We start from the raw sequence: 136,956 nt of genomic DNA on the forward strand, positions 1-136,956 counted from the left end.
ACGACCGCCAAGGAATTTTGATCTTCTTAATTACCTCCACATCGTGCTGATGGAAGTATCTCGTCAACACATCTATCTTCCACCTTCTCGACTCCTCATCAATCAGCTCGCTGACCCACTTTAATCGGCAAGGACGCTTACGACCAGCCGGCTTTAGTTCAAATCCTCTCGGGATCCACGCATGGCGCCAGATTTTGACATCCGTACCACACCCAATTCTCCAGATTGCTCCCTTCTTCAAAAGCTCTAGGCCGTGCATGATGGCCCTCCAGGTTGGCGACACCTGAGATGGGAAAGCGGTATCTAGCAGATCACCATTGGGGAAGTATTTGGCCTTCAGCAACTTGGCGCAGAGGCTGTCAGGATGCTCAATTAACCTCCATGCTTGTCTGGCCAACAGTGCCTGGTTAAAGATTTTGAGATCTCTAAAACCCAGTCCTCCTCGGCCTTTGCATCTCGTGAATTTCTCCCATGCTAACCAGTGGGTCCTCCTCTGATCCCCATCCTCACCCCACCAATACTTCCTGATAGTGCGCTCTAAATCCTCACACAGGGAGGCAGGTAACTGAAACACACTCATCATATAGGTCGGTATCGCCTGGGCGACTGATTTGATTAACACCTCCTTAGCTCCCGACGAGAGGTACTTCTCTGACCAGGATGTAATCCTTTTTGCAAGCTTCTCTTTAACTGGTTGGAAGCGCTCTTTCTTTTGCCTTCCATCTGGTGTTGGCAGGCCAAGGTATTTTGCTTCAAACTCGATGCGTTCAACTCCCAGTGTTGAACGAATTTGTTCCTTCATCAGATTGTCCAGCGACTGACGCATCAATATAGAACACTTTGCCGGGTTCAGTAGTTGGCCTGTCCCTGACTGAAAAACTTGCAGCACCTGCATTATACGCTCTGCTTGCTGCGCATTAGCTTTAAAAAACAGTAGAGCATCATCTGCAAATAATAGGTGAGAGATGCCAGGCGCGCTACGACAAATACGCAGGACCTCCACATTGCCTTGTGTAACTTCGTGCTGTAACAGAAGCGATAAAGCATCAGCAACAAACAAAAATAGGTACGGTGAGAGAGGATCTCCTTGGCGCAAACCACGGGTCGGCCGGAAGGGTTCAGACAGGACCCCATTGAAGCGAATGGAGTAGCGCACGGACGAAACACAAGCCATTGTCCATTGCACCCAAGTACTACTAAAGCCCAGCTTCACTAACGCTTTTTCTAAAAAGCCCCAGTCAACTCGATCATACGCTTTGGATAAATCCAGTTTAAAGGCACAGAAATTTGTTCTTGCCGAAGTGGAGTTTTGAATGGCATGGATACACTCGAAGGCTATAAGAGCATTATCTGTGATGAGCCTCCCTGGGATGAAGGCACTTTGGTGTGGTGAGATAAGCTCCTGAAGGAGAGGTCTCAGTCTATTCACTAGGCATTTCGAAACGACTTTATACAGGACATTGCACAGACTAATGGGTCTAAAATCACTTAGCACAGAAGGATGAGTAACTTTAGGAATTAGAACTATAGTAGTATCATTTACCTCATCAGGCATGGAACCGGTGGAAAAGAATTCCTTGACTGCCCGTATGATATCTTCCTTCATCATCCCCCAGTTACGCTGAAAAAATCTTGCCGGGAACCCGTCAGGGCCCGGAGCTTTGAGGGGGCCGATCTGAAATAGCGCATTTCCAATTTCCTCATCCGAGAATTCCATGCAGAGCTTTTCATTCATATCCCTGGAGACACGCTCTGGTAGATATTGCTTTAGCACCTCCGGATCAACGTTGTCATCCCGTGTGTACATGGATTTAAAGAAATCCTGGGCCATTGCAGCCATCTGTTTTGGGTCATCACACCATTGCCCATTGTTAGCTTTCAGGCGACGGATCCTGTTTTTTCTAGAACGCCAGACTGCCTTTTGGTGAAAGTATTTGGTGTTACGATCTCCTTCCTTTAACCAAGAAACACGCGAGCGTTGCAGCCACATCATTTCCTCACGATAAAGCATTTCATTCATTTCATCGACAGTTTCTTTCGCCTTTTTCCTGCTAGCATCGTCGCTCTGACTCTGGAGGAGGGCTAACTGGTCGCGCAGTTCCTTCAGTTTCCTGCGGACTGATCCAAATTTCTCCCTGCTCCATTCCTGTAGGGAACACATCACGCCTTTGAGAGTAGAGGCAATGGACCCCAGGTCCGATTTAGTGGAGACATTGTCCCATGCCGCTAGCACCACATCTCCTAGTTCCAACTCCCGTTCCCACATTATCTCATATCTGAAGATCTTGCGACTATCTGTTCTTTGCTCAGTCGGCCCCAAACGCAGGAGCACCGGACAGTGATCCGAGCATGGTGAAACAAGATGCTCAACCGAAGCATGTTCAAACAGCTTGGACCAAGCTTCAGTGGCTACCACTCTATCCAGCCTAACCCGGACATTTCGCCTACCAAATTGTTTATTATCATAGGTCCAGGGGAGGCCCGAGAAACCCACATCATGGAATTCACAAAAGCCCAGTGCATCCCTAAAAGCTTCCATCTGCCGCTCACCTCTTTTTGTTTCTGAAAAATGCTCAAACTGCCACATTGTTTCGTTAAAATCCCCCATCATCACCCAAGGGTTACTGTCCCTAAATTTAATCCGCTTCATGAATTCCCAAGTGAGGTGTCTGTCCTGTACTCTTGGTTCCCCATAAATAAAGGTGATCCTCCAAACCGGGGAGGCCGGACACTCCTGAACCGACACATCGATTGCCTTGTCAGAAATAGTAACTAAATTAACAATCAGCGATTCCTCCCAGAACAGGGCTACACCGCCGCTTCTCCCCACACAGCTTCTCGCAAGACAACCTTTAAGACCAAGCCTCCAACGAAGTTGCTGCATTTGTTCCTCGCTTTGCCTGGTTTCCGAGAGGAATACCAGTTTGGGGTGGTAGGACTGCACGAATGCAGCAAGGTCACGAACTGTCCGGGGGTTCCCCACCCCCGGCAGTTCCATGCCAACGCATTCATTGCGCCTGACGGGGCTCGTCGCGAGCTCCCGTCAGGGGTGTGGTGCACGAAGGGGGTCGTCTGCTGCGCTTTGCAGGGGATTCACCATCCTTCACACCTGTCGAGCGATCGGCCTCCTCAGCCCAGACACTTTCCTTTTTAATTTTCAACCCTTCCGCAATCAGTCCAGCTTCCTCAAGCTCCTGTATGGTGGCTGCAATGTGTACTGCTTTCTTATTGTGTTTCGCCTTCTCACTATCCTTAGAAGCCCTGCGAACACCTAGCACAGTCCTCTTGTCCCCAGCAGCACCAATCTTAGTCCCTTTGGCCCCTGCTAACCTTTCTAGCATGGAGAGGTGTTCTGTTCCGTTTGTCTCCATAGCACCACCACCTGTGGTGTCACTCGAACCCAAGTAGGAATCCAGACCTGACACTTTCCCTGGCTCATGTTCAGAGGGTTGTGCATTCAGGTCTAGTAATCTGGGATCCACAGCCATGTTTTTAACCCCATCAACAAGCTCCTCAGGGATTTCGCTATCATGTTTTCCCTTCCCTGGGAAGGAAACCGGTGACTCCTCCTCTCTATACTTCCTTCTGTTACTCATAACCCCCTCCCCCCTGCGGCTATTAGAGGAGTAAGCTGCTGCCATCATTCGCCTATGCTGATCACCACTAAAGTTCAGGGCATGTCTCGCCCTTGGATCCTCCGCAGGGATGGTCATACTTTTACCCACCCCTATCTTCTGTGGTGAACACCTCAGTGCTTTCCCAAACCGGACTCCACCCGTTGTATGACCGTCATCTGGGCATTCCTCCTGCGCGTGTCCAATCCTGCCACATCCAAAACAAAAGTGTGGAATGTTTTCATATTTTACTGCAAACACCATTGTACCTTTGTCTTTCACCTTCTTCTCAATCGTGTGCATGATGGGATTTGATAGTGGAAAATCCACTCTCACCCTCTTGTAGTTCTGCACCGCCTTGCCAACTGCTATCACCCTCCCCAATTTCGAGCCCAAAGCTCTCGCAAAGCCATCAGTAATCATTGAGATTGGTATGTCATAAATTCTTACCCAAAGTGCAATGGAGTCTATCACAACTTCTGACATACGTTGTGCTCCATCATATGGGACAAAAATAACAGCATCCTTCTTATGCTTCCAGGGACCACCTTCTGTGACTCGCTTCCATAATTTTTCCGAGTCAAACTCAACAAGAAACCTGTTGTCCCCAAGCTCCCTCACTGGAATTGGATCCGTTTTGCCCCACAGCGAACTGAGTTCAGAGAACAAAGCCCATGTGGAATAGGCTTTCCCAGAGTAATACCTGGCTATTGCTAACCATCGAGGTTGCATGTGCTTTGCTTCCTCGTCATCCTCAAACGCGTATTCCTCGTCCTCCTCCACGATCACCTCATCCTGGCGCTGGTGCACCAGGACTAATTGCCGCTCCAAATTCTGCCCAGCAGAACCTGCTTTCTCCTTCCTGGAATCTTGTGGATCTTCATCTCCTGCAGCTCCGTTGGAGGCAGTCTGAGACCTGCCCGGAGTGGGATTCATGGCCGCCTTTCCCTCTCTCTGCGCCGAGTGCGACATGCCAACTGAACCCTAGGCTGAACCTGCCGGCGTCTTCGGCTTCGGGTGGGCAATTTCCTCACCGGAAATCCCTTGTCACCCCCCACCTCTGAGCGGCGGCAAGACAATCTGGGCAGGCAGCAATCACGTGGCGGTGCAGGTACAGCAAAGGAAGCGACCAAACCCTAATGCCGAAAACTTATAGGTGCAAAAGTAGAACTTCGCGATCCCGATGGATAACAACTCAGGGATCCGAACAACTCCGTGCCAGATCACAACGAACTCCCAACGTGAAAAGCTAGGACTCCTGAGAACGGCCGAGAAAGGAACCAAACCGCGCACGCGACCCTAGAAGGGCCGTCGCGTTGTTACTAGGGACAGAACCTAGCACCTGCCCGACGCAGTCGTCGGCAGTAGACTCCGGTAGACCGGGGAGAGCTCAGGACGCGAAGTCGCCGTCAGCGCCGCCGCCAGATCGCCCGATCGCCTGCTCCGCCATTCTCGGATCCCACATTAATCGTAGTCTTCAATCCGCACGCCCTCCCCCTCCTCTTCCCACGCAGCTCTGATGCCCCCCCTCCCTCCCCGCTGCCGGCGCGGCATCGAGGCCGCGTAGCTCCGACGCCCCCTCGGTGCGGACCTCCGGCGCAAGCTCCGCCAGCGCGGTCCCTGCCGCTTCGCTCCAGCAACCCACCGCGTCCTGGCCCGCGTAGCAGCAGCAGCAGCAGTGGCCGCCAGCCTCGCCCCCGCGTCGCGCATTATGAACGCCATGGCCGCCGCCGCCGCGCTACGACGTCGAGCAAGGCGGGAGGGGTAGGGAGGGGAAGTGTGCTGGGTGTGTGGGCCTCCGCTCTGCTACTCGCTATCTGTTGCTAGCTTTGGCCTCCGCTCTGCTACTCGCTAGCTGCTGCTAGCTTCCTCCTCCAAAGCCTTAGCTTGAAGCCTTGAGCAGAGGAAGCGGTTGAGCTCGCTCGTTCAGTCCCGGCGATGAGGATGCCTACTTCGCTCTGCGTGTCGTGGTGAGTTTCGTCGTGCTGTGGATGCTACTGCACTCCTCGACACGGACGGGGCGGAGCGGGCGGTGCTGGGCTAGCGGCGGGAGAAGAGGATGGAGTGGAGGAGATGTTAGATGGAGAAGATGTTGGATTTCTTATCCTTTGGATAGCTAAATAGCTAGTAAAATTGAATTTGGCTACTGTGATTTGGAGAAATTCTTAGAGATGCTCTTAGGGTGATTTCAAAGGTTATATTTCATTAAAAAAAATTCTACTTAGTTCTAAAAAATAAAAAATACTCATTTTAAATCAGAAAGGTATGAAACTGGTACTAAATTTTTAAAATAATGCAGCATGTCTATTATTGATCTATTTGAGTCTTATTTATTAATAAATAGTAGTAAGCAAACAAATTCTAGGAATATGAAAAAATTAGATGTGAACTGAGGAGTAGAGTTCCAATAGATTGGTTACATTCTTAGAAAAATTACGATACTAGTTTCATATTTTTCTAATTTAAAATAAATTACTTGTGAATTTTTATAGTTTAAGTTTAAATATTTTAATTTTTGCAAAATAAAAAAGTGACCTTTGAAACCACCCTAAGTGACAAACTTGCTCGTTTTTCACAGTTGGATGGCTTCGTTATCCAGTTTTGTAGTTTAAGATTGAAAATCAAATTTTTTATGATAATTTGAGAGTGTAAACTGGACTATTTTTAATGAAAAATATACTAATGACAAAATTAATCTTCACCATTTCCTATCATCCTCTTGTTACAGTTTTCAAAAAGGAAGTTCATTAACATGTACCGAGATTAAAATTCATCTCTTATTCTTCCGCCTGGTTTGCAAAAGATTTCAAATGATATCCACCACCACAACAGGGTAAAAAAAAATCAGCGCCCAGAATCGGCGTTTCCTTGCCTTGAACCATTTCCAAGATTGGAAGACACATCCAATCCAAACTTGTACAAAGACAATAAGCTAGTACGACGGGCAAAGAGACGCTGAAGTGCCCGACGTCTCTTACCAAGCCCTCCATGCTCCGGACGAATATGCAGAGCTCATCATTCTCCTGATCGAATTCCACCGTCGGCACCTCACCTCGGCTGGCCTGGTGGCGCGGAGGACGGCTATGCCTCGTCTCTCGGCTTGTCTGAGGATGTCTGCCCAAGATGCTCGGGAAATATGTTCCTCGCATATGCGGGGAGAGTGCAACGCGTTGCAGAGGGGACAGAAGAACACTGTTCTTCTTCCTCCTCTCGAGCCTCGCCGCCAGTGAGCTAGGGGAGGGGGAGGGGGAGGGGGAGGAGCAGCAGCCGGCGAGGTCACCGGCGGCCGGGTGTGTGGCAGAACCGCCCGACGTAAACCGGTTTAAGTACACTAACCATCATTACAAAGGCAATTAGGTTTAACTCGCACAGCAGACGGAGCACATCGGAGGTCCGTCGGGTAAATTCTCGATAAAACCACTTAAACCTGGATCGAACAAAGCAGCATAATTCACGCGAAGACGAGTCCAGAGATTACAACACCTCACAATATATTACCCCACAGAGTTTAACATAATAGTAGAACTACAAACCAAGCTCCAAATTTAACAAAGTACTTTTCAAAGCCAACATATAAGAAGTTCACCAGAGTCCTTTATTTTAGCGGAAAGTAAACACGAGAACTAACGACGAAAGGGGTGTCACGATGAAGCCCATTTCATGACATCACTCGTTCTTGTCATCGGTGGCCGGGGACATATCCCACTCCACGGACCAACCAGGCGGGAGAGTGCAAGGCCAGGTCAGACGGGCAATCATATCCTCAAAGGTTTCACCTGAAACAAAATATAGCCACAAGCAAGACTGAGTACACTAATACTCAGTAAGACTTACCCGACTGAGGGTATATTTAGCCCTTTATCTAGACATGCAAGACTTTTGGTTTGAGGGGTTTGTTTTGCCGAAAAGCAGTAAAGAGTATATCCTTAATTGCAGGTTATAGTTTTCATGTTCTAGTTCAATTAACCATTCTATGTGAGCATCTATCCAATAGCATACATGGTGAAAACAATTATCTTTTATCATCCAATCAACCATATTCATCATCCTCATCTTTCACTTCTTACTCTATGTGGCAGAAGAGTTAAGCAGTCCCATTATCCGTGAGAGGCGGACGATTCGAATCGAATTTGTTAACCTTGCAAGGCCGACCTAAACACACGTCACGTGGTTACTCCCAGAGTCACACGTGCAACATTTTCCCTTTCTTTCCGGGTTGTGGATCAAAGTCACCGTCCTCGACTACAGAGTACGACGACTCTGCACCCGCATGTGCGCGCATGAGAAACGATGTTCAAAGAAGGTAAAAGTAAAGTACACTTGCCAGGCCAATCAGGTACTTAAGCTTACCGATTACCATATTCTCGGCATGTGTTTAGTACGTTCAAACACTTAACCACCACTACCACACACTGCGGCCTTATCAATTTCACTAAACAGACGGGACATCACAAGTACCACAGTCCCGCCCGTAGGCCTTATAGTTGTAGCAGGTAGTAAACATCCAACTCCTATAATTCTCGCGAGTGACAGGAAATCACTCGACTTCTACCGAAACATTAGCATAGCCAACTAGCGACCTACACATTCTAGTGCTCAAACATCGGTACCTAGGATTATGCAACTAAGGTTCCAGTCAACTCCTGTAACTTAAGTGCACAAATAGATAGGAACAATAATAAGTTGCATAAATTTAAAATAGTAGGATATGCTCCAGGGCTTGCCTTCCTGGGCGTAACTAGTTCTGGGCTCTTCCGAACTCGGGTTCTGGTCTTGCGCAGCTTCAGTTAGGTTAACTTGAGCTTCACGCTGCTCACTCTCGGACTCGGGCACCAGCTCGTATGTTCCGTCAGCGAGAGTAGTAGTATCTATATGAGATGCAATGCACATGGGTGAGTCATTGTGATGGTAATAATTTATGAGTTAGCTCACAATAAAAGTGTAATACAACAAGACTCAAATTAGAAAATAAAACACTATCATTTTTTTTTCATTGGGCAATCGTTTATAAAGTAGGAAAAAAATATTAGTTAGTTCATAAATTCAAGGTGGGGTTTTCATCACAGACCAAAACACCCAAAAGTTGTTTCCTTTAACAACACTAACGATAACATGCTAGGATAAAGATGAATTTACACAGATTAAACCACAACACTTTTGAATCTCAAATTTTTACAGAGGAGTCTACACATAAAGATAAACACACTTTAAATTTATCAGAATTTTTCTAGACATATAACATGAGTAATAAAATTGACAAATTCCACTCACATACAACAAGACTAATTTGTACAGAGAGTTACAAAGTGTTTTTGGCTCTCAAAACTTTTATTCTAGCTTAAACTCTGAAGACTGAGCCATGGTAAAATTTTCAGATTTTTCCAGTTATAATAACTATTTATAACAATTTAGCAATATTTTTAAAGATTAAATCACAGAGCTATCTACACAAAACTAAAATTAATGAAACTTGGACAGTGGTGTTCATCTAGTATTTTAAGAACACAGAAAAATTTTCATACATATATCAACAACAGAACATCCAGAAATAAAAAGTAAGCTACTCTACTAGATCTAGCCAAAACTGGGGTTTCATCTAGTTACAAGTGTTAACTGGTGCTCAAATTTTTACACAACACTAAGAATGTCATGAAGTATCTACCAGCCAAAAATCACCTATAAATGCTGAGTAGAACTTCTAGAATAAATATAGCCTATGTAATCTTTTCTTTTTCCTAGATTAAAATATAGACAGAAAATAAACATGTGCATGTAATTAAAGTTGTAGATCTTGCTGCAAGGATTCCAGAACATTTGGATTTGTATTTTTCTGATTTTTCTACAAATTTCTAGGCATTTTCAAAGTTTGCTGTTTTGGAAACAAAAGAGAAAAGAAAGAACTTTTTGCGCAGAGGCCCCTGGAAGAACTTATTTCCTCGCAGAAACACCCCTGGCCGGAGTTGAAGTAGGGGAGGCGGCGGGCGGCGGGATTCCGGCGCCCGCGGCGGGCGGCGGCGAGGAAGAATAGGGGGAGGAGCAAGAGGGCGGCGAGAGCAACCTATAGATGGTCTTGGACGGGGTTGGGGAGGCCGGCTTGGGGTTCCCCGCGGGACAGGGGCTCCGGCGGCTGCGGTAAGCGGCGGCGGCGGCGGTCCGGCGAGCCTGGGCATCGGCGAGCGGGTCGGGGAGTACCAGCGGAGCGTGAGAGAGCTAGCTGCGGGGTCCGTTGGGCGCGAGGATGGGTGGAGGGGGGGGCTCCGCGGCGAGCTAGGGGGCGGCGGCGCTAATGGCGGCGGCGGCGGCCGTTCCAGGCAAAGGGGGCGCGCGGAGCTGGGTTCTCAAGCTCGGGAGCGACAAAGAGAAGGTCAAGGACGGCTCTGAGCTTGCGGGAATGGTCTAGGCGGTCAAGGACGCGAGACGGGGCGAGGCACGGTCGGTCGGGTCGTCACGGCGTCGCCGTGGCGCCTCGGCGGCCATCCTCGGCGTGCGCGCGGGGTATCGGCGATGCGTGGCAGAGTCGAGATGCTTCAGGAGGGCACCAGGGGCGCGGAGAGGGCTGGGGCGCGGCGAGGGCGCGGCCCGTGGCCATCGGCCTCGGCGTCCGGCGCAGACAGGGGAGGGAGAGAGAGAAAAAAAGAGAGAGAGAGTAGAGAGAGAGATTAAATTGATTCAAAATTCGATTTTTTCTCAAAGATTCCTTTTGAAACATGAGAAACTTTGAATATGAAAATTGTAGAGGATTTCGAATTCTACACTTTTCGTTTCAGGCACCAATTCGATTGAGACTTCGCGCAAAAGTTAATTTGAAATCTCGACGAATGTACGTTAAAACCCGATTCGATTTAAATTCAAATTTTCTTCGACTTTTATATGGAAACTTGAAAATATTTGAGCACCAAAGTTGTTCAACATTTAAACCTCTACAAGTTTTATTTCAGGAAAAAACTCAATTAAGCCACGGTCTAAAAATTATTTTAAATCTAACACAACAAGAGTTTGAAACCCTAATTATTTCATGTAGACTTGCATTGGGTTAAGGGTACATGATTTGGTGCTAATGACCCTGGTTTAGCTAATGAAACACCCGGGGTGTTACAGGGTGGTGGAGGGTGGCGTTGGATTTTATATTCCAAGGTTGCTGGAGTTTTGATGGCCACCGGACCCAGAGGAGGGGCCGGTGGCGGTGGGGGCCCGACGGTGGAAGCGAGTTGGCCGGCGGAGGGCGAGGCAGCGCGGGAGCGCCGCCGGCCGGCCGAAGCCGGACACCCGGTGGGCAGGCGGCGGGGGTGTGCGACATGTTGGCGCCGCTCCACATATGCGGCGAATAGACATCCCCAAGATGCTAGCCACTCGCGGTCGCGGTCATTTAGGCCGCGGTTGTCTACGTGCTTGACGGCCGCACAGATTGCAGGAAGTACTCGTCCACTACAAGAAATCATTTAATCTATGACGAAACAAATTCGTCACAGATTGCTGAAAAATTGTTATAAAACAGCATCTATGACGGTTTCGTGACGATTTCAGATAACATCATGGATTGAGCGTCACAGATTAAATCGAGTGACATTTTTTCCGTAATCGTCACAGATTGGCACGATCTATGACATTTCTAAACCGTCACAAAACGACCCGAAGCCCACTCAGCCCAACCCAAGCCTAATATCTATGACGAAAATAAACGTCACAGATGTTGTCACAGATGATGCCACGTGTTCAACCATCGATGATATGGACATTGACGTGGCTGCTATTGTGGATAGAGATAATGACGTGGCCAATGATGTGGTGCTGACGTGGCTAATGACGTGGCACTAACCCATTTGTTAAATAGAAACGTATGCATTTTTTTTGCCAATCATTGGTTTCAGTTGTATCAATTGAAATTCAAACCCATTAATGGCCCATAAAAGTTCAGCACACCAAAGTTGGGCCAGCTTACTGCCCATTTATCATAATACACATTATAGCACATAATACAATGAATTTTAGCAAATTCCAGCCAATAATACACAGTTTTCCTAGCTATGCAAAGGGCCAGCAAGAGATCCAAGCACCCCCTAATAACTAGAGAATCTAACTAACGACACGCATGAACCAGCAAGGGATCTTCACTATTCCTTGTAGCATCTGACCTCGACATGAGAAGAGCACTATTCCTTGCTGCATCTGATCCTCGACCTAAGAAAAGCACATCGCCAAATACTTATCATCAGGTAATATTTATGCTGAAAACTATTAGTATGCTGAAAAAGCATGGGACATCTTCAGGCTAGAAAAAGAAGAGATCGCTATAGTTATCAGCCATAGAAAAGAAGAGATCGCTATATATCATAAGCAACTGGAACTAAAAAGAACACCTTAAAATAATATGCAACTAGATCTAAAATACAAGTGTAAAATCAAATGCAAGCTATAGTTATCAGCCATAGTTCTCCAAGCAGCCAGCACAATGACAGATGACCAGTCACAAATAAGTAACAACCACAGTTATCAGTAGTGCTAACAAGCTAACAGCTTGCAACTAAAATAATTAAAACTGTTGCTACTGCACACCTGAGAGGATTTGAACTTGATCTGTAATTTTGCTGCCCATGCACAAGCAGTCGAGCTGACCTGCAGAGAAGAAGTGCTCAATGCTAAACTGTGGTCACACTGATGCGATACAAATCGAAACAGGTTAGTAGGCATTTTGCACACAAGCCTCTAAACAGCAGCTGCGATCAGAACATGACTTTGGAACAGGTCAAAGGATAAAGGGCACATGTCTTTGAAAACAAGGTTGTATTTTATCTTGGCAATTAGGTTTAGTGCTCAGGGATATCTTGATGCTGGAGTGCAAAGGAAACAAGCTTGCTATGTTAATACTACTATTCTCGGTTTGGTAATGCACACAAAACCAACATACTATTTGAAACTTGTCAAGGAGGACAGAATGTAGCTTTCCTGTTCGAGAACCCTCTGCTTGGGCATACTGTTGCCATACTGCTTGGGCATCAAACTGAGAATCCTCTAGTGCTAATCCTGCCATCCTGTACAGTAATCAAAAAGAGAAAAATATCAGGTTAGCGAAGAAGAAACGTTGTGCCTTATTAATTTTCTGCTCCTGGTTTCCTTAGATACGCATAAGCACTAGTGCAGCAACTAGCAGCTACTTTGTCTCCAGGGCCATTTCATCAAACAGATTACATGCATGGACATGGCTGCCTGGAGAGCTGCACAACGCCAATAGCAACCAACATCAACGTCAAACGAAAGCGCAGATAGCAACCAACAATACAAACTCTTCCACACATCAGCAAGAAACCTGAATGCCCTCACCTCCCAAAGGAATAAGTTGCCGTTGCTGCCACCGCCAATGAGGTAGCTGCCCTCTTGGTCCGCAACAAGCGCGCGTATCGGCTCAGCGGGGAAGCTCTTGGCAGCCACCTGTGCCTGCAATCGAAGCCAATAAACACGCCCGGGGTCAGGGACCGGAGTTCCAGGTAGCCGTTCGGGGCTTTGCATGGAGGGGCTTACCTTGTCCCAGTGGTAGAAGTGGACGGTGCCGGAGTTGCCGCCAGCGGGAGTGTCCTGTGCAGCGGCGAGGAGCCTGTACACTAGCATATGGTGTTGATCATCACGGCTATTCCTTTGCGATGCCTTGTTGATCATGCTGGGAGCTGATGCGTCGGACGGCTTCTCTACCATCGCGAAGCTATTCCTATTACTACCCTGGGGCTTCGACGTGAGCCTGATCCTGTGCCTTTTGCGCGGGGGACTCCGCGCTACCTCTGGGAAGGTGTCCTCCTGGGCTGCGACAGACTCCTTCTTCTCCAACTGTTTTTGCTGTGTCGCTTGCAAGACCTCAAGCTAATGGAGCCTTACGAAGTCCCCAATGTCCGCTGAGAGCAGTCGTAGCTTCTCGACCGTGGCGTTCAGCCTCTTCATGCCCTCGTCTTCGCTCGAGAAGAGCATCATTCTAGCACTGTGGATGCCCTGCGCCATTCCCGGCAGAGCAATCCTGGTGAAAGACAGAGCAGTACCTGCAGCTGTAGCAGGAGGAGGAGCGGTACTGGTAGTAGAAGAAGACGCGCCGTTGTGCGGCGGCGTATTGGCGGTGCCGGCGGCTTGAGTATCTGCATCGCCGGCTCGAGTCCTGAAGCTAGCAAGCACCTGGTCGCCCTCCGAGGTGGCGTCCTTGAGCTTGTCGCGCCACCGGATCAGCCAGGTGTTCTCGACGGCGTGCTTCTCGGACGCCTCGACCGCACCGTGGATCTTGATGAGCAGCATCTCCAGCCGCTGCAGCTTCACGTCGACGGTAGCCTGCTTGCCGAACTTGCTGATGAGCCCGGAGAGCGCCCGACCGGTGAGCTCGCTGGTCACGGCGGACGCGACGGAGTTAGTTGTCTGTTCTGCTGCCATCGCTGAAGCGATCACCACCACGAACCACCAGGCGTGCGTGATTATCAACAAGCGAAGATCAACCAAGCCGAATCAAAAAAGCTGTCTTTAAACCTGTCCATTCGCATTGTTTGCATCACCGACAGTCCGACACAAACATAGACTTGATCGTTTACCTTTGTCAGATTGGTGGCCTGCAAGTTAATAATAGAGCTCGTTTGTTTTTTTCAGTTACATAAGTTCCGTCACATTATATTTTTACACACCAATTAGTAGTATTAAATATAAATTTATTACAAAACTAATTTCATAAGTCATGACATAATTATTACGAGACGAATCAATTAAATCTAATTAGTTCATAATTTGACCACTAATTGATATAATAACTATTCGCTAATCATGCATTAATTATACTTAATACATTCGTCAAGAGCTCTAATTGTAACTTATGCAATTAGTTTTATATTAAATTAGTATTTGAATATTTGAATTGACATCCAAATATTCGATGTGACAACAACTAAGAAACCAAAAACCAAACGAGGCAATTACTTCGTGTCAATGTTGCTATAGATTTGCATGCAGGAACACATAGTTGGAGAGGCGAACAGCCCAAGAAGCCAATCCTTGACATCCAAAAAAAAACTTTCAGGAAAGTTGATTTGCAAATGGTTTGATAGGAACATATTTTTGCCAATTTGTACAATAGTTACACTTTGATGAATTACGAATTGCTCCCTGCCTAACCTCAGTTACCATGAACCAGTGTGAAAAAAATTTCTGGAACCAACTGGCAGATTTTTACTACACCTCTCTCTCTTTTTTGAGCCACTACTATATTTTTTAAATTATATATACGGTACAACTCATACATTTACAATATGCACACATTCGTTATTTTTTTTTTGAGAGTGCACACTCGTCGTCCTACTTCTCTTGCTTGTGAAGAGGTGGCAACAATCCGACCCATTTACTAGGCCCATTACTCCGTTATCCTGCCACAAAAAGCCCAGTGGGTGGCCGATCCCCGACGGAAATAGAAAATCCTTTCGCATAAGCAGCAATGCTCCTTGATCAGGCAGATCAGCCGGCCGGTGGCGCCGGGGTGCCGGGGCGATTAGGATTAGTGCTGGGGAGTTGGGACCGCACCTCAAGTGGGCGGCGGCGGCAAAGATGGCGAGGCGGCTTGGGGGCACGAGGCTGGGGAGACGCTGCCGCTGGACGCCGGTGGTTGGATGAGAAGCGGACGTGCGGTTGCGGCGTGCACAAGCACAATTGCGCAAAGGAGCCGCTCCCCGCTCGGCAGGCTTATGGACCTCGGTCAGGTGAGGTCTCCCAGCCACTGCGTATCAGTGTATGTCAAGGCCCCCATTCGTTTCCCGTTGTTTTCTCTGTGAAATTTCAACCACATGGATTATGAAAATTCGCGAGGTGGTGTTACTCTACGCATGAGTTGTTCAACTAGTCGAGAACTGACGAGTCTAGAGGCACAAGTCAACTTGTTTCAATGGCCAAGGGATCATTTCTTTCATGTTGCCAGTATGGCATCTGAGCAATTTTTTACAGCAGTTTCACTGAATGGTTGCGTTAGCCGATTACTGGCTGCCACTCAGACATATTTATGGGATTATGGGCGAGTTCAGCATAAAATTTTGTTCAGCTAAATAGCAGTGCGTACATTTTGATTGCGGCATGATAACAGAGATATTAGTCCATTCCAAGTAACCATTCAGAACATTGACCCGGTACAACCCTGCCCAAGGACTAGGACTTCCTGCTGAAATCTGGTTAGGAAGGGCCATATGAACCACAGTCAGATATTAACTTGATACAACCTCATTTTGTTATTGTTGATTGACTAAACTTGCCAGTATCTAAACTAAAAGAAATTGTAACTTTGTATAAACGACAAAAGCATAGTTTAGCTGTTACTCACTTATGGCAGACTGCTTGTTAGCATTTGTATAACTGTACTACCTCGTTGATTTCTTGGTGGAAAATTCCTGCAGAAGGTGAAGCAGAAGCATTTGTTTTTTAGAGTCCTGTTAAAAAGCTTACCTGTAACCTGTCAAATGCATATACCCTACTATTTGTCAACGACATGCTGTCACGTATGCTATAGAATTATACATAAACTCTTTGATCCAGCTGAAGACCTACGAGAAGTTATCGGCAGATGCTAGGGAGATCTGCTTTTACCTATGAATCTCCCACAATCTGCCGATACCTTCTCGTGTGTCTGCAGCTGCATTTCTCATCATAGCTGATTCTGCAACTCTCAGAAAGAAGTGTTGTGTTGTAGGTGCGGTTTGCCATCTCTCCCCAGTGGCTATTTGAATGGTGATCTCGTGAAAGAGTTAAGGTAATTAAATTGGTAACGAAAAGGACAGGTAAATGAACCAAGAAGAAAGGACACCGAGAGACTGAAATAAGAAGTCATGTGGCAAGATAAACTACAAGAAGAAACAATGTAATTGCTGCCGGCATGGTTTTAGTCACCCTGAAGGCCGGCATGGAGGCAAAGTAGTTGGGAAACAGACAGGTACGACATGGTTGGAATCTCGATTAGACATGAAAGGTATCTTTAGATATTTTCAAGGAGGATCTGTCGGGATCTTTAGGTACCTTCAATTTAAGTATGTGTTACTAGAAGCTTTGAATGTTAGCAACCCTCGACCATTTCATTTATTATATTCTTTCTGAACAAAAAAACTCAACATTGTCCTTGAAAATGTTACAGGGTTACACGATCCAAAATGAAAAGAATCTGATACTCATTGCCCTTTCCACGCTCTCTATCATCTTAGTGGAGTCAAGTATAGAATCAAATGGCCTCTTCCTATTCAAAGGCTGATGCTCGTCTTGATGCGAATTCATGGCTAAACTGTTGCAAGTAACAGGATTCTTCCCTTTTGTATGTAGAAGATTCTCCTCTTCTCAGAGGACCTCAAGCTCAACCAATTTTAAGAACTCCTCGGTATCTGCCGATAACTTCTCTAACTTATCCACTGTGCTGTTGAGCTTCTCCACGTCCTCATCTAATGAGAACAGTACCTTGCCGGCATTGTGAAAGTACTCTACGATACTGGACATAGCAATCTTTATGTACGCCAGAGGCCCAGATGTACCAATCTGATTGCTGTTGTTCTTGCTGGCTTCATTCAGGGCTCGCCAATTGAAGGTAAAGAGGACCTCATCGCCATCCGCAGCTGCTTCTTTCAGCATCTCCTGCCACTGAAGCAGGTGGTTGTTGGTGATCCGGTGCCTCTCGGATTCCTCCACCGTGCTGTGGATCCTTGTACACAGCATATTTAGCTTCCACAACTTATCACTGACAGCCGCCTTCTTGTTGCAGCTGCACTTTTCAGTCACCTTGGAGATGAGCCTACCCGTGATGTCAGTGACCACTGCTGAACAAATCACTCCTCCCATTGATGAAGCAGCTTGTATGAATAGTCCGAGCAGCAGCTCAAAGGAAAGTTGAGGGATTGGGTGTGTATTGATTAGGTGTTCTTTCTGCACTGCCATCTGAGGGATTTAACTGGTTTGTGGCAGAAAAAGGACAACCAAAATGTACGGGGTGGAAGAGGTTCCAAGGGAGGGAAAACGAGAATTACGAAGCACACCGATTATGTGATTGGGGGAACCGGAGAAGTCAAGGGTACATAGTTGCTGTCATCCACTCAACACAGGGCCCTGGTTGAGAGGAACAAGGCACTGCTGTGTGCATAGTTTACATCAGGTAATGGCCTGCACAAGAGAATATCACCGGCAGCCTTACAAACTGCCTGCTCCCATGCCTGTACTGTTGAGCTGTAAGCAGGATGTTGCGCGTGCTCATCTCAGTCAGTATAAATATAATTTTTAGGAAAAAAATCCAATTTACTCCCTTCAAGTATAGCCAAAGTTTGAATAATCACCTAAACTATAATTTGGTTCAATTTACCCCCTAAACTATGCCATTTAGTTCATTTCACCCCCATAATACAATTTATCTTTTTGTTTCTCCATACACAAGTTGGATTTTAGTTCGTTAATGTATTGTTTTTTTTCCCTTGTGCTGTTGAGCTGAAAGCAAGATATTGCACTGATTTTGCTCATCTCAGTCAGTAAATTTAATTTTTATGCACCTCTAGCTTAACATAATGATATAATTTTGGAATATTCGTATTGCGAAATTTAAGTTCATCCATTAGATTTATGTTTTTTTCAGAGCTGCGGTTTGTGCGCGCGTGCCATTACCCTCCAGAGTTTGGATTGATCATGACCCAGATTCCTTGTTTTGAAGCCCAGATTGTATCAGAAATTCTCATCAGTAAGTGTTATTCGCATCAGAAATTCTCATCGACCTCAAGTCGGGTCCTCAACTAGGCGACGTACGTACAGTAGGTAGCACTCATCAGCGTGAGTGTGTGACGATATTTTGAACAATCTCCATCAGGCCATCAGGCCATCCGGAGACGAGTTCAGCAGGGTGGGATACGCCTACGAACGCTGTGAACAAGGCCGTAAAGGCATAGCCGCCCAGGCCCAGCCCATACGAGTAAGCAGTCACCACACCTGGGCCGTGGGCCAGTGTTCTGCGGCGCCCGAATGGGGGGCCCAGATGATGTCACCAACAGTCCAGCAGAGAACGAGAGGGGAAATCGCAAATCAGGAACGTGGTAACCATGTCTGAACGCTACTAGTACTGTACGTAGCACCGGCCTAAAAAAAAAACAAACTCGTCAGAGTCTGAGAGGCGACCCGATCCGGTCGGCCCCGCGCGTCAAAGGGCACACACACAGCGTCGACGATCCGAATCGGAACGCCAAGGTCAGGGAGGTTGAACGCCTGACCCGACCCGTCCAGCAGCTAGCGTCGCCAGATTTGTCAAACCGGCGGGTGCTGGAACGAGCGAGCACACACGCGGGCACGAGCAGCGGCGAGCGCGACGGGACTTTACCGCGACGCCCCCCGCTGCCGTTTCGTTGCACCCAAATCCGGGGTGGGAACAGTGTCCTGCCAAGCGGAGCTCCACTAGCTGAGCTGAGGCCGATCAGGGCACGGAATGGCCGGATGGGGGTACGACCGACGCTGCCCTACCCCCTGCGTATTTGAAAACAGGCCACGCGCGTCGAATTCAAGAAAACTCCTCTCCCACTAGGGGTCTAGATTCTAGAACAGCCTGCTGCGGAAAGAAAAGAATTACGTATTAGAGACTAGAGAGGAGATCAGGCGAAGAACAGTGCACAAGTCAAAGAAGGCACGCCTGGTGATGTCACCAGTTTCATTCGGCCGCCTTACATTGCAGGGAAGATGGATGATGGTTTCGGAGGGATGGGATGGGGAACCTTAATCCGCAAGCAAAAATTCCGCCGGTCAAACCTGATGAAAAACGCCCGGATTTCGCACGGCGACTCGCGCGGGGTTTCAAAGCTTGCCCCGGTACGGTTGACTTTCGGAGCGCGCGCTACCGCTCTGACTGGCTTGCTATGCCAACATGAAGGCTTTGAGGAGGGACCCTGAACTGACTGCAATGGCATGAATTTCCAACCGCGAGGTGATGATGCCCACCCAGCCCGGCTTTGTGGAGCAACTTTGCTTGCTCTGGAACGCAAGGTACCGGTTGACATTTTGGCGACGTTGCCGGTCGATGCTTCAAGGAACTGGAGTTAAAGTCAGGATGCACTTTGGGCAGCCAACAACAACTGCGTGGTGCGTGGTTCAACCCCCACCGGAGACCATCCATCCATCCATCCATCGACTCGCCATCTCTGAACAGAGTTTGGTCAAACAACTCACCCTTTCAGTGTGTGTAAGATGTGTGTGGAAAATCTGAATACCTGGCTGCTAACGTCAAACAACAAAAACGCTTTTTATATTTTTTTCCGCATTGAGACGGGTTCAATTGTAAAATATTGAGGCGACTACAAATACGTTTAGGCGTCACGGTTTCTAGAAAGAAACCAATAACAAGTTGCACATGTTACGTTACACTCGGTACGTACTCCTAAGTAGGAACGGCTGGGTTGAACAGTAGCTGGTTCTACGTACAGCTGCATGATTTAATATAAAATCGTTTCCCGTCCATGAGCCTCTGACTTTGAGCCGGTAGGGAGCATACCTATGCAAATGCAAACACCAGCATTTTTAATTAAAAAATAATATATCCTATTTTAAATCGATTTCTTCAGGATTTGATTTGCATGCCAACGTGAGGATCAACCTAATCCATGTTGCCATGGTGCGTAGTGGGTGCGCACCAGCACGGCAGCATTCACTTATTTTTTTTGTTTAGTCGCCACCTAGTTTTTGTTTAATCGCCGGTCCAAAGACCACTGCGTTTTTCCTCGCCTTGATTTTTTCTGAAATAACTAGTGTGGCGTCAACTGGGGCCATTATTTAGGAGGGCAGCACACTAGGCCCTTGACTTGTGCTCCAGCCACTCCATTGGTTTGATTTATCTGCACTACGGCTATTTTTAAATCTTCTGATTTAGTACGGGTGTTTTTTTTTTGAATGGGGGGAGGTGGGATATAAATTTACGAGTTGGTGGCCAGATTCAAATTAATTGCCTGATGACGCTATTTTTAATGTATAGAGTAGTATCCTGCATGCAACAACAAAAAAAGTCAAAACGATGTCACTGTAATGTTTAATGCAAGGTATCCTACCTTTTCCATTAAAGTTCAAACCAAATACAGGTAGTATATTGAATACGCACACTGCACACACCACCTCAAGAGAGTGACGCACTGTCTCATATCATTCCCCCCATTTGCATCATTGCATACGAGGTCATGTTTAGAGCATACTATGAATGAATTTTAAAACAACTTTACAAAAAATTAGTTGAAATTCTGTAAGCTGATCCAAACGAGGACTGAAATTGTAATATCTTAGCTTGTACCCATGCCAGTGGAGCTACGGAGATTGGAGAAGTGAACAGATGCATGATGCCAAGATCCGGTGCACTGCTTGGGTGGCTCGCAGCATCTGGGCTTTGACCGGGAGCACAGGCACAGCAAAGTACGCTCCACTCCACATGGCATCAAAAAGTTTCAACAAGTAAGTAACCTTGTGCTTAAAATCACATGGCGCTTAAACGGCAGCTCTCGCGGCGATGCATCTCCAGTCCAATCTAGCACATGTTAGGTTGAGTCTGCTGCACTGTAAAGTGTCCTCGGTTTTATTCCATCTACCAGTACTTGTCACTTGCCAGTAAACTAATCTACCGCTGCTGAAAATTAAGACGCTGCTAATAAAACTACTTTCACCAAGCCTGCCTCATCTGTAATTTCCTACGGGCAGCCAAACAACTTTGGCGTCCCTGTCAGCAATGTTCAGAGTAAGTTACTACCCAAGGAAAAATCGACCGGATCTGCGAGATTGACGCGCCTCATTTTCAGCAGGCGGAGATTGACTCGCCTCTTTTCTCAGCAGGTGTTGTGGAGCTGATTAGAATCAAATAAAAAAATATCTTTAAAAAAGAATCAAATAGTAAAAAACAACGAGAGGAGAGGGAAAACGAACGAAACCCTCCTTCCTCTCGCCGCCAGCTAGCCTGACGGCGAAGCCCTCCGGCCGGCCCCTTTTGCATTGATCCAGAGCAGGTCTGCAGGGAGTTGGTTGATCGTTGGGCTGCAGCGCCGGACTCGCAGCGACGATGGCGACGGAAAGGGAGGTGACCTCAAAGTCCATCTCAGGCGCCGATTAAATGCGACGGCTCAGGCGCCGCCGGCCCCAGCTCCAGAGCCACACGACGCCGACCAACACGAGCCACAGCCGCGCGCCCGCAGCGCTGCTCCGACCATGTGTTCAGCTCAGGCCGGCCTTGCCACAAGCGCAGCCTGCCTGTCGCTCACCACAAGATCGATATCGATGAGAGGCGAGGCGTCGCCCTTGAGGCCTTTTGTTTTCGCGCGTTTCCCTTTGACTCGGGGAAGCTGCAAATGTTCTTTTTGTTGCGATGCTTGCAAGTCTCAGCCGGATGTCTCTTCTGTCGGGTGATTCTCGTATTTGTTCGGTAGTACATGCGTATATAAGTACAAAAATACTCCTATACAGTAGACCGTTTTTTCTCCACGGGGTAGGTCGATACGGTGACGATAAGATCTTCATTCAGTCCGGGGTCTACTCGCCTCGCCCGTATCGCGAAAGCGAAGCCGAGGACCAGCGTTGTTTTGTCATGTGGCGCGTACACTACATACAATAATCGCATCCACCAAAACGACTGACTTGGATCGGATGCCTCCCCCTTTGGAAAGCCAACCAAAAGCAGCCGGATCGGGCGTGCCACGCCCATGTGGATTGTCAAGTGCGCAGCGCGCGCGATCTACTCCTAGATGCCACTGCTGCTAGACTAGTAACCAAAGCTGAATTCCCCCCGCACCCAAAACTGGAAAGAAGCCTCAAGGAAGCCGCACGGATGGCGCGCACCACCGACCGAGCACACGCGGTGTGGTACGCAAAAGTGTAGGCAGCTGCTGCCTACTGCTCGAGCTCTCGGAAAAGTCAGCGAGGTCTCCTGTCTGGTGGTGATCCGGCCCGCGGAGTTCCGACGCAACGGCAGCCACGCACCCGTGCGCGCGCGCGTGCGACCGGCGAGGCGGCGACCCGCTCGGACGCCGGACCTCGTCGCCTTGCGTGGGCCTCGTCGCCTCACTTTCCGAAGCTGGGACGATACGAGACGGCAGCAGCCTCCACCGGTTCTTTGTAGCCGGCCGGTGACGGAAAAAAATCTACCCGCCCCGCTGACCTGCGTTGCGTCGTGGCTGGTCGGGCCGTGCGGAGATGCTGCGCCCGACGCCCACACCGCGCGCCCACGTGAACGGCGAGCTCGGCTCCGCGCCTCCCAACCAACCACTCCTCCCGATTGGCTCGCCGGGGCGGCGTGGCCGGCTTGCCTTCCCCACCTGCCACCACCCGCGGCCGGGCGCGCACGCTTGTTCCGTGCGGTTTCGGCGCTGGGGACGCCGCGGGCTTGGGCTCGGGTTGCCGGGTTGGGTCACGCGGTCTGCGTCGTCGCGAGGTCCACGGCTGCGGGGGCTGCGGCCGAGGAGGAGAAGGCGGAGCGCCGCTTCCTGACGGCCGTTTCGGCCGCCGGCCCGGCCCGGGCGTCCTTCCGAGCGCGTTGAGGTTGAGGAGGTCTGGCTGGGGCACTCCGCACTCCCGTACCAGGTCTTCACGCGCGGGCTGCTTTGACTTTTGAAAGCCAAGCCTAGACATGCTCGTGCACTCGTACTGGTCTCAATTCTCAAAGATGAATTCCAAGATCACTATACCATTACCACGCCCTGCACAGTTACACTCCCTGATCTCTTGCTGCTCATACTAGCGTCTGTGGTTGCAAACCGTGCACCCAGCACACGCAAACACACTGAAAAACAGCGGTGGTTCAGGGGCTGACGTGACCAGTCGTACTACGCGACAACAACACCCAAGGGCAAAAAAAAAAAGAAAAGGAAAATCAGGGCCTTTCCCCCAACTGATCCGTGTGTGTATGTCGACGCAAAAGCAAGGGCCCACCACCACCACCACCAGGCAGCCTCACACACTGCAGGCCACACGGGCGCGGACGCGGACGCGGACGCGGACGCAGAAGGTCGCATCAGGTCTCCGCACCGAGGCGCGGGGGCGGGGCCCACACGCCCCACCCAGTAGGCCCAGCAGCTGCCTGGCGGGCTCGGACGCCCACACGAGTCAACGCCTAGAGGTGGAAACCAGCTTAAATTATTCGGGCATTTCAACCCCACCCACCCCTCCCCTCTCCTCCCGCAAGTCAACTCTCCGCGCTAGCTTAATGCTCCCTCCATTATAACCACCCAACCCTCCCCCCTCCCCCCACCCTCTCTTCTCCGCTTCCGGCTCCGCTCCCGTCCCGCCATGGGCAACTCGCTCGCCTGCTTCTGCTGCTCCGGCGGCGGCGCCGGCCGCCGCCGCCACGTGGCGCCCGCCGCGCTCCCCTCCGACCCGGCCTACGACGAGGGCCTGGGCCACTCCTTCTGCTACGTCAGGCCGGATAAGGTGCTCGTGCCCTTCTCCGCGGACGACCTGGTCGCCGACGCCAAGGCGGCCGCCGCGGCGGAGGAGGCCACCACGTTCCGGGCCATCTCGGGGGCGGCGCTCAGCGCCAACGTCTCCACGCCGCTCTCCACGTCCGTGCTCCTCCTGCTGCCGGACGAATCCGCCGCGTCCTCGGCCGCCGCCGCCTCCTCCGGGTTCGAGAGCTCCGAGTCCTTCGCCGCCGTGCCGCTGCAGCCCGTCCCGAGGTTCCCGTCGGGGCCGATCTGCGCGCCCGCCGGCGGCGGGTTCCTCTCCGGCCCAATCGAGAGGGGGTTCCTCTCCGGGCCCCTTGACGCCGCGCTCATGTCCGGGCCCCTCCCGGGCGCCGCCGCCTCCGGTCGCATGGGAGGCGCCGTGCCCGCGCTCCGCCGGAGCCTCTCCCACGGCGGCCGCCGCCTGCGCAATTTCACGCGCGCACTTCTCGCGCGGGCGGATAAGTTTCAGGATTCGATGGATCTCGGCTCGCCGGACGCCGCCGCCGCCGTGGCCGCCTGCGGCGCCGATTCAGCCGGGCTGCAGTGGGCGCAGGGGAAGGCCGGCGAGGACCGCGTGCACATCGTGGTGTCCGAGGAGCGGGGGTGGGTGTTCGTCGGTATCTACGACGGCTTCAATGGTCCGGACGCCACGGATTTCCTCGTCTCCCACCTCTACGCCGCCGTGCACCGCGAGCTCCGCGGCCTTCTCTGGGACCAGTGCGAGCAAGAGGAGCAGAACGACCAACACCCCGAGCAACCGACCAGCACCACGGCATCAGATCACCAGGACCAGGCTGCCCATCGCCGCCGCGCCCGCCGATCGAGACCCCCGCGCGGCGCCGACGAGGACCAACGGCGGTGGAAGTGCGAGTGGGAGCGCGACCTCTCCAGCCTGAAGCCGCCAACTCAGCGGCCCCCTCGGAGCAACAGCGAGAACGACCACCTCGCCGTGCTCAAGGCGCTTGCACGCGCGCTTCGCAAGACTGAAGAGGCCTACCTGGACGTCGCCGACAAGATGGTCGGCGAGTTCCCGGAGCTTGCGCTTATGGGCTCTTGCGTTCTAGCCATGCTTATGAAAGGAGAGGACATGTACGTCATGAATGTAGGCGACAGCCGGGCTGTCTTGGGAACAATGAACAGTGTTGATCTCGAGCAGATCAGCGAGGGTTCATTTGACGGATTGGTTGGGGATTGCTCCCCGCTCTTGTCAGCTGTGCAGCTTACATCCGAACATAGCACTTCGGTGCGAGAGGTAATTGACTTGGCTTGCAGTTTGGTTTGCTTAATTGAGTCATTCAGTGACTTCTTTGATGATCAGATCAGAGTTACTCATGCATGGAGTGTGCTTTTGCAGGAAGTTTGCAGAATACGCAACGAGCATCCTGATGACCCGTCCGCAATCTCAAAGGACCGTGTGAAGGGCTCGCTTAAGGTGACAAGAGCGTTCGGAGCTGGTTTCTTGAAACAGGTTAGCCTATGTTTGATTTTTTTCAGTTTTACAAAAAAAAGGTTTTGTTTAGATGGTTTTGGTTACACAATTGGCACATTTATGAGCGTTTTTGTTCCCTAAGAAAGAAGGTCTGAAATTACAATTTCTATGGTCGAGAGAGCATAAAGTCTAATCTCATTATATCAGGTGCATAATAAGACACTTTTGCTGCAATTTCTGGGTCACCAAATAATTACTAAGATCTTGATTAATCAAGGTCAAAAAAGGGAAACAACATTTGGTATAAGTGGTCCAAAGTTTGAAAAGAGATTAAATCACTCTCTAATTTTCTTGGACTGGAAATTATGACCATCTTACACTGACAGACTGTCTTGACCTTGACTTTAAGGCATAAGGTCACCTGTACAAAATTTTCAACATATGAATAAATTATTTCAGTTTCACACAGTCACCATGTGTATAGCTAGTCTGAATAAGTGTAGGAGAAGCTGCTCCCAGAAAAAACGAAGTTTCTTTTGCTTCTGTCCAAGTGCAAAGAATGTGCTTGTGCAGTTCTAAAATGTGGCCAGCAAGTTAGCGGATGGAGTGGCTTTGAAGGCAGGCACGTTTCTCCTAGCAAGCGAAAATACTGTCGGTTCTAGTAAAACCATTTTATTATAGCAATTGTGCAAATCAATCATGGCGCCATGCAAGAGGAAGGTCTCCTTGGAACTGAAGTGAGATATAACTTATAGGAAAAAATTGTGGCGATAGCCATGATGTTAAGCAACCCAAAATTTTCTAATGTGATGAGTAATTGAGTCAACATGTCTTAGTTTTGACTTTTAACATGCATTAGTGCTCAATCTTGTATCATCTGTGTGCATCTTACATCATACGCATGTTTTCCTTCTTGCACTGTGCACTTACAATTTCTGCTATGTTTTTACAGCCCAAGTGGAATGATGCACTGTTGGAGATGTTCAGAATAGACTACGTTGGGTCGTCCCCATACATCACATGCAATCCTTCACTCTTCCACCATAAACTTAGCACAAGGGACAGATTCTTGATACTATCTTCAGATGGGCTTTACCAATATTTCACCAACGAGGAGGCGGTTGCTCAGGTAGAAATGTTCATCGCAACAACCCCTGAAGGCGACCCTGCTCAGCATCTGGTGGAGGAAGTTCTTTTCCGAGCCGCCAACAAAGCAGGTATGCTGAAGTCATATCGTGTTTGTTTTGTAGTCGTTGTGCAGTAACCTTTGAACTTCTGGAAGGTTAAGCTGACTTAGCTCAGATCGGTCACTGATCATGTTTCTCACATGCCTTGTGGTTGCAGGCATGGACTTTCACGAATTGATCGAGATACCCCAGGGGGACCGTCGGCGATACCATGACGATGTGTCTGTCATTGTAATATCTTTGGAGGGTAGAATCTGGAGATCATGTGTGTAAATAGATCAGCCATACTAGATTAGAGAAACAAACGTACAGAGAAAGAGAGGGGGTTCTTGCAGACCTTTGAGCAGTTCTTGCGGCTACTCCACTCCTCCCCAGCTGCCACTGTGCAATATCAACGAAGCACTGGGTTGGACATGGGCTTTGGATCTCGGCGTATCCAGCTGAACCACGATGAAATCCCCTGGCCGCCGCCGTCGCCGCCGTATGAGGTGTTCATGTAAAAGAGGATTTGTTCAATTATTAATAACTATAAAATCACGATCAATTGGTCAGCTTTCTTTGACTTTTTTCCTTTTATTTTTGCATCTTCTATGTTCATACTTAATAGTACATGTGCATGGGAGACTGATTCAGAGTTGGACTCCAATGATTCTGAAATAATAGAATTTTATTATGCCGAAATGCAGAGGGTTCTTTGGTCAGAAATCATTCGCGGTGCTGACCTCTTAACTGATAGCCCGCCCTTTCTTCCGAGCTACCCCATGTTGAACAATTCAGCAAGCACTGCCAGGTTTGCCGGCCTTATCTTCTGCGATAAACCATTTAACCATGGGCATGGGTTATCCATGGCTTTATGCCATGAATGAACCTAAGTTGACCTGCGATCTAGCATGCCCTACTCACAATCAATCGGGCCTTACGGAGCTAGCGGTATCTCTTGGTTTCAGCACTTTCTGAAATTCGAAGATCTGATGAGCATGATTGCGGCTTAACCAATAATTGTAGTCGCCTTTGTTGTAGTATTGTATTTCGAGTCTACCTCCACTTGCCGTATACTTTTTTATTACTAGTTGGTAAATAATAGCGCATTTCTTAGATAAAAAAAGGAGAGTATAGCTTTTGCTAGTATATGCATTTATCTTCTGCCAAGTAGTGAGAGTGTGACACAGGTATCTTCAAGTGTTTGTTTCCTGCGATAGATGACACTATTCTGAAGCAAGAGAAAGCAGGAGCAGGCACTTTCCTGTAAGAAACGCATTCTTTTTCGGGTGAGTGGTTGCTAGTGCGAAAAGAAAGCCCATCCTGCCGGGTCATTTCCCCGTTATATTTCTCCCACTACGCGCACTGACGCTGAGCGTCATTCTGGTCATTTGGCTGTCAATTGGTTTCCAAGCAAACCCTTTTATACTGTTGCTTTTAAGGCACTGACAGTTGGAGGGAGCAACAAGATGTTATCTCTCTTATTTTCCCAAGGAGAAGTGAGTTTTACTGATAATTTATGATTATTGTTCACTACTAACACTCACTCCCCTTATACATAATCGACACAGTTGACTTTTTCAAGTCTTCCAATTTTAATTTTGATCACTGTATTTGTTCTTGTTGTGACATAATTATACAATCCAATAACTAAGAGATTACAAAAGTATTTTTAAACAAATCTAAACATATGATTTATAGGTCTTGAAACTAAACATTTGAAAAATTACTAATGGTTAAAGTTTTAAGATCATCAGATTTTAGTCAAAGGGTTAAGTAGTTATTTTCTCAACTCACTCTGGATCTTGCTGCCGCCCCGCTGCCATGAAGTTTTGTTTTGGACATTGAAGAAGCTGCCTCTTAGGGTTAAATCTATTATCTTATTATTTGGCCAACAAACGGAGTCTCCACATTCGCTCTCAAGGTCTAGAAATTTCCACATTAATCGGGAAAAAATAAAAATTACCCACCACTGCCATTACAAAAAAATTAGCCTAAAATACCCATATACATATTTATAAATTACCCACCAGTGTCATTAAAATATATTTCTATTTATAAATATAAATATATCCATCGTTTTGCATATATATCAGGCTACATATATATCGTGCATATACTAGCTACACAAACAATTAACATGTTTTACCACACATATATCTTATTATATTACTAAAATTCCAAATGCACATTCATAATTATATTATTATTAGTCAAAATAAAGAAGATAATTCTAGACTTTGCGCTATATTAGACTACCACCTGGCCTGCAGTGATCATGATGAGAGGGTGGCCAAAGTTGGGCCAGCGATGAGGATCACAGAGTTGGAGGCTAAGAGCAAGAGTAAGCGCCGCGCCGCAAGCTTCTTCATCCTCCGTGGAGTCTGGAGACTGTCCATCACAGGATGGATCTAAACATCCGAATTCTTAGAACAAATTTGATATTTTAAAATAGATATGTTTAAAATTTTATGCTAATCTTTTTTTATATTATAAAGCATATTATTACACATAAGAATAAAATTTTGTATAGATTTTTTTATGTATTATTTGCTCCCTACAATTAAAAAAGTGAAAAAAGATTTGAATCCGTATCCGATCCGTATTCGAATTTTTATATCTATTATTTGAGAATATATATGATAAATTTGAGATTTAGTTTTTATGAATCTTTACAAGATCAATGTTAAATACAAGGCTATGAATTTACATAGTAAATTTTATATCTTATTTGTCCATAATCGAAGAAAAATGACCAAAAATCTGACATTCGAATAAACATCCGAATCCATCCTTCACCTACTTCCTATGGTGATGTCTGAACGTGCATGTCCGCAGACCCAATGCAAACACAAGACCACTGCACGTCCAACCTAACCCTTTTTTCGCAATCCTCCTGCATCACTGTCCTTGCCGAGGGAGGGTTCTTGACATTACTCCAAAGGTTTGTTGCCGACATTGTTACAAGACACTACCGCACCTCACAATTAACACAACAAGCTCAAAAAAATTAACACCACAAGCAGATCAGGAAGCAGGACAATATCGAATAGGCTATGATTGGTATAGTAAGCTCATCAGGCTTGAACATGAATATAGGTTCTTGAAATTCTGAACAGAATCTTGTGCTCTGCACTATGGAGATTTGTTGGCTTCCAAAAAGCAATAAACTTGGATCCATTGTTCCCCAACAGAAACTAGTCCATGGAGGCATGACGCCATGCAACAGATGACAGAATTAAATATAGTAGCAACAGACGACCAAGAAGATCATAAAAGTAGAGAAACTGGTAAAGGAACAACTGAGTCAGTTGAACTGACCAGTGGGCAGCATTAAGAGATGGCAGATAAGAAACATGTTACTACTACTACTAGAGAATGATAGTAGTTAAGATCGAGGAGATAGGCAGTCGTGACAGGATTAAGAATGTGCGCTTGCTATGCGGCCACATCACTGATAAAGAAAGATGTAGGGAAAAGGAGGCACAACTGCACTAGCAGCAGAGAAGCATTCTTGATTACTGAAGCAAGTACCATGTGATGAGAAAGATTTAAGTTTATGAATAATAATTAGATAAAAAATATAAGATATATTTAGAATATCAATATTAACTGCGCAAATGCACGGGTCACCTCACTAGTTCTAGTATCAAAATCAAAGAAATAAAACACACGTTATTATTCAAGAATTTTTTTAGTGTAAATCAGAAAAGGCCAATGTCTTCCACCAGGGCTTGGGCCGAAGAGAGCCGAACTGCTGCCGGTTGCATAATCATGGCTTTCAGCCTTTCACGATGGGCTCGTCCAGGAAAAGAGATGGCACCGTAGATAATGGGCCAGGTTGGATGCCAACAGATACACAGCCCAAGCGCTGCAAGTCTGAGTATAGCCCATGGGCCCAAAACCCTTCTACCTACCTCTTCCATCGGCGTCCACCTGTTTCAGTCTTTCTTCCTGAACCGAAGGAGAGAGAGAGAGAGAGAGAGAGAGACAGAGAGAGAGACCACCACCGTCGCCGCCGTGACGCCATTTCCACCCGGAGATCTAAAAGGTGCCCCTATGATCTATGAAGTGGAATCACATCGTGGCGTGCTACATCGCGGCCGCGTATCCTTAGCTAGGTGATTGGAATTATTTCGTTGTTGTGCAGTTGGGAACTTGGGGTTAAGATGGCGCCGGCGCCGGCGGTGGGGCTGAACAAGGGCCACTTTATCACCAAGCGCGGAGCTTCCGCCTCGTCCTTCCGCCCTTAAAGGAGTAAGCCTCTGAAGCAATGCTCCGTCAATTCTTCTCTTGTTTCTGTGTAGATGTGTGTTTCGCGTCCCGTGTCATAGCTGTATGCTGCAATGTGCGATGGTTAGGTGGATTGAGTTGAGCAAATTAAAACATATGGTTCTATGTAACCTGATAGTTGATGATGTATCTACTAGTACTTTGCTATTCCTGGTCCTGGAGAACGCTTCTAAAACGCGTGCTGTAACTGCGCAAGTAAATGCAATCATTCCTCAATGACTGAACTCGGATTCGGATATATGCATTTTTTTCAGAACTTTCTTCCGAAGCATTGATCTGCTGTCACATATAGAATTGTAGAAAATGGTAGCAAATCGTATTCAGGATCTCATGCTACTGGGTACTGAAAAGTGAGAACATTACCAATGACTCATTTCCTTTTGCGCATCGGGTGCAACCTAAGCCTTACACTTAGCTTTAAATATATCATTTTGATAAATATGTCCATGTACTCGGAAATTGATTGGCACTTGTTGGTCCCTTCCTTGAATATTTCAGGGCATTAGAGATGAATCTCCTTAGAGTCTATTTCGTGTATAGGAGTCTTTTTTGCTGGTTTCAAGTGCAATTTTGCACCAGTCATGGTGCAGGAAAATTATTCCACCAGAACACTTAGCTAGTTAGCTTAGGCATTCTTATTAATTACATAGACAGCAGATGAAAGGATTGGATTTAAATTTAGTGCAATCAACTTGTGTCCTCCACTCCTCCTTCATTAAACAAGTTACTAGTTACTGCATCATTTGTGACTATCTATATGTCATGCTTGAGGAGCTTTCTGAAAACATTACTTATTTTTGTTGATTAGGGAAGTTGCTGAATTGGCACCACATGATCACTGAGCTTTTGTGGATTTGTAAGGACTAGCATGCTCTTAAGTTGGCTAAAAGAAAGCTCGGTCGCACACAAGAGCTAAGAAGAAGCGTGAGAAGATGCCCAATGTTCTTAGGAGGATGAGGTACGCTTCTACTTTTCATTCTTGTATACTTCGAGAGAATACTACCAAAATTTGAAAGAGTTGCTTTTGTTGATGGAGATAAAGTTTTGTGTATCAAATCATGTTGTGACCCAAACCAATCATCTAAGAGTTGCTCCAAGTTGAAAGCAAGGCATCTTTTGACAATATCCTTGCACTACAAGGTTAAGAGCCGTATTTAAATTGAGCAATGTGCCCACCATTTATCCATTTTACTTTTAGATGAATGCTCATTCGCGTGGGAGAAATTATGCTCAAAACATAGTTCTTTTGCTGAAGTATAGTGTAACCTAGTAAGTTATTAGCAGGAAGCTCAACAGTTTAAGTCGATAACTTAGCTAGTTTGTTTTAAATTGTGCCATAGAAGCTTTGCAAGTAATCTATTTCAAGGCTTTATGGTCAGTTTCAAGTACACAGGACTATCCTAGTACTATCAGTTCTTTCCCACTAGTTGATTTAGTTTAAGTGTTTTTTCTTTGCATGACTTAAAATCATTTCCCTTGTTTGTTGCACCACCCTTTCATTTTCCAACAACACAACCGCACAACCATGCCTCTCCATTTCATTCTATATGGTGTAGGGCGTTTTTATTGTTTATTTCTTGCTGTATATCTCTTTACAGGATGCCATATTGATCCTTGTTTATTAGATTCAGATGAAAATGATATATGGTATGGTGCCAAATGCAGTCATATTTATTATGGTTGCTTCAGATTGAGAATATTATGCATTTTAGCTGCGAAATAGTAGAACAATGTCAAGTATCTAACGGCAGTCCATAACAGAGCAGATCATATGTAATTGTGGAAGCAATTATCAAGCACAGAACAAAAAAGGATCGACTAGGCACCAGATACCTTTCATTCAGTTGAATGCATCATTGTGTACAAAGAAAAGTGAGTCTGGGAACAAATAATTAGAGTATAAAAAGGTTCCCTAACCAGCTACTGTCAATTGTTGTCATACGTTTCACCACAAATGGAGGCTTCGGTCATGAGTTGTGTACGTATTGGTTCATGACATCACATAATCCACGCAATCTATGTCATTATCTACTCGATCTGGCAATCCATCACAGGAACCACTGTTGCACCAGATGTTGATGGGGGCTATCACAACTATCTGGAGGGATGCTTTTGCATTCTGGAGGATATGGATGAACTGAAAGGCGGAACTACTTTGGAACACTGTTCAGCTGAATTATTCCAGTCCAAATCTGGTAGCAGTAGTTCTACTCTTGATTGAGTTTCATAAAGTTGTTAGCAACTTAAATTTAAATCACTGAACTAGTAGTGCAGTACAGCAGTTACTTGATTCATCATTTTGCTCGATGTGGTGTTCTTTGTGTTTATAATTATTACAGTGCTGCTAACTACTTCTGATCTTGTCTTCAGATCTGCGAAGTGAAGCGGCGCAACTTGCTAGAAGTGCTGCCTGTGTTGAGAATTGACTACTCAGTTCTGATAGACATAATTTTACAGGACGTATCTTGTGAAGGAAATCGAGCTTGCACATGGATACTCATTTGACTGAAAGTAGACAATAGAAGGTCTTGATTCCTTGTTATAAAGTTCTGTCAGTGTTCTGGTTGTTTATTTTCTCAGTTTTATGAATCACTTGAATATGCTGATAGTCTGTGTTTTGTGAGGGACTAGGCAGCTGGAGCAATCTATATCTTGGTGATGTAGTATCTAATATGAGTTGTGTCTTGTTCCATCAGTTGCTTTTTCAGAGAAATATATGTTTCCACTGCTCTGAAGGCATCATAGGATTCTGAATATTCTGAGACAAACTGATATTCTGACGTCTATTATTTTGCTAAATCAGAATGGATTTGGTCTGTTTTCAGCTGCAATAATTAGTTTGCCTGAAAGTAACTGCTGGCAATTGGTACACGCCCTTAAGAATTTGAAGTCAAGTCTCTGAAATCACAGTGTGCAGACCGGATCAGTTTTCTGCCAGTATCTTTGTGCCAATTGGTACGCTCACAGTGAACCACACCTCTTGTTCTGTAGCGAGCTCGCCACTTTTTTGTTCGTTGCACGACCCGATGGCGGGACGTGAGATTCCGGCCTTCCCTAAATAGTTCCAAACGAACCAGCTCGCCTTACATCTATTTGGTGCTTTCCCAGTTTTCCCAGCAGGTGGTGGTGACCGGCCGGGCATGACCACTTGGCCAGTGAGCCAGCCGCCCAGCCAGCCGCGGCGCGCTTGGCCGCGCGCGCCGCCATCCAATCAATCAGGCATCCTCCGATGGTCCGCGGACCAAGACCCGGCCAGCAAGCCACTGGCGACCATGGCTACCCGGCCGGCCACCGTACCGCCCGACCGCAACGGCCGTTTCGCCCGCCGTGCTTACGCGCCTGCGCGGAAAGATTGCTCCCAGGCGCGGGCTCCCCGGCGGACGCCTGGACACGGCGCGGTACAAGCGGCGGCCGGGGCCCGGCCGGGGAAAAGAGCTGGATCTATCGGTAGCGGTGGTACGATCCGCCGCGCGAGAACTCGGGGCGACGGCGCGGGCTCGCACGCACGCCGCCGGCCGGTATGTAGGCGTGTGTAGTGCACGTTGCTGTTGACGTCCGCATGCACGTACGCCGGCGGCGGGAGAGCGCGTCTAGTGCACGTTGCTGTTGCTTTTTACCACTAGCGGACCAACACTGTAGATGACGGCAATGATTATTGCGCGCGCGGGGGGCGGGGTGGCGCGACACGGCACGGCACGATGGGCGTAAGAGGAAGGAAGGCTACGGTGACGACGGCGACGGCGACTCCCGCGCGGCGCGGCGGCGGCGGCGTCACGTCCGCTGGAGTCGGATCGGACCAGCCTGCGCTAGCTAATAAGGTAGTGCGACGTGGGCGCGCGTGGTGGCGTCGGCGTTGGCCGCGCGCCATGTTGTTCGCGTGTCGGCCGTCCCGATCGGGCTGGGCGCGGCGGCCTACCTGCAGATCGGTAGACGAGGATGGGCGCCGCGACGGGGCACGCACACTTGCAGGCCGTTCGGGCGGCCGGTGACCCCACGACCGGGACGGCGACGATGATGAGCTAGCGGATGGTGCATGATGGCGCCACCAAAAGGAGCGGCATGCAAAGGTGAGGCGGACAGGGGCTAGCTAGCAGGCAGCAGCCGCGTCGACGGATCGGATCGGACCGGCCGGGCCTCCCTCCCGTCATCTGCGGGCCGGGGGTGGGCACTGGCCAGGGCAGTGCCAGTGCGTGGGCGGGGATCGAGGCTGGGCGGCCGGCCGGCGGGCAGACAGGCCGGGACGATCCGAATCTGGCGTACGTCAAAGGCAGCGCCGCGGAGGCTTCTGCTTGACGCCTCCTGGCCTGGGGCTGGGGAGGTGGACGACGACAAAGACGCGGCCCCACCGCGTGAGGACAGGACACGCACGCATGTGATGGCCGAGAGATTCCACGGTCAAATCTATGGCGGGCGGATCGGACAGCATGCATGCAGGGGCCAGGGCAGGGACAGGACGGCGGCAAAGCGGATCAGCTTATCCCACAGCTAGAGCTAGGCAGCTACACGCACGCCCTAGTTCCTCCATTCGCCTCATGCATTGCATATTTGCATGTATGCGGCATCTTGGTTTTTCTTCACAAACCATGCATGAATGATCCCCATGCAATGATGCAAAAAAGGGTTTCATGGGATCGGGTTGTGTTTGCTCGCTAGCTGCTGCACTGCTGCACGCCTGCAGAGGCGCAAGCAAGCAGCGATGTACTCTCACTAACAGTAGCATGCAAGCTGAAACAGACGGCGAGCAAGATCTATCAAGCCACGAAGCTAAGAGCCTGCCAAACAGTCTTTTATCAAGCTGAAACGCGTCGGCGCCCTCCAATGGTTCTGCAACACCTATCCTAGCCGCGGGCCGGCCGGGGGGCTCGGACTTGCTGCTCCATGCCATGCGCACGCACACATGCTGGGTTGCAGGCATGGGAGGTAGCAGCGAATAAGAATCGTGCCTCTTGTAGCTAGCTCTAGTCGCTGATCAGCCGCAAGAGTCCCGGAGAGCCCGGACAAACGGCCACGCCCCGGCGGCCGTGCCGTGCCCCTGCCGCAGGTACTTCGGCCCGGCCCGTCGCGTGCACGTACATCCCTGCAGGCCGGCCGGGGCCTGCGTTCGTACGTGCACGCAGCTGTGTCCATGCATGCCTGCACACGTCGAGCGGTTGGGTGATGGAGACGTGCGTGAACGGACGGGCGGGACACTACGCTACACGCTCGTAGCTCGGACAGGGCTTCATCAGTCCGTGTTTTTGCCTTGCCTGCCTGCCTGAGCGAGCTCGTCCTTGCTCCATCGGACAGTAGTAGTAGTGATAGACGCGATGGCACGTACGTCCACTCTCTTTGACCTCATGCATGTACAAGATCGATCGACCTGGCCGGGAGAAGACGACGAACTACAGCTACAGGTGCGCGCAATATAGATGGTGCATGTATATATATACACCAGTACTGGATGAAGGTGCTAGCTATAGCCTATAGGTGGCCCGGGGCATGCATTATTGCATTGTGAATTCAGTTCATTAGCGTGAGCACTGCACAGCGATCTGCTGTAGAACAGGTAGTGCAGTGGTGGTAGAGGCAGGAGCAACTGCCCAGCTCGTGCTCCCAACTCCCAAGGATAGGTCGATCTCACTCGATCGTCGCAAACGTTACATGCATGCATAGTGATGAGTCCAAATTAAAAGAGAGCATCAGATTCTGGGGCACGCATTAATGCGTTGGGATCTCTGCGTATGTGTATTCGGATGCCACAAAGCTAATCATTAACATACGATTTGGAACACACCTTCCTTGGCGTCTTGTCCAGATCCATCAATTACAAATACACATACCACTAGCATGCACGCTCATCCACGCATACAGTATCTTAGAGCAGTACACACATTAGTTAATTATCATTATCTAGCTAGATAATGTATAATTAATATACCCAAGCTAAGGGAATGTCGTTAGCTCGATCTCAAGGTAATGTTGCACGTATCGGTCGTGCGTGCATGCATGGGTGAGCAGAGAGACCGCCGCCTCTCCTGCTGGTCCATGAAACGCAACCCATGATTGTTTTCATGTGACGCAACGTGAGGCGAACCGCAGAATCTATGTCTTGATCTCCCTCTTTCTCTCATTCATCAATTGTAACTATGAAAACTACTGTTGCTGCTTTTTACCATGGTAAACTTTTGCAGGGGAAGAGAGATGGAAGGAGCCATTATTCAAAAAAAAAAAGAGAGAGATGGAAGGAGCTAGGACCCGAAAGAGCAAGAAAGCTACCTACCGCCTCATCACCATTCACCAGTCAGATATGGCCACTGCTACCGAGCCATATGCATATGCTAGCTGCTTGCAATGCTGCATGAGAACACGAGACACCCAGGAAGGCATGCAGGCAGGGGAGCCAGAGCCAGCAGCAGCTAGCGGAGAGAGAGAGAGAGAGAGAGAGAGAGAGAGAGAGAGAGAGAGAGAGAGAGAGAGAGAGAGAGCAGTGAGGAGGGGAAAAAAAAGCGAGGGCGGCCTGCAGCTGGTGTGTACGTGTATAAAGCTAAAGCTGCCATTTTTTGTGATTTGCAGTACAGTCGATCTGACAGGAATCTGATTCCCCCGACCACCTGCTGTCCTCCTGCTTCAGGGCTGTCATCTCTCTCTAGATCTCTCTCTCTCATGTTGGCAATGGCAGCAAATGGTGCTCGGCCGCTGCTACTTGCCAAATGCCAATGCAAGCTCTTACGACGGCTGATACTGTATCAACTTGAGCAATGGCACCAAGCTCTTCCGCTGCTTGCTTGCCAAGCCCCATGCCCGATGGGATCGAATTTCGATTCGCTCTCAAGAAATGTCACCATTATTGCACATGAGATGTTGATGCGCGACAGGGGTGTGGAAAGCTAGCTAGCTAAGGTCATTCCATACATCCATCCCAATTACTTTTTTTTACCCTTCTTCAGTAATATTGGATTTATTTCAGACCGGGAATAATATATAGGTATAATAAAAGACTTATGATAAGTACACTAGGAGACCAGGATTCATTCCAGGTCAGAAACTAATTGTAACAAAATAGACTCAAGTCTTTTAATTAGTGTACCTATGATAAGTCTCTTGTTATATCTATTATTCCCGGCCCAGAATAAATACTGTATAATCCAACAAGGCCTTAGGGTGATCCAATCCGCCATCCCAATTCTCAACACGGATCTATGGAAAAGTGGGATAACAAGCACATGATGAATTGAAGGAGATCTGGACATGCTTGCATGCGTAGTTTGCTGAAAAACCTTAGCATATATCTTTAAACTATAGTTTGCTGCATATATGAAGCAAATACATATAGAAAGGAACAAATCTATTGAAAATAAATGTGATTCCCGAAAGAAAATTGATTGCACAAAAAAACAAACTCTGTTGTGCAATGAAGATGATGTTTACCGAGTATGAGTAAGTGTTAATTTGGCGACTAGTTTGCTCTCACCCTCACCGTATATATAGAACTTCAAAAATGACTACGGTTTTAGGACTTAAGGAACTGATGTCTGTACGGCTACGTTTCCTTGCTAATCTTTACTAATTAAATAGAGTCTTATCATCAGAAATGGTTATTTTTTTCTCATGTTATGATATTCATTATATTTGTATATATATATGGATCTATCCATATATTTTTTGTACACTTTTAAGTTTGGTCTTCCACCTCCACCACTAAAGTTTTCTAGTAGCCGTCAACTCGTCATGGATAATTTAACATCGATTTGGTATAAATTCTTTGTTAGTTATCTTTTGTATGAATTTGATTAAACTTAAAATTGTTTGACTTCTCGGGAAGCGAAAGTTGTATTCGTTTTAGGATGGAGGGAGTAATTAGTAATAGCAAAGTCTGCTTAGTATCAGCTATCATATCAATATCTCCCCTTCCTAATAGGAGCCACAATAATTCTTGTCCAAACCGATTGACCACAATCTCTTTTTATGTATCGGCTCACTAGCACTACACAAAATATGCTACCACCAGTATATCATACCAGCATGAACCTAACGTCGAATTGGTCTGGTTTTAAGAATTAATTGAGTGATGAACATAGGATCAACATACAAATTTCTCCTCTCTAGATTAAGCATGTAATGCTGTATTAATTTGATGAACAAGTTATAGATCCATAGAAATGGAAGGATGGGGTCAGGGTGAGACCTGCTGCCTTTATTCCCTCTCCAAGAGGGGGCCGGCGAGACCGCATTGGACTGCGCAAAAGGGGACGAAAACTTAGATTCCCTTCGACAGCGACGGGTAAACAAACAATGGAGAGAGATGGAGAGATGCTTATTAGCAAGGAGCTATAGCAGTCGCTGTAGCAGGCAGTGTCAATGTCTGATCCATTAGCCAGGGCAGTATTTTTCACACCATCGTCATGCACTAGCGCCAACGATTGATGCATTCATCATGCACTAAGTTTTGCTTTATTTATCACTCTGCGCAGTTCGATCTTCTTGTAGTTAGCTAGCTACTTGTTATATATTTACTTTTTTAAAAAAACTTGGTGCTGTAAATATATTTTTTTCAACATGTGCTGGTGTTTCGCTTGCTACTTTTTAATCTGCTAAAGTGTTTTCTCCTATTTCTATGTGCAAACAGAAAAACACTTTAGCTTTCCTGATTTCATGCTGTTTGGCGTGCGCAGCGGCTATCATAATCAGCCGGATTTATTGACAGCAATGGGCGATCACAGCGAAGTTGATACGTGTCTAATGCAAAGTCTGCAAGCTTTTCTCTACTCGATCTCACACAGAGGAGTGACAAAAAAAACTTGCTGGTCGATTATATGTTTAGTATTTTTCTCCAAATTTTGCTACATTAAATGTAAACGAGCTACTGTCTAGCTCTGTAAAATTAAAACTTCGAAGATGATGATACTATCCTCAGATAAATTCCTCCCGTAAAATTCGTCAGGTCGTTACTGAAGTATGTGTATATAGGTGGTAGCTAGCACTACTACAAAAACGATTTGTAGCAACACCTCGATTTTTTTAAGAGCGGATCAAAAAGTTACTCGTTCCTATAAATGGTCGCAAGGCACTGTAGCAACTGAGCCGCCCCTAAAAATGACATTTTCATGGGCGGCTCAACCCCCCTCCCCTGAAAATGACATTTTCAGGGGCGGGTGGGGTGACCTGCCCCTGAAAATCCATTTATAGGGGCTGCTGGCCTTGTGGACCGCCCCTACAAATGCATTTCCAGGAAATGGATTTTTAGGAGCGATTTCGTTTCCCGTCCCTGAAAAAAAGGTATTTTTAGCCGTGAGAACTAGCAACAGATTTTTTACTCGCCCCTAAAAATATGTTTTTACCCGTCTCTACAAATGCTTTTCATAGTAGTTTAGCTTTAGCAGTTAGGGGTGTCCTCCTTTTGGTTAATACTGATCAGGTTTCAGGTACGTACGGTTCTCTGAACAGGTAGTAGTAGTGTGTTAGCATGTCGCCGCTTGCTATATATCCATTCAACGCTACTCGATCCCTTCGGTCATAAACAAAGGGTGTTCTTTTTTTCAGGAAATTAAAGGGAAACAAAGGGTGCTCTGGTCTCCAAATACGACTTTAATTAATTAGTTGTTTCTTATAAAGTAATTATAAAATACGTCAAAAGTATACTTCTATAAAATTGTATTTTGAGACAAATCTGCTCGTGCCTCATTTCCGCAACTAAAATTTGGAATGGTTGACCACAGTGCCACTTATTATTTGACCAAAACAGTATTTTCCAGTTGTTACATACTTAAATTAAAGCTGGCCCCTGCAGTTCCGATATTTGACCAGTAAGAATGTTTCAGTATTGCATGTCTCTCGAACAATTGAGATGCCTAGCCATCCATATTAATCCTAACATAGATGTGATAGTAGAAATTATTATAAAAAGGACAGGACATGGTTTTGGTGAATTCTTATCATCATCATTGACAGCGTAGTTATTAGATCTAACTTATTTCTACATTATCCACAATTTTCGTTGTGCAAATAACTCAAAGTTCACCTGATAATCTTTTCTAATAACTTGCCAAGCTCCTACGTTTATCCAAAGTACTCCTATATATAGTGGTTCAATTTTGAATTATCCACAACTGTCATTAGGGGGGGACCCTAAATCAGAGTCCAATGTCTTGCATCGATTCATGTGCATTTTCATATAAGTTTATGTCTCTCTTCCTTTCTACACATATATAACAAATATCACAAATGCAATAGAAAAACCCAAGAAAAATGACGACTTTGTGCAAGGCTCTAATTTTGAGTGAAAGAATTATATATGCATGGGAAGGAAACAGCATTGTCGGGGGGGGGGGGGGGGGGGGGGGGGAATTCTAGAAGAACCAATGTTCGTTAGGCACACATAGTCATTTTTTTCTTTGGCTGTGTTTAGTTCCCCCTAACTCCTCCAAACTTTCCATCACATCGAAACATTAAATATAGCAAATGACTTATGCATGAAGTACTAAATATAGGTAAATAAAAAAAACTAATTGCATAGTTTTAATATACGTTGCGAGACGAATCTTTTGAGCCTAGTTAGCCTATGGTAGGATAATATTTACCACATACAAACGAAAAGTGCTACAATACTTTTCGCAAACACTTTTCGCATCCTTTTTGCAACTAAACACAGCCTTTGAGGGAAACATGTTCAATTTTCGCATATGATTTACGTCTAATTCATGCAAGTTGATGGATCAGAATCAGATACACACACAATAGTTTCAGGAGAATGAAGATGCGGCAGGCTCAGGCTGGGCAACCTGCAGCTTCGTCAGAAGGGATGATGCACACTTTGATGGTGTCAGTCAATGGTTGGCTTCAAACCTCTAGAAATGCAAAGTTTCTGGCACAATGACTCCTCGAAACCGACGAAGCTGCTGGCTAAAGGTAAAGATGGCGCGAAAGGACCAAAAGAAACATGGGAACAAATTCTTTGAGCACAACTAAGGAGATTGCAGCTGCATGCATTCATTCCTTGGATTGCATGCACATGAATAAATGCCTCTGTGCCTGCGCTGTGGGGACATGATGCCATGATTACAATGGCAGGGGAAAAGGCTTTGAATGGAGATTGGTGCTTGGAAACCAACACCGTTTCTGAGAGTGAGAGAGGAGGACCATGCATGTAGAACTGGGTCACTTGCACTGCCTATATATGTGAGTGTGTCATCAGAAAATGTGATCTCTCAAAAGAGGAGAATTAGACGTAGTTTAGAGCTTCCATGGATCATGTTTCATTGTTTGCCTTTACTTTATTAGTCAAGTGAATATACTTGTACTACTAATGGGAGTGTATATAATTTCTCAAGAAGTACCTGCATGCATGTTATCCCTCCATCTACTAGTTTCCTTTTGTTCAGTGCCTGGAATGGGTGTGTTTTCTTTTCTCTTGAAAGGGCGGCAAAAAAGCTTTGGTGCAAGTTTTATTAGAAGGCATATGGATGGATGTGAATCCTAGCTGCTAGAGACTCATATGTATATGGTGCATTTTGCCACGGATGACGACCTTATTCATTTCCAAATGATAGATGCAATTGAATGCACCATGATAGATCGATACTAGAGCTATATATGTGTTCCCTCGCATGCATGACACACTTCAGTGACGTAGACATCACATATATATACTATATATATAGATCTAGCTAGTTGCAAGCACGAATTGAAGGCATATATGCACTAGACCAATATATATATATATATATTGCTGCAACACAAGCAATATAATAAGCTAGCACATAGAATCATTAAGTCACAAGTAACCAATTATATATTGCAAATTTACTCAAATAATAGATGAACAAGCTAGTCACCATGTTGCTAGATATATATATTGATCTGCTCATCAATCTCTTCGATCAAGTACTCTCATAGGTATATATATTTATCACCTCGCATTGCACCATGCATGCATTACAAGTTTACAACATAGACTTGAAATGGACACCAATATAGAAATGCACCCCGGCCCCTAAAACAAGAACAACAGCAGCAGGGACAAGACAACATGGATCGTAGAAGTAGAACCGCAAGGAAAACTCAATAATCAGAACTAATTTTGATTGCCTGCTACCCAATTCGATCACCAGCTCCATCGATCGCCGATAACTATCTGAGAGAGCCCCTAGCTATATATATATATATATATATATATATATATATATATATATATATATATATATATATATATATATATATATATATATATATATAATCCTTTGTCAACTTTCTCAGAAGCCATGACTAAAAATTAAGCTTCAGGGCTTGCATTGCATTGCATAAATAGGGCTACCTTTTGTGCAGCAATCAGCATGCAGGGCGCATGCATCACAGTATGTTCCCCGACGACGGCGAGTTGAATCCTGACAGGTCCACCCAGCTGCTGCCCGGAGCGGTATTAGCGCCACCGCCGCCGGCGTTGGCCGTGCCTCCATTGTTGCCACTTGCACCACCGTTGCCGCCACCCCAGAATTGGAGGTTCCCAGGGAGGCCAAGGAACTCCCTCGGCGAGCTTAAGCTTGTCATCGCCGTGGACGGTGGGTTGTCCTCCATCTTCACCGACGCCAGCTGCGTGATCAGCCCCGCTGAGCCGGGCACCTTGGACGAGCCGCCCAGCATCTGTCCGGCGAAGCCGCCGGCAGTGGCGTCCCCGTGGCCCTCAACGTCGAACGGGTAAATGCCGGACATTGGCGGCGGCACGGCGTCGGGGCGGCTTAGGAAGTGGAACTGCTGCTGTATCTGCGGCAGGCGCCACTGCTCCAGCCCGATGGCCGTGCCGGCGCCGAGCTGGTAGTCCACAGGATCCAGCTGCGAGCTCAGTCCGGGGAACCCTAGCCTTGATGCACCGGTGCTGTAGTGATCTCCACCGAGATGGTGGTGCAACGAGGCCATGAAAGGCAGCTGCCCTTGAGGCGGCATGATGGCGGCGGCGGCGCTGCTGCCGCCGGTGGTGGTGGAGGAGGTCGACGACGACGTCCCGCCCGTGGCGGAAGCAGAGGCGGCCGACGACGAGCTGGACTTGGATGACTTGGAGCGCTTGTTGCGGCGGCAGCCGCCGCCGACGGGGACGTTCCGGAGCGCGCCGCCGCGCGTCCAGTACCGGCGGCACGCCTTGCAGAAGTGGCGCGGCTGCGAGAGCGAGTAGTTGTTGAAGTAGCAGAACTTGGTGTTGGTGGACTCGCAGCGCGGGCACTTGAGCCCCGGCTCCGGCTGCGGGATCTTGGCGAGCCTGGCCCGCTCCGTCATGGAGCCCGGGCGCACCGAGGAGCCGCCAGTCGGGCCACCACCACCCGCGCCGCAGCCGCCGCCTCCACTCGGAGCGATTACAATCGTCGCCATGTCAGGGCGAGGAGCCATGAGAGCTCCTGGAGGTGGCACCGGCGGCAGCTGATGGTGTTGCTGGTGATGATGAGCATGCCCGGCCTCGACGCCGCCGCCGCTGCCGCCGCCACTTGGAAGCTGGCCATGGTGAGCTTGCTGTTGCTGAAAGCAGCATGCATCATTCCAAATCAATGCAAACACACACACCAATTAAAGAGAAAGAAAGGCGAGGCGAAATTGATAGAGATCACCGGCCGAAACCAAAAGACATGGCCTGGTATATTCAAGCAGCAGGAGATTTCTCAAAAGAGCCTAGGAATATTTCCTCCCCATTTCCGCTTTGCTTTTTTCATGAAGAAGCTATGGCGACCAGAGCAACGAAGAGAGAAACGAAAGGCGCGAACAAAAGAAGGTAGGGAGCGATTCGGGGCGAAATTTTTACCTGCTGCTGGTGCTGGTTCCAATTGGGTGGATCAAGATAGACAGGAACCGAAGAAAAGACCATGGTATAGAATTAATTTCTTTTGATCTTTTGCTACTTGGGAGAGCTAGCTTCTCTTGCCTTTTCTGGGTTTGTTTGTTCCTCCTCGCTTCTTTGCGAGATAAGGGTATATAGGCGCTTTAGGGGATCATGCAAGGATGGGGAGATAATAAAGGTGGATCGGAGAATAACATCCACTACCCGGCCGGGGGCAGGACGGAGCTCGCTCTCTCTCCACGCAGACGCAGCTGGACTGGAATGACGGCGAAGCGGGGACGAAGAAGAGAGAAGGGGCCAGGAGAGGAAGAGGAGGAGGAGGAGAAAGCTAGCCAGCCAGGGAATGAAGAAAGAGATGGGATCGCCGGGAGAGCGAAAGCGAGTGGAATAAAATTAAAGGAGAATGGGGTTTGTTCTCCTTTGTTTTTTTGGGTCTTAGTGGAGGGCTTGCATTATATATATTGGATGTGAAACATATGGGAGGGCAAAGGAGAAGAGAGGTCGATCTAGTTGCTTAGCTCGTAAGGATCGATGGATGTGTGTGTGTCAGAGATGGATGGATGGATGTAGCCAGCAAGACAATATTAGGATATCAGCATGAGAGAATTGAACGGAAGAGAGGGGGGGGGCGGTTTTTATGCATGAGGAAATAAAGCTGGAAACCCTAGCTAGGTAGCTAGGGGCAGCAGCAGGGAGAGGTGGTGATCCCTGTTGTACAAGTGCTATTTGGAAGCTAAGGCTGGCTTGTTGTCTTGTTGTGTTCTCTGCATTTTCCCCTGGTAGGTTGATAAGCTAGCACATAGAGAGGGCCGGGCCGGGGTGTTGAAAAGTATACATGTGGAGCTAGCAAGAGGTTACCAACATGAGCTAGCAATGCAATACTAGTTGTCTAGGGGGCCATTCTAGTGTATGTGCAGGTGCAACTTTATGTCCATATTGATGAAAGAGATCAATCAGTAGTAAAGTTAGTATTGCTAGTCTCTCTTGGACTCTTGGCTAGTGGTGGTGCAGAATTCCTGTTCGACCTCTCTCTCTCTCTCTCTCTCTCTCTCTCTCTCTCTCTCTCTCTCTCTCTCTCTCTCTCTCTCTCTCTCCTCTCTGTCCAACCAGGCAACCAAGGACCAAAGTTAACAAGTATAGCTAGACAGTACCCATGTATATGAGCAGGCAACTTTAAGTACGTAGGGATAGAGAAAGCAATAAAATACGTCTACACTGGTCTTTGTGCAATGTGTACAGATCAGCAATAGAGGTGGAAAGAAGAGGTCGAGAGAGATGCAGAGATCGATTTCTTTTCTTTCTTTTTTTGTTTGCTTGCAGAACATGCATGGAATAGTGTTTGAGAGTACAGGGTTATTGATCTCAAGTTTTCAGCCAGTAGTCGTCCTTTCTAGCTCCTGTAGTTGAACACATCTGTCCTGCATCCTGCGCAACATGTTTGAGAGTACACTGGCCGGAAAATTTCAGCGGGCATGTAAGATGAGCTAGTAGATCTTGCTAGGAAAGCTAGGCAGCGTTTCTCTTCATTGAACGAGTAGTTAATAAGCAAACATGCCATTTGTATACTACTAAAACTATGATAGAGCTTTACACATTCGCTCGAGTTGTGAAAGATCTGGACAGATCACGAGGTTCTTATTCGATTCGGGAGGGTCCTCTCTTCGATATAGCTAGAAATCAAATGACTCGATGCATGGCATGATTTAATAATCAAAATCGGCATAATCTTTCCTTTCATATATTCTCCCGACCTATGCATCCCAGTGTCATTTTTTTTCACCAATTGGAGGGATTTGTGCTCACTGTCTTATGATTAGGTCATCATTATATTCGCCTAATTGGCTGTCTTGCCAGCTACCAATTAAACTAACACGGACCCCACTTTTCCTTGTCTATGCTGACTGCTGAACACAGCAATTATATGTAGTAGGATCTAACAAACCTTTACCGATGAACTCATTCATGAGGACTTGTGAGGAGTTGAGTTGCAGGGTATCAAGCAATCAGGCAGTGCTCGACTGGTCACAGTGCCAGAACAATGCAGATTGGAACATAATAACGACAGCCAGCTAGGCATGCAGCTAGTGTTGCTACTACCATTATGCACGAGGCTTCAGGTTTCAGCTAACTGTATGCAGATCAGAATCAGATCAGGCTCCTGCATGCAGAGAAGCCAGAACCATGCCTGCACATTTGCATGTAGCATTGCTATCTGACAATCTTCAGAGTTCTGTTCACCTGAATTACTGCCTACTCATCGTGTACATTAGCACTGATGTCCATCAATTATTGTCCAAAAAAAAAATGAGATGGCTCTAAGAACGCTGAACCGGCCGACGATGCGATGCCTGACTACTCACCAGGTTTGTTTATATATACGAGCAAGAGAAGAACACATGACTAGTCGAGCTGCTATGTACAATGTTTCATCATTCAGCTTTGAGGCGCGTAGCTTTAGCAGTCAAGATTCTGCCCCGCCTTTTGTTCACTGAAGATTGTGTGTGCACTACCTACCACTAGTACTAGTCATTTCAACCGCACTTCGACTAGTGCGTTTCCTTTGGGACGAAGAGATCGAGCGACCGATCGATCGTATGTATATATAGCATCGCCGTACCGCAAACTAATGGACCAGTAAGAGGTTGTTGGTAGAGGATGCTCGATTAACCTATCGATCAGCAATTAATTAGCTTGCGAATCTACAAGCAGGCACTAGTAATTATAAGCTACTAGTATCAACAAACGAGGCTCTCTGATACCCAGCAATGCAGAGGCAACAGGCAAGTGAGTCAGCATTAGCCACCAGTTGATCGTTGGGAGGAGTTGCGCCTCCTTTGGGCAAACGAACACAGAAAAGGTTTTGACACACTCTTCGCACTGGTCACTTGGGAAGTTTGGAAAGAGAGAAATGCGAGAATCTTCCGCACGGCGTGCTTGCAACAGAGTCAACTGCTCTCCAAGATCAAAGCCGAAGCCGAAAATTGGGTCGCCGCAGGAGCAGTAGCGCTGGGTTGTCTCGGGGGAGAGTAGTTCACTGTTACTAGTTTCTCATCTTTTGTTGTTCTTGTTACGTGTAATACAAAACTAAATAGCAAGGGGTGCGCTCTAGCGCGTTGTAAAATCTCTTTCTTCTAAATACAAAGATGTGCAATTCTCTTACGTATTCGATAAAGCATTAGCCACCAGCAGTGAAAAGCTGGGTGCATGAGAGAGGAGGGCGAGGAAAGAAGACAAGTGAACAAGCTACTAGCTGCTGCTGCTGGTAGCAGGAGCCATGCACAAGCACATCCTACTTACTATTCATGGCTTACTGCAACATCTGTCGGCAGTCGATGGATTCAGAGATGAACAGATACAGATACGCATCGACGATCAGTGCTCGATCATCCATGAGTGCCTGGGCCAGCACACAGCAGAACGACAGACAGAGGCAGAAAGCTTGTCTATGGTGGCCGGCCGGTGTGCCATGTAAACTGATCGTAGATCGATGGATCTGCTACCAGTACGTAGCCATCTCTCCATCGCCTGCTCCTGGCCTACCGCCACTGATCGATCGATGAGTGCTCGCAGTCGACACAGTCACAGTGGCATGGACGTACGGACGCCATAATTTCCCCCGGTCCTGCCGCGCATCAACCCCCAGAACAACTGCCGGTGAAAAGCGCCGCCGGGCCGGGGGAGCGAGGCAGCCAAAGCAGGCCACCGCCGGGCTCAGCTCATCACGCCTCGCTCGCTTTGCAGGCCCACTCTTTCCGTTTCGCCGTGTCCGCGAGCGCTCGGCAGGAGAGCAAGGCCGCGGCGGCGGCATCTGGATCTCGTGACCGACGAGTGACCGGAGGCTGCTGGAGGACACGCGCCGGCCGGGAGGAATGGCGCGGCGAGCACCAGGGGGCAGGCAGGCGATTAAAGCGACGATCAGGGTCGGGGGCGGAGGCGATAATGATTAGTACGTCGCGCGCGCTCTCGCTTTAGTTGCTTAGCCGCGTAGGGGAGAGGGGAGGGGGTGCCGGCGGGACGCCGCTTTCGCCCTGCACTATCATGGTCATGGCTGACAATCCCCGGCCGGGTGATCATCAATTAAAGCGAAAGACGACGACGCGTCCGGCAGCTGGGGGGATCGATGGGGATTTCAAAGCGCCGGGGGTTGGGGGTGCGCGCGCGCGCACAGTGATCGCCACCGGCTCATGCGATGCGACCTCCCTTTTCTTCTTCCTTTAATTTGTCCCGACACCCGCACGGTGCCGCCCGCCCAGATCCTTCGCCGGAGATCTCTTGGTTATATATATATATATATATATATATATATATATATATATATATATATATATATATATATATGACACCGCTATTCTATACCCTGGGTATGAAATAGTTATTCCATACCCGAGCGGCCGAGCCAACCAGCGGGTGCGCGCCACCCCCAACTCCCACGCGCTCCCATCCGTCAGGTGCGGGCTGGTTTTTTTCCTCCCCACGGTTTTCCTTTCCTCTCTCAGTTTTCCTTCCCCTTACAGTTTTCCTCCACGTCCCACGTGCGGTTTTCCTCCACGTCCCAATAGCATCTAACGGAACGAACCCACTGCTTTCTTAATGAGGTAGGAAAAGCATACTAAATAATTAACTATTTGCACTATACTACAAATGCCGCCATACTATAAGCAGAAAAATAATTCTCTTGAACACAAAAATCTTTGAATTATTTTGTAACGTGAGTAAAATTCTCAGCATTATTGAGACTTGCATTTGCAAATGCCATTATCACATTGTAAATATCATTATCTGCAAAGAATTGCATATCTTAAATCTAGAATCAACCCAATGATTGCCATACAAGTGAAGAGAAGGAACAACATGAGTACACCGGCCTTGGCACAAGCATGATTTCTTCGGAACATATCATCACACCACAAGGCTTAGAAAGGATTACATCACAGGCAGGCAAATGGATGTCTCAGAAAGACATGAACCATCACAGGCAAGCAAACACAGGCATGATTGATGAGCTGACGGTTATCCGTTGCTACTGCTACTACTACTGCTATGCTAGTGCACACAATTTAGATAGAGATGCCTAGCTATCTGCAACTATCTGGCAGGCCTGCGATCCCTCTCCAGTCAACAACCTTTTGCATATCCCATGTTGTTTCACTTGGCAACCTCCCTGATGGCCTTCCAATATTCTTCTCCTTGCTCTGCACATCTGTAGGTAATACTGAAATCAGTAATTTGATGATGAGAAAAACCTAAGCGATTTGAGACGTAGCAAGATTTCAGATGTGATAGGAGGACATTTTTTCTTGTCAAGAAAATATTGGGATTGCAAATCCCTGAAGTTAATAAACATCAGGATTGTACAGACCATCAAATTCAGATTACATTTGCCATTAGCAACAAAATTGGTCATTGCCAAATGATTGCACAAACTACAGTTGAAGTAGAAGCTCGATCTATTTACAAAATATCAAATGAAGAAAGTGAAAGGTCAACAGTTGGAGTAACCATTTAGACTGTATGTATATGCTAGCCCAAATCCAGAAATGCATTGTTACCTGTGTTGGTAATGTCACCAGAAGAAGTTTCTTTGCTGTTATCAAGCTGGAGTCTTTTTGTTTGACATTCATGGAACTTGACAAAAATGTATCAGAAGCGATGTGGCTATTTGCTGCAGAAATAACAGAGAAATTGAACAGCACAATCAGGCTTAGTCAAAAAGAGAAACAGACAATGTTTCCTCGGTTGCGATGATCGGTAATACCTGTACAGTGAGCAGGATCATGGAGTGAATGTCCTGCATAAGAAATACTTTGTTTGCGAAAAGCATTGCCATAAACACTACTCCATAGCTAAAGTCTACAGCTATACTGCAAGAACATATATACAGGGAAATTGTCAGAACTTCCAATGCACTTTAACCTACAATCTGGTATGAATCAGTTGTGTAAACAAAAATCAAAAGAAAATTGCTCTTGGAAATATATCTACTCGCATTAGGTACTGAATTACCTATACGGTAAACCAATATTATTTTCTAAACTGACAGGAAGATTTCAGAAAACTAACCAAAGGCTAGTTCAGTTAGCAAAGCAAATGGGATCAACAATGTACTCCACCGTTTACTGCATGAGTTGAAGTAGTATTCAATTAAAAAAATAATTCCCACAAGGATATGCGTATGCAGCAGTATTTCCATTCATAGGTGGATTTAATTAGAGGCAGTACTCACAGTTCAATGCATGCAGAAGGCTTGGTTACATCGAGATCACAATTCAATGCTCACAGTTGGTATTGTCAAAAGCATCTGGCACATGAGATTTACCCTAAACTAGGTGCAGTCCCCATTCAAGTATCAATGCATCCAAATAGATGTGCAGATACATTGAGCTCCAATACCAAATGAGATCTGGCTCAATGTGCTTCACAGGAAAAGAATTAACCCAGCTTTCTACTAGATTATTATTACTTATCAAAATTGCTGTGAAAAGCTGAATTCGTGATTGTTTGACTGACTGACCTGCTAGCTTAAATCCTCCATCCAGCATGTGTACTCGATCTCAATTGCAGACGAATCTATATGTGCATATGGAACACAGAGAAGGAAAAGAGTTTTAAAATAAAACTAAGCTCATAAACATGCAAGATCAATAATAGGCGAACTAGCAGGACGAAAAACGCATTTGAACCTGGCTGCGGGCCATACCTGCGTCTGTACGGTGCAGCTCTGTCCGTGAGTGTGGAGCATGACGGGATTCCCATGGCCGGCATCCTCGCTACCTTGCATTTCACCGAGGCCAAGGCTGAGATCTAGATCCAGCACTAGCCAAACTGTGATGCCTTCGCTTTGAATGCAGCAGGTGCAATTCTTGGTGCTGAAATCCAACTCGATCTGATACCTGCAGCGAGGAAGAGGTGCATCATTAGAGATTTCTGATGCCAAAACCTCGAGAAATCAAGTACAATCATGGGGATTCGAAGGGGGGTGGCAGATGGACGGGCACCTTATGCATCTGGAGAGGACATCCCCAATGATTCGACAGCTCAGGTGAGGGTGAGCAAGCTTCCAGGCCGAAAATGGCTGCTGTCGTTCGCGTCCTCGATCCACACAGCGTGGCCTGTAGCAGGCGAGAAGGGAGGCGGAGTTAGAGTCCGCGCGGCCCCGGTACTGAGGGAGTCATTGAGGCCGCCAGAGCTGCTAGCCTCGGGGACGACAGATCCATAGGGGATAGAGGGTACCTTGCGCCGGTAGGGGAATCACCAGCGATTTATCCAATATTGAGCAGGCGTCGGGGGTAGCTTGAGCGGGGTAGGACCTCGTGTGGAGGATGACGAATCAGCGCGGACCGGCACGAATCTGCAGCGGATGAACTTGAATCGCCGGTCGGTGTTCGGGTGGATGCGAGCAACCGGAGATGGAGGGGCGTGCTAAGGAAAGGCAGGCCCAAGGAGGATAGGGTCGCAGGATCTGGGTGCCGTCAGCAGGTACTCTCCTAGGGGCGACGGCGACGGGAGGACCGAGCGACGTCGCGGAGCGCCGATGGGAGCTACGGAGTCGGGAATGGAACCGATCAAATCCCGAGCTGCAAAACAGAAACCAGCATCGGTGGTGGGGCGCGTCTGCGGGAGGGAGCGGCGAGCCGGCGACTAGGCGCCGGGATTGGGTGGTGCGCCGCCAGGAACAGAAATCGGAGCGGGTGCTGGGCTCGGCGGCGGCGGAGCTGGTAGTGGGGTGGGTGGGGGTGGGGGGCGGCGGGGGAGTGTGGGGGGCGACGCGGACCGGGCGAATCGGTGTGTGCGAAACCGGAATGCAGGGTGGGTCGAGCGGAGCAGCAGATATCTGGTGCGGAAGGTGAGGTCGGGTATGGAATAAGCTATTCCATACCCAGTGTACTTAATAGAACTACTATATATATATATGTATATGTATATATATATATGTATATATATATGCAATGGTGCGACGATCGAGAGCTAGCGTAGCCGACAACAAAGTTTATCAAGGGATGTTCGCGAGCCGATGCAAGATTAATCGAGAGCAATTAAAAAGGATCAGCACCTGGGCCGTTTTCCGTAGCCACCCACCAGCTAAAAGTGGCAGCATGTGCGAGATCATTCGGGAGCGCACCAGTAATCCAAAACGAATCACGCCAGAGTATGAGTGAAATAACCGTCCAAGCAGCTAATCATCATCACAAGGTTAAAGTGCAGCATCTCATTAGCAAAATTGAAGCTACAACGATTCAAGCAACAGCAGCCACCAAGTTAAATTAATCATTTCTCAACCACTGATGAAGAGACAAGTACCGAAACAGAATGTAGAATATTTTGAAGCGCGTCAATACAAGACCAAACTAAACAGCATCCAGGCGAATGTGTAAACCCAAAACATGCATTGTTCATGACGCGCCCTGTAAAACAATAACCAACGTGAGCCTGCGTGCACCTAATTACTATACGCCAAGTGGTATGATTGCCACTTGGGTCTGGTAACAACAAAAGACCTATGAACTTAACTACTATTATGACAACCAATGATGGTCTGAATAGTTTAGTCGACTTCCTCAATCTTGGGTCCAGCACCACCACCAGCAGCTGGAGCATCATCCTCCATTCCACCAGCCATGTCAGCACCTGCACCCTGGTACATCTTGGCAATGATGGGGTTGCAGAGGCCTTCGAGCTCCTTCATCTTGTCCTCAAACTCTTCGACCTCAGCAAGCTGGTTGCTGTCCAGCCACTGGATCGCCTGCTCAACAGCGTCCTCAATCTTCTTCTTGTCGGCCGCAGGCAGCTTGGAGGCGATCTTCTCATCCTGGATGGTGTTCCTCATGTTGTAGGCATAGTTCTCCAGGGAGTTCTTTGCCTCAACCTTCTTCTTGTGCTCCTCATCCTCAGACTTGTACTTCTCTGCCTCCTGGACCATCTTCTCAATGTCCTCCTTGCTCAGCCTTCCCTTGTCATTGGTGATAGTAATCTTGTTCTTCTGGCCAGTCGTCTTGTCTTCAGCAGAGACGTTCAGAATACCATTGGCATCAATGTCAAAGCACACAGTGATCTGAGGGACACCCCTAGGAGCAGGGGGGATTCCAGAGAGCTCAAACTTCCCGAGGAGATTGTTATCCCTGGTCCGGGTCCTCTCACCCTCATAAACCTGGATCAACACACCAGGCTGGTTATCGGAGTAGGTAGAAAAGACCTGCTCCTTCTTGGTCGGAATGGTGGTGTTCCTTGGAATAAGGACAGTCATGACTCCTCCAGCAGTTTCAAGACCAAGAGACAACGGGGTCACATCAAGGAGGAGAAGGTCCTGCACCTTCTCATTGCCCTCACCACTAAGGATAGCAGCCTGAACGGCAGCACCATAGGCAACAGCTTCATCAGGATTGATGCTCTTGCAAAGTTCCTTTCCATTGAAGAAGTCCTGCAGCAGCTGCTGAACTTTAGGGATCCTAGTCGAACCACCAACAAGGACAACATCATGGACAGTGCTCTTATCCATCTTGGCATCCCTCAGGCACTTCTCCACAGGCTCCATACATTTCCTGAATAGGTCCATGTTAAGTTCCTCAAACCTGGCTCTGGTGATGGTGGAATAGAAATCAATGCCTTCATAGAGAGAATCAATTTCAATCGTAGTCTGGGCTGTAGAAGAAAGTGTCCTCTTAGCCCTCTCACATGAAGTCCTAAGCCTTCTCAAAGCCCTGGGGTTTCCAGTGATATCCTTCTTGTTTTTCCGCTTAAACTCTTGGACAAAGTGGTTCACCAAGCGGTTGTCAAAGTCCTCCCCACCAAGGTGAGTGTCACCAGCTGTGGCCTTCACCTCAAATATACCCTCCTCAATAGTGAGTAGAGAGACATCAAAGGTGCCACCACCAAGGTCGAAAATAAGGACATTCTTCTCGCCAACACTAGTAGCTTTCTTGTCAAGACCATAGGCAATTGCAGCAGCAGTTGGTTCATTGATGATACGCATGACATTGAGACCAGCAATAACACCAGCATCTTTAGTTGCCTGCCTCTGGGAATCATTGAAGTAAGCAGGAACAGTGACCACAGCATTCTTCACAGTTGATCCAAGGTAAGCTTCAGCGATCTCGCGCATCTTGATAAGAACCATAGAAGAAATTTCTTCAGCGGAGAACTGCTTCTCCTCACCCTTGTACTGCACTACAATCATTGGTTTATCCCCTGAGCCTGGAATAACCTTGTATGGCCACATCTTAATATCACTCTGGACAGAGGCATCAGAAAACCGTCTGCCAATAAGACGCTTAGCATCTGCAGAATTTCATAAAAAGAGACATCGTCAGAATTATCATTTGAACATCTACAGCCTTACCCACAGAAATAGTAACCCGAAATTCACTAGTGATAATGCCAGAGATTAAAAAAGTGTCGGTTCAAAAATAATATTAGAATATTACTGCTTTATTTGTCAAATGTCTAAAGATGCAGTGGACCAGGAGAAGCAACATATCATAATATGCCCCAAAACAGTTTGAACTACTATGTAAGGTACCAACCAAACAAGAACATTCATGAACAGTAACATCTTGTGTGATGTGGGATTGTGGGAACATATCTTTGTGGCTTAGAGAATAGGATTTACATGTGCGACTTAATTTTTACTAGCATTAAAGATTTCAATATAATTTAAGTACCAGATGTGCATGTCAATCATATTTAATTGGCAACTTTAACAAATAATACAGATCCAGAACAGCTTAAAAAAGCATGACAGAAGCCACAATGAAAGTATTACACTACTATTATACATGGCCATAGAAAAAGTAACCTATAGGTCATTTCCATGCGTGAATAAAATATAGAACAGTTCCAACTATGCAGGCTGAATTCTATATAGCTATTATTAACTATCTACTACAGTCCAGAAGCTGCCAAAAATATAATAGCTCCAACTTGCAGCAACACAGCAAATAATTCCAAATAAAATTTGGCTGCGACCTAGGGGCTACAGCTGATTCAGAAAACACTGAGCTAGCAAAGCACTGGCCTGTTTAAACAAAACAAAATTGACTTAATGACCATTCAACGACTTAGCAACTGACATATAAAAGATATATTTTACCATATAACATGACATTGTCGTCATACATCATATCCGTGCGTGCGAAAAAAAATTGACACATTTTTTTAAGACCATGTGTGCAAAATCATAATAGGTCATAAAGAGCAATAGTGTAGCAAATGTGTGTCTTATGGGAACTCCTGCACAGATAAAAGAAATCTATTTTTTATATAAAGTAAAATGCATGATAACAATTGACTAACTTTTGTATACAACAATAATGCAATTCATTAAGGGTCAAAAGCAGTTTCAGCATGGCCCGTAGATCAGCAATAATAACTTAACATGTGTGCCAACGATACAACTTATACATTCAACAAGTGAACAGACAAAGACATAAAAATAAGTGACAAAGGATAGTCGAATCATCCATGGTAAACATAAAGAGTCCAGGATCGTTTCTTTTTTTCAGATAAATTTACAACAATTCTGAATACAAAGGATAAAACAATTCCTACTCCTAAATCCCATATATGTCATGTGAACAGACTAGAAAACAGAACAACATTCCAGATCAGATCTATACTAACTTAAAACACCCCATAGCGGACAGACCAAACGATTCGCTTTTAGCTAACTAACAATGGATCGAGCCCAACAAACGGATCTATCGCGCAAAATCCACGTTATGTAGATAACCACGAGATTAAAATCGATAACGCGGAATGCATCAGAGACAGGGCCGCGGAGGGGGCGTGCTTACCAAAGACGGTGTTGATGGGGTTCATGGCAACCTGGTTCTTCGCGGCATCGCCGATGAGGCGCTCGGAGTCGGTGAAGGCGACGTACGACGGCGTGGTGCGGTTCCCCTGGTCGTTGGCGATGATCTCGACGCGGTCGTGCTGCCACACGCCGACGCACGAGTACGTCGTGCCCAGGTCGATGCCGATCGCCGGCCCCTCTCCCTTGGTCGGCGCCATTGCTGCCCTCTAGATCGCTCGCAGCGGCGGCGAAGGCTGATTGGATGAGGAGGCGGCTGCTAGGGTTAGGGTTCTCGCGGCTGCGCTTGGAGCAGAGGCGATTGCTGGTGGTGAGGTTTTGAGACGAAGCGACCGGCGAGACTATATATCTTTGTCGCGCGCGCGCGCGCATGGGCTGCTAATTCGGCCCACAAGAAGTTTTTCGCCCCCCTGGATGAGTGATTCGGCCCGTTTATCACTTTGTCTGTTGCTTGCAAGTCCAGTTTTGACTTTTGAGTTTTGACCCATGCACTGTTCTTTTATTTTTCTTTTTCTTTGCCTTTTTTCCTTTCGTTTTGTTTTTGTTATTCCGTTTATATTTCTTTTTTTCTCTCCTTTATTATATATTCCTTTTATATTTATCTATTTTTACCCTTATACCTTTTTATTTTCATATAATATTTATTTATCTTTATTTTCTCATTTTTTATCTTGTATACCAATATATTTTTACACATATATTTCTTTCCCAAAACCAGTTAGGTCATGCGGCATATATTCCTAGGCCATGCGTCATTATTTCTGCTTTAAGGTTGTTGCTCTTGAGGCAGTAAGGAGAGTTTCCAAAGCAAGATGCACTTTCATATTGTTCAAGCATTGTAAAATGATGTGTATCCTTTATTTAGCTGGAGGTTGTTATTCACTTTATCAAAAAAAATCATTCTAGAAATTAAAAATTATGTAAAAAATAAATCGTCCTACTCTATTTATGAAGTGTATGTGCATATAAGAATCAATTAATGCTAAATATAGATAATAAATAGAGACAAATATAATTATTTTAACTTATTGCTAAGTTGTCGTTACATTTACCGACGATGAACTGTGGGCCGTGTTCACACTTGACGTCTCGACGAATCCAGCAGCCTGCTAGCATCCACCACGGCACCCACCTACGGACGGACGGAAACACTCGAGTGGTCTGGTCCTCCGGGGCCCATGCCGCAGCCAGCCACGGTGAACTTACCACGCGTAGCACGAGAAGGACACAGGCGGCGCTACTTTCTTCTCGGCCCCGACCTGTCCTTTCTGCATTTCCGCCCCTCCGATCTCCTCCTCCTCCCCGCCTCTTCTCTTTCTCTCCATCTCCCTCCGCGGAGAGTGCTCGTGTTCGTCACTCCTCCCGCTTCCTTTCCCCGCACTTAGATCCGCGGCCGTTTCCCGATCCCCGCACCTCGCGCGGCGAGGGGCATCTTGAGCCCTAAGCGCGTACGCGCGCGCCCGCCTGGTGGCCGGCGAGCACCGAGCCGGCCTCCTCCCGCTGAACACGGGACCACCTCGAGGGGATTTTTTTTCTTCTTCTCCGCGGCCGTCTTCCTCCTCGTCCCCTCTGGCGGGCCGGCGCGGAGCGAAGCGAAGGTCCACCCGTGCTTGGATTGGTTTCTTCGTTCGTTGGTATGGAAGCACTGCTGGATTGCTCGGATGATGTGGATTGTTGTCCGAGTGAGCTTTTCCTATCTATAGGATCTTAGTACACGCTGTGAAAATCAGGCAATCAGCAATCAAATCTAGACCACGGGATGGATACTCCGCGCCATTCATGGAGTTAGTTGCGGTTTTGATTGGTGGATGGTGGCTGCTTGGCTCAACTAACTGAAACCCAATTCCCCTCGTTAAGTCCGCCCGTGCCTTGCTCTGAGGGAGTGGAGGGATTCCCGTCTATGTTTACACTTAATGGTGGAAAATAACGGAAAAAAACATTCTGCATATACTAAGATATTGAAATTGCTTAGTTAAGCCTGAAATTTACGCCATCTTATACTTGTTTCTTTTGGTCATCATAGTTAGGTGTATTCTGTTTGTTCCACCTTGGTTAGAATTCATGTATTGATATGCATTATGGCTGCTTATTGCTTATGCATTTCTTACATTGACATAATTTTGCACATCATAATCTTTATGCAGTGGGTAGAGGCACATGGTTTGTTCTGGCTGAAGCTGGTGGTACATGTGAATAGCAGGGCCTATCTTCTGTCTCAGATTTTGCTTCTAAGCAATGGCCAATGTAAGCAAACACGTGCAGCCTTCAAACACAGCAGGAAATGACAGGAAGTACCAGGGCACATTGGTTGCTTCTCCAGCAAAACCCATTTCACCTAAGTGCATGAATCGCATTGTGCCATCGAGGCAACTGATATTGGGTGGTGATTCACTAGGCCATGTTGCATCATTTCTGCTTAAGGTTGTTGTTCTTGAGGCAGTAAGAAGAGTTTCTAAAGCAAGATGCCCTTTCATATGGAATTCTGTTCAAGCATTGCAAATTCTTGTGTATCCTCCATTTAGCTGGATTCAACGATGGGCACCACTCAAATTTATTGTGCAAGGAATTCAGGTTATTTCATTTCTCTGGTCTTCAAAGTGCATGTTCTTTCTTTCTTTTTGAAATCAGTTAGTACTTTCATAAATACCACTTGCTAAGATATTGTATTATTCCTTGACCTAGATGAAATGCATGAGTGTGAGGGGATGCTATTTTGTTATTATTGGTTAGCATTTGTTTATTACATTCTGCCTACTGAGTTAATCATATAATACTATAATACCTCGACATTTGTCTCCTTTACTCACAATCATAGAATGTTTGGGATGTATAGTTTATTTGTGGTTCAAACAGCTCACCTGGCACAATTTTCTCAAAATATTAGCAGTCTTTTCTTTTAGCTGCTGGCTATCGAGACTCGTGGCAGCATTATCGGCTCGCACAATTTTCGCCGGGGAGGGCGAGCCGATAGCCAGCAGCAAACATGCGTCTGCAGTCCGCACAACCTACCCGTCCGCTCGATTGGTATACCATTGAAGAGATTCAGGCCCTATTTGGATTCCTTTAGTCCTTGGACTAAAGTTTAGTCCCTACCCTATTTGGATGGAGGGACTAAAGGTCATTAAACCAGCTATACAAAGACCTTGTTGTCCCTATTTAATGCACAGAATCAAAGGTATCAGATAGGGTTGGGGAGGGGTAGGGGGTGGAAAAGTGGCACTTTAGTCCCCTTTTTTTTTCTCGAACCACGCAGGAGAGCTGCGCGTCATTTCATTAAGGTAGAAAAAAATAAAGGTCTAGACAGACCACACCCGGCACCGATGAAAGTGCCGCTTACAACCAATTACATTCACACCACACGTTATGATGGAAACAACCCAACGACCTCCGGCTTAGGCCAAGGACGTCAACGACCTAGACACCAACTGATGTAACCGGGAAGCCCCAGCTGAACACCAAAGGCCCCCTTCCATACAAACAAACCTAAGAACTTCCTGTATACTTGGCCTCTTCTTTTCAAAAACACAAGCATTACGATGTTTCCATAACTCCCAAGCCACCAAGATTATTAAGGAATTAAGGCCCTTGCGAGTTTCTCTTGGAGCTGCAGCAACACTTTTCCTCCACCAGCTTGAAAAGCAAACATTCAAAGGCTGTGGCGCCAGATGCAACACACCTAGATGGTGCAGGATTATAGTCCAGACCTCACGATCAAAAACGCACCCTATCAGTAGATGATTTATTGTTTCCTCCTCCTGGTCACAAAAAGGCAAGCCTCCGGATGGGGTAGATTTCTCCTAGCTAGGCGAACAGCAGTCCAAACCCTGTTATGGAGCACCAACCAGATGAAGAACCTACAACGTGGTGGGGCCCAAGTTTTCCATACTCTCTTCCACGGACCGAACTTGATGGATCCCATAAAGAAAGCCTCATAAGCAGATTTGCTGCTATATGAACCATGCTGTGTGAGCTTCCACTTGTAATGATCAGCCACATTTTGTTGTAGAACAACACCATCCACCATATCCCATATGAGAAGGTAATCGACCAACACTTCTACGGTAAGGGCTCCCTTGATGTCATGGACCCAACTCCTATTTTGCAAGGCCTGAGCTACAGTCCTTCCATTAACAATTCGCTTTAGTCCCCTTTAGGTCACCCCCTTAGGGACTAATGCACTTTAGTCCTCTTATAGTTCATGTTTTTGGCTCCCTAGGGACTAAAAAGGTTTAGTCACCCTCATGGTTTTCATGGCGTCGCCTAGGCGACAAGGCCGCTCCCCTTGCTTTGGGCTAAGGCGTCGCCTTAGCCTGCCTAGGCGGCTGGGCGGTGGTGACACGCCACACCTCGCCTTACTGCCGTAAAAACCATGGTCACCCTCATCCAAATAGGGCCTCGGAATGTTGCTTGCTGCTGCTGGGCTATCTATTAGGCTCTAACTGGGAAATGCAATGTGGGCTGCTGGCCATTTGGGCTTGCTGCAGAGTTATCCGTCTGCTGCAAAGAAGAGGATGCTGGGGGGGTGTATAGCAGGGGCTATGTGCTGGTTTTGTCCCTCCAATACACTCATGTGTCAGTTTCTATAAAAGTTTTTTTTTATCTGCCTTTTGAGCCCCATGTCAAGCTCCATGAAAGTGCTAGAGTCAACCTGTGTCAAATGTTCTGGCTCACTCTCTCTTAAATATGAAGAATTCTACTTCACTTAGAGCTGGCATAAAACTAGGAGTTCGTTTTGGAGCATTGAATATTTTGCACACCAGGCTCCTCGAAGCAATCATCTGAGCTTCTAGTCAGATTAAGAAACCAAAAACAGTTTCCTAAAATATGCTAAGTGGCACCTAGCCCATAATCACCGTTAAGTATGCTAGGCAGCTACCTTTTAGAATAGCAACCATAAATGGGTACACCTTGTTTATAACCCACTGCAGCACTTCATGAGAAGACCTGTACTTACCGTGGAGAATCCCAGGTCAATTTATGTGATGAGTGCACTGTAGATGCTCAATCAAATCTATTGTGAGTTCTCATTTGGATCTGTCTTCTTTACTACATTGCTGGATACTTGAAGGGATTGCATAGAGCATCAGTTTCTATGCATTCCAAATCGGCATTTTGTTGTTTACATAATTTTTTTCTGCATTCCAAAATGACATTTTATTTTCCTAAATAAAAAGAACCTCAAACGACTGATGATATTTCCTCTAATGCAGAAACTATCCATGCCGCTGTTGTTTCTGTCAGTGACAACAACATTAAGTGAGCGGTCTTCTAAGCGTGATGATGAACTGGACAGCAATACCAGCACAGAACATTCTGAGACACCTTCTGAAGCAAATGAATCAGCATCAACTTCTAGCACAAGGTTGGTTAAAGCTTAAGAAATAAACCAATAAATATCTCTTAGTTTATACAATGCTTTGCTGGTTTCTTGTTGTTGAATCATAATATCATACTATTCTAGTACTTTTGGCATACTACCACAGCAACGAGATAGCGGTACGAACAGAGGTCTGCCTTTTTCAGTGACATGGTTGGTTTGGCTTGTTTTAGGGATGTTTCTGATGGCACAAAGGAAATCGTGCAAGAGAATTGGCTTGTGTTACTTTTCAGAGAACTTGAGAAGCAAGGCATCACTTTGCCTGAGAGGTGACTTTCTACTATATTCTGTGCTCATAGGCATCATATTTTGTACTGTTGGAGTATTGGTCCTTGAGTTGAGAGTATAATTATGATCTATAAAATGATACTGCTCTACGCTGCTGGCAAGAAGATTTTGCAGTGCTTTTTTTCCCCGTGCTTCAGGATATTGTAACAGCAGTTTATCCTTAAGAAGAGAAGTTACATGTGATAGGAAAAATGCAAAGTATGTTGCAGTCTATCTTATCTATGTTCAGGGTAGATGCAGCCTCTAAATTCTGAAATTATTGAATTCTACAAAGTAGATGTTATATTGTGTTGGTAATCCTTTGGAGTGTGAGTTGGCCCTGAATAGCTCTTTGAGTTAGTTTATAATGCTATTATCTCAAGACAAAAATGAAGAAAATACAATATCATTTTTCTGATAAATGCTATTGCACTGTAGTGAAGATACAGTATTATTTTTCTGATAAATGCTATTGCCACTGTAGTCTTCTTCTTTTTTTAAGCAGAAGAAATAACTGTAGTCTTTCAATCAAGCCATATAGGCCTCTTTACCAGGAAGCTAATACATGTCTGAAATAAGTTCCCTATTTCCACAAAACTGAGCCTAGATGGATATTTCAGGTTCACGGAAGATGAGTTACGCAGATTTTATGTCGCGGCAAATGGTGACTTTTCAAGTTTACTCTCTTCGGTTAAGAAGACAATTCGTTGGAGGGAAACATTTCACATACTTACATTGCAAGAACTTGATAAGTGGTCTCACTTAGTCTTTTGGCATGGATTTGATACAATGCTTCGGCCTTGTTTAGTAATTCGTCTTGGACTTGCATGCTCTAGTATACCACCTCGTGATAGACCTTGTTTTGGCCAAGCAGTAGGTAATTTCTCAACCTGTTTTACCTCTACATTTTTTTATGTGTGTTCTTAATGATTATCATTTTTTCTATGTGATAATGTCATTATGGCACCAAAGTTTAGAGCTGCATAGTCAAACTCACATGTAGGATTGGCAATGTATCTTTCTGCTAGCAAGATATCTTCTACTAGTGGAAGCCTTAGGCTCAGTTTGTCATTGTGGTGCTTTTTTAAAGCATATCCTTCTCATTGTTTCTTTTTGGGTATAGAAATTAGTTGAAAATATATTCTTTGGAGCCAAGGTCTTGAACTGTCAAAACTGAAATCGCCAGAGATCCATGTAACTAACTAGACATAGCGCATAACTACAAGCCCAAACTGGGTGGTAGCTATTCAGACAGAAAACATGTGATCTTTGATGTGTTTTTTCCTTTGGTTCTCTTACCATTGAGAAGGTAGTATAACTTGTTTTCACCTTTACCTTCCTCTGATTGGCTTGCAAGAAAAGTGGCTACTATCTCACTGATGTCTTTTGGTTCAGTCTCTCAAATTGACCACGGTGTTGTCAATTTGATCAATGAAGAAGATCCAAGAATTACTGTTTTGCTGGATTGCCATGGGATTTCTCCATTCAGATTTCCGATGCAAATGTTGAGGTCATTTATCAATGTAGTTCAAGAAAACTACCCAAATCGTCTCGGGGTATTGTTTGTCCTCCGCCTTCCTCCAGTTGTCAGAGTTATTGCACAGACATTTCTACAAGTAAGTCAATATTTTCACCCACATGTCATTTCATTACTTCTCTTTTGTATTGTGTTTTCAGCTCCACAAGTTTTTATTTCAATGATGAATTGTTAGTATTCCGTGCTGTAATTAAACCTATTATGCTAAGGTTACAAAATGTTTTCATTACAACTATGGGTTATTTTTTATGTTTAATAAGCAAAATATTGATGATGCACCGTCAGGCCACTGTAACCATTGTAACATCTCCAGTTTCTCTTGGAAATAAAATATCTTTGTTCTAAACTTGCATGCCAGATCATGGAGATATGCATGTCAATGGCATATGGGATTTCTAATCCAACAACCACATACACCCTTTTTTGGTAACTTTCGTGAGCAGACTTGCCCTTAATACTGGATCCTGATGGATGCAGCGTGTGAAATGGGGCAAGCCAAACATTTGAAAAGATGGCACTATGATGTCCATGCATTTTTTATGTTCTAGCCATAAAATTCATGGAGTACCTGCTATCAACAATGTCCCTCTTTATACATAATCATGAGTTTTTCATGACTTTTTTCAGTCAGTGGTGGGTAGTGGGATTGGCACCTGATTCCTTTATGAGGATAGCTACTTAAAATTTGGAGACCCATACGGTTTATTCACCTCTACTTTTATGTTCATACCAAAAAATTCCAGCCCACTGCCCACACTTTGCTGGTTTTGTAGTAACTACAGCTTGTTTTCTCAACCATAGTTGGTAACCTACTCAGGATGCAGGCTAACCAAGTCTGAATACAAGTTAAAAATATTCTGTAGCAAGGACCGGTTTAACATGACAAACAACTTTGCACTGGTAGATTGGAAAATGATATGGTACTTATCGCTTACTTCCATACAGGTATTGAAACCGTCTACAAAGCAGAAGTTGCGTTTTGAGGGAGATTCATACAAGAAGACTTTGGCAGAGTTCTTGCAGGTTGTGCCTGCGTTTCTAGGCGGCAAATGCAGCTGCCCACAATGTGAGAAACCTCGGGATAGGTCAGTAATACAGGCAGGGGAAGGGAGCAAGAGCCAGCCTCGCCTAATCAGCGTTGATGATGGATTACCTGTCACAGATTTTGACTTCGATGAAGCAGAGATTCTATCACCTTACAGCTGTGAGAATGCCATCAGGGCTGCGATAATTGGCCTGTTGATGGTTTGCATCTTCATCGCATTTCTGGCTGGGATGAACGACCCGACTTCGGTTCCGTCCAGTGCCTGAGTTATGGAGTTGCCTGCTCTCCTGTAGCAGATCTTAGAGATTGTCAGCTGTGTAATAGAGTATATATATATACATGTGTTTCTGTTAGAATGCTAGGGTCTTGGTTTTCTTGTCAATTTATCCTCGGTTGTCTCCGGACCGTCGTATAATGCTTTGAATTCCACCAATGTGCAGATGAATAATACCATATGCTTGTCAAATGTTGTTGGTTCGCACTTTACAAGCGCACATGAGCTCTTTCGTGGTGGTGTTGGCGGGTTTTGCTGTAGGCTGCACAGTAGCTTTTTCCCCTTTTTTTGAGAGAATTGCTAAACCCAAGCAAGACTGGTCCTGCTAGACGCATAAATGGTCAAGCAAGCACTTACCAAAAAAAAGGTTTTTTAGTGTTTTTGCCGTGGTTTTGTTCTTATTTTTTGAACTTTGTGATTTTGCCTTTTATTTTTCACAAGTTGTTGCAATTTTGCCTTTAATTTTTGCGTATTTTTCCCTATTTTGACTGTTGACTATAGGTAAAATCGCATTGAATTATAAATAGTAAAAGGTAAAATCACAAAATTAAAAAAATGACAACAAAATTACAATTGCACTTGAAAGTTGGGGTAAGAACACAAATGCCAAAAGTTTAAAAGGTCAAGCAAAGGATAATAACTAAAGCCCACATGTGGTGGGCTCAATTGCGGCCCGTTCTGGCCCAGCCCGCGTGTTGAGAAGAGGCACGGGGACGGGGTGGTGGTGAAACCTGAAATGCACCCGTACACAGCAGGAAGCTGCCTCCGCTGTCCGCCTCCGCCACCTCGCCGGCGGCTTCTTCCTCGAGCGACCCAAACTAGGGTTCGCGCAAGCGCCACGCCACCGCTATTCCGCCCGATCCCCGTCCGCCCAGAGGCTTTCTAGGGTTCTCCCGCTACTCCGCTTGGCTTCTATGATTCGATTCCGTTTATGTTTTTCCTCCCTAGTCGCGACTGATTGTAGTGCTCTTTTTTGCGGGGGTTGGGATGTGGGTTCTCGAAAGATACTGTCTGTGAGTCGTGGGATTGAATTTCTTGCTCGTTTTTGTGACATATGACATTGGGAGCGGTTGATGGAATGCATGATGGGTAAGATCAGGGTGTTTACTTCCATCGATCAATAATTGGGGAAAGAGGGGTTTGCCTAACTATTTTAAGTTTTATGTTTAGTGTTCTTGATGCCGTTTACTGACTGACTGCTGAAATGGTTTGTTTGCTGGGATGGGCCGCCTCCCTCAGCGCATTGAGTGTAGATATGAAGCTCCCAGAGGGCTATTTTTGAGCCATTTGTTTCTATGGGTGGTGCTTCCTCGAAGGAGATGCACACTTCGTTTTCCATTATCAGTTACCGGTTGTTATGGACTGATGGTTTGCCATTTTTCTTCTGCAGATACTCCGAGCCTGGCTGTTGAAAATTCCTTTTGAAGTTCCTAAATTGGGATTAGTTTTGATGAGTCCATCAAGAAGCAAGAGCAGGAGCAAGAGCCGGAGCCGCAGTCGGAGCAGAAGCAGGAGCCACAGTCCCCGGCGAAGAGAGAGGTTGCGCAGTGAACGTGCACCCCGCCGCAGTCGCAGTCGCAGTCGCAGCAGGAGCCGCAGCCCATACCGTCGCAGAGAACGACGTGGACACAGGTGTGCTCCTGAGTGAAGTCTTTTGTTCTATAATTTCCCTGCACTTGATATTATGCTGACATGGATCTACATTTCTTGTAATTATTTACATGAGTGATTCACTGTAATGCCAATATCAGCACTGAGTTGATGTATAAAATTTCTCCCCCATCTCCTTTAGTGCATCTAATACCCATACCCACCCTTTTACAATCTAGTTTTCTTATGGACATGTCAAGCTTGCACCATTGCTTAAAATATAATGATCAATCGGATTCTGCCATAAATTAGCCTGCTAGTAGCCTGCATATCCAGGAAGTTATTTTGAATCAGTTCTGAAGAGAGGGGTGGGGGGGGGGGAATTAATGGTCGATTTACATCATCATTTGCTATTTCTTCTGTTCCTTATTTCCACCAGACATGTGGAGGTCAATTTTGTTTTGGAAATACTATTCATCAAACACTAAATTCAAATTATTTTGGCATGTGAGTTACACTTCTATAATGTCATAGCTCATGAGTCAACTGGTGTCTGGAATCTAGAAAAATGGAATTATGATTTAGGTAGAGAAGCAGAGCTAATGAATTTGCCAGCTGCTGTAAGATCTGAACTAATGGGTCTAGCTAAATTTCTAACTCGTGACTCCTAGGGAAGAAACTAGTCCCTCTGTTCCAAATTGTAGCGTATATCTAGATGCATAGCAAAATCTACGAATCTAAAAAGGTCAAATGACCTATAATTTGGAACAAAAGGTGTACTATATAAGGAAACCTGGAATTGTATTTTATCTTGCTTGGACATATTAGTCATTTTGACTTACTAAAATATGGACTTCCTAAAATCCGCTTCAGGATATATTTTTGATAACTACAGACTCACTAAAGTACCATGAACACTTCGTAGTGTACCTGGAATTTTATTCCTGTCTCACCAACTGGCCTGAAATTATTCTACTGGCACATATTTTTTCAACTGAACTGTGTTTTTAAAAGATGAACAGTGTTGTTTTGTCCCCAGGGTGACAAATCTACCAAAGTGTATGTTAGCACCTCATAACTCATAAGCCCAAAACGTGCAAAGTGTGTCTTCAGACACAACATGGTTTTCCACTGAGAAAGGGTATTAACCTAGGAGGAACCAGGTGCATTGTAGATAAGAAGATATAGGCAGCCAAATTTGAGGTGAAGAGGATTTGTACTTGTGGTGGGAGTTTACATCCATATCTCCTACCAATTGAGCTAGGCTTAGTTCCTATAAGCTCTATTTTAGCCTTTAGGAAATATGGTTTTCCTCTTTCTACATAGTTAAGCTGGTGTGTTTATTTTTACCTATTGGAAATATATTCCAGCCTTGGATGGGAAAATGAAACACGTTTAACATGAATTATTTTGCAGGGATTTTACGTGCAACAACTGCCGGAGACCTGGGCACTTTGCTAGGGAATGCCCATCTGCAGCTACATGCAATAACTGTAATCTTCCAGGGTAAAATAATTCAGCTACACTATTCATATAGCTGCACTCATTCTTTTTTTTTTTTTGGTTGGAATCAGGATGAATTTATTACATAATTGTAGAAGAGTATTACTTTTCTAATGGCTAGATGTCATATTTCATTCTTCAGATACTAGTATTTGTTTAAACTGGACTGTAACTCTTCCTCTTCTTTTTTTCAATAGCCACTTCGCAGCAGAATGCACTTCAGCAACTGTTTGCTGGAACTGCAAGGAATCTGGGCATATCGCCAGTGAGTGCAAGAACGAGGCCCTGTGCCACACATGCAATAAGACGGGTCACTTGGCGCGAGATTGTCCTACTTCAGGGTCTAATGCTAAGCTATGCAACAATTGTTTTAAGCCAGGCCACATCGCTGTTGACTGCACCAATGAACGGGCCTGCAACAACTGCCGTCAACCTGGGCACATAGCTCGGGAGTGCAAGAACGACCCGGTTTGCAACCTGTGCAATGTCTCTGGTCATGTAGCCCGTAGCTGTCCAAAGACAACTCTGGCTTCAGAGATACAGGGAGGCCCGTTCCGTGATATCCTCTGCCGCATCTGCGGCCAGCCAGGACACATCAGCCGCAACTGTATGGCAACCATCATCTGCGACACATGCGGTGGGAGGGGGCACATGTCGTATGAGTGCCCTTCGGCCAGGATATTTGATCGGGGGCTCCGCAGGTTCTGAAAGCCATTGGTCAGGATATGCTGTCAAGGGCTCTGCTGGTTATCATGATTGAATTTTGTGTTGTTTTGTTTGCTCCTGACGAATACTGGACAGTTTTTGTTGGATGTTTCTGTGCTGACCCGGGAGAGTCGAGTGATGATTCTGTAGGCTGTATTTTGGGTGAAACTTTTTTCGTTTTAATCAGGATATAGCCCTTTGTGGGGGCAAACAGCGATGTACCAGTTCATGGGAAAAATTGCCAGGCCAAGTCATGCAATCATTCTCCATCTGTGCTTTGTGTGTTTCTGACCGCTAGTTTTCTGCATGTCTGGTTTCACCTTTATCATGTGCTGAAGTTTCATGTAGTGCTGTGAAATTCTCACATTGACGTCGGTGTTTTGATGTGGGCAACAGATTGCTTAACAGTTTGACACTTGGGACCTGCTCTTTTAAACCGATGCTGTCTCGTTGCTGGTTTTTTTTTTCTGGGAGAAGAGGATCACTGCTATCTGTATACCAGCTGAATACCTGAGACATGCTTCAAGCTGCATTGGTCGCGTCATGTAATCCTGCACAAGCACAATGCAGGGAGCAGGGAGCGAATCTGGTGAAACGAAACTATGATGCGCTTGAGATGGGAATGGATAAACAAACACATCATGGGTGAGATTTGTGAATAGCAATTGAGTGAAATCAAATCGGGGGAGTTCTATTTGATGACCAATAAATAGCACTATGCCTTGACAATGACACAAAAGGTGTCGTGGTGTAGTTGGTTATCACGTCAGTCTAACACACTGAAGGTCTCCGGTTCGAGTCCGGGCGACGCCATCTCCTGTTTTTGCTACAGCACCCCACACTTTTCCCCGCAAGAATTTTTGCTACAGCACCCCACACTTTTCCCCGCAAGAACGGTAATTATGCTCAAGAATAGAGGAACATATCGATTAACAGCGTAGTAACATATCAATTAACAGCGTAGTAACAGCAGAATTTTTGCTTAAACAACTCAGGTAAATCTAGTCCAGACAATCCTCACAGAATAACGAGTAGGGAACATATCGATTACTTATTTTAGTAACTTGAACAGCACAACACATGTCCATAGTGGCATAGTCCATACATCATTTGGCAGACAACAAGGAAGTACATGGTAGATCCAAACCTTCATGGTCTTTCTGGAAAAGCCACGAGGATCTTTTTACACAGCAACAAACCCATAAATCACCAAGCGGTCTTTCATAGCACAAAGTCTATAATGGCATACAAATCCACAGCAGTAGGCAAGTCCACGATGCATGATCATGAGACACGCGATGACACCTAGCGCGCTCGATCCTTGATCTCATCAAGGCTGATTTCACTAGCATCAGTAGCCTGCAGTTCCACCTGGATGCCATTGAGCCCACTCTTGAATTTTTGGTTTGAACTCGCGTAAAGCATCTTGCTCTTCACCTTGGCGGTGGATGGGGACCTTGCAGTTCAGAAGTAAAACATCTCATGAGCAAGCAGCTTCACAGCAAGCATGATCAATACGGAGTGCGAATGGGAGGGCGCAAGCAATACCATAGGATATAGAAGATCCTGCTCTTTTGGACATCCTCTGCAGTAATAAAGTCAAAATCATAGATAGCATATCGGCAGTCATTTTCAGGTAGGCTGTTGGTGAAATCCTCATAGCTGGTCTCACGATCCCCAACCTTATCCACAATAATCTCCTTGAACTTGTCGTCCATCTTGTAAACTATGAAACGGTGCAGCCTCTTCGACTGCAGCTCGCCGAACTTCAGCATGCAGTCATCATTCACCGCGACTCCTGATCTTGCGTTTGCCTGTGAGCACAAGTGACATCATGGTTAACAGATTATACAATACGAATGTCACTTCATAGTAGTACTAAACTGATTAATTCTAGGGATGCAGTTGCTCCCACTCATTTTAGTTTTGCATGCCAGAGCAGTTGCCCCCAGGACTCCTAAACCAGGCTGGAATTGCCCAATTACACAAACTACTAAAATGGATATTTCAGTTCATTGTCTAAGAATAGGGAGTGCTAAATCTGTACATGAAACGGGAGGCATTTCTCAGGAGACACCTCGCAGGTAGAGTTTACTAATGCTAGAGATTCCAGCATGGCCAGCTCATGGTCAATGGCAGTGCTAGTGTGCTACTGCTACCTACAGTCAACAGATCCACACCAGAACCAACAGGAATAACGCAACAGCCAGTGCTCCCAACCTCTAAGCCCTGTGCCCTTCGAATCCGCAAGCTGAACTGGATGCTCGCAATTACACGAGCTAATCGGGTGATCAGACCCAGATCAACCAAGATCCCACTGCAAGTCCATCTCGCACTCGCAGAACTTGGATCTAACAATTCGGCGCGAGCCGGTACTCCATACAACCACGGATCCAAATGGCCGCGCACCACTCCCGGGCCTGGAGCTAGAACTAGACGGAACCCCTGACATCCAAATCTAAGATCGCGTAATCTCCCGTCACGCCGCCCGTTCACACCCAATCGTTCCCCCACCGCACACGAAACCGGGAGCCCCTCATGATCCGAACAGAATTCCCTCCCGAGGAACGCAGGAAACGAACGAGACGACAACGATCCCCCTCGAATCCAACTAGATCCGAAGCATCTAGCCACTACCCTACGCTACCGCCGCGAGAACAGAACCCCGAAATCGACCGCGAAACCAGCACGCGCAGCACCGATCCGGGGGAGCCAAAGCACGAGGAGCGCGGAGGGGAGCAGGGGGGGCTTACCATCTCGGCAGAGTTCCGAAGTCGGGAGGAGCGGCGGCGAAGGAGGGGGGATTCCGCTGTGCAGACGAGCGAGCGGAGCGACGAGGGGAAGGGAAAGGAAGCGAGGGGGTGCTGGGCCGAGTGGCGAGTCCCGGGGGCGGTTCGAGTTTTGATGAGGTCGCCGGGCTTTCCACCGCGCTGCCTGCGCGTTCTGTGCGTGAGATGCGGTGGGTGGCTGCCCCGCGACGGCGTCGCGGTCGCGTCAGGCTGCCGCGGTCGTCGGATCGGCGGATGGACGGCTGGGATCGGCGACACGTCAGCGTGTTACGCGGCCGCCAAGGAAATTCGAGTACCGAAGATGTTCTCTTTCTTTCTAACAAATATACTATAATTTGAGCTTGAAATGTTTTGGACAGCTCTTGGTTGCTGCCGTAGCACGTGAACCTACATCATAGCACAACGCAACGCAGTGCGATTTCGCTGTGAGCTTTTTCAATTTTATTCTTGCGAGACTCTCTTTTTTTTGCGAAAGGGATTTCGGTGGGGGGAAGAAAAAAAAGGAGGGGTGGCTGCGGGGAGAAAATATCAGCGGAATCAAGAAAAGGGCGTGGACACCGACCGTGGGCCATGGCGCCGGCTTTATCCCATTTCTTTTATTATTTCTTTCGGCCGCTTTGCGATCGTGTCGCGCCCTTGTGAGATGTCAGGCGGGCCCGTCCGTCCTCGAGGCAGCGTGGTACGAGCATTAGTCACGGGCGCTAATGATCCGTGCGTCTCTGCGAGCATTGACACAGAGCATGGATGGACGGATGGGATGCTACCATAGCCTGGACACCACACAGAGAGACCAGGTTGCATTTGATCCAGTAAAACCCAAGCCGGACCATCACCAATCGGTCAATTTATTCGTGCACGTAACAGCAACATATTTATCCCATCAAAAAAAAAACATAGCAACATATTTAGCAGAGACACATCCAATCCACAGGAATCACGACAACCCGTACGTACATGGATACACACACAGTCACACACACACATCTTTGTATTGCACGCCGTGCACAAAGTATATATGCGGCGTACGTGTACGTTATTTCGGAGTAGCACCACCAATCGATTAGGAGACGTGGTCGTTGAGGACGTCGAGGGTGAGCTCGCTGGGCTCCGTGGCCTGCAGGTCGATCTGCACGCCGTCCAGCTCCTTCTTGAACCCCTCGCAGGAGCTCGCGTACACCATCTTGCTCTTCACGTCCGCCGTCGCCGGGGACCACGACACGAAGACGATCTTGCTGCGGGGCGCCTCGGCCGCGGAGCCCTGCGCGGTGGCGTCGCCGACGGTGAAGTCGTGGTCGTACACGGCGTAGCGGCAGCCGTCGGCGGGGAGGCTGGCGGTGAGGTCGCCGAAGACGGCGTCCCGGGCGCCCACCTTGTCGACCACCACCCGCTCCAGGGAGTCGTCGATCTTGAACACCACGAAGCGGTGCGCGCGCGCCGTGCGCAGCTCCTGGAACCGCGCCGTGCACTCCTCCGCCACCGCCACCCCGGACGCCGCGTTCGCCATGGCTGATCGGAGCCCGGCCTTCAGGCTGACCTGAAGGGACTCGATACGATTCAGATGGAGTGGGGGTTGAACGATCACAGCAAGCAAGCAGCTCGCAGAGGAGTAAGGATCTGCAGTGTGCGTCAGAGTCTAGTTGTTGTTCACCTGCTTAAATACTACATGAAGGCCGTGTCAAGATGCCAGATGTCCCCATCGAGGAAGTAAATTAGGGAGAGGAAGAGGAGGAGGCGGCGCCCACGTGGGAGCACCGCGGAGGCTGACGCCGGAGCAGAGTGTTCTAGGCGCGTGTTATGTGGCAGCGGGAAGCCATGTTGAGTTCCGCTAGTTGTGCCTGGTCTGTCGGCGCCGCGCGTGCGTGCCTTCTCGCCACTCGACTCTTTGCGCGCCTGGTCTGATCCGATGGTGCTTCCAGCTAATTAAACACCGGCCAGCGCGTGCCTACCGCCTCCGATCATGCAGCGACCATTGATGAGTTCATCCACACGGCATCTGGCCATCTGTCAAGTGGCGGTGACTGGTGGTGGACGTAGGACGGTGGGAGGTGGGCGGGGTTGATGGATCATGGATGGGGATCACGCGTCTGGCGGCTGGCCGGGCGTCGTCCGTGCGTGCCCCGGCCGGCCGGGGAACGCGCCCGGTGCGTGATCCGGGGGCCGACGAGGCCAAATGGCCTCGGCGCTCCGGCCGCTTGAACCGCGTCGTGTTATGGATGTGAACGGGTTTCGCGTGATCTGCGCTGCGCGGCGTGGGAGGAGAAGGAGAGTGTCATGTCAGCAGTTGCCGCCGGTGCTTGCTGCTGCCCACCGCGCGCGCGGAAGGGAAGAAGGAAACTCCTGCCTGCCGGCGCCGCAGTGCCGCTCATCGTCACTGACCATCGGGGGTGGAGGTGGTGAGCTCTGAGCTGGTGTTTACTGAAGATGAAGATTCTTTTTTAGACCCTGAAGATGTCCAACTGTTTGTGTTCAACCTTTTTTTTTTAAGAATCAACTGTTTGTGTTCAACTGTTCCAGATGAAGAGAACTGGGAGGGCCGGAGACTTCAGGGAAAGTGCTGAAGAGCCGAACGGGCCTGAAAGTGCGGGTGCCTGTCTCGTGGGCTGCGTGCTGCGTGCATCATCTACGTACGGGCCGGCCCGAAGGGTTTTGACCCACGCACACGCACGGAGCCACGGAGTCGGTGGTTTTAATTTGTACGTTCGTGTACACTGTGCACATGATGCACAAGAAACAGATCTCTGTCTACGCTATCTAAGCGAAGAACGTAGCCGGCAGGAACTAACACACTGAAAATGTCGCACCAAATTAAGCTAGACCGAGTACTAGTCTAGCTATATTTTGTCTGAATAGACAAACATTTACCCCAATGGAGCCAGAATTCAAGTTGGGCCCGGACAGGGACGATATAACTTGTTCTGATTGGGTATACTTGGGGCTAATTTCAAGCTAATTAGGCTGATTCGTACATCATAACACATGGGAATACATACAATTTTATTGCCTAAACCCGGGCTGCAGCACTGTAAGGAACATGGCACCATTTATGCCATTTCGAGTGATTTTGGTGATCCAATGACAACACAACACTTGGACTAATATGATTGTTAAGATGATCATTCTCAGGCGTTTAGGTTCAAGTGATGACAAAGAGAAAGAAAAAATAGGCGTAGCAAGACCCGAATGGCCGCCCCTACGGGGGTTCCGCTACCCGGTCAGCGGACGGGGGTCGAGGGGGAGCCGCCCCTCGCGGGTCTCAGGGCAGCGCCCTGAAAGCTCTTCGGATCCGGAGCACCGGAAGAATCGATGCCTAAGCATCGGTGCATCCGACGCTTGTCGGAAGAACCGACGCTATGATGTTTGGTGCAGGAGGAAATCGAAGCCAAGTCATCCTATAGGCACCGGTTGAACCGACGGTCCAAAAAAGGGCATCGGTGCATTGGGCATACTGTGTACCAGAGGCGATGTCAAGTGCCCAAAAGAAGTTTCTTCAGCACCGGTTTAACCGACGGTGCATCGGAGTATTGCGTCGGTGCATTGACGTCAGCAGAAGAGAAGAAGGCTGTGAGTGACCGGTTTAACCGACGGGCAAGCATCGGTTCAACCGGTGGTCACTGTGTCAGCAGTCAGAAGTTCAACGGCTACTTCGTGTCTTAGAGTGACCGGATGAACCGACGCTACCCCTGCCAGAGGCATCGGTTCATCCTGTGATGCGCAGATTTTCAGCTGACTGTTGGTACAACGGCTACAAGACTTGGTGGCCTATATATACGCCTCACCCCGGCCATTTGAAGATTGCTGGAGTTGCTGGATATCCCACACACACCCAAGAATATCTCCAAGCCATACAAAGCATCAAGATCATATCTCTAGCCCTTAGCACACTTTGAGAGTGTTGTGTAAAGGATTAGCTCTTAGTGAGTGAGATTGCAAGGCTTCGAGCCTTTGTGCTGTGGTTCATTAGCGAACCAAAACAAGAGCTTGGTGCGCCGGCACCTTGGAGCGTGAAGCTCGCCGGCAACGTCATCGACCCTCCGACTTGGTGTGGAGCGGCGACGACATCTTTGTGCGGGGGACGTGGAGACCCCCATCCTTTGTGGAGAAGCTCCTTAGTGGAACCCGGGGCCAAGGTGACCGTGATTGTGTTCACGGAAGAGACTTGGTGGCCGAGTTGCAATAATCTTAGTGAGTGTTACAACAACGTGGATGTAGGTGTGCCTTTGTGGCTAACCGAACCACGGGATAAACACCCGCGTCAAAAAGGTTGCTATCTCCTATCCCGCTCTTTAAGCTTCCGCATTTCATACTAGCAATTTGTATGTCTTTACTTTCATAGAGTAGTTTCTTGATAGGAAATGCTATAGGTTGCTAAACTCTTTTGGGATAGGGGTTTCACACTAGAACAATATAGTTGCACATCTAGATAGCATGTTTTAGTTTAAGTTTTGTGCAAACTAGTTAGAGCCATAGATCTAAGTTTTTAGAGTGCCTAATTCACCCCCTCCCCCTCTTAGGCTAGAACACCCGATCACTTTTAAGCACCCCTAGCCCGGGGGCTTGGATCCGCCACTGCTTTGCCCGGCCTAGCTTTTAATTACTTTCAAAAAAGAGGGGTTGGCATGGCAGTGTCAGTGTGGTGTTGCACGCCAGTCACCTGATCGATCTAGAGCACCCCCAAAAGATATCCGCCATGAGTAGTACATGAAAAGGAAATCCTAATGGTTTACTCAATTTTCTATGGAAAATTTTCATACGTCTCAACAATTGTTAAAACTGTAACTCGTTAGCGATTTGAATTTTTTGTGCAACTCACGGTACCAACAAATAGCAATTAACGTTGATTCTTCTGATTAAGGTTCTTGTTTGCTAATAATAAGAGGCAATACATAGTACTTCATGAGTATTTGCTCTTACAAAGACAGCAAGGGAGACAGATAATGATCCCATGCGCACTTGCACAGATTTAAAGAAACTAAATAAAGTCATAAGAAATCAGAGTCGAATGAGTAATCTTTACATGTAATTAGTGAATGAATGAATGAATCGGCCAATATGCCAACAAATGTCTACGAAATGTTCTACAAAATGTACAGAACGACACAAATGCAAAGAATTATTCTAGAGAAATCTATATCCATGGACTGAACCAGCTCTACACAAAGAGCTGGAGGAGGACGGGCGGCGCCTGTGCCGTGGCGGCGGCCTCCTCGCGGTGCCGCCGCATGTGCCCGCCGAGCGCCTGCCCCATCTCGAATCCGAGCCCGCAGACGTGGCACTGGTGGTGGCTGGCAGCAGGCTGCTGCTTCTTGGGGTCCTTCGAGGCAGGCTGCTGCTTGGCCGCCGGCGCCGCGGCGGGCATCCCGAGCGCGAGGCCGTGGCGGCCGCGCAGGTGGCTGGTGCGGTGCCCGCCGAGCGCCTGGAACGAGGCGAAGGCGCGGCTGCACGTCTTGCATACGAACTCGCCGTCGCCGCCGCCGCCGCCGGCCGCGCGGCGCGGCCTCTTGCTCGCGCCGTGTTCGCCGGCGTGCAGGCCGCCGAGGGAGAGCGCCAGGGAGAGGGTCACGTCGCCGGCGGCGGCGTCTCTCGGGTGCTTCGTCATGGACGACGGAACGAGGTTCTCGGATCGGATGGCGAGCTCAAGATCTTGGATGAAGAAGCTGCTAATCAAGCTCGGATCGGATCAGCAGGCGGGTTGGATGATGAGTTGCTGCTGGGCTTGGCGCGTGCATGGCTGGCCTTTATATACACGGCGGGCAGCGCCGGCCGGGAGGGAGCAGCGGGGTAGGGTGGGGGGTATGCTCACGTGTAGTCTACGTCGCGGCAGACGTCGGGAGAATGCCGCGAGCGCGTCCTCTCGCGGCCGGGGAGACTCTTCCCGTCTGGAACGGTTTGAAAGGGGCGGAAAAGGACAGGAACCTTCCGTCCGGTTCACGCGGTTGGCGCGGCGGGGCGTGACGTGCCGTCTCTGCTGGCCTCACGCCGCACCCGACGGGACGGACGGCAGCGCGGAAGTGTCCGCGGAACGGAACGGACGGTGCTGGGAGAAGTGTGGGGCCCACGGTGGCCCAGGCGGAAGGAAAAGTTTTTTTTAAAAAAAAAAGGAAGGGAAGGCTTCGCCTGGGCGGCTGGTAGACTGGTCGTACCTGTAGCCTGGGACCGCGGGCAGGGGGCAACCAGTGAGAGCGCTCGCGCTCCGTTTCTTTGACGGCGGGAGGGTCGTCGGGTCAAACCAGTCTAGCGGGGCAAGGATGAACGGAGCTGCCTCCTGCAATCGTCATGCTTGAGCTGTGTGATGGAACTTTCCCGTGAAGGCTTTATTTTTCGCACGACGCATGTGAACAGTGAGCGAGCAAACGTTTCTAGTATTGTATCTTTCCTGTACTCTTTGTTACTCGATCTCGATCTCCTCGTAATTTCTTTCCACTGCCAATAATGTACGTATCTACATATCGTGTCGAATGGGCATGGTCCCTGCATCGTTTCTCAGGCATTCAGGTTAATTAATTTTGTCCCGAGGAAAAAAATATACAGGGTGTTTAATTATCAGTCATCAGCTGGCCAACCCCCTGAGCTGACGAAAATGACGCGCTCCGGTTTGGATTGGAAATTTTGCTCATCCATCTAGCCCCTCGGGTAAGGTTCATCGTACGCTTGGCCCCAGGAACAACAGCAGAGGTGACTTGCAGCAGCGACGAGGGACCGAAAAATAGAAAATTTTTATACGAGCAGAGTACGTGCACTCCACGTTTACCGTGATGGGGCAGCATCTGCCGACGATCCCCCAAACGGAAAGGAAAGCCTCAAATTCTCAGATGCAAGCTGCTGGTTGCACAATCGCAAAGTGATTCTCACATTCTCAGATTCTCTCTTTTCTCTTCCCATGATTATTTCTCCCAATTAAAAAGTCACCACCAATCGATGGTAAGAAAACCGATATATCAGGCCAAAGGGCGCTCTGCAGGAACAATAATTAATTTTGATGGGTAATAAATGGGTCGGCAGCTGCTTGTTTTGACGTCAAAAGTTGGTACGCCGCATTTTTACAAAAAAAGGGGAACAGTGGAAATTATTGGCCTCCAAAACCAAGCATATGATGAACAGGTGTAGATTCATCAACAATTGAGCGGAATTCCTGACACGAAAAGCAGCAGATTGCATTCCAGAAGATGAACATATCTGTGTATATTTTTGAACCAAAGAATCGTCCTGTATATCAATGCTAGCATATGAAATCAGTTGTGTGTGACATCCAAAATCGATCGAACCACTACAAATCATCAACCAAAACTCCTAAGATACTGTAGTTACAAAGAGAGAACGATCTCAATTCCTAAAAAGATCTAATTAATGAAAGACCAAACAATATCATTTACATGTCCTACGCGCGTCTAATTAATCCGATGGGCGACGGAGGATGATCTAGGCGAAAAGCTCGAGCAAGACGGGCGGGCCGGCGGCGGCGGCGCTCTGGACCTCGAGCTCCTCCGGTAGTCGCGCGACGCTGCGCCAGACCCATGCGTCGGCGGCCTCGGCGGCGCCCATCTCCTCGCGGTGCCTCCTCATGTGGCCGCCAAGCGCCTGCCCCAACTCGAAGCCGAGCCCGCAGATGTGGCACTCGTGGGTCTGGTGCTGCTGCTTCTCCTGCTTGTCGCCGCCGCCGCCGGCCGCCTTGTGCTGCCTGAGCGCCTTGGCGCCGACGCCAAGCTCGAGCCCGTGGCGGCCCCGCAGGTGGCTGGTCCGGTGCCCTCCCAGCGCCTGGAAGGAGGTGAAGGCGCGGCCGCAGGTCTTGCAGACGAACTCCCCCTCCCCGGATGTGGCCACCACCGGGCCCCTCCGCCGCCGCGCGCGCTTGGCCGCCGGGGGCGCCCCGGCGGACGAGTCGGAGGTCGTCGTGCACGAGTCCGCCGTGCTCAGCGCCAGCGCCAGCGACACCTCCTCCTGCGGCTGCTGCTCCCTCGGATGCTTCATCTCTTCTGGCTTGTTGCTGTTGATCTGCAGGTGGTGTGCGTGTGGGTGATGGATGGGTCAGGTGAGGTCGCGGCAACCAAAAAAGCTTCTGGTTGCGTTGGGAGCGGACGGTGGAGTCGCGAGCGGTTATATAGGTTTGTGCTGGGTGTGCGGCGGTGGAGGGAGAGGCGGTTCATGGCTTACGTGTGCGCCAAGTTGGGCGGGGGCCGCCGACATGAGGTGGAGGTGGCGTGGGGGGACCAATCGGGGGAAGGCACCGGAACGCGCGGCGCCGCGTCGCGACGTGGACGGACGGGATGGATATGGTCGAAGCCAGAGAGGGGCAGGCGTGTGGTGCGCGGTGACCTCAGGTCAGGTGGCGCGGCAGGCAGGCGGCGCGTGGCGGCCGGTGCTCTTGTTGCTTAGCCGCGGGGGCAACGCCGCCGCCGCCCGGTTTCTTCAAATTTTTTCGCTCGCTGGAGATGGGAGTGGAAAGCAATTAATTAATTATTCCGGGCGGGGATGGGGACGGCGTATGCGGATGGGCTCGCGGCGGTGTGCTGCACACGGGCCTTGATGTTTGGTTAGGGGTTGAATTTTTTTTTTTGCCCCTTTATCACTGATTGAGATATTAAATGAAGTCTAATTACAAAACAAACTCCATAATTATGGTACTGTAACATGTGTTGTAGCTAATAAAGTCTTTGATCGTATGATTAGAGGATGATTAGAGGCGGTTACTGTAGCATCATTGTAGCCAATCATGGTGGAACTTGACTCGTTAGATTCGTCTCGAAAAGTTATACACATCCGTGAAAAGATTTCACAGATAAATTTGATTTAGTACTCCATGCATGTATTCATTTTTTTTGAAAAAAAATTCAAGGTGTGAACCAAACATGGCCACGTTCGAGCTGGTGGAAGGGTCTAGAACGTTCCCGGCTTCTTTGCTCGGCGAGACTAGTCGGATATTTCTTTCAAGCATGGGTGGGTGGTCAACTGCTCCCCTTGCTTCTTCATTCGTTGGTTCCAATCCAGAAGCGTTGATTCTCGTCAGTGCCCAGTACATACGCGATTACCGCATCGACCAGACCATTATTCAAGAATGTACTCGACCAAGTAGTCGTCAGTCTTGCTTACTTGACCGCGTGTGTGGTGTATGCCAATCGGGTTTACAGCCTGGCGCGGTGATGACTACTGCTGCTGTGTGACAATGAATCCACGTGTACTACCTATACTACTCCAATACGTCCTCCTCTCAACGTAAAGTGGGGTTTCAAAAGTTCCCAAAAGTATCTAGCGGCTTGCTAACTAAAGTTAAGTGTGCTCCGCTAGCTAATTCGACGGCGACATGCATGCCTCTGTGAACACACTGGATGGAGCACGCAGCAGTCTAGCGGCTGCGCGCTTGGGGTCCACACATCATTCGGGCACTACCAGATTTCGATACTTCGCCTTGTGCCCGGGCACACGGCGAAGCCCCCCGGGCACACAGCGAAGATTTCACCGAAGGTCGCACACGGCGAAGCGCCGATGACAACTACAGACACGGCAAAGGCCGAGTTTGTCGTGTGCCAAATTTCGGGCACACGGCAAACAACTTTGCCGTGTGTTTGTCGAGGTACATGACGCAAAAAAGTAAGAAGACGGCGTGACCGGAACTTGACGGCGTCGGGATGAATTCGCCGTGTGCCACGATTTCAGGCACACGGCGAAGATAATTAGTTCGCCGTGTGCCGAGACCCTTGCACACGGCGAAGAATCGGAAAAAAACAAAAAAAATCTGTTCGCCGGTGCCGCGCCCTCGCCGTCGCCGCGCCCCGCCGGTGCCGCGGGAGGCCGCCGCACCCGCATCCTTACCCCACCGGCGGCGCGGGTGGCCGCCTCGTCCCACCGCTGTGCGCTCGGCGCCGCCGCACGCGGCTCCATGGCCGCGCACTCATGGTGGCCCCACGGGGCTCCGCCGCGCGTCCTGCGGCTCCACGCACGCGTCCGCGCGCTCACTGCCACCGCGTCCCGTCGCTCCGTGCTCGCCCGCCGTGCCCCGCAGCTCCACCGCCGCGCCCAGCGGCTCCGCTGCCGCTTGCTCCCCACTGCCGCGCGCTCGCCGCTCTCCGCTGCCGCTACCGCCTGCCGTCGTGGGCCTGCGCCACCGCCGAGAGAGAGAATGAGAGAGATGAGAGGAGGAGGCCCGGCCAGGAGCTTTAAAAGGAAGAGAGAGAGGGATGATCCGCCTCAAGACGTTTAGACTAATGGGAGAGCTCCATTTCAAAGCTTTGGATTGGTGAGGTGGCAAATGTGACCGATTTCTTTTATTTTGCCGTGTGCGAAAGAGCCGGCACACGGCAAACGGCTTGTTTTGCCGTGTGCCTAACGGCCGCGCACGACAAAGGCAGATGACGTCCAGTGGCACATCCAAAATCCTAAACCAAATTTAAGCAAAAAAATTATAAATTTAAAAAAAGCATCAGAAAAATAACCAATTTTTTCTAAGAGAATCTAAGTTGTGTTTTGCATGTACAAAAAGTTTTGAAGTCATACGCCAATTTGACCATCACTTTGACTTCAAATCTAAACGACTACTTCTCAACTCTTTGGATCTTCTACGGAGATTCTTCGATTTCTGAGGAGCGTACGTGATAACTTGTCCAAAACTTTCTCAATTTTTTTTCTTAGCCTCCGCGTATGAAATCATGATACCACGACAAATGTTATGATTTTCAGACTCCGTTTGATTTTTACAGAATTTTAAAACGATCCGGCCAGACGTTCGGGGTCAATGTTCGTGAGCAAGATGTTCGAAATTTCCTTCCATTTCATGGATATGGCCTCACATTGGACTCAATAATGTAAATATCAAATTTTGATTAATTATATTCAATTATTCAAAATACTTGCAGCTCAAATTTGATTTATCCACAAGAATTCGATTTACTTAAATAAAATGATTAGATATAGCTGAAAGATCGAGAAAAATATCAAAACTTAACATATAATACCACATATAGTATGTAGTTAGCAGAAAAAGTTAGGAGTGCTTAATCAATTTTTTTGAAACAATTTGCCGTGTGCCACAACTTAGGCACACGATAAAGAACAAAAACACACTGCATAGATTTTGATTGCCGTGTGCCAGTTGAAGCGCACGGCAAACCAAACGGTCAGGCAAACGGCTCGCCTGGGCCACCTGTTTGCCGTGTGCCAAACATTAGGCACACGGCAAACAAACCAGATTGCCGTGTGTTCGTCATGGCACACGGCAGACTCTCATCATTTGCCGTGTGTTTTATTTTTGCCGTGCGTTTTTTTCAGGCACATGGCAAATGTACTTTTTGCCGTGTGTTTTTTATTTGCCGTGTGTTTTTCTTTTGGCTCACGGCAAATGGATTGGTTGCCGTGTGTCCGAAATTCTGCGCACGACAAAGATTAGGGCACACGGCGAAGTATCGGATTCCGGTAGTGGCGCAAGCCGGCTCCGTTTGCGCGGCGAGTTCGGCTGCTGCTAGCTGGCGTGGTGGTGCCGACGGAACGGCGCAGGCGGCGGCGCCAGCGCCAGCTGCGAGCTTAACGGTTGGCACTTGGCAACTACGAGTAGTACTCCTACTACTACCTGGTCCGCCACTCCAGTAGCCGTCGGGGAGATTAATTAGAGTAGGTTCCATTTCCATCGCCGACGACGTGGCGGGCACGACTTTAATCCCAATCTCCCCACCCCACTTAAATTTCCAAGTCAGCCGTGACATCGCGTGCGTGGTGGCTGCGGGCCAAATTGACCAGCGAGCCCAAAACTGCCGGCGATTTGGGATGTGCTCTGTTCTGGAAGCCGCGCAGCCACTCCAAATTAATAATTATTACTCCAGGCGCTGGTTCAACCGCAAACGCATGATGCCACGATGCCGTCATTGCGTACATTCCCATCAGATCTTTCGGATCATACTAGTACTGATCGTTGGTTTGCTTGTGTGGCAAGTGAGCAGGCAAATAAATTAGGTCCTGTTTGGATCATCTAAAATTGAGTGCTAAGCTGGATGCCCACAAAAAATGAGGAAAAAAATCAGATAATCACGCTTAGCAGTAGTACGGGTAGTAATTAATTACTCCCTCTATTCACTTTTGATAGCTATATTTCAAAAACTTAAATGTTCAAAAATGATAGCTATATTTACTATTAGTATGGGTTATGACAATAAATAGCACTAGTTATAAGGAGTTTCTAGTCAAAATATTGGAGGATCGACAAAAAAGTCTGTGACATTTATTAGATTGATAAACACACTTGTGCTGCCCTTGGTCATTGTCATATGAAAATATATTTATCAAAATTGAATAGAGGGAGTACTGGACAATCTGATCTCTATCGAGCGGACCAAGACAACGGAGGTAGACGCCTCTGTCGACTTCTCAAGGATTGACGACACGGTTAAGGTAATGCTTGCACAAACAATGCGTGCGCGTCCGCGAGCATGCCCTCGACAAGAGGACAAGTCGACATGGTCCAAGAGTAAGGAGATCTAGTAGTCTTCCGCTGCTCCGGGCCCACACATATGGGTACACGGTTAGTTGCAAATCGTTGAGGTGTTATTGCTCACGTACGTGCCACAGCGAAATATCTCGATCGCAGGTAGCCTCTCTCTAAGATATTATTGCTCCCGTGTCCACTCCCTCCGTAATGTAATATAAAACATTTATAAGGGTTCAAAATTTATATTTGAATATAAGACATTCTATAACTTTTGGATATACCTGCAAAAAAAATTGGATAAGTATTAAAGAAAATTATTTAATCTTTTTAGCTCTTACTAGTTGCATGCTTACCTTTTCTATTCCTTCCTCCCATGTTTAATCTTAGAACAACTGGTAAATGAAAAGCTTTCGAAGGTACATGCGTCTTTTAATTATCCTCTCATAATCTGTCTTTGGGAAGCTCATTGCTTACAGTTTGCATCCAGGCAGCAAGCCTTATCCAATCAATCAACTACTCTGTTTGCTGTGCTGTGGCTGGTGCTGATTTGTTGTGAGAAAAAAGTACTGCTGGCTGGCTGGTGCTGGTTTGGTGTGAGAGAAAAATACTGTTAGCTGGATGCAGCGAACAGAGTGAACTACTCCGCGCGCGCGTGTACGCGATTATAATCTCGCTCGTTGTGAGGTGTGAACATCATCACCTGTAACAACAAACAACAGGCGCGATCATGATCCTGACACAGTTAGCTGCCGACGACAGCTTGTGCCTGCTACGATGATACCGATCAACAACCACTGGCGCCAGCGTGAAGTAAGTAAACCAAAACAGAAAACGCGTTATTGCTATATGTATATATATAAAAAGAATACGTACGCGCGCGCGTGTATGTACATTCTCGCATAAATACTGCTGAAAATCGATACGATTGTGGCATGGAAGTTAACTGAACAAGCCTGTGTAGCAAGTAGCAACCGCATTTCGCTGTCACACGTCTTTTGCTTACCTCCGACGGCAAGCGCGTCGCGAAAGGGACGGCGGCCGGCCACCCACCACTAGCTGCTGGCTGCAGATTTTGGCCCGGCCGCGGACACCTGAGACCATACGCACAGTGATGTCGGTGCCTACGTGTGCTCCCTATGACAGCACCAACAGCTCGGCCGACAAGCTTATCTTACTTCCCCTACACTCCCCGTTGAGCAGTGGCCGTTTTCGTCAACTTGCGCACGTGTCAAGACGAATTCCAACCCGTCAAATCCATACTGCCCGTGCTACTGCTCGTCCACTCAGTCACATGTGCAAACCACTTCAGCTCGATTTGGGTAAGGTGACTGTTCCTTGGTTTACTAGTCTACAGCATATCAACACCTCGACCTTGGAAGGCGACTATTCCTCTATTCTTTTACTACCAGCACAACAGCCGCGTGAGATAGGAATTTGCCACGCAATTGCATGCATGGATGTTACGACGCAAGTCTGGATACTTCAACATGGGGGAGTGACATAGATTTCAGATGCATTCTTAAATATTGACCACTTTTCTCGGATTCATTTTCCGTGTCCCAAAAGGTGGAAACAGAGCAGCAGATTATATGAACCTACATGGCGAGAATGCCACTCATCTAAATATCATGCGAATTAGGCTCCTCGTCGGTACAATGATCCAGTTCAGACCTGATCTTGGCCAAGTACACGGGCAAACTGATTCCATTGAAGCGCGAGGTCACGGCACAAAAAAACTGGGGCATCTCAAATGGAGCCTCCACAGCCACATTATAGTTCCAAAACTTGAGATTTGAGGTCGATTCCGTTGAATATAAATGTTCCCCGCAAGGGCACAGACTGCTTGGTCACCAGCTGCAAGATGAAACAAGAACAATAATCAGTAATAATACCTTTTCACTTTCCAAATACAGGTCAAGTGTGTATCATCCTATAAATTGAAGATGACTTTTTGCCATTTTTTTCGAACTTTTGTGTTAAGATCATAGAACAGTATCTATTTTGGATTAGAGAGAATGGTGTGTACAAAGATTCACAACAATGTAATATCATGTGTATATATATCCTTAATAATTTCAGCCAAGCACACAACAGACCTTTATTACTTCTTGGGAAGCAATGCCACCAATAAAAGCAGCCACTGTATGAATCTCTGCACCCCCAAACCGGCACATCTCAGTTATCAGATCTTCAGATAAGGATGCTCCGCTCAAGCCCATCTCACTTAGCACTGAAGCAGCAACAGTCTTCAGCCTAGGGATATCCTCATCAATCTCACTATTGAATCCAGTGTATAATCAGTATTATAAAAAAACAGAATCATTTCTCTACAGGTGACATAATAATGTTCACCAATAGCAAATGAACATTTTTTCTAAAGTACCTGTCAAAAATTCCAGGCAATCTATTATAGTTGGCAGACAATCGATCAACGGCGCGTAGTAGAATGTAGAAGTTCATTGCATAACTGCAGTAACACATTTAACTGCCATTAGAGAGGAGACTCCACTGAAAAAAACTGAAATTTAAACCACAGGGTAGCTATTTCAACAGAAAATAGTTCATAAACAATATTCAAACCCAACATTTATGAGATGATGAAATATGACTTCCAAGCAAAGATTCTCTGCTTTTGGATGTCCACAATCATATTCATGATAGCATCTGCATGCATTGTGGTTTTGCATAGTTCCAAGAAATATTCTCATTTATCTTCGAAGCAATGATAAAGTATCCTAGAATTGGCAACTCTTAAGGTGACACATTAAACAAATGATAATGCTACAATATCCTAGAATTCTCTAGTCAGTGACACATTAGACCAGAAAGTGCATGTCATGCTAGCTTAAAAACATTGCAGAAATGTAGTGTAAGTATTTAACATCAAATCTGGAACATGTATAGCACTTTCTTTATACTAAGCAAAGACATGAACCAGAACATTCATTGCCATGGATGCTGACCTGTAATCTTCATCGGTGAAATACCTTTGAACCTCAGAGACAATGGGAGAGCTAAACTCCTCCTCAATGCTACGATATCTACAAACCTAGACATTCAAAATGGATGAAAAACCCAGATTAAAACGATTTTTTGTACCTACTCGCATTATTCATTGTTTACATCTTATAAAACAACATAATACCCCTGGCAGGTGCAACAGATAGTAAAATTTGTTCCTCAATAAAAAAGTTGTGCATAGAAATTCATTCAACAGTACTACTCAGTATTCTATTCTTCTGACTTCTGAAACAAGCAAGCCAGCAGCAATCTGCACAACATATTGATAGTCACCTTCTATCCAATTTATCATTCTGGAATGGATAAGTTACAGATATTGCTAAAATGAGTAAGTTTTCACAGTTAAGCGCATCATGTGATAATATGTCAAGTTGCGACTATAAAGGGAAGCTACAACACATGTCAACTGATGAAAGCAGCTTACCCTGAGTTTTCTAGCATTTTTACAAAATGTTTTGATATAGGCCCTTGAAATAGAATCCGGATGTCTACCAATCCGCTTCAAGATATCCTTTACGTGATGCTCCATGGCAACACAGTCAGCTTCAGCCTTAGCTTGGTAAATCTTTTGTAGGCTTACATAATACCTGTAAGATAACAAAAGAGAAACAATAAGTTATTCACCCAGAAAAGAGAATATAAGTAGTAGCAGAATTTGAATCTGAAGATGGCAGAAGCTGGATCACAGCTGTAGGCACTGACTCAGTAAGTGAAGTCATGTCAGGAATTGTTCCCTCAAGAGGCAGCTCGCCATTGCCCTCATTTGTAACAAATTCCTGTCAATGAAGAGAGAAAGCAGTCTAAGTCAAGGAAACCAGGGTAAGAAAGATTATTTGATGAACTTTGTATAACTAAGGTTCATTACGCAAGACCTTCCACATACGCTTCTATGCTCTAACTGGGACTCAGCTTAGAAGCCTTCAAAGTCCAAAGCTGCCTCACACAGCATTCAAGTTTAAGTGTAAAGCACCTTGGTTAATGGCTAATTTAGTTTTTAGTGGCCTGGGATTTTAGCACAGGTCCAGCTAGGATTAATTTCACATGTCAACAAACTGAAGCTAGGGTAATCCAGGCAATCTCATTGTATACTTTTTAGACACCTGAGCTACATTTATCGCCACAAATGTTGGCACAAAGCAAGCTAAAACCTGGAAGTAGGATATACCAAGGGAAGAAAAATTAGATCTGGTTTTAACAACAGAAAAGGAGGCCATGTCATTGATCGGTAGCAAATGAACCAAGCATCCAGTAAAGAGGCCACAAAATTTTAAAAAAGTGTGGAATGTCCTAATAGAAAGAGGTCAACACCCCATACATTATAATCACGATAGATATATACCTTCAAAGCAGCCACTAAAATCCAGAAATCTGATGAAGATGAATTGACTTCTGCGGAGTTATCATCAATTATCTGACGGATCTCATTACCTAACAGAAATCAATGTATCATTACCTAACAGAAACCTGTACATTTGTACTGTTGCATGTACCATTTTGTACAAGTCTATATTAGTGAACTTGTGCATCAGAATAAGCAATATAAGAGCAGAAAACGTACAACAGTTTTTGGACAAGGCTATTTAGATCCAGAGCATGTTTTTGAAAGATATACATTATTATTGTCTAAATAATATAATCAGAAACAATCTCTACTGATTTCGCATGTTACTGGTAGCCCGTAGTCACTATTTTCTTCATACTGTCTAGAGTGCAAGGATCAGCTTAGAATGTTATAAAACATTCAAATGATAGCTGAAACCAATTGCATTACTGCTGATTTTGTAGAGGCAGTTTGGATTTAGGGCCATGAGGGTGGAATAGGAATTGTGATACGGTGTATAGAAAATATGGAAGGTTGGAATCAAGAGATTAACCCACACGACCTAATCCTAATCCTTAGACCTAAATCCTAACAAATAAGAAGACAATAAATGGAACCATCATTATACAATTTGCAAAAGATAGCCTAGAATATCATATGTTTACACTAGAAATGATTGGCATGTTATTGTAGCAATATAAGTCTGGATGGATGTAAATCCAAAAGGTTTTCAGCTGAGTATTTGATAGACAGGGGGGTGGAGGTAAATAGTGGAAGCCAAGTGCAAGGGTCAAGAACATTTTCAATACTACTGATTCAGAACTCGGGAAAAAAGGCATGAAACCACTACTGATTCAAATGAAGACAAGTGTACATGCCAAACCATAAGCTTAGGATCCAGCATTTGTGTGAAACGGCACAGGCAAAGTTTAATCAGCAAATTCAGGTAAATATGCCTTGGTATCATTTATCATCTAAGGGAGGTAAAAGCTGGATCCTGTTAAAACCATGCTCAGACAAGGACTCATAAATCAACTTACTGATTCCTGGAGTAACTGATACTTTATATGAAGACTCAACAGCTTCTTTGTAATTTTCTTCATCTACATTAAGCATATGGGCCCGAATCAGGTCCTGACAAACGAAATAGTTTAGTCAGTGCACTGACAGTCCTAAACAAACTTCATGGTGAACAGTAATCAAAATAATATACCTTAAACTCCCTTTTCTCTTGCCGAGTTGAAGGTAAATTACCATCATGTGAATCTGCCCATTTTTCTGCAAGTCTCACAAGGATAACAATGTATGGCGTATGCTTGTGCACAACAGGATCTTTATCACTTATGTCAATTGATTTTGCAAACCTGTGCAGTGAAGATGGATAAAATGACAAGTTGACAACTATTTAAAATGAATGTATATGTTCTTTTACAACTGTTTAAAATGCATGTATATATTCTTACTGCTTGAGTTCAGCCCATGGATTGTGAAGGCGCAAATCATCCAAGAAGTGGTCTGGTTTTGATTCTATCACACAGTGTTCCTGGCCAACAATAAATAAATAGATTTGTCAACCTTCCGAAAACACTGTGAATTCCTCCCAATATGATTAGTCCATGGCATAGACAAAACTGTCAGTGTGACGTACAACTAACCATACAAGGCCCAGGTTAGCAAAGCCTTGCAGGCTTGCACACAACCACACAATTGAATGAATGAGTGTGAGTGAGTGTATGCCGTGTGTAAGTGTGATGTTATGATAATTAATCACGTGCACATGCTAAAGTTTGGGATGTAAGTACCTTGACACTGACCCTGACCAGACCAGTTAGACCATAAGAACGTGCAGCAACCAACACGATATCTGCTTTTCTGCAGATATCATCTAGCTTCAGTAAAGAACTTTCCAGAAGCTGCAACATAGATGAATATGCATTATATTTTTTTAAAAAAAAAGTTTCAAGGGTTTACTGCACAGTGCACACATATCTTGCCAGCAATACGCTAAGCTGAAGAGCGAGGAACTCTACTAGCACGGTAGAACCAGTGATGATAAAATCCTAATGGAATAATTGACCTCTGGTCCTACTAACAGGCCAAAACTATTGGTGAAAGAAACAGCTGCACGCACTAGAAGAAAGTACTGTAAATATATTCCTTCTGGCCAGTGAGCCCAGTTGTGGCTATGGGAAGCAACTTAAACTAGACAAATAATCAATCATTGAGAAATGAAGAAACCCACTATTTGCTATGTTAAATTTCTTTTGAATAATAACTACATTAACATTCAATCTGCGCATATTATTAACAATGGTCTGCAGGTTCGGTCCATTTGAAAGGTCATCACAAATGTAGAGCTTTAATAAAGTCCTCTTATTAATTCTCATCTCTCCAACATTTTTTTCAACCTTCAATAAAAAAACATATATCTATTCATATACTCAAATTTCTGTCTACATATGAAAATACCAGCAGAGCAATCATACTTTTGAAAATCATAGAATGAGACTGAAGAACACACCTGAGTAGCAATAACAATAGTGAACTGGGAAAAGAATGAAGGATTAGTGTCTATCAAAGTTGCTGGAGTCTCCTCAACAAACTTGGCTTTAACAGCATCATTCAGCTCTTGTAGGAAAGAGCATATGGATTTAGCTCTTGGCTGCCCCAAACATCCTTCATCCACTGTATTCAAATTAAATACTCAAGAATATGAGTTCCATCAATTTTGAGAGGATGAATTCAGAATAACAGGTAGAATCACATAGCAAAGAAATTACATAAAAAGTTATTCCCCAGATCAGATGCTTCAACTTTGGATCCATCGACAACTGTGACACTTCCTATTCCTCCAAGCACGAGATTCTTCAGTGCTTCAGTTCCAGTAGGACCACAATTAAGCAAGCATATGCTAGCCTTCTCCAGTGCCGCTTGTCCTTGATCACCCCATATCCTGTACTCAGAAAATAACATGTAGCTTTCAATATATGGGTATGCTATCTGATTGAGTGGGCAAGTAAAACAAGCAGATAAAAGAATAAGCACGTGCACCAAATAAACTATTGGAAAGCCCACGCAATATGACAGAAGGATTTCCTTAATTCCATAAAAACAATGCCTGTGCCATCAAATACTCTTTTCCTAATCCATACAGAAGAGTTATGCAATTGAGAAACAGGGCATTTTTTTTCCGTTGCACCTTTGCCAAACAAATGATTACATGTGGTGGGTAATGCTGAATTTTTGGCTGTAAATACAATTTATTATTCATGCTTCTGATAATATTGCCAGGATGAGATGACACGACACAACCCAAGATCAGTCAAAGGGGAGCACGAGCTATTGAGCTAAAAGTTATCATGATAACGAAAAAACATCAGCCTAGATGAAAAATCGTCTAATAAAAAATACTTCAGGTTAGTTTTTCATCTAGACTTGGCAGGGAAGCCTGAAGAGGGTTCTGCGATTCGCATGGACCTAAGTATTTTCTAGACAGGTATAAAACTATAACTTAAGAATGTGTTGTAGCTTAGGCAATGCCGCAATGGAACCCCAATTATCCAATTCCACTATAAGCCAGATGCTCAGCTAAAATCAGAAATCAGAATTGGAACTACCATCAGAATGTCACACATTACTAAAAAAGTGCACTTACGTAGCACTTAAAAAGTTGTAATGAAATCCGTGGAACAAGACACCTGACAATAATTAAAATCAGCATCCAACAACTTGCAAGCAACCCTAGCTCCAATGCAAGGTCTGCACCGCTCGAGTCTAGCAACGAGAGCATCCCCATAACCACATCAGATTCCCCCTACATCAGAGCACTAGCTAGCCGAATAACAGGAGGAGCCTAAATCCTAGTTGGGACAACACATGTAAACGGCGTCGGAATTGGATCCCAATAGTAGAATTCGGTCGCTGGGGAGCCCTAACCCTAGAATCGTTCGACGCACGCGCTCGGAATCTACTCGTCGATCAAGTGAAGGGGGAGAGCGAACCCAGATGCGCACCGAAGAGTTACCTGAGCTGGCGATCGTACTTGGTCTTGGGCTCAGCGACGACGCCGGCGGCTGCCATGGCTGAGGAGCGGAGGCGAGGTGGCTGCGCTCTCTTCTCGCGGTGTGGTCTGGGGTTTTTGTTCGCTTCGACAGTTCGACCGCCCCCTCCACTCCGGCGAGGAATAAAGCGGCGGAGCGGAGGCGGAACAAGGAGTTGGCTGTGTTGTCGTTGTTGTGGCGTTTAGAAGCAGGCTTCGAATCCGGCTAGCCCAACAACTTAACATTCAACAAATCACGGTATTGGGCCAGGATCAGGCAGGATAAAAGTGAGCAAAATGGATGGATTTATTGGCCCGACAGAATGCAATGGAACTACAGTATTTTTTGATGGATTTGGCGCTGGCCCACGTAATCACGAGGGTCTCTTTTTTTACTGGTCACAAACGAAAAAAAATAAATATTAGAAGTCACATGTGTGATTAACAGTCAAATCATTACACAAGATAGAATAATTTTTTATTGCGATCTGGCAACAAATTCGATTGAATCACACGGGTGGGCCGGTTTGTTAGGCCGGCTCAAAATACCGAATCCTAGAGGGGGCCTCTTGTTGCGATAGCTCTGCTCAGGGTCACGCGTACGCCTGACCCTAAACAGCCCTCGAAAAAAGGCCGACTTTTGTCACAAAAAAAAAGAACCCGCTTCAAGTTCAAGAACATAGCAATGTGATGTACACACACGTCATTTGCAAGGCTGCTTAGTTGTTCAGGGATTAAAATCATATTGAACATGAATAATTGATTAATTATACTAGATACTCATACAACCACCTTCATTAGTGTTGTTCAAAGATGCATAATTCAGTTATAGCCTGATTGCTGCACGACAGCATCAGCGAGAGATAAAATTATATTTAATGAGCTGTAAAGGTCACGGATGACGTGATGAATGAAATTGATCGTTGTGTGCTACGTACTCTCCACGCTTGTTATATATGAAGGGCCGCGGAGCGGTCACTAGCTTTGCTGCATTGCACCTGGTTTTTTTTTCATTCAGGAGCAACGAGGTGTCGAGGTAGTTGTGCACGCCTTGTTGATAGTGGTTTCCACTGTAGTTAATAATATCCGTCCAAAGTCAGATTAGACTGTCAGATAATTGGGAGTTTAGCGAGTCAAAAGGCCAGGTCGGGCCTAAGGCCCCTACGACCAGTTGGCCGGCTGGGGCTGGCGGCACCCCCGCGGCGCGGGTTCGAGTCCTGGGGGACGCGAATTTCCGATGCCGCGGGGTAAAAAACTCCCTCGCTGGTGGGCCAGGGTTCGGGGGGTTTCTCGGTCGGGTTAAGAGCCGAGGCAGTCGCTTCCTCTTAATGAAACACGGGTGGGGACCGTTTCAAACCCCCGATCGAGTTTTTTTTAAAAGGCCAGGTCGACAGATAATACTGTATTACCTGACCGACCAATCAGGATAAGATAAAGCTAACGCTCTGTTCTCTTAGAAAAATGCTTTTGTTCTGCAGTAGTGACAGCACAAACCCAATTATAATTTATAGTCCAGTAATTATGCAAGGAATTGCAGTGCGATCTAGATAAAGTTAATGGCATTATTGCAGTGTCTTGCAGACAAGGAATGAGACAAAGAGTGAGGATAACTTACTTCAAAAGCTATGTTAGCCGAACACTGCAAATCTCTATCAACCCACGCGTGGGTTAAGGAGTCAGCTGAGAGCAGTTCTATGCAGGATATCCTTCTACTTCTATGCACTATGGGCAAGAAAGCGAGCTGCAAGCCAGTGTTCTCGCATCGGAAAATTTCTTCATCTCTTATTATTCTCTTATTTCAAAATTTTCTTCGTCTTACAATCCAACAATATATGCCCAGTTCTTCATCTCCCATGTCTGTCGGTACCTCTGGACTAGGGTACTCCATCTTGCTGTGTCAAGACTCGTAGTTATCCGTAACTACGCCCAAAGAAGCTGAGCAACCGGACCCCTGGGGTCAGACTCCATCTCACCGGACCAACGGTCTCGGACCCGCATCCCGCTCGGGGTCGGGTCCGGTGTCACCACGTGTCATGGAGAAGGAAGCACTCAGACGAAACAGTCGGAGGCCCCGGACCTCCCACGGGGTCCCGGACCCCCATATACTATACGGACCCTCGGCAGGGAGGGAACAGATACCCCGCCTGAGGGGTCCGGAGCCGCCACGTGTCCGCAGACGCAGATACGCGCGCGGCTGCCAAGCTTCCTCGAGAAGACTTGGCCACCTACCGCATTCAATGCGGGAGGCGTTAAGAGCGCTCTGCCACAGCAGAGCCCGAGGAGACTTTCGCCAGGCTGTATTGTTGACCGCGCGTTACCAAGGTACACTGTACAGCCGCTGGCGCCACTCACGCCACGCACGTCAGACTGCTACACCAGTTAGACACGACAACTCGGCGACGGGGTATCATAACACCTACACGGTAGACCCAACAGTCTACGCCGCAACCTATGCTGCCTCGACGGGCGCCTCGCCGACGAGCCAGGAGAAGACCCCCCTCGGCTAGAGAGTTTACAGGACGATGAAGTGTATCCGGCAAGAGATTCTCCATCACTGTAGCACCACTACTGTCTAGTAAAATATACATCCCTGTTGGGCCCACCTGTCGGGGTCCGACGCCCGTGTACGCGTCCTCCTTACTCTATAAAAGGGAGACGCCCGTTAGAGAAAGGTCAGGTCCAAAAGAGGACTGGAAAGCAGGGGATAGACTCACCCACCGACACTAGAGCAATATTACTCTCAAGTGGATGTATGATATTATGCTCCGGCGGCCCGAACCACTCTAGATCGTCGTGTGTTCATCGAGTTCTTGATCGTGTTCTTGAGCTAGATAGGCCTAATCGCTTAGCGCAATCCCCAGTACACCCCCTCGGGGATTAGGCGGGTGCCTTCCGCCACCCGGCTGTGGTTACCCCTAAAAGCCCACGACAATGTCAACTCTATCATGGTTGGTATTTAATATCATAAAGAAGCAGCAAGTCAACTGTTACCATTGAGTCAAACGTCCCTATAGATAGCTGAACAAGAAGTGTCATCTCCTTTTTTATGGAAAAATAGAAATGCCATCTCTAGCACTAGCGCGAATCCTATAAAAACTTCAGAAGCCTACCACTGTAGTTCACATCACACATACAAACAGCAACCGAGCGTTTGGTCACGATGAAGAGGCTGGCGTTCGGACAAGAAGAGCCGGCGGAGCTGGGCATCATCAGCGTGGCCGAAGGGGTCATGCTGCTGCTCGCGCGCGGCGGCGGCGGCGGCGGCGGCGAGCCATCGGCCTCGCCGCGCGTGTTCGAGTGCAAGACGTGCAGCCGCCGGTTCATGTCGTTCCAGGCGCTGGGCGGGCACCGCGCGAGCCACAAGCGCCCGCGGGCGAGCGAGGCCGCGCCGGCGAAGGCCCGCGCGCACGGGTGCGCGGTGTGCGGCGTCGAGTTCCCGCTCGGGCAGGCGCTGGGGGGACACATGAGGCGCCACCGCGCCGTGGCCGAGGAGACGGACAGCGCCACCGCCGCCGCTTCCCGCGGGCTAGCCGAAGCCGAGACGAAGCCCGACCAAACGAGAGGCCTGCTGGGCCTGGACCTGGACCTGAACATTGCCCCCTCATGACCGAAGCATTCGGGTTTCGTGTTTCTGTCGTTTTTGGCCTGGGTTTGTAACTCGGAGTTCTTTGATTTTTTTTTTTTTGAGATTGGAGTTCTTTGAATTTTAGTACAGATCACACAACACGATCGATTAATGTACAGATTTGTGGAAAAAGATTGATTTGTGTACAGTATTCTAAAAAATCACGCAGCTGTTGTAAAAAAAGAAGCAAAATAAATATTTTTATTTTTTCAATATGAATTATGTGGGTCGAATTGCATCTCCATATGCCTAGGTTAGGCATACCGCTTTGAACATGCTAACTCAGAACCCAGAATCCTCGGCTGCAATTTTACCAGGTTCCCACAGGAATTCGGTAAAATTTAACAGGTTTCGGAGGGACCATATGCAGTAATTCAATGTTATCTCTTTCGAGCGTAACCGACAAGAGATCAAACCAAGCCACCCAATTCTATACGCGCTCATCGTTATCAAGACCACAGTTTCCCACCAATATAGCAAGTAAATGTTCTGACTTAACACCCGTTTGTCCAAATCCCAACAATTGCGATGACTTGAGAAACACACAAGGAGAGTTGCTGGCAAAGAATAAAACGATAAAAAATACATGAGCAGTAACACCAAATCTTGCTGTAACAACTGTTCAGGAGCCGCAGCAAGCTGATTTCTGTGCATCTGCTGCATCAGCTTCCCCTTCGGCCTTGATCTTGATAGTTCGATCCTGCAAACAGGAAATAGAGCTAAGATGCTATGCAAAAGAAAGTGATTATGTCCAATCTATGAAATGGGTTGCACCTCAGGCTTCGAATCAGTCTCCGAGAGTCTTTGTTTGATATCCCTTGCAATAGAAAAGAAAACCTGCTCGACGTTCAGGTTTGTCTTTGCACTCTGCAGCAAAACATAAACAATAAAGTATGCATCAGAAACAAATCAAATGTAAGGCACATGTACTTAGAGAAAAGCAACATAAATTATCAGTTATGCTACAATAAAGGAATGTCATAACAGAAGCCTTGAGTTCCACTAACCGTTTCAAAGAATTTTATCCCATATTCATCGGCAAGAGCTTGCCCCTTGGAAGTGGGAACAGCCTGAAAGAAATAAATTCAAGAGTTATTCAGAAACATAAAGTTTAAGAGATCAATAAGATTACAAGTAAGAAATGATTGAATACCCGTTTGCTTTCATCCATATCAGCTTTATTGCCTACCAGAACTTTGTTCACATTATCCGAGGCATGTTGTTCAATGTTTCTGATCCAATTTCTTATATCTGCAAGTCAGTAACAGTGATAGTATCAGAATTCGAAGCCAAAAGGACGCATCAAAGAGCACTTAAGTACAAGGGTCAGTACTATTAAAAGACGACTCGTCTGTGACGTCATACACAAGTAAAATGCCCATAGCTCCCCTGTAATAGGCTGCAAAGAAAAATTTGCAAAATACGATCTTCAGCCATACAATTTTTAGAAATAAACTAGCTTTGCTCAAAGCAAACAAACATACCAGTTGTAATCGTGCGGAAACGTTCTTGGCCTGCAGTATCCCAGATCTGCAACTTAATCCGTTTGCCATCCAACTCGACAGTCCTTATCTTGAAGTCAATACTGTTTTGTGAATCCAGTGAGCACAATTCATAAGTTCACACAAGCTTTAGTACGTAACATGATGATTCATCAACCAGAGGAATTTGTGATTTTTCTCTACATACCCAATAGTAGTGATGAAGCTAGTGGTGAAGGAGCCATCTGAAAACCGTAAGAGAAGACAACTTTTTCCAACACCTATACATATACTTTGTAATTAGAAACCTTATACAAGTAGCAAGCAACAATCTAAAACAATCTAGCTCATGCCAGAAAAGACATAAGCAACAGCCCACAGACATATCAGCAGGAAATACATAAAAACTCTAAAATTGGCTACTGAATGAACAGTCAACATGAGATCGGGGCTTCTTTAGGTATATAGAATGAGACAAATGATATGCAAAGCTATATATAGCTTCATGCCAAGCATAGAGCGCTCAGCATAAATACTGGTGAGGCAGTCAGGCCATACATATAAAGCAAATTGCTTAGTTGATTTAGGTTCCAAAACTGAAGGTAAGAGGAAAGAAAATTAAATTTATGCCCCTACCAACATACTTCTGTAAATAGCAGGATATTTTTCTTGCAAGGAGAACAGTAACGTGCCCATATATTGGAAATGCAAAATAAGGCACAACAAAACAGACACTTCGATTATCTTATATGTATTCAGTTTGCAACTTGAGGTATTGCCAAGTTTGTGTCTAGGGAAGTGTTTTGTGACTGAGGGCATGTTTAAATGGGCAATAGTTGAACTTTAGCATCTATTAGCACTTACATTCCTGCTAAAGTTTTTGAGTCTTGGCTAAAGTTTAGCCCACCCCATTAGCACTCCTGTTTGGATGAGCTAGTGCTAAACTTTAGCACTTTTAGATATTAGCATTTAGATCCAAACACACCCTGAGACTATGCATTTGTAGCCCAGCAATTCCCTAACCTCAAGCAGAGCCCTCAATCATGGATTGGTGATTTTTTTCAATGTTCTACGTCTGGTGTGGCTATTAAATTGCATCAGTTAGACTGTCAATTTGACATGGAAGTAAAGGGCAATGTTAACTGCCAAGCCATTTGGGCAAATCCATAGAGGGATATGCTCACTGACCACTGGACAGAACAAGCAGAGAAAGTCAGAAAGATGCTAAGCGTCATACTGTGTGTGCACATGCTACTAATTGTGTAACTGTTGAGAATAAAATAGAATTATAGCCATGCTAGTGCTTGTGGAATCAACACCGCGAAATGCTGAGTGCTTCTTCCTAAAATCTAAATGAAGCGATCAATCTAATTCCACCCACAATGCAAACAGGGGCACAGTGACGAACAATACGAACATTACACAAGGTCCTGTTTGGGACCGCAGTCCAAAAAAGCGCGGCGCGTATAAGCCTTAAGCGGCTCGAACCTCGCTTCTCGCGATTTTGGGACTCCACGTTCTAACTGCCGCTTATTCCGTTGCCGGCGGCCAGGCAACGCGCGTCGAACGCGAAGAGTTTGGCGGGATTAATCTGATTATTTGGCTCATAATCGAAGCAACCGTGGAAACAAACAGGGCCAAAGTAACACCTCCGTGTGCCGACCAGTGGTTAAATTCACTCGCGCATTCACATTTTTGCGCAACCATCTGCAGCAGAGGCTGATCTGGGTACCAGATCCCAATCGAAACACCGAATCACACGGAACAGAAAACACGATCCCGACGCAACCAGATCTCGCGCAGATCGAGGGACGACAGAGAGGAAGGGGGCGAGAGGTTCGGCGAGCTCACCGCTGTCTCCGATGAGAAGCAGCTTGATGAGGTAGTCGTAGTCGGCTCGAGCCCTCGCCGGCGGCGCTGCCATCGCGCTCTACCTCCCAGCACCTAGCATGAGGCAACCAGATCAGATCGGAAACGCAAACAAACCAACAACCGAATCGAGCAGGGAGGGCGGAATGGCGGAGCCGAACCGAGCGGGGTGGCGTCCGTGCTTGGGCACGCGATCTATAGGCGTGGCGTCGCCTCACGAGGAGCGGAGGCGGTGGAGCGGGGAGGCCGAGGCGTCGCGGTGACGGAGAAGGGGAGCACCAGGTTTGCCTGGCGGTCCCGGCTCGATCGGAGGAGGAAGGGGATGCACGCCTTCGCGTGGGGTGGTAGAACTGGTCCGCCTTTGGACTTTTTTGCGGGCGTACTGTTGGGTCGTGTGCCGGCCCAGTTACTGGACAGGTGCAGTGGGCCGTTTGTTAGTTTGAGTTGGGCTCATTCATAGGAAATTAAGCCCACGCACGGGATCCTTTTTTATTTTTTAAGAAACTCATCCCTTGCCGAGTCATTTGTTGCGGGAGCATCCATGCTGAACCGTAGTGCTTTTAGAACTTTATAATATGGATGCTTCTTTAAAGAATTTATGAAATATATGTGCTACTAAATCCACTGAAATTATGATGCAGTTTAAGTAGCTTGGCTAATGAATGGGCGACATGTCTCGACTCTTTTATGGCATTTCCTTTGAACTGCACTGCGAACCAGCCGAGTAAGTAGGCTTCATGCTTTACAGCAAGTACGTTAACAATACTAGCTAGTCGCTTAAAGAACAAACGTCCTTGAATTATCGGGTAAACGTCCACGGATTGACGGAATCCAAGTAGATCCAAACTCTTTCCGTGACTCAACCATGGCATCTAGTTATTGCTCATACGTACAATACGGATGGTCAACGAAGTCCACTGGTTCCGGGCAAAATCCGTTCAAACTTCGAACTCGCCGCGCGCGAGCAGTTGCGAAGTCACGATCACCATCCATATTTAGCCGACCTGCTTAATTATACTTGTAGGCAATGTACCCCACTTATTACGCAAGCACTGTCCTCGTCCACTAAACCTACTTACTAGTTGAGATTAACATATGTCATGATATCTCTCGCTCCCCCGAAGATGCAAGAAATTTCTCGCGCTTCGCCTGCATGATTTCGAATTCGAAATTTCAAAATCAGATGACGTGCGGTATATATATTATATTAATATTATATATCGACCCGCTCCCTGTGCAGGCCACCAACGATCCAGTCTCGTATGTTCATACGTGCTGACAATTTTGTAGTATTTTTTTTGTTGCGGGTAGACAATTTTGTCGTGTTTGTTTGTGCAATTTCGGTTCGGTCATCCATTCACTCGGCATATCTAAAAAAAAAATTCAGTAGCGCGAGAGTTGCGGGCGCGGAAGAGGATTTGGTTGGAATCCACGGCGGCCGGGCCAACCACGAAACCGAGGAAGCCCAGTCATACTGACAGTACTGTAGCAAGTCCACTATAATTAGTACCCTGACCAAACCAAAACCAGGGCAGTTGCGTACTAATGACTTTTTTTTTGCGAGGAATACTAATGACTAATCGATAATCAGAGGTTCAGGCTACAGCTGAGTGCCCACCCAACAGCAACCGGGGCGCTGCCGCCTTGCCGGCCTGTCGTCGACTCCTGCCCAACTAATCATTCTCTCGCCATCACCAGCCACAAATAAAATCCCCGTCCACCGTAACCACCAGCCACAAATAAAATCACCAGCGGCAGCGCCAGTAACCTCTCCCCGCTAAAATCATGGCGCCGGAGGAGAAGACATCCCACCCGATCAGCTCGACCCAATCACCAATTATTACACGCGGGAATAGCATCACGGCGTCCACTGACCGCGCGGTAGTATTACGGGAAGCAGCCGGGGGAGGAGGTCAGGAGGACGAGCGGAGTGGAGACGGGAACGGGTTTCCTACTTTCCAACCGCCTTCCGCGACGGCCCCGCACGGTTTTCTTATTCGCAATGCTGCTTTCACTCAAGCAATCCCGGGCCCATCCAGCATTTTTTGGTCCGATTTTTTTTTGAACAGAGAAAAAACACATGCATGAACGTAATTTCAAAATAAAAAAGATCATAGTTTCAAAACCTAGCATCAAAATCAAAATCCGATTGCACAGATTTGTTTGTTTCAATAAAAACTTCAAAACAAGATCTCACACCACTATGTTTTGATGATATAATTTTTTTAGAGAAAAATACTTTTTCGCTTATTCTAATTTATTTATGATGTTTGCAAAAATTGTTTATAGTTTTACATAATGTTGCTTTTGCATGCCCGAGTTCAGTTAAGTGGATATTGATGTTTATATTAAGATAGACTGTTTAGTGTCCATAGTGGATAAATGTAAACAATTTTATTAGGTAGCTGAATGTTGATTGCATGATCAATAATAGGCAACTTTAGCAGCTCGGTTGAGTATTTTAACTAATTTATTTTGGTATTTTCTCATTGTACATAAAGCAATTTATGGATTTTAAAAAGTATGGTTGAAATATATTCAAGTGGGGTCTTGTTTTGAAGGTCTTCTCGAAAGAGATACAATTGTGCAATCGGAATTTGAATTTGATGGATGGTTTAAGGACTACAATTTTTTTAGTTTTGAAATTACTTGCATGTGCTACTGTTCCGTGTTAGTGGAGGGTGAGTTTAGTCTGCCGTACAATACCGCGAGCGTACGACCGGCCGTAATAAAGTCATTATTTTGTTTTTTGGGTCCGATTTGATTACCCCCCACGTTTGCAAATCGCACACGCTCTGATCCGTGCACGGCATCACGAGCTCAATCGGAAAACGCCACGTCACCGCAGGGAGTCATCAAGCCAGCGCGTGACCACGGCCGGATCCAGTCCACACGAGTTAGCTAGCCGCCCAACCACGGATCGCCACAATAAGCACCCCCGGCCGGGTCGGCGGTTTAGGCCAGCCAAACCATCCCAGTGCAGTGCTCCAAAGCAGCAAAGACGAGACGAGACAGTGTGCTCCGTAACAAGCAAGACAAAATTTCCGATCACTCTTTTCAAAAAAAAAAAAAATTTCCGATCACTGCCGCCAAGGCGCGGGAGGGGCAGAAGATTCCAAGAAGGCAAATGCTCCACGGGACGGGGGGCGAGTCCACTGGGCGGCAGAAGCACCCACCTGAAAAGGCGGGGGGCGGGGGCGCCAGCCAACCGCTGCCGCGCGGGCGCCGCCACCGAACGCGCCCCGCCGGACTTGCCCTTGCCCTCCCCGTCCCCCTCCCCGCGCGGCACGCCCGCCCGAGGAGACGCGACGCTCCCCGGGAATCCAGCCCTTCCCTTCCCTCCCCTATCTCCTCGCGTTCGCGGCGGGCGCCTCAAATAGGCGTCGCGTCCCCCGCGCGCTAGATCAAGGGGGGGCTGTGTCGTCGGGGTTGACTTGGGCGCTGGCTGGCTGCCGGGGCGTGGATGGGCGGGCCGAGCGACGCGGCCGGCTGGCGGAGGTGGGCGCGGCGGTCGTGCCGGACGGGAGGGGGAGCCGGGGTCGTCAGGCGGACGGTCGCTGCGCCGGCGGGCGGGGCGAGCACGGCGCCGCCGCGGGTGGCGGAAGGTAAGAAGAGAGCCTGCTGCTCCCAAAATGAATCTTTGCGGCGTTTTGGCTTGTTTCTGCAATTGATTACCAACGGTTGGGGGGTCGCTTCTGATCGTCGTTTCTTGTTGATTTCGCATGCTAGGTACGTAGTGCTTGCTTCCTCCGTCGGCCGCCTCCTTCCAGCAGTGTAGCGTGTCCTAAGCGCGGAAGCGAGGGGGTTGCCTAATTTGCTTGTACCGTTGGGTTACTTGCTTGCGCGTTGCTCTGACCAAACAGAAATTGGGTGAAGATCATGCCAAAAGTCGTCCATCGGAGCATCTTACCATTTATTTTCCATTTTCCCGATGCTTTTGTGCTAGCCTGGGGAGCACAAATAGAGCATAAACTCACGGGAAAAAATCAAACAGAACAATTTGACCGGAAAATTTGGTCGTGCCATGTGATTCATCTCCTTCTTAGTTCTTTCCTTTAGGGACAACGAACTGCAACACTGTATTCTTGTCGGGGTTTTTTTTAATCAACGTGGCCCTGTCACGTAACATGTTAGAATGATTCTTGTGGTGCAATTTTTAAGGTAAAATTCTGACTGATTTAAAGTTGACCCGTTCATGTTCTCCTTCTGACTTTGCTCAGGGTTTGCTCATGTGGACAAGCAACGTCGTGTTCATGGTGTACAAGCAGATTTCAGATATAGCAGTGGATCCACAGATCATGTAAGATGTTTGAATGCTCACTACCGTTTTACTATCAGCAATTAACTTGGATTGCCGTGCTCACAAAATTGTGTTGATTCAGCTTTCTTCCGACATTGGGGAATTCAAGCACAAGAGCTCCTACGGAGGTTCTGCAAGATGTTTTCCGTCAGAGATAAATGTTACTGAAACAAGCCACGTCCAACCTTTGGTGATGGAAGAATGGGATGGTTTTGATGCTGCAGGTGCAGTTCTTGTTGATTCGCAGAAAACTGCTATTCCATGGCCAAGAGAGAATAAAACGTCCAGCAATATCGAATCGTGTCATGTGAGCAGTATGGTTTCAGGATTGCCCATTCAGCATAAATATTGCCTCAATAATCTCACCAGCAGTTTGAAGAATCCTCCAACTGTAAAGAGTTGCAGTGATATGAGTGATTTCAGCTATCAACTGGTCAGAAGTGCTGAAAGGTCAGCTTCTACTAAGATGGGTTTAACCAGTGCAAACAGTTCCCTTTCTGAGAAAATGTCATTGCTACATCAACCACGGTATGGCGGTAATCATCAGAACCAAAAACGTATCAGTGCTTTGAATCGAAGACACAAAGTTGTGAATTCTAGAGGAGCAAACGACCTGCTTAATACAGAGAAGTTCCATGACCAGCCTGATTCATCATCGGGAAGACATTCACAGGTTTTGTTAAATAATGCATTAGTTCGACAAAAGCAACTGTGCTGTTCAGATCTACTCAATCAAAAGTTAACTGAAGAATTATGGAGCCCTGCGTACAGTGATTCTGAGAAGATAGTATGCTTTTCCTCGGGTGATAGCATCGACGATTTGCAGGTATCATCTTCAAGTGACACTAGTGATAGCTCCAACTTATCATCTCTGGGTGTTGTAGCTAATGACCAGTGGAAGATGACCTTCAAAAAGGTATATACTGAGATCTATCATTACTGATTTACTTGTGATATGCAGTTTCGATGCTTGTTTGGTTTCTTGAGTTTGAAGAATAAGAAGCACTAACAAGATTTTTATTTGCATGGTTTCTTTTCTTTTTCAACAAAAAAACTGAGGCTAACTAACCATATTTAATAATCATCATCAATGTACTAAAGTACTAAAGATTGGCGCGTATACTTTGTTTTGCTTTCCCTCAGCATGATAGGAAGGTTGATCCCATGCTATCCTTCATTTCTTTGACAGGTATACTGCCCTCATGCTGCTCGCCTAGACTCTACATCTGTCATCTACCGCAAAGAAATAGGTCAGGCTAGCCCAATATCTGTTCTTGAACCTCCATCTGAAGATTGCTCTGATTCTGAAAACATCAGGCGAGAGCCTGCGGATCTCTATGGTTAGTGCTTATGCCTTCATACATTTTATGTGGCTGCTATGACTTTCTTATATTTCTAACTTGTGTTAATTATTGTTAATTTTCTGGTCTTATTGGTTTAGATCTCCAACTGAGACTTGAACTTGGCACATTTGCACCAACAGAGACTGCTGCAGATGCGAGTAGCATTGGCAGAATTAGTGACTATTTATCCTCTGACGTGGAATCGAGCAATGACGGACCCATGCACCTGGTTGAAGATATTCTTGAAGATTTTGAAGATGAAGAGGAAAGGGATTTTTCTTACTTGCTCGATATACTGATTGCTTCTGGCATTCATGGGACTGCAGAGGATCAACTTTACAAGGTGTGTCAGTCACTCGACTGTCCTGCTGGCCATGATGTGTTTGAGAAGCTGGAAAACAAGTACACTAAAGTTGTTAATTGGTCAAGATCAGAGAGGAAGCTTTTATTCGATATGGTCAACACAGTATTGTCACAAATACTAGCGCCATGCTTGAGCATGCAACCTTGGGTGAATACTGCGAGGAACTTGGCTCCACTATGGGGTTCAGAGGGTCTATTGGAAAAAGTCTTGCAGGTCTTAGCTCAGAGACAGGAAGAACTTGCACCAAGTGAGACAAAGCCTGAGAAGAAAGGATTTGATCAGAAGTGGCTGGATTTAGCAGATTGCATCGACAGGGCAGGAAGGGATATTGAGAAAATGATAAGAGATGATCTTTTGGACGAGCTGGTTCTTGAGCTACTGTCCAGTTAGGTTTCCACGGCCATAGTAGGCTTACACACTGTAGCATTTTTGGTCTAGTCGCCGTGCTTCAGAGAGGTATTAGAATTTTGTCAATTGTATTGGATTAGTTGATCTGTAGTCATATTCTTTTCTTCCTCGAAAAAGTACATGTCGAAGCGGAATTTGTAAGGATGGGAGTCTTTTCTGTCGAATTTTGTCAGCTGTGAGAGTTTTAAGTCTGTTGGTGAGGGCAAATTGTAGTCCCCAGACATTTGTATTATTCTTGAAAGGAAGAAGAAGTGCCGTGTTCTTTTGTTCAGTTTGTGTTGTTCACTGCGTCTGATCAACAGCAAGAAGAAAGAATCGTATTTCACCGTACCACCATTCTGGAATTTGGAAAGTAACTCTGAATGAAAATGTGAAGAGGAGTTGGCAGAAGTTTCTGTGCTATAAATCATAGTACCTTAAACCCTCTGATAAGTGTTAAGAGTGGAAAAGGATGATCTCATCCGTTCATTCAAAACACAAGAAGACTACAAACTGTTCCCGCCAAATAACCCATGGTCAAGCCCCACGTTCATGCCCAAGACGTGGGCAACGTGCCACGAACTAAGTTCGTGCAACATGGAGGTTTTGGGCGGGAATGGAGGGAGTTTGAACATTGATTGTAACCTATAAATACCCCAAAAGATCAATGAAAGAAGGATGCTCATTCACTATTTCTCAGTCTCAACACTTGTGTTCATTTACATTCATGAGTTGATTTACAACAATAAGTTCCACATGGCGAAATCTTCTTCTGCAGTTCAGTTCATTTACCGTTCAGTGTGCTATACTCTTCTCCTCCCCATCTGCAGACACGACGCGGTCACGCGAGTACCACCTACCGACTCCCGTCGAATTGAATGGTAGCTGCATCTCGCCGCAACAATGGATATCGATGCGCCACGTTATGCCAATCGCGCCAACAACCACTATCGATGCCCCCGTCAGCACCAACTTATTACAAAGTTGCCACGATGACGTGATCTTAAGGATTATGACCTCGGCCTGCAGCCTGCGTCACTTGATGAGCTTGAACTCGGAAGCATCAAAGGCTCAGATTGACTTGTAATAGTGTTGCATGCTTGCAATTTTGGCCGAGAGCTGGTGGCATCTTAATAATATGTTTTCTTTTCTAAAATAAAAATAATTAATTTGTTTCGATAAGACTGTTGGGATGTGGCGTCCCAGCTAACCAACCTTCCCCGTGCTCCCGCTCGCCCCCATATTTATCGCAACCACCCCGCCCTGCCCCATACACAAGCATAGGTTTTATCTGTTACGTCGCAGCATCTGCACGCGGCCTGCGTTCGAGCGATCAGCTCCCCTGTGCTGCGCGACCATGGCCGCCGTGTCGGAGGTGGCGGTCGACGGCGTCGTCTTCCCGCCGGTGGCACGCCCGCCGGGCTCCGGGCGCTCGCACTTCCTCGCCGGCGCAGGTGCGTTGCGCTTCGTGACGGTTCAGTCAGTCAGGTTCTGCTAGCGAGATGCGGTTGGTGCAGAGTAAGTACGGCGATTAATTTGATGGAACCCTGCTGCTTGGCGCGCGCGCGCAGGTGTGCGAGGGATGGAGATTGGCGGCAACTTCATCAAGTTCACGGCCATTGGCGTGTACCTGGAGGAGGGCGCCGCCGTGTCCGCGCTGGCGAAGAAGTGGGCCGGCAAGTCCGCCGACGAGCTCGCCGCCGACGCCGCCTTCTTCCGCGACGTCGTCACGGGTAAGAAGAAGAAGATGTAGATGTGCCTCGCCCTTGTGGTCAGTCAGCCGCATGCAGCTGACGACCGTTGCGCGTCGCAGGCGACTTCGAGAAGTTCACGCGGGTGACGATGATTCTGCCGCTCACGGGCGAGCAGTACTCGGGCAAGGTGACGGAGAACTGCGTGGCGTACTGGAAGGCCGTCGGCGTGTACACGGACGCCGAGGGCGCCGCCGTGGACAAGTTCAAGGAGGCCTTCAAGCCTGAGACGTTCCCGCCGGGCGCGTCGATCCTCTTCACGCACTCGCCCGCCGGAGTCCTCACCGTGAGCACCCGCACCAATTATCGTGTGTTTCCATGTGATGAAATCTGGGATGCCATTGGGTGGTGCTGATGACCATGTATGTTCCGATCCGATATAAATCCAGGTTGCGTTCTCCAAGGACTCGTCGGTGCCGGAGTCCGGCGGCGTGGCGATCGACAACAAGCCCCTCTGCGAGGCCGTGCTGGAGTCCATCATCGGGGAGCACGGCGTCTCGCCGGCCGCGAAGCTGAGCGTCGCGGCGAGGGTGTCGGAGCTCCTCAAGGAGGCCAGCCCGGCCGGCGGCGCGCCACAGGCGGCGGCGGAGCCCGCGGTCCCGGTCTCCGCGTGAGGGGAGGAAGAGCCAGGCGATGGCATCCGCCGGCTGCCGGTGTCTAAGATGTGTGCCAGTAGCAGGGAGAGAGATGCCGCGGCGGCGCGCCCTGTCGATCGTCTTGTTTGTTTGTGCCCTTTGTGGCCGTGTTCGTGTTCGGATCCCTACATGCCGTTCGCTGCCGGTGACCTGAATTACTATTACTAATAAAGAAACGCGGCGGATACTTATGTTGCATCTCCGATAATTAAAATTCCCCAGTGCGTGGGTCAATTCGGGCTGCCTGTTGCAACTGGGGACTTGGCTGAGATTGTTTGGTTCTACTTGTAGTATGCTGTGGCGAGACTAGTGGTTTCCACACTTCTGAAAACGATCTTTGCTTAGCAGGGCTAGGGCCTGCCTCGCTGTAGGCCGTTTTTCTTTTTTATATTTTTTAAAAATTAAAATTTCAAAAATATATGTTTGTTTTCAAATATTTCAAAAATATACCCCGGTCGCCCTCCCATAGGGCGGTCGCCCTCCCATAGGGCGACAGGCCCAATGTGTAATTTTTTTTTCAAATTTGCAACGAAGTCCCTGGAGAGAAAAAAAAAAGGCGGGGGACCTGTCGCCCCCCCAACGGGCGACAGGGGCCTGTCGCCCTCCCCTCGGGCGACAGGCCCCTGTCGCCCATGGGGGGGGGCGACAGGCCCCTCTTTTTTTTCTCGGACTTTTATTTTTGCAGGGAACTATTTTGAGCTATTCGAGCGTGTATTCGTCATCATCGTCGGCAAGATCTCGGCCGCTAACTCCTACCGCACGTTACTTGTCCTTCATTAAATCACGGAAAAAAATCGCAAGAACTTCCCTTATTTCACGAGCATTATGGAACCCACAAACATAATAAGTTCACATAAATAATATCTATAAAAACAAATGACAAGTAACCTACCACAATCATAAACATCGGATACAAATAAGCGGTCTACAGCTATCTCATTACAAATAAACATCATATACATCTAACCACCCCTAGGGCGTCGGACCCTCTTAGCACTCTGCTGGGCACGGACATGTCCCTCGGAGTAGGTGAGAACATCCGGAGACCTCACCTGTCGCTCAGGACGCGCAAGGGGCTGCGGTGTCTGCTGCTGAGAGATCCCAAGTGGTGCTCCTCCTAGCTGTGAATACCCCAAGACATCGGGGTCACCTTGCGCGGCAGGCTCTTCTGGACTCAAGGTGTCGAAGTCGTCTAAGGTGAATGTCTCGTTATCTGGTCGAAAGGAGGAAGAAGAAGGTCCGGCGCCCGCATCGGGGTAGAATCCTACGCAAAAAATATGGATGTTAGCGTACGCTCGTATATTTCGTAATGACATGTAGGAACCGAAATACGAAACATAAATTAACATGTGCACGCCGGTATCTGTGGCCCCGGTACCATCCCTGGATACGGTCCGCCAACTGGTGCTGTCCCTCTAAACATTCCAGTATGGCCGAACGCAGTAGTTGGATCGTATCCTGTATGTGATATTAGTAAATATGTAGGAACACTTGATGTAATTTTAAAGAGATATGTACGTTACCTGTACTTGGGAAGAACTGCGACGTCGGCCCGTGTATGGTCGACGGACACGGGAACGACGACGACGCCTGAGACGACCCGTGGCTGTCTTCGTACTGCACACGGCTTCCGAAGTTGTGCGTTACCTGACGCAACTGATCACGCTGCCTCGACCATGCCTCTATCTGCTCAAACTGGGTCATTGGGGATCCGGCACGTACCCTCGTCAGGTAAGTCGAGCAGTCCGTCTCCATCATGTTGCAAAGGCGAAACTACATCAATTCAGTAAAGTTGCAAGGCCCTGTGGTCCCATATTTTGGTTCTCTGTCTCTTCTGACTCATCTTGCTCAACATAATTGGTCTCTCTTCGAATACTCGGAGTTCCTTGATCTGCACAATGTTGGATTTCATTTTGTGTCTTATCCCGGATTTGAACAAGAATGGCCAGAGGTCACCCATGCTCTAGAGCTGCTTGCATGTACTTCTGCCAGTCATCAGTGATGTGTATCATCATTAATTCCCATAATTCACTTTCTACCTCCCAATTAACAAGAGACTGGACAGTGATCACATGTGTCAACGGATCAACATGGAACCCACGCTGCAGCCACTTACATATGGAACCAAAACTCCTTTCCAGAGGTTTATCTATGCCGCTAGATGTGCGCTTAAAGGCAGAAAGATCTACTCTATTTGGCCCATACATAACATTGTATTCACCATAAAATACTTGAAACTGCATTTTGCTCGACATATCTGTATATCACATAATACTTATCGAGTTATACTCTTTACTTCACTACCTTATTCAATAATCCGTAAAAACTAAGTATGGAATTCAACTATAACGTATAAGTATTCATAACTACGTGATGACTCTCGAATTCTATACTGCATATGCCAAATTCTATTCTAAATCATAATTAATTTATAAACATGTCTCTAATAGCACTGCAATTGTAATAATAAATGCGTAGAACTAATTTTCTAAACTAATTTACTACTACGTAACTACAAACTAAAGTATCATTGAACTCCTACTTAAATGGATCTACTATAGCACTAATTAAATTAAATTACTCATATTTAAATACGTAGTACTTAAATATAACAATATTTAAACTAAATGTACTAACCTGCAGATCACAAGTGCTGAATCCGGCAGGGCTTCGCCGCTTTCCTTCTCCTCACTCCTCTCTTTTTTTTCTGGATTTTTGGTGGAATTTTCGGGCTCAAATGAGGAGGGAAGGGGAGGGCTGGGGCTTTTATAAGGGGGGAGACCCCGGTCGCCCGGGGGGGGGGCGACAGGCCCCCTGCCGCGACTGTGGCCGGGCCCAGCGGCGGTCGCCCATGGGCCGGGCGACAGGCCCCTGTCGCCCCCCCAACGGGCGACAGGGCTTGTTTTTTTTTCTCCAGGGACTTCGTTGCAAATTTGAAAAAAAAAAATTACACATTGGGACTGTCGCCCTATGGGAGGGCGACCGGGGTATATTTTTGAAATTTTTGAAAACGGACATATATTTTTGAAATTTTAATTTTTTTTTAAATATAAAAAAGAAAAAAGTCCCTGTAGTACGCTTTGCTGCTCCGAAAGTCCAGTAGTGCGATAGCGCAGGGAATGTGATTACAAGTACAGCGTTACTAGTAGTGGATATCCGGGCCAGACCTGCCGCCTCTCTCTCAAATAATAACAGACAGGTCGAAAGGAGGAGGGAGTGGGAAAAAAAACAGCCTCTCTTTCAAGTGGGTCGCTTTTCTATCGTGGGCCGACGCGACTCCACCAGTAGAAGTTGATGGGCCACCGAACTTGCAGCGTCCACCGGGCCGTGTGCAACCCTTGATACCGGCGTGCACAAATTTCAGCAGCAGTACGTGCAGTGAAGCTCGCACGTACTTTGTCGTAAATGATCTTTTCGGTACCAATACGACAAAACAGGCACACCGCCCACAGCTCCACACGCATGCAGGCCACATATCTCACAACAGCGTCGATGAACTGGGCACAAGTGCCATTGGATTGGCTGGCCCAGATCGCCTCAATGTGAATAATGTCTTACGTCTAGCTTTTCTTAGATACACAATACACATGTAATACTACCTCTATCTTTATGAGCATCTTCGAGATACTGGACCAGTATAAAATCACAAAGTCACGATAGATATCTCGTTGTCGACGGAAATATCGAAGAAAACGTGGATTAAATTCTAAAATAAATTTAAAAAAATGCAAGCACATGTGCGTGGAAAATATAGGCAGATTCCATCGGAAAAAAACCGCCCCAGTTGGCGAGTAACGTCTAGTTTCGCCTGGCTTTGCAGAGACTTTTCCGTGGGGCTTGCCGAGACCCAGAAACGTGTGACCCACTGAGCCGTTGGCGTACGAGCGATCTGAAACCAAGCAACGGCCAAAACCAAGCACAGTGCAGTGAGTGACCACCAGTGCCGGCAGCCGGCCACGCCCCCATTCGGCCATTCGCAGCCAAACAGGCCGTCAGAACTCCACAGCCTAATTTTCAAAAAAAAAAAAAGAACTCCACAGCCCCACGCCGCATTATTTCCCCCCACACCGGGCCAGCCACGGCCTCTTGCTCACGAGTCGCAACACGACGGCGGCCGTCACGTGCACGCTGCCCGCTTCTCCGGCAACTTGCCAGGGCAGCCGCTGCTCTCCGCTGACACGCGCACCGGCACCACGCCTCCCCAGCCGGCGCCGCCGACCGGCAACGGTCGAGCCGCCCGGCGCCCGGCGGCGGCGGCCGTCCAGCCCTCGCCCGCGCCTGCATCTAACCAACAGCCATGGCAATGGTGCTGCTGTGCATCATCCATTCGTTCAAACGAACACCACCGGGAAGAAGAACTCGTACGCCACCACCTGGGTTCTCTCTTCTCTTCATCTCTTGTGCTGGTTGAAAACGTCAACCTCTGGAAAAGTCGCAGCTGTGGGCGCAGTTAGTCTTCACCACTAAGGAATGCCTGCTGCTGCTGCGACGGCGATGCGAGGACATGGATAGAGATGGTGGGCCAAGACGCTGCCAGGGTTCTCGCTGTCTTAATTGCACGATGTTCACCCTGACACATGAACGTTATCTGAAACTATTCACTTTTCTTTTTTTTTTCCTGCGAGGGTTCTCTAGATTATTCAGGGCTTTATATTTATCGTCTCGAACAAATATAGCACTTTCTTTCCTGTGAAAAAAAGAATATCTAGCACCATTCCTCCATGTCTCTACAAACTGTTCCTGAAAGAACTAGCAGGGTATCTCAAGAAGACCAGAAGAGTCGCCTGCATTCTCCAATACAACTGCACATGCTCCTCCATTGGGCCTATGCTTTCATCAATAATTCAGTATCGCTCGTTACATCAGTCTTGACCACTATATTAATTTCACGAAAGGCCTTTCTGTGGTGCAAATACAGACGGCTGAAGAACCATACAGCAACGTGGCTGCAAAAATCTGAAACACGCCAGGACTTTCACGCTGGCCTGGCTGCGATGATAAAGTTAAAAAAATCGTGTCGTTTCCTGCAAGTTAACTTGTAGTATATGACAGCTCTACTTCTGGGTAAAAGATTGTGGAGATCCTACCACTCTTGTGCCTAACTCTGCCTTTTCTGTGCACAAAAGAACAAAGAGAAAACTATTTTTCAGTAACGTTGTAGGAGTAAGTTTGTTGCAGATCACCCCTGAAGTTCAGTTCTTGTTTGATACTGCCTGACATCTGTGAGTTTTTTTTTTATGCAGACAAATACCAGCATCACTTTTGGGGAGAGTATTTTTTCCTTCCTTTTTCGAAGAGTTTTTTTTAAATAACTTTTTCGAAGAGTTACTGCCATGTAAAGCAAAGTGGCGCTCTGCTATATAAGCAGCATTTCCTTACTCCATAGCCCCATTCCACCACCATTTCAGAAACACAGCCAAAGCAGCTTAGCGCGTTGGTGGTAGCACTCACTGCACCATGGCTCCTCTGCTCTTCAGGGACATGAAGGGCCTCTCGTGCTCGTCGCCGGCGTCCACCGCGATATGCCCCAGCCTGGAGCGGCAGCCGATGGTCCGGTCACACAAGGCCATTGCCAGTGCCGGTGCCAGCCCTCTGTCTCAGGTTCCCACGGAGCCCAGGACACACAAGCATGACGGCAAGAAAGGGCAGCAGCACAAGGCTGTCGTCGTCGCAAACGGCGGTGGCCTCGTCAGCCCCGCCGGCTCGTCCAGGTACCTTCTGAGCGGCCGTGCCCCGGCGTCCGCATCCATCGAGGAGATCCAGGAGGTGGATGCTGCCCCGGCCGTTGATGCCAAGCTGGAGGAAGCAAGTGAAGTAGCTGATCCGAAGAGCAGACAGGCGCAGGAACAGGTAAGGAAACAGTAGAGTTCTCCACTTACTTGTGAATCATTGCTGAACACTGACTGGTGCTTGTACATTTCTTAAAAGAATTGGCCCTACTCTTCTTGATTAGAAAATAATAGAAAATCAGAAGTGATATTTTGTGATGATTAGTAATCATGTCCCTGTGGGGGCTTGGAGGGATTATGCAATGATTTTTCATTTGATATCTGCAACTTCCAGCCAAAGTTATCCAAATACTATGATTACAGGCAGATAGGCTTTTTGTTTTTGTGGAAAGTTGGTTAAAGATTCTGTATTGCAAAGAAATTTATGCATATACAATTGCTGGATGTCTTCAACTTTGTGGCCTACTGGATTAGTATCTGAACAGCCTGCATGGCACCTCTAAACTATTTTTTATTTAACAAAGACACCTTTTTTTTGCGGGACACCTCTCAAATTGGCTTGTACAATTGCGTATTTTCACACAAAATCTGCGAAATCAACATCTAAATTTGCTATATTCGCTCAAAAACACAATTATGCTTGCTATGAGATATGTTCTGAGCTCTCCAGCGTTGGCATCTTATCAGGTGGTTGTGCTGAAGGTATCCCTGCACTGCAAAGCATGCGCTGGGAAAGTGAAGAAGCACCTCTCCAAGATGGAAGGTGAGCCTGTCAGCTAGTATTTCTTCAGGATCTATCTGAAGCTTTTGCTCACAGCTCAAGCCAAGATCAAAATTAACCTTTTTCTCTGGTTCTTATAACCAAAAATTGCTTGCACTTCAGGTGTGACATCGTTCGACATCGACTTCGCGGCGAAGAAGGTGACGGTGGTCGGCGACGTGACGCCCCTGGGGGTGCTGAACAGCGTGTCCAAGGTGAAGAACGCCCAGCTCTGGGCGGCGCCGGCGATAGCGGCCTGAAGAACGAAAAGGCCAAAAGGGTGTCTGAAAAAGCCAAAGCTAGCGTAGCCTAGGATCCGTTGCCGTTGGCCGTGTCTGGTAGGGGAGTGCGGACCTGGAGCCGTGCGCGTACGCGTGTGGGGGCGCCGGGCGCTGGCTGCCACGGCCGGCCAGCGCGCTGGGACTGTGAGAGCCTGTGCTGGTGTGTCTCCTCGACCAGCATGCGTCCACCATGGCCCTGGCCGCCCTTGAATGCAGCTTTGGTTTCATCCTGTGGTCGTCTTGTGATCCTCCATCCTCCCTTGTTTTGCTGTGCTTGGCGCCATGCGACATGGGAGGCTAGGATGCTTCCTTGTGGTACGGGCGGGTGACTCTGCTTCTTCTTGTTCTTTTTCCCCTCTTGCTGTAAGCATGTAATATAAGAATGCCATTGCCTTGCTGTCTTGGTCTCTGTGGAAATGTGATTGTGCGAGTGTCTGAGTGACGTGAAGTTGGTGGAGCGAAAGCTGAAATGAGATCTGGTGACGTGGCTAAAATGTAGAAAATTCTGAAGCCTGGTGTGCTAATAAGGAATAACCAAGTCTTATGCAATTTTGCAATTACGTAAAAATGTTAGCTCAGGTATGCTTAGATTGACTGATTCTATTTTTTACAGTTTCACCGACCAAACACAGCTCCTCTCTTTGGGCAGAGAGTGAAGATCCTAAAAGCTACATCTGCTTTCGCGTTGTGATCGTCGCTGAATGTGTAGAATGCAGACGAGTAGTGGAAAACGCTACAGGTTGGTGATAGACTGATACTGTGAGTAGGGATGGATCTAAACATCCGAATTCTTAGAATAAATTTGATATTTAAAAATAGATATGCTTAAAATTTTATGCTAATATTTTTTTATAATATCAAGCATATTATTACACATAAGAATAAAATTTTGTATAAATTTTTTTATGTATTATTTGCTCCCTAGAATTAAAAAGGTGAAAAAAGATTCGTATCCGTATCCGATCCGTATTCGAATTTTTATATCTATTATTTGAGAATATATATGATAAATTTGAAGTTTAGTTTTTTTGAATCTTTACAAGATCAATGTTAAATACAAGGTTATGAATTTACATAGTAAATTTTATATCTTATTTGTTCATAATCGAAGAAAAATGACAAAAAATCTGACATTCGAATAGACATCCGAATCCATCCTTAACTGTGAGCGTGTGATAAGGCGCCTCGCAGCACTGCACCTGAGCGGCTCTGGCAGCACAAACAGTACTGCTAGATCAAACCAATTCTCTATTTTCTTTCTAGGAAATGGACCAAACCACTGCTACTCCCTGGTGCTTCTGTCTCACATTCCCAGAAAGAATGCAACTCTACTGAGGAGTCAAAATTTTTTAAATTGAACCAAATTTAGATAAAATAGTACTAATGTTTATAATACAAAATAAGTATTATTAAATTAATCCTATATATATACACACACGCGCGCGCACACACGTGGATATGCACGCACGTGTTTATCAAGACTACTAATTAGAAATAGATAGAATTAGCAATCTGATATAAAAATTTATTTTTTTATTTGTACAGTATATCATAGCTGTTCAATATAAACATTTGACCTTCCACGTGACAGAGCAAAAACTTACATAATTAAAGGAAAAAAGTCTAAATTACCCCCTCAACTATGGGGTTGGACTACATAACCCCCAAAACTATGAAATGGTCTATATCACTCCCTGAACTTTCCAAAACCGGTCAAATTACCCCCTAAATCAGTTTTGAAAAATCATAGTAAATCACAGAAAAATCATAAAATAAAAAATCAAATTGTGTTAGACTCCAAATGAGTAGATCTACACAATGAACATATAATATGGTATGCTTTAGTACAATTTTTTACAGCTATGAAGAAAAACATAGATCTAAAGCTACAGCGAAAAAAATATACTCATAGTAGCATCAGGGATACGTGTCTGCCTTCGGCCTATGCCCCGCTTCGTAGCTGTATCAGGGATGAGAATTGGATGGGGATTTTTTTTGAGTGAATGGGCCTAGAATACCAATGCCGTATATCTCATGACACCAAGTCTGTGCTGCGGCTTCTTTTGTGAAATATTGAGAAACATATGACGCAGCATTTAACCCAGATACAGAACAAGCCGCGATGACATGGGAGCATGGTAAGTGATGCACCTTTGGCTTCTGACATCGGTAGAACACCCTCCCGTCAATGGTTATCAAAACTTCTTGAATTACCCTTTGTCTGCGGACACCCTGTCCGGTCCTGTCCCTGCATGATACCTCAAATCTTTGCTCCTTTGTGCCCATCGATATGACTCAGTGAAATCGAGTCTTTTCAACTTTTTTCTCCATGTACTCATTGACCCTTCTGCAAAAATGCACTCCTGGATCAATAAGTAAGGGAGCGGCTGATGTGTATCGCTCCCGAAAATACCTTATGCATCCATACATGATGAACTCAACAATGCCAACAAGAGGAAATCCACGAACACGACGCATTACCATATTGTAACATTCAGCATGGTTGGTCGTCTCAATCCCATAACGTCTCCCATCTGTGTCATACAGAAGTGACCACTTCTCTTTAGGTGCACCATCAATCCACTGTGAAAATGGCTTAGCATGTCCAACTAATGAATCTGTAGAACGTCTCCTGCTGGATGATGAGGCCTGGCTCTTAAGGAATTCAGCACTCATGTCATCAATTATACCCCACAAAGCATCAAACTTCCTATGCTGATTCTGAGTGCACAATCGCTTGAACAAATTCATCAGATCCTTATTCTTAAACCGCTCATAAAAGTTAGCAGCCATATGCCTCACACACCACCTATTGACAACATCTGGCCACATAGGAGGTGAAAATTGACTACCTTCTTGGAGCTGCCTTATAGCTGCAAGTAGACCTGCATGCCTATCACTGATAAGGCAAACATTAGGCCTTCCAGCAACAACGTGAATCTTCAGACGTTCAAGAAACCAATACCAGCTTTCTGTGTTCTCATTCTCAACAAAGTCAAAGGCGATGGGAACTATCTGCTTGTTGCAATCAATTCCGATTGCCGTCAATATTGTTCCCTTATATTTCCCTGTCAGAAAAGTGCCGTCAATACACAGAACAGGAAGGCAGTAAATGAATGCCCTCACACATGCTCCAATGCAGAAGAAAGCTCGCAGCAGAATGCTTGGCCCCCCTGACAAGCTCGGTACACTGTATGTATCAAAAGCACTTCCAGAATTTCTTTGCACAATTGCTTCAAGCATACGAGGTAGGTTGTCATATGATGCTTCATAAGTGCCAAACCTCATCTCAAATACTTTTTGTTTAGCCCGCCAAGCCTTTGCATAGCTGATCACATACTGGAAATTCTGTTCAATGTCCCTAATTATCAATGCAGGCTCATAATCCATTTTGTCAAGAATCACCCCATACATCTTCTTAGCCACGAAAGTTGATGTGATATTACGATGATGTCCCACTACACCTGTCAATCTACAAGTATGTGGTGTAACAATTGAACATTCCCAGTGTGTCTTGAACTTTCCCTTGTATGCATGCACTCGCCATGTACAGTCTCTATCTGCACACCTCACCTCGTATTCTTTGCTGCTAGACTTCAGTACTCTGAATTCCTTCCTCAGAGATACAGCTCAGAGCTTCACAGCATCCTTCACATCCTCAAGGGTACGATACTTTGCCCCTTGTATGACCTCATTCACTCTGTATTCAAACTCCGGACATCTAATATCTTGTACCACTGGATTACCAAAACCCTCTTTACGCCATTCACCTAGCACTGGGAAGCGCTCATCGTCCTCATCGTCCGATGAGTCCCCACATTGCTCTATTATTTGTGCATCCTGGTCTTCTTTCTCCATGTCCTCCACAATTCCAGGTATCCGCTCGCCTTCATCTGCTAAACCTTGTGGTTCTGGTTCTGGTTCTGGAGCTTGCACGTTCTCTTCTTCTTTATCCTCTTCAATCTCTTCATTGCAGTCAGATGTTGTGTGTGTTGACCCTTCACCTAAATCACCGGTCTTCTGGTGAATCTGAATTACCATTGCGAGAGGCCACCCACTTTCAAGAGCTGCGTGCATGTAATGTTGTCATTCTTCCGTACTATTTATATGCGTCAACTCCTAGAAATCCCCATTAGCTTCCCAGGAAGTCAAGGTATGAACCGTAAGCAAATGAGTCTTTGAATTCACATTGAACATCTTGTGAAGACATTTCCGTATGGACTCAAAACTCCTCTCTAGGGGTTTGTATGAACCGTAAGCAAATGAGTCTTTGAATTCACATTGAACATCTTGTGAAGACATTTCCGTATGGACTCAAAACTCCTCTCTAGGGGTTTGTCTAGACTGCACTGTCTTCTTTCCAATGTTGATAGATTTACTCCATAAGAATCATGAGTAATTCTATAGAAGTCACCGTAATGAACTTGAAATGCCACTTTGCTCGACATATCTGGCCATGCAAAGGCTTCATTTTAATTAATCTAGTATCTACAAATATACTATGCCTTCAATTATAACCACTAATCCGAACCCTAAGTGCTTACAACAATAAAAAATACTAATCATAAAATTAAATATAAAAAAATATGGAATGACAAAGTTGAGAAATATTGGTTACCTGCGATTCGGATCAAAAATCCTGCAGGGCTTCGCCGGTTTTTTACCTCCCTCACCCCTCCTCTCTCCCTCTCCCCTCTCTGGATCTCGTGGGCAGAAAATGAGGGCGCAGAGGAAAGGGTTGGAGTTTTATATTTGAGGAGGGAGCCTGCCGCCCCATGCCGCCAAAATTTTATTTTTATTTACATATAGGTCCCTACCACCCACCTGCCGGGCGGTAGGCCCTCTGCCGCCCCCCTGCCGGGCGGCAGGGGTATAGAACTGTAAAACCTGAATCCAAAAATATATTTCTGTAATTTTTTTTTGAAAAATGCAAAAACAAAAAAGGCGCCAAGAGACCAGGCATTTATCTTGGGCCGTTGTATCAGACCAGGCCGAATGCCCAACTCAGCCCACCGCTTTTGGACGAGGCTCCGCTGCAGTTGGCTGCCGTGCAGTTGAGTCAGCGCGTGGGGCCTGCACGCATGGGGCCCACGTGGCTGTGACCCAACTGCATGGGAGGTAACTGCAGCGGATCCGGTTCCACCGCTTTTAGCCCGTTTTGTACGGACTCTCGTCTCGTGGGAATTCGCAATTGTGATCGTATTCGGTTCATATTGCGATTGTGTTGTGCAAGGAGGAGCACGGATCCATCGATCCGGCGGCCACGGACTCGAGGAAGGACGACATGGACGAGGCGGCGACGACCCAGCAGACGGGGCAGGGTCCACCTGCCGACCAAGAAGGCGCCGCCGTCGATCTGCTGAGCGGGCTCTGCGACGACGTGCTCGTGCGCATCCTCGGGCTGGCGGCACACGCGAGGGACGCGGTGCGCACGGGCGCCCTCTCCCGCCGGTGGCGCGGCCTCTGGCGACGCGTCCCCGCGCTCCGCTTCGACTCGGAGCGGTGGTTCGAGCACGGCGGGAGCGCCCGGGGATTCATGGCCTTCGTCGACGACACCCTCGCCCTCCGTGCGCGATCCGGCGACGGCGGCGGCGGCGGCCTCGAGCAGCTGGAGATCTTGCTGCTCAGATGGGACGGCGGCAAAGGCAAACAGCAACTCGTGCCGCCGCCGTCCGTCGGAATCATCGGAGCGGCGGAGAGGTGGATCTGGCACGCCATGCGGCACGGGGTGAAGTCCTTCCACTTTGAGCTGGAGCTGCCTGATCGAGGCGACGCCGAAGAGACGCATGTGATGGCTCTCGACGAGCTTCCTAGCTCTGCAAATCTGGAGGCCATGTATCTGTACTTGAGCCACGCCACGGTCCGGCTCCCCGCCACCGTGGCATTCGCGTCGCTCACCGATCTCACCCTTGAAGGATTGCAGGTAGCAGGCGACGATGTCGTCCTCCTCGCCCGCCTCGCCTCGGCGGCGTGCTGCCCGGTTCTACACAAGCTCCACATGGGCTTCATTACCCTTGTTGGGGAGCAAAAGCTGGTGCTTGATGCCGGTGAGCTCACGGAGCTGTCACTGGCGGACGTGGATGGAATGGGATCGCTGGAACTGACTACTCCTAGCCTCCGGGTTCTCCGCATCGACGGCTGCAAGGAGCTTGAGTCGCTCGCGGCCTCGGCCACCCCGAGGCTGGAGAAGCTCGCGTGTCAGAGAAACCACCACTTGCTGAGCATCGATCGGGAATTGCCCTCCGTATCCCGCCTCAAGGTTGACTTGTACGCCTATTCCGGTTACCGCAGCATCAAGCTCCTGTAGAACTGTAGCTCGGCCACCTGTCTGTCTCTTGAGCTTCATCATTCAACGGTACGCACATATATAGTTTCTTTTTACGCACACAAATGAATAACAAAAACTATGCACCTATTGAAAAATTAAAATAACTAATAATTTAGGACAGAGACAGCTAGGGTTAACCTTACCGGTGGGAACCGGTCCGGTTTGACCGGTTACCAGTCAAACCGGTCCGGACCGGTTCCGGTTTCGGCCGGTACCCAACCAGCCCAAATTCAAAATTCAAATTTGAATTCAAAAAAATGAAAAATTTCTAAAAAATTCCTAAAAATACTTCAAGGTGCGATGAATCTAATGTTATCAAATTTTCTCAAAAATTCATTCGTTTAACATATTTTTCAGGGATTTAAAGTTAAAACAAAAAAGAAAAAGAATAAATGAGACGGCCCATTAAGGCCCACTTGATAAACCGGTCTAACCGGCCGGTAAACCGGTCAAACCGGCCGGTAAACCGGTCTAACCGGCCGGTATACCGGTCCAAACCGGTTACACGTGCGATTTTAAATTTGAATTTGAATTCAAACCGGTCAAACCGGCCGGTAAACCGGTCTAACCAACCGGTATACCGGTACGAACCGGTTGAACTGAGTTTTTTGAATTCAAATTTGAATTTGACCGGTTTCTACCGGTAACCGGTCAAACCGGTCCGGTTTACCGGAACCGGAGTGCTCCGGTTTGGGGTTACCGGTTGGGAAAAAAAACCCTGGAGACAGCAGCTTCCAAGAGTCCAAAGCTCATCTTTATTGGTAATTTTTTTCTTTATTTTCTGATTGCGTAATGTAACATATTTGTTTTGGCCCATCGTCATATCATTTATCAGATCGCATCGTACGACACTGACATACTCAAAGGTCGAATACCACAGCTTGATCACGTGCGATCTTTGAAGGCTCGTATTTTTCCTGCATTGGGCCAGCAGAACCTGCGTCATCCCTTTGGGGATTATGTAGCAAGTCTCCTCACATCATTCAAAAATCTCAGATACCTCCGTCTACACCTGGTTTGCTTCCACATCGAGAAGGTGAATAGCTAGCAATTTCTCATAATTAATTCCATCATCATCAAGCAACTAGCTTACTTATTAATTTCCTCCTTCCTTACTTATCACTGCATTTGATCGAATGTGCAATGCTTACAGCAGTCACCGGTTTCGAAGTCGAATTTCGCATGCGACCACTGGAAAACCCATGAAAAAATCTCGTTCGATCACCTCATGGAAGCAGAATTTAGGCGAGTAACCGGAACCGGTTGCGAACTCCGGTTCTTGCAGTATGTGCTCTCAGGTACCACACAGCTTCAGAAGGTCATTCTAGGTTTCAATCAGGAGTACCCGCTTGAGATTGGATGTAAAGAATTTTGCCACATGCTACTCGGTAGCGGAACATGGACTGAGCACCATGACACTTGCCACCGCCTGTATGAGTGGAGGCCGTGTCGGTAAAGTCGAGAGTCTATCTGCTTGGTGGGCACCATTATGTTTCATCTCATACATTTATGAATTGACGATCAAGAGTCAATTAGAGGATGGCATTGACCTCTGAAATAATATATGAAAAATATGTTCCTCTTTATTATCACAAGTTGTCGACGAATCTATATATATTGTGCTGATCTTTTGAAAGTAGAATCTCCTATTGCTTAGGGTTTCCATTCAGAGCTAGATGCATTAATGAAAAGAGAAAAAAATCCCATCCATTTTTTGTCCATACAACCAAGAAAAATAGAATCAAACTTGTCCATACATTTTAGGGTACGGTGGGTCTAAATTTGGAGGTCCTCTGGTAAAAAACTTGAAACTACTCCGCCCTCTAGTCACCCATAGTTGATGTTGTGATAAAAAAATGAATGAAACCTTAGCTTGAAGAGTCAACAGTATTTAGAATATCTAGCTTGAAAATATGTACAGATTTATCTTGAAGGCCATAAAAAGATAATGGCATCAACTATTTATTTATAACTTATAACTGGAGGGGTAATGAAAAGAAAAGACGAAGCCAGGGAGCTACACTTGAGAGTGACTGCATAAGGCGATTGGGCTTAGGCTGATCATCCGAAGCATCAAGAACGCCCTGTTGCCCCACCGTCTCCTTCATCAAGAAGAAGCCAGCAACTAATTGTACACCAGTGAAATACGGTAAAGGAAGAGGTAAAACCTATTCCAACTCATTGGTCAGAAAGCACCCTGTAACAGCTCAAAATCTCACGCAAATAAAAATTTGTTTGAATTTAAAATTTAATTTCAAAAATCTAATTCGAAGATTGTTGAGCTCATCTTCCTTTGCATGAAAAATTCCTCACAAGCTTAAGTTATCTAATTTCTTTTTAACAACTGTCATCAAATCATTTTTTCTTCTCTCCCTGACCATTAGGCCCCGCCTGTCATCCTCCTCACTGACCCTCTCCAGAAATCTTCTGGTACCTGGCCAGCTCGTCTCTTCGCTCGAAGCATCGCCACGCTGCTGGTCGCTCTGCCGTGCTTCACATCGGGCCCCGCTCCTTTGGTTCTTTCCTGTGCCAAGGCGGGACATGGTCGGCGCCGTGTCGTCCACCCGCGCCGCCTGGAGCAAGTTCGAAGAGGTGGCCGCGCATTCAAGTCGAGAGCCAGGGCTTGAAGCTAGACGCCAAGGCACGCCTATTCCCGTCGTCCAGCTCGTCACCGCCGCCTTAATTTCCTATCTCGGCTCTAGACCAAGCGACGCAGTACACACACGCACACATAGCAAGCACACAGCAATCAGCATGCATTAATGCATGCACTGATCCATGCACAATTTGAGGAATGAGCAGTATTCACTCTTGGCTGTGATGAGTGAATTATCAGCCGTGCGTTGTGATCGTGTGCTTGGTCTTTGGTTGCAGGTACACGGGCGTCGAGTGTCGACGGAGAGCTGCCGTGGAGGTGCTGTGGCCGATGAACCGTGCGGTGGACGGCGGTGAAGGGCAACCGGGATCGGAGCTCAGGCCGGGCGGCAGCTGTGGCGTCCACTCCTGGATCGAGGACACAAGTGGCGACGGAAGGCGGGTTTCTTGGTTTGCGCCACAAAACCAAGGAGGCGGACGGCGGTTGAAGACGCCAAGTCGTGGAGGCACGGGCGTCGGTCTCGGGACTGACGGAGGCGACGGGCGTTGACGGCGTCTAGGGCCTCGCTGCGGGTAAGGAGGTGACGGGCGTCGGGCGGCGTCTAGGGCCGTCAGGAGGACGAGGCGGGAACGGCGTTCAGGGCCACGGCGTGGAGTTTTGGCGGGTTTCTCAAAACCGGCCATCTACCCGGGTTTCGCGGACCCCTCAAAACCGCGAACCGGATCTTCATCTACATGGCGGCATCGCGGAGAAGATTTCGACTCGAAGAAAGAACCACGGCCGTCGGATGAGTCCAATGTATATTTTCTGGTTTTGCCCCTAAGGGCTTTCTAGTGTCTAATTAAGTCTAGGGGTAGTTTGGTATAGAGTTAGTGGGTTAAATACCCCCTCCATCTCTCTTTGTCTCCCGGCGCTTGGAGACACACACAGCAGCAACCTCCCAGGCGCCCCTCTCCTCCTCCCTCTTCCTCCCTCTCTAGGATTAGGATTAGAGGTATGGATTCTTGAGGTTTTTTACTGAGATTGTGTGGGAAAGGAGGCCCAATCCTCCTTGTGCCCTCCGGGTTTTTGAATTCAAATCAATCTCGTATGTTTTATCCCTAGTTTTGGTTGAATTCGATTTTCCTTCGTCGATTCTTGAACACGAGATGATTCCAATCCATCTAGCCTAGTGCTAAACCCCCCGGAATCACGAGTCTCCTCGAATCGAAGTTTTCGCGTTCTAGAGAAAACCCCGTTCTTGCTCGGGAATTCCTCGATTCCTCCCAAACCATGGAGTGATTCGTCGATTTCTTTCGTGGATATGTTCACAAGTCCTTTGTGATCATGTCTACAAAGTTTGGCAAGGTTTGGACATGATTTGGTCCTTCGATCGTTGAGTTTGTCAAGAAACGCGGGCTGGAAAAACCTATCTGGTTTCTGATTTTCCTAGCACCGGTTGAACCGACGCTTTGAAGGTGTATGCGTCGAATCAACCGGTGAGTAGGTTTCTCTGAGATTAGGGTTTTCTGGTGTTCTTCAGTTGCACCGGTGCTTTAGCTACCACGAGCATCGGTTCAACCGGTGTCACTGCTGGGTTTGCAGTTTTTGTGCGTTCAACCGGCGTATAGATTTTTCTAGACGTCGGTTTAACCGGTGCTCAGTTGGAATCGATTTGCTATATCTCTGGATAACTGCACCAGTGTTTTGATCTTGTTTGGGTCGGTTTAACCGGTGCTCGTTAAGCACGTTTTGAGGCGTCTCTGGACAACTGCACCGACGATTAGAGTTGATTTTGTTGGATCATCCGGTGCAGGGTCGTCAGTTGAACCGACGCCTTCTAAACCTGTGCGTCGGATCAACCGGTGCTGGCTTTTGTTTGCTGCCGGCTCTGCTCATCGGTTGAACCGACGCTGTTCAAATCCGTGCGTCGGATCAACCAGTGAGTTATACCGTGCCGTTTTCTGCGCTGTTTTCTCGTGTTTGCTTCCGTGGTTGTTCTTGTTTGTTTCTAGGGCTTTCTTGTGTTGGTGTAGCTCCTCCATAGCTACTCCACGCTGTGCCTCGGGCTCTAGGGTTGGGTGTACACTTACGACTAAGTCAAAGTTTCAGTTTGCAAGAATTTTGAATCGGCTCCCATTCACCCCCCTCTGGTCGCCCTTTCGGTCCCTCAATTGGTATCAAAGCCTGGTTGAGGTTTTCAATACCTTAACCGGTTCGAAAACCACTTGGCGACCATGGCGAGTCTTGGTAAGATCCCTGTGTTTGCCGGCGAGGACTATACTTATTGGAAGGTGCGTATGCGAGCCTTCTTGCAAAGCATGGGAGCCGAGATTTGGGATATTACCAAGAACCAGACTTACGAGGTGCTTGCCGTTCGGACCTCACCTCTTCAGTTGTCCGAGCACGAGGCCAACGCTAAGGCTATCAATGCCTTATTCGCTGGCGTTTCTCGTGCGGAGTTCTCACGCGTCCAGGGTTTTCAGGAAGCCCACAAGGTGTGGACGTGTCTTGAGAACTACCACGAGGGCACACCTCAGGTGATGGCCAGACTGTTCGAGACTCACCGGCGTGAATACGAGAACTTCACACAGGAGCCGGGTGAGAGCATTGGCGACATGTTCAGTCGGTTTCAATCGATTGTGAACAAAGTCAATGCGAACAGATCTGCTGATGCCCTTGAGTACACAGAGCATGAGAAGGCCCTCAAGCTGCTCTACGCACTTGACCGCTCTGTGTGGGATCTCAAGGTGAACATGATCATTGAGTCTGCAGGCTATGATACTCTAACCGTGAACAAGCTTTTCAGCAAGCTCAAGACCACGGAGGTGGATAACCAGACACGAGCCAAGCTCAATGGTGCCCCTCCTTCCAAGAGCATCGCTCTTGTGACTGGCCCAGGTGGATCGAGCTCTAACTCTAACTCTGCTCTTGGCTTTTCTCTTGCCTCTTTGCCTTCTGTCACAGATGAGCAGCTGGAGACGCTGGGCGACGACGACTTGTGCCTCCTTATCAGCAAGTTCCAGCGCGTCTACCACAACAGGCAGAGGAAGAAGAACTCCGGGTGCTACAACTGCGGCGATTTGAACCACTTTATCGCCGATTGCCCCCAAGAAGTCCGGCGGTGGCCAGAACAACCACTGCGACTACTACCGCCACCGTGACCGCGACGAGGGAGGCTCCAACAAGGAGCGTCGGTGCCACAAGCACCGCAGTCATGACCGGGGAGGACGCTTCGACAAGGAGTCGCTCAAGAAGCGCTTCCAGTACAAAGCCAAGAAGCGGGAGAAGGCTTTTCTGGCGCAGCTCAGCGACCTCGACAAGAGCTCCGACACCGACCGCTCTTCTTCACCGACCTCCGACGACGACGACAAGAAGAAGAAGAAGCAGGACAAGGAAGCCACCGGCTTCATCGGCCTGTGCTTGGCGGCCGGTCGGCGCAAGGGTTTCTGCACCATGGTGGACGAAGCCGATGGTGCTCGTGCATCTTCGGGTGGACATGCTACACCGACGCACGTCGACTCTTCTCCAGGATCCGAGAGCGATTTAGAGGTAAACTCCACAATCGACCTGCTTGATACGGAGGTTAGGGAGTTATACACCGCTCTCGACAACCAGAAGAGGCTGCTTAAGGAAGCAGCTAGAGAGCGTAGAAAGCTTAGGGCTAAGCTGGTTTGTACTAGGGAGAAATCTGGTGAGGATGAGTGCGCTGGCTGCATATCTCACATGAATGATCTTGTTGCTCTCCGTGCCAAGCATGATGAGAATGTTGCGAACTTAGATGTTGCTAAGACTTTGCTTTCTGACGTGTCTCATGAGCTCGCTAAGGCCAAGCATGAACTTGAACTAGTTAAGGACGCTCCCATTGTTAGTGATGTGCTTGAATGTGATGAGTGTCCTATCTTTAAGGCTGATCTAGCTTCTTTACAGTCAAAGTTTGCTACTGTTGTGTGTGAACTAGAGTAGCTTAGGTCTAGGTCTGTTCTGCTTGGTGCGTGTAAGTCTTGTCCCACGCTTAGGTCGGAGCTAGATGAGAAGAACGCTTTGGTTAAGTCTTTAGGGAAGACTAAGGTCATGGAGTCTAGCCCACCTATTGACAGCTCTGTTTGCCCTGGTTTGATCTCTGATTTGGATAATCTTGCGGTAGAGAAAGCCAACTTGGAAAATTTGAATACCTATTTTAGGGCGATTCTTAGTTGGGTTTCTGCTAGTGAGCTGCAGTTGGGCATGATGATTAAGCAGTTCAAGCGTGGTGATGGTTTTGGGGTCGGTTACACCTACACGAAGTCAGACTTTGACAGGTTGTATGGTAAGATCGGCAAGGCTGCTGGAGCTCCAAGTGCTCTAAACACTGCTAGCACGAGCACGCAGCCTTCGCTTGTTGACCCCGCGGATGGTGTGCTGAAAGAACCACAAAAGCACCTCCACAGAAGCAGGTTTGGGTTTCAAAGCCCTATGTGCTAAGGAATCCCCTCGACACGCTCCCTGCTGCCGCAGCTCAGGTTGCCCAGAAGAAGAGAGCTGCTTCTCCCCATCCGCAGGCTAGGCCTCCACCTCCCAAGAGAGAGGTGAGGTACCACTGCGAGTTCTGTGACAGAGAAGGTCACCTGGGGGAGTTTTGCTTCAGAAGAAAGCGAGCTGTGAGGCGTGAGCAGGAGAGACGGAACGCGGACATGTACTCTGCTCGGGTGCATGGTCCTCCTCGGCGTGATGGTAGGCAAGTTGCTAGGGCGCGCCGTGTAGGTGGAGGTCAGGGAGACGGTGGTGGTTACCGTGCTCCAGCAGGTGGTCGCTTTGTCGGTCGTGCTCTTGGTCGTTTTCAGTACAGCTATGGACCACGGGACCGAGGCTTTGGAGGAGGTTACAATGCACCACGCTTTCCTCGTGGTGGTGTTCATCAGTCACGCGGTAGATGGGACGGGGGATACGCTTTGCCTGGTTTTGCTAATCCTTCGGTAGAGTAAATGGCTCGATACTGGTTTGCTTCTCACTTTGCTAACCCTAGTGTTGAGACATTTGCTCACCCTTTGTCTCACTACTGATGTGCAGGTTGGAGGCTTGGAGAACAGGTGGATCATGGACTCCGATTGTTCGCGCCACATGACCGAAAATGACAAATGGTTCTCCAGCCTCACCCCGATGCGCTCAAAGGAGTACATTGTGTTCGGGGATAATGGAAGAGGAAAGGTACGTGGACTTGGCACTGTTCAAGTTTCTGATCACTTTACCCTGAGAGAGGTTGTTTTGGTTTCGAATCTTGGCTTTAATTTGCTTTCGGTTTCGCAACTTCTTGATGAGGGGTTTGAAGTTCGCTTCAAGGAGGGCTGTTCGCTTGTTTTGGATTCCAGAGGAGATTTGGTTTGCCGGATTACACCTCGCGATCGGGTTTTCTTGGTTGACTTTTCTGAAACTCCACTTGGCCCTTCTCGTTGCTTGTTGGCTGGTCCTTCTTCTGATCTGTGGAAGTGGCATAGGAGACTTGGACATTTGAGCTTCCATTTGTTGTCGAGACTTAGCTCACTTGGTCTAATCCGAGGATTGCCCAAATTGAAGTTTGAAAAGGACCTTGTTTGCCATCCGTGTCACCAAGGGAAGATGATTGCCGCTTCTCATCTGCCTGTTAATCAGGTGATGACCGCTCACCCTGGAGAGTTGCTACACATGGACACAGTAGATCCATCTCGGGTGATGTCTGTTGGTGGGAAGTGGTACATTCTTGTGATCGTGGATGACTTCTCTCGCTATTCTTGGGTCTTCTTCTTGAGAACCAAGGATGAGGCTTTCGAGTGTGTTCGAGACTTGATCTTGAGGTAGAAAAACGAGCTACCCCAGGCCATGCGAGCGATTCGCAGTGATAATGGCACAAAATTCAAAAACGCTCGTTTTGACGCCTTTTGCAGTGATCAAGGGCTTGAACACCAGTATTCTTCTCCCTACACTCCATAGCAGAATGGAGTTATAGAGCGGAAGAATCGGACGCTGGTTGAGATGGCGAGGACGATGCTCGATGAGCATAGGACTCCTCGCAAATACTAGGCTGAGGCGGTTAACACCGATTGTTATGTGTCCAACCGCATTTTCTTGCGTGCTTTCATGCACAAGACTTCTTATGAGTTGCGATTTGGACGCCAGCCCCGTGTTGATCATCTCAGAGTCTTCGGTTGCCGGTGATTTGTGCTGAAAGATGGAAATCTTGATAAGTTTGAGTCAGTCTCGTTCATACGGCATTTTTCTTGGTTATGCTTCTCACTCCAGAGCTTACCGTGTGCTGATAATTGATACTAACATCGTCAGAGAGATGTGTGAGGTCACTTTCGACAAGACTACACCGTGCAATTCTTCTATCTTTGAAGTTGTAGGAGATGATGAGCTCGGTACCTCCATCTTTGAAGATGAGGAGGAAGAAGCTGCGGAGGGCGACGCTGAGGCTACCACGCGTGCTGTGGACCCAGCCGTCTCTGCCACGAGCTCGGAAGATGACGACGGCCCCGACCCGACTACGTCTACTTCCCGGGGGGCGATCGAGCAGGTGACTCAGGCTTCACCAGCTGCACCTGAGGGGACACCAGATTTGGTTGAGGAGGAGGCGACTTCGACGCGGGAAGCACCTCGACACATTCAGCGTCGTCATCCACCTCAACAGATGCTAGGTGATCTCAACGAGCGAGTCACCAGGTCCAAAATAACAAGTATCGCTGGCTTTGTTCACTCAGCATTTGTTGCCTCTTTTGAGCCCAAGGATATTGGACACGCTCATTCTGATTCTAATTGGATCAATGCCATGCATGAGGAACTTGAAAATTTTGAAAGAAACCAAGTTTGGGTTTTAGTCGAGCCTCCACCTGCTTGTAATCCCATCGGAACGAAGTGAGTTTTCAAAAACAAGCGGGGTGAGGATGGGTTGGTTGTTCGAAACAAGGCTTGTCTTGTTGCCCAGGGGTTTTGCCAAAAAGAGGGTATTGATTTTGAGGAGACTTTTGCCCCAGTTGCTCGTTTGGAAGCTATTCGAATCTTTCTTGCATTTGCTGCTTCCAAGGGTTTTAAAGTTTTCCAAATAGATGTGAAGTCTACCTTCTTTCTCCTAAACTGGAACTTGCCTAGCTCTAGATCAAGGGTGATGCTTTTATTTCTCCTAAACTGGAACTTGCCTAGCTCTAGACTGATTTGATATATCCGGTTGAGCTAGATGCATGTTTTGTTTTTGGATGCACACGTGCTTGTGACTAGTTGTTGCTCATATCATTGTATCCCTGAATGCTTTCACTTACACCTTCTGTATTGCATTCATTGCATAGCATATGTTTAGGGGGAGTCTCAGTTTCAGGGGGAGTCTCAGTTTCAGGGGGAGCGTTAGGTCTAAGCCTTGATGTGTGCATGTGCCAACAAGGGGGAGAAGTTCAGTGGGACAAGGGGGAAAATTGTTTGATTTTTGAGTGAACCAAAAACTTGTTGTGCACAGGGCTTTGAGAGTGCATCATTTGGGGTGAGTTGCACTTGTGAGAGGGAAAGGCTTTGCATGGGGAGTGTCTGCTTTGTTTTGGCTCCTGATCTTTCTTCGCTTTCCCTCTGCTTCTTGCATGACTGCGTCGAGCGTTACATCTGTCTTTGAGGAGTCATGTTTTGGGCTTTTGATCGATTGCGTTGAGCCGTTGCCCTTGTCTTAGGGAATCGATCTTTGCTTGAGTAAGTTACTGTTCTTGCCTTTATGAGCTTTTTGTCACTTGCTTGAGTTCTTCACTTTCTTGCCATTTTTACTTTTCACTTCTCTGGTTACAGGTGGTGTGTTGACAATGCACTCATCAAGGGGGAGATTGAGGAATGAGCAGTACTCACTCCTGGCTGTGATGAGTGAATTGTCAACCGTGCGTTGTGATCGTGTGCTTGGTCTTTGGTTGCAGGTACACGGGCGTCGAGTGTCGACGGAGAGCTGCCATGGAGGTGCTGTGGCCGATGAACAGTACCGTGAATAGTTAACTATCTAGGGTTTAGGGCCCCCTCTCCTCTATTTATATAGCCCGTTAGGTGGGCTACCTTGGGCCCCACATTGGGCGCCTCTTTTGGGCCGAAAAGGCCCATTAGTGCACCTAAGCCCAGTCTAATTCGGATCTCATCCTTATCAGGCTTCTTTCCCTTAAGTGTGTGACCCTATGGGCTCACATGCGAATAGATATGGCCCGAGTACTCTTACTCGGCCCAATAGTAGACAGTGGCCTCTAACAAGACATGTCAACTCCTATACGCACACAAAGATCATATCAGACGAGCCGCCACAATATCATATACATGTTGTTCCTTTTGCCTCATGATATTTGGTCTAGCTCCAAGCCAACCGCTCTTTCTCGATTCTGTGATTCGGAAGACTTGGTTAACTCTTAACCCCAGCATGGCCATGCATTTCCTGAACCGAATCACTCGAGGGGCCCAGAGATATCTCTCTCTTGTAGAGAGGGGCAAATCCCATCTTGACCGATTATGTCTCACAACATGCTTCTTGACAGACCCGAAAGCCACCTTTATGACTACCCTGTTACGGTGCAGCGTTTGATGGCTCCTAAGTAAGTCGTTTCACATCTTGAGTACATACGACGATCTCAGGTCTTAGGACATAGCGTACATATTGTGTAATGAGAAGTCATCATCTCGTGTTGGGTCAGTTCAGACTCATGTCCCACATGAGCCCACATTATTAGTTTGACATCTACATGTCCATGACTTGTGAAACATAGTCATCAACTAATACATGTGCTAGTCTAATATCCATGTGTGTCCTCACATGAACTCTGACTAGGAACAGCTTTAGAATAACCATACAAGTAAAGAGTCTCACAGACAATTCACATAATTGTCAATCAATACAAGTTGCCTTTCATGAATATTCAAGGAACACTTCATTAATAATGAATACAAGGAAATATGATCATCTCTATGATTGCCTCTAGGGCATATTTCCAACAGGATCATCCGGTGCAGGATCGTCGGTTGAACCGACGCCTTCTAAACCTGTGCGTCAGATCAACCGGTGCTGGCTTTTGTCTGCTACCAGCTCTGCTCATCGATTGAACCGATGCTGTTCAAATCTGTGTGTCGGATCAACCGGTGAGTTATACCGTGCCGTTTTTTGCGCTGTTTTCTCGTGTTTGCTTCCGCGGTTGTTCTTGTTTGTTTCTAGGGCTTTCTTGTGTTGGTGTAGCTCCTCCATAGCTACTCCACTCTGTGCCTAGGACTCTAGGGTTGGGTGTACACTTGGGACTAAGCCAAAGTTTCAGTTTGCAAGAATTTTGAATCGGCTCCCATTCACCCCCTCTGGTCGCCCTTTCGGTCCCTCACAATCACACTCGCTGCACTCTCACGCACACACAGCAAAGCCAGCAGCAACTCTCTCTCTCTCACACACACGTCTCTTTCATTTTCTCTCACTCTCTCTTATTCTCTCCCTGTCGGAACTTTGCTCATGCGCTCTCGCTCATCAGTCGTCGTAGGACACTGAGTCTTGCTAAGATGTATGCCATGTGACATAGGCAAGAACCCTTTCTTTGCCTCTTCCATGTTGAATCATTTCAACACTTTGTCAATGTAAGTATCTTGGCTTAATCCTATAAGCCTCTTTGATCTATCTCTATAGATCTTGATGCCCAATATGTATGCTGCTTCTCCTAAATCCTTCATCAAAAAACTATTTTTCAGTGAAGTCTTTACGGACTCAAGCATAGGAATATTATTTCCAATCAGCAGTATGTCATCTACATACAAGATTAGAAATGCAACAGAGCTCCCACTTTCCTTCTTGTAAACACAAGCTTTTTCTTCGTTTTTAATGAAGCCAAACCCTTGGACTACTTCATCAAAATGAATATTCCAACTCCGAGATGCTTGCTTTAATCCATAAATGGATTTTTTGAAGCTTCCATATATTTCCAGCATTGGTCGGAACGACAAAACCATCGGGCTGCATCATATACACGTCCTCGGTCAGATTTCCATTGAGGAAAGCTGTTTTGACATCCATCTGCCATATTTCATAATCAAAATATGCAGCAATAGCTAAAATAATCTGAACAGATTTAAGCATCTCTACGGGCGAGAAAGTCTCGTCGTAGTCAACTCCTTGAACTTGTCGAAAACCTTTTGCGACAAGTCGTGCTTTATAGATGTGAATATTTCCATCCATATCTTTCTTCTTCTTATAGATTCATTTGCACTCTATGGTTCTCACACCATCAGGCGGGTCTATCAAGTTCCAAACTTGATTTTCCTTCATGGATTCTATTTCGGATTTCATGGCATCTTGCCATCTCTCGAAGTCAGGGTCTGCCATCGCCTCTACATATGTCGCAGGCTCATCATTGTCTAACAATAATAATTCTCGTGCTGCGCGGAGCCTTGCTGACCTTTGTGGTTGCGGAGGTGCTTCTGTTTCCATAGGCATCTCAACTTGTTCAGCTACATTAGCATCACTTGTAGAGTCTTGTCCTATTGGCTCATCTCGAACTTCTTCAAGTTGCACCGTTCTTCCACTTTTCTCTTCTTTGAGAAACTCTTTCTCTAGAAAAACTCCATTCCGAGCAACAAACACTTTGCCCTCAGATCGATTGTAGAAGTAATACCCTAAGGTCTCCTTTGGGTATCCCACGAATATGCACTTATCCGATTTGGGTGCAAGCTTGTCAGACTGGAGTCGTTTGACATATGCTTCACAACCCCAAATCTTTAGAAAAGACAAACTGGGAGTCTTGCCGGTCCATATCTCATATTGGGAGTCTTGCTAGTCCATATCTCATATGGTGTCCTATCTACGGATTTTGATGGCACCCTATTTAATGTGAAAGCTGTTGTTTCTAGAGTGTAACCCCAAAACGATAACGGTAGATCCGACTGGCTCATCATTGATCGAACCATGTCCAACAGAGTTTGATTACGTCGCTCAGACACACCATTTCTCTGAGGTGTTCCAGGCGGCGTAAGTTGTAGAACAATTCCGCAACTCTTTAGATGATTGCTAAACTCGTGGCTCAGATATTCACCTCCACGATCAGATCGTAAAACTTTAATTTTCTTGGCACACTGATTTTCAACTTCACTCTGAAATTCTTTGAACTTTTCAAAAGTTTAAGACTTATGCTTCATCAAGTAGACATAGCCATATCTACTCAAGTCATCAGTGAAAGTTATGAAGTATTGGAATCCACCTCTAGCAATCGATCTCATTGGTCCACATACATCATTATGTATGAGTTCCAGCAAGTTCGATGCTTTCTCTGAAAACCTGTGAATGGCGTCTTGGTCATCTTGCCCAGCAAACAAGCTTCGCATGTCTCGTATGATTCAAAATCAAACGAAGTTAGAAGTCCATCCGCATGGAGCTTCTTCATGCGTTTCTCGCTTATATGACTGAGACGACAATGCCACATGTAGGTAGGATTCAAATCAGTAAGCTGAGGCCTTTTAGCAATTATATTACAGACAAGTGAATCATCAAGATTTAGAATAAATAGCCCATTCTTAATGGACGCCAGAGCCACAGACATGTTATTCTTAGAGATCACACAACCATTGTTTTCACTCGCAAAAGAATAACCATCCTTCATTAGACATGAAGGAGATACAATGTTTTGACTTAAACTAGGAACAAAATAACAATTACTAAACTCCAAGACAAATCTTGATGGTAGGTGAAGTTGCATCGTCCCAACGGCCACACCAGCAACTCTTGCATTATTACCGACGCGGAAGTCAACTTCTCCTCTTTCAACGCTTCTACTCTTTGTCATTCTCTGCATCGAATTGCATATATGAGCAACCGATCCGGTATCAAATACCCAGGAATTAACATAAGAGTCAGCGAGAAATATTTCTGTAATATGAACAGCAAGTGTACCCGAGGTGGAAGAACGGTTCTTCAACGAGGTGAGGTACAACTTGCAATTCCTCTTCTAGTGTCCCTTCTCATGACAATGAAGCCACTCATTATCTGCAGCTGGTCCAGGTTTAGCCTTGAGTGCGGGGTTTGGCTTAGGGTTCGCAACCTTAACCTTGCCCTTCTTCTTCTTCCAAGAAGAACCTTTCTTCTTGAAGGTAGGCTTATTCTGGACATGGGGTATCTAGAACATCTTCCTTTTTCTCTGCCCTGAGAACAATTCTCAGGTTGCGGATCCAATCCGCATAGTTAGTCCCATTCAGTTTGTCCTTCTCAAGGACCGAATGTAACACCCCGGGTATTTGCACAGTAATTAAATAGGTGTCTGCACAGTAATTGTGTTTGTTGCTATGCATCTTGTGCTTGAAATGCTTAAAAAGGATCTTTTTGTAATTATGAAAGGTTATATGTGTAATTATGATTTTATGCGAGGACCTTTATAAAGTTATTTGTGTTTATAGCTTTTATGGAGGGTGTTTGTGCAAAATTTCAGTGCATTTATTGCATGGCATCCAATTTTGTTTTTAAGTCTAATTTTGAAGTGAATTTGCATTGAAAAAGACAAATTTCCTAGAATTTAAAATCCCTCTTGTGTTTTCAAATTTAGCTCTCTATCCTTTGGTCAAATAAATTTTTGCACAACATAAAAGTTGTAGCTCTTGAAAAATTGAACAACTTTCATGTTGGGCACTTTTCCATTTGAGCTTTGGTTTAAAAGTTATCGCTGTTTTACAGTGGGGTCCCTGGAACTTTTGGAAATTTCAAAATCGCCCTTATCCCCTTCTTCCCCTCCCTGCTCTGCTTCTCGCCGCCGACGCCACCGACAGCGTCGCCGCCGACGCCTTCCCGGCTTTCCCGGCCATTACTTCGCCGTGCGCTGGCACCCACGCGTCGCGGACGACCTCCTCCCCCTCCTGTTGCCTCGCGCTGGAGCTCCCTGGCCGTGCCACGCGCGCCGCCGAGTCCAGAAGCGCCCGCGCCACCGCCACCTCGCCGTCGCGGTGGAGAGCCCGCTGCAGTGGCCGCCGTCCCCTTCTAGCGAGCGCCCGGGCCCTACAAATACCCCAGAAACCAATTCCTACCGCCCTTCTTCGCTCTCCTCGCTCCCACACCGCAGAACACCGCCGCCGCCCCGCTTGAACCCCGGCGAGCTCACCCCGCCGCGGAGCCGCCACCACAAGCCCGCTCCACCCCAATAGCCCCCACCTTTAGTCGCGTCTCGACCTCGCGCAGCT

At 47.1% G+C, this 136,956-nt stretch overlaps 16 protein-coding genes, 4 long non-coding RNA genes and 1 other non-coding gene across 34 annotated transcripts; 11 read left to right on the forward strand and 10 right to left on the reverse strand.

The window, feature by feature from the left end:
* Positions 1-11,442: 11,442 nt before the first annotated feature.
* LOC120649270 lies at positions 11,443-14,011 on the reverse strand. 2 transcript variants are annotated; one of them, XR_005665205.1, is made up of 4 exons: positions 13,131-14,011; positions 12,933-13,046; positions 12,168-12,826; positions 11,443-11,792 (listed from the first exon to the last, which is right to left on the reverse strand). It is a non-coding gene; the product is annotated as an uncharacterized LOC120649270 (long non-coding RNA). The 2 variants fall into 2 exon arrangements; XR_005665204.1 differs by having other exon boundaries at positions 12,168-12,643; positions 13,131-14,002.
* Positions 14,012-15,080: 1,069 nt separating this feature from the next.
* On the forward strand, positions 15,081-17,892 carry LOC120649271. 4 transcript variants are annotated; one of them, XR_005665209.1, is made up of 4 exons: positions 15,081-15,322; positions 16,300-17,069; positions 17,163-17,240; positions 17,353-17,892. It is a non-coding gene; the product is annotated as an uncharacterized LOC120649271 (long non-coding RNA). The 4 variants fall into 4 exon arrangements; XR_005665208.1 differs by having other exon boundaries at positions 16,300-16,539; positions 16,738-17,240; XR_005665206.1 differs by having other exon boundaries at positions 16,300-17,240.
* Positions 17,893-23,816: 5,924 nt separating this feature from the next.
* On the forward strand, positions 23,817-27,201 carry LOC120649272 (protein phosphatase 2C 35-like). Its single transcript, XM_039926027.1, has 4 exons — positions 23,817-25,271; positions 25,374-25,487; positions 26,401-26,665; positions 26,793-27,201. Exons 1-4 carry the CDS (start codon positions 23,865-23,867, stop codon positions 26,906-26,908), a joined length of 1,902 nt encoding a protein of 633 aa, XP_039781961.1. The 5' UTR covers positions 23,817-23,864; the 3' UTR covers positions 26,909-27,201.
* Positions 27,202-30,587: 3,386 nt separating this feature from the next.
* Positions 30,588-33,709, forward strand: LOC120649273. Of its 2 annotated transcripts, XR_005665211.1 has the most exons (4): positions 30,588-30,665; positions 30,765-30,871; positions 31,716-33,102; positions 33,278-33,709. It is a non-coding gene; the product is annotated as an uncharacterized LOC120649273 (long non-coding RNA). The 2 variants fall into 2 exon arrangements; XR_005665210.1 differs by having other exon boundaries at positions 31,716-33,709.
* A 9,370-nt stretch (positions 33,710-43,079) lies between these two features.
* On the reverse strand, positions 43,080-45,457 carry LOC120649274 (dof zinc finger protein DOF2.4-like). Its single transcript, XM_039926028.1, has 2 exons — positions 44,667-45,457; positions 43,080-44,386 (listed from the first exon to the last, which is right to left on the reverse strand). The coding sequence occupies exons 1-2, from the start codon at positions 44,727-44,729 to the stop codon at positions 43,232-43,234; spliced, it is 1,218 nt and encodes a 405-aa protein (XP_039781962.1). The 5' UTR covers positions 44,730-45,457; the 3' UTR covers positions 43,080-43,231.
* A 3,987-nt stretch (positions 45,458-49,444) lies between these two features.
* Positions 49,445-52,433, reverse strand: LOC120649275. Of its 5 annotated transcripts, none has more exons than XR_005665215.1 (8): positions 51,933-52,433; positions 51,698-51,811; positions 51,400-51,592; positions 51,214-51,269; positions 50,926-51,115; positions 50,458-50,818; positions 50,252-50,364; positions 49,445-49,902 (listed from the first exon to the last, which is right to left on the reverse strand). It is a non-coding gene; the product is annotated as an uncharacterized LOC120649275 (long non-coding RNA). The 5 variants fall into 5 exon arrangements; XR_005665216.1 differs by adding an exon at positions 50,062-50,149 and having other exon boundaries at positions 50,458-51,115; XR_005665213.1 differs by having other exon boundaries at positions 50,458-51,102.
* A 502-nt stretch (positions 52,434-52,935) lies between these two features.
* On the reverse strand, positions 52,936-56,831 carry LOC120649276 (heat shock cognate 70 kDa protein 2). Its single transcript, XM_039926029.1, has 2 exons — positions 56,489-56,831; positions 52,936-54,974 (listed from the first exon to the last, which is right to left on the reverse strand). Exons 1-2 carry the CDS (start codon positions 56,703-56,705, stop codon positions 53,245-53,247), a joined length of 1,947 nt encoding a protein of 648 aa, XP_039781963.1. The 5' UTR covers positions 56,706-56,831; the 3' UTR covers positions 52,936-53,244.
* A 927-nt stretch (positions 56,832-57,758) lies between these two features.
* On the forward strand, positions 57,759-65,212 carry LOC120649277 (phosphatidylinositol/phosphatidylcholine transfer protein SFH2-like). Of its 2 annotated transcripts, none has more exons than XM_039926032.1 (7): positions 57,759-58,139; positions 58,657-59,076; positions 61,716-61,867; positions 62,056-62,151; positions 62,770-63,026; positions 63,545-63,765; positions 64,632-65,212. In XM_039926032.1, exons 2-7 carry the CDS (start codon positions 58,741-58,743, stop codon positions 64,995-64,997), a joined length of 1,428 nt encoding a protein of 475 aa, XP_039781966.1. In that variant the 5' UTR covers positions 57,759-58,139; positions 58,657-58,740; the 3' UTR covers positions 64,998-65,212. The 2 variants fall into 2 exon arrangements, with proteins under 2 accessions (XP_039781966.1, XP_039781965.1); XM_039926031.1 differs by having other exon boundaries at positions 57,760-58,139; positions 58,650-59,076.
* A 513-nt stretch (positions 65,213-65,725) lies between these two features.
* Positions 65,726-69,074, forward strand: LOC120649278 (zinc finger protein GIS2-like). The gene is made up of 4 exons (XM_039926033.1): positions 65,726-65,892; positions 66,396-66,637; positions 68,012-68,101; positions 68,296-69,074. The coding sequence occupies exons 2-4, from the start codon at positions 66,456-66,458 to the stop codon at positions 68,804-68,806; spliced, it is 783 nt and encodes a 260-aa protein (XP_039781967.1). The 5' UTR covers positions 65,726-65,892; positions 66,396-66,455; the 3' UTR covers positions 68,807-69,074.
* A 468-nt stretch (positions 69,075-69,542) lies between these two features.
* Positions 69,543-69,616, forward strand: TRNAV-AAC. Its single transcript has one exon. It is a non-coding gene; the product is annotated as a tRNA-Val (tRNA).
* A 209-nt stretch (positions 69,617-69,825) lies between these two features.
* LOC120649279 (actin-depolymerizing factor 3-like) lies at positions 69,826-71,831 on the reverse strand. Its single transcript, XM_039926034.1, has 3 exons — positions 71,557-71,831; positions 70,352-70,617; positions 69,826-70,259 (listed from the first exon to the last, which is right to left on the reverse strand). Exons 1-3 carry the CDS (start codon positions 71,557-71,559, stop codon positions 70,109-70,111), a joined length of 420 nt encoding a protein of 139 aa, XP_039781968.1. The 5' UTR covers positions 71,560-71,831; the 3' UTR covers positions 69,826-70,108.
* Positions 71,832-72,403: 572 nt separating this feature from the next.
* On the reverse strand, positions 72,404-73,257 carry LOC120649280 (actin-depolymerizing factor 3-like). Its single transcript, XM_039926035.1, has one exon. It carries the CDS (start codon positions 73,094-73,096, stop codon positions 72,653-72,655), a length of 444 nt encoding a protein of 147 aa, XP_039781969.1. The 5' UTR covers positions 73,097-73,257; the 3' UTR covers positions 72,404-72,652.
* Positions 73,258-76,462: 3,205 nt separating this feature from the next.
* LOC120649281 (zinc finger protein ZAT8-like) lies at positions 76,463-77,357 on the reverse strand. The gene has a single exon (XM_039926036.1). It carries the CDS (start codon positions 77,186-77,188, stop codon positions 76,742-76,744), a length of 447 nt encoding a protein of 148 aa, XP_039781970.1. The 5' UTR covers positions 77,189-77,357; the 3' UTR covers positions 76,463-76,741.
* Positions 77,358-78,722: 1,365 nt separating this feature from the next.
* On the reverse strand, positions 78,723-79,665 carry LOC120649282 (zinc finger protein ZAT5-like). Its single transcript, XM_039926037.1, has one exon. It carries the CDS (start codon positions 79,555-79,557, stop codon positions 79,009-79,011), a length of 549 nt encoding a protein of 182 aa, XP_039781971.1. The 5' UTR covers positions 79,558-79,665; the 3' UTR covers positions 78,723-79,008.
* A 5,813-nt stretch (positions 79,666-85,478) lies between these two features.
* LOC120649283 (NEDD8-activating enzyme E1 regulatory subunit AXR1-like) lies at positions 85,479-92,699 on the reverse strand. Of its 2 annotated transcripts, none has more exons than XM_039926038.1 (14): positions 92,365-92,699; positions 91,121-91,293; positions 90,862-91,025; positions 90,143-90,253; positions 89,804-89,883; positions 89,554-89,704; positions 89,381-89,474; positions 88,359-88,447; positions 87,722-87,795; positions 87,444-87,606; positions 86,962-87,047; positions 86,382-86,465; positions 86,095-86,275; positions 85,479-85,852 (listed from the first exon to the last, which is right to left on the reverse strand). In XM_039926038.1, exons 1-14 carry the CDS (start codon positions 92,418-92,420, stop codon positions 85,769-85,771), a joined length of 1,590 nt encoding a protein of 529 aa, XP_039781972.1. In that variant the 5' UTR covers positions 92,421-92,699; the 3' UTR covers positions 85,479-85,768. The 2 variants fall into 2 exon arrangements, with proteins under 2 accessions (XP_039781972.1, XP_039781973.1); XM_039926039.1 differs by having other exon boundaries at positions 85,489-85,852; positions 86,095-86,251; positions 92,365-92,603.
* Positions 92,700-95,539: 2,840 nt separating this feature from the next.
* Positions 95,540-95,986, forward strand: LOC120648952 (zinc finger protein ZAT8-like). Its single transcript, XM_039925574.1, has one exon. It carries the CDS (start codon positions 95,540-95,542, stop codon positions 95,984-95,986), a length of 447 nt encoding a protein of 148 aa, XP_039781508.1.
* Positions 95,987-96,411: 425 nt separating this feature from the next.
* LOC120649284 (ras-related protein RABE1c-like) lies at positions 96,412-99,709 on the reverse strand. Of its 2 annotated transcripts, none has more exons than XM_039926040.1 (9): positions 99,516-99,709; positions 99,337-99,429; positions 97,694-97,766; positions 97,489-97,589; positions 97,338-97,403; positions 97,158-97,255; positions 97,012-97,074; positions 96,779-96,871; positions 96,412-96,704 (listed from the first exon to the last, which is right to left on the reverse strand). In XM_039926040.1, the coding sequence occupies exons 2-9, from the start codon at positions 99,407-99,409 to the stop codon at positions 96,627-96,629; spliced, it is 645 nt and encodes a 214-aa protein (XP_039781974.1). In that variant the 5' UTR covers positions 99,410-99,429; positions 99,516-99,709; the 3' UTR covers positions 96,412-96,626. The 2 variants fall into 2 exon arrangements, with proteins under 2 accessions (XP_039781974.1, XP_039781975.1); XM_039926041.1 differs by having other exon boundaries at positions 99,337-99,430; positions 99,573-99,696.
* Positions 99,710-102,506: 2,797 nt separating this feature from the next.
* On the forward strand, positions 102,507-106,040 carry LOC120649285. 2 transcript variants are annotated; one of them, XM_039926042.1, is made up of 5 exons: positions 102,507-102,959; positions 103,575-103,654; positions 103,737-104,570; positions 104,844-104,994; positions 105,096-106,040. In XM_039926042.1, exons 1-5 carry the CDS (start codon positions 102,818-102,820, stop codon positions 105,749-105,751), a joined length of 1,863 nt encoding a protein of 620 aa, XP_039781976.1. In that variant the 5' UTR covers positions 102,507-102,817; the 3' UTR covers positions 105,752-106,040. The 2 variants fall into 2 exon arrangements, with proteins under 2 accessions (XP_039781976.1, XP_039781977.1); XM_039926043.1 differs by having other exon boundaries at positions 102,528-102,959; positions 103,084-103,654.
* A 921-nt stretch (positions 106,041-106,961) lies between these two features.
* Positions 106,962-108,370, forward strand: LOC120649286 (chalcone--flavonone isomerase-like). The gene is made up of 4 exons (XM_039926044.1): positions 106,962-107,202; positions 107,320-107,481; positions 107,562-107,785; positions 107,889-108,370. The coding sequence occupies exons 1-4, from the start codon at positions 107,106-107,108 to the stop codon at positions 108,111-108,113; spliced, it is 708 nt and encodes a 235-aa protein (XP_039781978.1). The 5' UTR covers positions 106,962-107,105; the 3' UTR covers positions 108,114-108,370.
* Positions 108,371-113,172: 4,802 nt separating this feature from the next.
* Positions 113,173-115,313, forward strand: LOC120649287 (protein SODIUM POTASSIUM ROOT DEFECTIVE 2-like). The gene is made up of 4 exons (XM_039926045.1): positions 113,173-113,297; positions 113,378-113,984; positions 114,551-114,626; positions 114,747-115,313. Exons 2-4 carry the CDS (start codon positions 113,592-113,594, stop codon positions 114,881-114,883), a joined length of 606 nt encoding a protein of 201 aa, XP_039781979.1. The 5' UTR covers positions 113,173-113,297; positions 113,378-113,591; the 3' UTR covers positions 114,884-115,313.
* A 4,875-nt stretch (positions 115,314-120,188) lies between these two features.
* LOC120648953 (F-box/FBD/LRR-repeat protein At1g80470-like) lies at positions 120,189-121,211 on the forward strand. The gene has a single exon (XM_039925575.1). It carries the CDS (start codon positions 120,189-120,191, stop codon positions 121,209-121,211), a length of 1,023 nt encoding a protein of 340 aa, XP_039781509.1.
* The last annotated feature ends 15,745 nt before the right edge of the window (positions 121,212-136,956 follow it).

The sequence above is a fragment of the Panicum virgatum genome, chromosome 9K (assembly GCF_016808335.1).
Source record: "Panicum virgatum strain AP13 chromosome 9K, P.virgatum_v5, whole genome shotgun sequence".
NCBI classification, from domain to species: domain Eukaryota; kingdom Viridiplantae; phylum Streptophyta; class Magnoliopsida; order Poales; family Poaceae; genus Panicum; species Panicum virgatum.

Coding starts and splice junctions, on each gene's coding strand:
- LOC120649284 (XM_039926040.1), bottom strand. CDS start 99,409: ATGGCAGCGCCGCCGGCGAGGGCTCGAGCCGACTACGACTACCTCATC. Junction 96,872..97,011: donor GGATAAAATTCTTTGAAACG/GTTAGTGGAACT, acceptor GTTTTGCTGCAG/AGTGCAAAGACAAACCTGAA. Junction 96,705..96,778: donor AGACTGATTCGAAGCCTGAG/GTGCAACCCATT, acceptor TCCTGTTTGCAG/GATCGAACTATCAAGATCAA.
- LOC120649281 (XM_039926036.1), bottom strand. CDS start 77,188: ATGACGAAGCACCCGAGAGACGCCGCCGCCGGCGACGTGACCCTCTCC.
- LOC120649283 (XM_039926038.1), bottom strand. CDS start 92,420: ATGGCAGCCGCCGGCGTCGTCGCTGAGCCCAAGACCAAGTACGATCGC. Junction 89,705..89,803: donor CCATGGGCTGAACTCAAGCA/GTAAGAATATAT, acceptor TTCACTGCACAG/GTTTGCAAAATCAATTGACA. Junction 89,475..89,553: donor AAGAGAAAAGGGAGTTTAAG/GTATATTATTTT, acceptor TTCGTTTGTCAG/GACCTGATTCGGGCCCATAT.
- LOC120649276 (XM_039926029.1), bottom strand. CDS start 56,705: ATGGCGCCGACCAAGGGAGAGGGGCCGGCGATCGGCATCGACCTGGGC. Junction 54,975..56,488: donor CCCCATCAACACCGTCTTTG/GTAAGCACGCCC, acceptor GAAATTCTGCAG/ATGCTAAGCGTCTTATTGGC.
- LOC120649282 (XM_039926037.1), bottom strand. CDS start 79,557: ATGAAGCATCCGAGGGAGCAGCAGCCGCAGGAGGAGGTGTCGCTGGCG.
- LOC120649272 (XM_039926027.1), top strand. CDS start 23,865: ATGGGCAACTCGCTCGCCTGCTTCTGCTGCTCCGGCGGCGGCGCCGGC. Junction 25,488..26,400: donor GAGCTGGTTTCTTGAAACAG/GTTAGCCTATGT, acceptor ATGTTTTTACAG/CCCAAGTGGAATGATGCACT. Junction 26,666..26,792: donor CCGAGCCGCCAACAAAGCAG/GTATGCTGAAGT, acceptor TTGTGGTTGCAG/GCATGGACTTTCACGAATTG.
- LOC120649280 (XM_039926035.1), bottom strand. CDS start 73,096: ATGGCGAACGCGGCGTCCGGGGTGGCGGTGGCGGAGGAGTGCACGGCG.
- LOC120649285 (XM_039926042.1), top strand. CDS start 102,818: ATGGGCGGGCCGAGCGACGCGGCCGGCTGGCGGAGGTGGGCGCGGCGG. Junction 102,960..103,574: donor GCCGCCGCGGGTGGCGGAAG/GTAAGAAGAGAG, acceptor GACTTTGCTCAG/GGTTTGCTCATGTGGACAAG. Junction 104,995..105,095: donor AGAGCCTGCGGATCTCTATG/GTTAGTGCTTAT, acceptor TTATTGGTTTAG/ATCTCCAACTGAGACTTGAA.
- LOC120649274 (XM_039926028.1), bottom strand. CDS start 44,729: ATGGTCTTTTCTTCGGTTCCTGTCTATCTTGATCCACCCAATTGGAAC. Junction 44,387..44,666: donor GGAACCAGCACCAGCAGCAG/GTAAAAATTTCG, acceptor TGCTGCTTTCAG/CAACAGCAAGCTCACCATGG.
- LOC120649279 (XM_039926034.1), bottom strand. Junction 70,260..70,351: donor AGGATCTTCTATATCCTATG/GTATTGCTTGCG, acceptor CTGAACTGCAAG/GTCCCCATCCACCGCCAAGG.
- LOC120649286 (XM_039926044.1), top strand. CDS start 107,106: ATGGCCGCCGTGTCGGAGGTGGCGGTCGACGGCGTCGTCTTCCCGCCG. Junction 107,203..107,319: donor GCACTTCCTCGCCGGCGCAG/GTGCGTTGCGCT, acceptor GCGCGCGCGCAG/GTGTGCGAGGGATGGAGATT. Junction 107,482..107,561: donor CTTCCGCGACGTCGTCACGG/GTAAGAAGAAGA, acceptor TGCGCGTCGCAG/GCGACTTCGAGAAGTTCACG.
- LOC120649277 (XM_039926032.1), top strand. CDS start 58,741: ATGGCCAATGTAAGCAAACACGTGCAGCCTTCAAACACAGCAGGAAAT. Junction 59,077..61,715: donor TTATTGTGCAAGGAATTCAG/GTTATTTCATTT, acceptor CCTCTAATGCAG/AAACTATCCATGCCGCTGTT. Junction 62,152..62,769: donor GGCATCACTTTGCCTGAGAG/GTGACTTTCTAC, acceptor TGGATATTTCAG/GTTCACGGAAGATGAGTTAC.
- LOC120648953 (XM_039925575.1), top strand. CDS start 120,189: ATGGACGAGGCGGCGACGACCCAGCAGACGGGGCAGGGTCCACCTGCC.
- LOC120648952 (XM_039925574.1), top strand. CDS start 95,540: ATGAAGAGGCTGGCGTTCGGACAAGAAGAGCCGGCGGAGCTGGGCATC.
- LOC120649287 (XM_039926045.1), top strand. CDS start 113,592: ATGGCTCCTCTGCTCTTCAGGGACATGAAGGGCCTCTCGTGCTCGTCG. Junction 113,985..114,550: donor GCAGACAGGCGCAGGAACAG/GTAAGGAAACAG, acceptor GCATCTTATCAG/GTGGTTGTGCTGAAGGTATC. Junction 114,627..114,746: donor GCACCTCTCCAAGATGGAAG/GTGAGCCTGTCA, acceptor CTTGCACTTCAG/GTGTGACATCGTTCGACATC.
- LOC120649278 (XM_039926033.1), top strand. CDS start 66,456: ATGAGTCCATCAAGAAGCAAGAGCAGGAGCAAGAGCCGGAGCCGCAGT. Junction 66,638..68,011: donor AGAGAACGACGTGGACACAG/GTGTGCTCCTGA, acceptor ATTATTTTGCAG/GGATTTTACGTGCAACAACT. Junction 68,102..68,295: donor AATAACTGTAATCTTCCAGG/GTAAAATAATTC, acceptor TTTTTTCAATAG/CCACTTCGCAGCAGAATGCA.